The 144,179-nt window shown below is 38.3% G+C and overlaps 1 protein-coding gene across 1 annotated transcript; it reads right to left on the bottom strand.

Annotated features, from left to right (window-relative positions):
- Positions 1-90,400: 90,400 nt before the first annotated feature.
- Positions 90,401-131,733, bottom strand: LRIG3 (leucine rich repeats and immunoglobulin like domains 3). Its single transcript, XM_059847014.1, has 19 exons — positions 131,292-131,733; positions 124,068-124,139; positions 123,722-123,796; positions 111,132-111,266; positions 110,353-110,496; positions 108,311-108,454; positions 107,854-107,997; positions 107,286-107,429; positions 105,947-106,027; positions 105,223-105,294; positions 104,780-104,851; positions 103,443-103,606; positions 100,315-100,635; positions 99,516-99,797; positions 98,617-99,069; positions 98,249-98,407; positions 97,032-97,175; positions 96,672-96,947; positions 90,401-94,261 (listed from the first exon to the last, which is right to left on the bottom strand). Exons 1-19 carry the CDS (start codon positions 131,477-131,479, stop codon positions 94,017-94,019), a joined length of 3,315 nt encoding a protein of 1,104 aa, XP_059702997.1. The 5' UTR covers positions 131,480-131,733; the 3' UTR covers positions 90,401-94,016.
- Between the last annotated feature and the right edge of the window lie 12,446 nt (positions 131,734-144,179).

Raw genomic sequence — 144,179 nt, 5'->3', positions numbered from 1 at the left:
CTCAGAGGCAATATTTTCACAAATAAGCAGATTCCTACTAAATGCCCACCCAGAGGCTTCATGGAAATCATGAATTTGTATCTTTTCAAAGTGTAAGGGAGGCACTCTCTGACAACAGTACATGCTTTTCCTTCTCCATTTGCAAAAACTTTACAAAATTGAAGACAATTAGCATCTGTGGGGAAAAGCAGCCTGGGAAAAACTGAAAAAGCAGTTTCATAGATGAGGATCAATATTAATGTGTGTGTTGGTGAGTTAATTTTTTTTTTCTTTTTGCAGTTAAACAACACTACAAGTACTTTGTTCATCTAAACACAAAAATAAATTAATTCATACATTTTTAATATGATTTTAATTAATTTTTCAACTCTTTAGACAACAAAGCTGCTTTCATAAATTAATAAAAGGTAAATCTGCATAGAAAGTTTTCACTTTTATTTTAAGAAGAGTTTTAACACTTTTTTTTTTAAATGTAGGAGCTACAAAGCTGAAGATCTTTTTAGAGTTCTTTTACCCGTAATGCTCAAAACATTTTTTTTTAGACTGGATTTTAGAACTAAAGCTATTATAAAATTTGACTCACCTTCTGAATCCGAATTATCAAGACCCTTTTATAATGGATAAAATTTCAAATTCTACAGGGTATCACTGAGAAATGGGAGTGCGTATAAAATTTCTTTGCATTATAAGCTATGTTCCTTCCTATACCATCAAGCTCCTCAATGTCCTAGATTTCATAATTTCTGAACCTGATCCGTATTCAGATAAGAGTAAGACTCAGAATCTCAAACAAGGAAAACAAAGCAAAACACACATCCTTCTACCCTCCACAAGAATAAAACTAAAGGGAAAAAAGCAATTATCTCTATGGAGGCTTTCAATGTTCTCTCATGTTTTCAGATGGATCAGATCCTAGAGACCATGGTTTTTTTCTCTTTCAAGTGGTCTGTTTCAGATTCTAGACAAAGTCACCCCACTAAACAATGAAACTCATTGATAAATCATAGAATGGTTTGGGTTGGAAGGGACCTTAAAGATCATCTCATTCCAACCCCCTGCCATGGGCAAGACGCCTCCCACTAGACCAGGTTGCTCAAGATCCCGTTTAGCCTGGCCTTGCATACTTGCAGGAATGGGGCATCCACAACATCTCTGGGCAACCTGTTCCTGTGCCTCCCCATTCTGACAGTAAAGAATTTCTTCCTAATATCTAATTTAAACCCATTCTCTCTCACCTTGAAGGCATTCCCCTTTGTCATGTCACTGCATGCTCTTGTAAAAAGTCCCTCTCCATCCAGCCTTCCCTTTGCCAGACTCAACAATCCCATCTCTCTCAGCCTTTCCTCATTGGAGAGGAGTTCCATCCTTTAATTATCCATGTGGCCCTGCTCTGGGCTCACTCCAACAGGTCCACATCCTTCCTTTGCTGCAGACCCCAGAGCGGGATGAAGAACTCCTGGTAAATCACCTGATGCTTTTAAATAAACTTTGATAAAGTCCTAGTTTCAGTCACATTCTTTATCAAGGTTACTGTTCACAAATATCTAACAAAGAATGTGGGGTTTTTTACCCCACAATCATCTAGTAGAGCATGCATGTAATTGCAGTTTCATTCTATTAATAAATGGGCTTTTCTTTTGATGATTTAACCTTATTAATCTTCTCTTTTCTCACATAAAAATGTGGGGTTTAGCTCACTTTTATAGAACACAAAGCACTGAGCAATTTTTAAACTTTAGTTACGATTTTCATTTTTCTTCTAATCTTGGAATTTTGTGTGATCACAGTGTTGGCCATATTGAGGATCAAATCAGTACACTGATGAGTAGTTTTTGTTCTCTCTTCACCCAATGTGTTCTCACTAAATAACCACATTCTGTCATGCTGCCAGTCCCACAGAGAGTTTGAAATACCTCATCAACACATTATCCTCTTCCGTGAAGGGAGTGTGAAATCAAACTTTCATAATTTTATTCATGTTGGAAGGCTTTTTTCAGAGATGAAATACATATTTTGCACATAAAAAGTGTTCTGGTCTTGGAAAAGAGCAATTTGATAAGAGAAAGTGGCGCTTCACACAGATCACCTGTCCTAATAGGACAGCTCTTTTTTTTTCAGGGTAGCCAAAAAAATGTGCCTGTGAACAGATGAAGAACTTTAAGATACATATACACACATGATGAAAAGCTGAGCAGCAGATGTTAGAGCAGAAGAATATCAGATTCACCACATTGAAAGGCTGGCATGGCTGATAATTGCACAGAGGGAATACGACTTTCTGAGGGACTCAGAAAAAAATTTATAATATTAGGGGGAAAGAAGTACAGTGAAAGTCAGATGCCCTGGGAACCCAGCAGAATGGAATGTTGAATATAGGGAAAATAACAATTTTGTTGGTAAAAATTTGGGTTTTTTATTCTATTGACACAGCTGGAAAAGATAGATGTTCCTCTTTGAGATCCCCATGTGAGGTCTGTCATTGGAAATTTTTTCTTTCTTATTCAGACACAGCAGTTTATTTATTGCCATTTAGCCTCTGCCTTCAAACTGTACTTCTGCATGTGAGGCTGCCATGCATAAAAAAGCTATGAATGATTAAGACTAATTACAATGTAACAAAGTGACAAGGATAGTGTTTCGGTGTCTGGAAAAGGGCGTAGATGTCTAAGATTCTAAGGTCACTCTGAGTAGGCATGTCTTTGAATCCAGATATATGTGGTTTCAGATCTCCTTCTTGCTTCCCAAAATAACAGCAAATCCAGGAAAGGTGAAAAGGGAGACCAATTTGTTGCCAAGCTTACAAGCCAGCCTGTCTGACATTTCAGCTATTAATACTGTGCTTAAAAGGGAAGCTGTAGACTCATGTGATGTGATCCATTGGCTAAGCAGGAGCCATGACATTTTGCAAAAGCCAAAGAGGTAATTATATGGCTAAGAGCTTTTAGATTGGAAGCTGGAAGGCAATAATGAAGCTGAAGAAAGGATGAACCATTACAGCCTCTATTGTTTACCATTTAAGGAATGACAACAGGTTTTGCTTTTATTGGAAAAACTCTAGTTTTAGCACTTTCTTAAAAGCAGGATCAATTCTCCATTAAATGGGATTCATAGAACTATAGACATATTTCCTAGATTTCTTTTAATTACTCATTTATAAATTAAAATTCTGTGGGGAAAAATCCTGTTTTATTCATCTTCTCTGTCAGAATAATCAGGATATAAAATTATCTGTAGAGACACATGCCATTACTATTTCTCAGATGTTTTCACTTCAGTTTAGCGAAAGAAAAAAAGGAAGAAGCTTTATAACTGCATTTTGGAGTATTCTTGGATAGAGTATTCATCGTATTGTGAAATAAATGGTTACGTCATTAATTGATTTTTCATCTTGCTAGAAGGCTACAATCATTATTTTGGCAAAGGAAAAAGGAAAAGAAAAGATCATTTTTGGTTAATAAATAGCTTTATTAGTCCGGCTAGAAGGCAGAGCTTTCATTTTCCCATTCAATACATCATGGTACCCCTGGGGTTTTACTTTAATCAGAGAATTTTATTTATGCAAGCAAGATTAACACATCAGCCCTTTGAAGGAATGGGAAGAATTCTTGATTCATCTATGTCCCTCTTACATGCATTCAGTTCCAAACTGTAGAGAACAGTATATGAAAATTATCATGTTGTTTTTCTCACGAAGTAGAAGAGCCATGTCTAGAAATGGTTGGACCTTGCAATTATTTCCCAAGAAATAAAGCAGTTTTAATTTCTATCTGTGCGTATGGGACGTGAATTTATTTAAATCCTCGAGCAGATAAATTTAGAAGTATTTAGAATATTTTGCAAACATCTTATTCATTATTTCACATCCAATTCTACAACAACAGCGATGGTAAAAAAATAAAATTAAAACCTCTGTAATATTTTCTATACTTGTTGCAAGTCCAAACTTTTTCTGTTATGAGTTTCATGTTCACTAAAGTAGGGCCAGAATGAAATGTTCTATGAACACATTCCTATTTTGTCTTGTCTGAGGCTAAAAAAGAGAGAACTGAAAAGTATGAGGTAAGAGGAAATCAGATCTTAAACAAAGTAGAGGAAATATTCCCATGCTTAACTTGGGTTAATTTTTTCTTGAATCTCTCTTCTGTTTAAAACTGTCGAAGAAAAGCACAAGAGGATTCCTTGAATTACAACAGTGTGAAACCACTTTCTGTGGTGGGGAAGAGAATAGCTCAAAATAATCTGAAATCATTACTAGGGCTTATGAAATTGAGAGCTGCACTCTCAGCAGCAGAGTACACTTCAGAGAGGAATCAGCCACCTCTTAGCTAGCAGTGCCCAGAAAGTTGCTCAGAGATTATTAGTTTTGTCTTTTCTCTGCCTCAAATTTCCCATGTACCATTTTGTACGTGCTTTTGTATGTTCTTTGACTCAGGTGGGTGCTGGCATTCCTCAGTGCCAATACATGACCAAAACAAATGAATGTGCCCACTCCATTTGCAGGTCACAAACTGTACAAATTTGAATTGCGTTTCCTCAAGGGAGACAAAATACATGAGATTTCCTTCCTCTTCCCATTTAATTTTAAAAGAATCAAAATGAATATATAACTTGATTTTTAAAAAAAATTTGTTGGATACTACTGACAAATGGTACTATCTCTGATTTCTTGTACCTTGTGTTGGCTGAAGGCAGGAAATAAAAGGAACCCATGTTTTACAGGAAGCCAAAGTCCTTAATCAATACGACAGTAAATTTCCATAGCCTCTCGGTATGACAAAAATCAGGTAATCAATTACTTTTTCATAAGCTTGGCCTGTTGCAAACATAATTAAAATATTCCTGAAAAATTGTGTACTGATCAGATATTGTATGAGGCTTTTTCAAGCTGAAAACGAGAAGTCATGGTTAAAATAATAAAATTCTATCACGCAGATGCACAAAAAAAGCACATTAGAGCTGAGGGGAATATGTTAATCAAAGAATAACAAAATGAAAGGTGGTTTATTCTGCCTTTAGTTAGTTATAATCTTCCAGCTGGAAGGGGGATTGTCCTTTTAATTATGTTTCTAATCCAGAATAAACATGTGATTAAAAATATGCTCTTGGAAATGACAGTGTGGTAAAATGCAATATTCTGTGAAAATTATTCCATTAACCCCTTTGTTTACAGGCTGCTTCTGCTACTTCATTCATAATCAACAAAACTTATGGATGTAGCTTAAACTGCAGATAGAAAACTAGAGTTTCCATGTCATAGGTTAAAAACCAGATTGCCTAAGTCATTCCTTTGAATAAGTCTTTTGAAAAAGATAATATAAGAAAATATAGTTTGTTGATTTGAAGAGCTAGATTTGCTTCACAGGAAGTCTGAATTCAGATCCATTTAACTTTATTATGTTTTCAGAACAGTAATGACTTTTACAGAACAAGGCTTAAGGTAGTAGCATGAAAAAAGTAAAGATGAGTTGAGAAAGGACTAAATAAGAAAGTTGGGGTGGCAAGAAAGATCAAAAATATGTCAAGAGTGGTTACAATAAAATTCTACCTAAAACCAGATAAAGGACAGGTAAAGCTCTACAAAGAAGGTAATAACTCACTCCATGAACACACTTAAGGGCGTTCTGTCACCAAGCCTTGCAGGCTAAAGCAGGCATTTCAGCTCCTGAAAAGTAAAGTCCTTGTGCAGATATAGAAATGGGTATAAAAAAGGACTTGGAGAACATTTTGAATGGGCAAAGTTTTCTTTCTTTTGTATAGCTCTGGCCTCGCTCATCAATGCTCAACTCCCTTCACATCCAGAGGAAACGTCATCTGTGTTCTCCCTCAGGCAAATTGCTCATTGATGCTGACATTTCTTCCTTTCTCAATCAGGGCTTGACTTAACAATTGCTACCCCTGATAGATCACAATCCCCACAGAATGTTGATGGAGACTTAAAATACTGAAATTAACATTTCTTTCCTGATTCTGCATAAAGATGATTACATTAGCGAACCATTTAATTTTCACCATCCTTGTTCTCCAGTAGCAAAGAAGGGGCCTTGTAAAGATATTTGTGGGGCTCACCCACTGTCTTCCTACCCTGCTTTTTGCCCTACAAATCTCATGAACTATTCTCTTTTGCCTTGTGCCACTGAGATATGATAACAATGGTCCTGACAGCAGAAAAGGGATTAAAAGACCACAATCCAGAGATGTTCTTTTTCATATTCACACACATTATCATACTTCTGCAGAGTCTGAGAGCTGCAGTGCACTAACTGCAGGTTAGAGTACTCTCAGAGATCTCAAAGAAGTTAAAAGGTGATCTTTCTAAGTCCTCCCTGGGGTTTACAGCATTATGTCCTCTAGGAAATCCTGAGGGATGCTTCTCTTCACTTAACAGCTAATGTATGGCCATCTGCTTTTTTAGATTGCTCCATTTGTGCCATGCATAATCTCAGCATCACAGGGGACAGCCGAGCTGCATTCTTGATGAAAATATCAATTTTCATGTAACCAATTTGAAGAAAACACTCCATTAACACTCCACACACCCTTAATAAAATTAAATTTCCTACCTACAAACTGCACTTAAAATATTTCCCAGACATTAATAGACCACAAGGATATATTCAAATCTCTGTCAAATAATATTACCTGGTCTCAGACCTTATGCCTGGATACGGATAGTACAAAGTGATGAAATTTCAGAACCAGCAGAAATATGCTGCTCTCATCTGAGGCATTGTAGTCTGGGCCAAACTGGTGCACAAGCACAACTCCCAAGTAGAGCTGAGGTACCTGTGCTCTGGGCTATGCTTGCACAGAGCTGGAGATGAAACTGCCATATGTGTTCTTCATTTAAACTCTAAATCTTTCCAAATAGAATAGAGTTACACAAATCCAGTGTGGACAAACAGTCTCTGAACATATGTCTATTTATGAATAAATTGCTCACACTGAAGGACTCCATATATTTTACTTTGATTTTCTTTTGCTTTGTATAAATAATCAATTTTTCTTCTCATCATCACACTTTCCTCACATGAACCATTTTATTTCTTCTCAAAATGTTTTTGTATGGAAAATATATTTTCAGTGCCTTTTTAATTTAATTCTCCAGGCACTACATTCTTTCTAAGTCATTTCTTATGTTCATTCTTTCACAGTCTAAAAGACTTTGGCTGAGCATGTTTTTCATCATTGTTGTTTCTCGTTTTCTTGGCTCAAAGTATTAGATTCTAGGCAGAGCCAACTAGAAATGGTTTGGACAAAAAGTTTGGGAGGGAGTGGTGGGCTACAGCAAAAAAAGAGCAGACAAATTGTAAGAAAAATATTTTTTTATATATGTCTATACAGTCTTAGAGGCAGAAACTTGCTACTAGCTAAAAATCATTCCCCTATGAATAAATTAATATCCTAAAGAAATTAAATAGGTATAAAGTTTTTTGTATCAACTAGCTGCCAAAATTAAGATCTGTGAGAGGTTGCTTTACCTGAAATTTCAAGGTGGTGAATGGAAATCTGTACAAATAGGGACTCAGCTGCCCCTTTAAAAATTGTTGTCATTTTTTGACTTAGGAGAGTTTAAAGCACCATCTGTAGCAGAAAATAGCTTGTCTATGAGAAAAATGCCCTTCAGTGCTCTGGAGACCACCCAGAAAAATAACAGCTGGAAAACAAAACTAGTCCTCCCATTTAGTTCCAAGCTCATCAGTTTTATCTTTATCTATACATGACCTTGTTCCTCAGTGAAATACCTGAAGTGTGTTGCTTGACTTCTAGTTTCCTTAATCACAAGCTTCCTCATTAGGCTATACTGATAAAGGAGAAAAGAAAGAGCAACTTCCATAACCTGACAGTGATTCTTTGAAGACCATGAGAGGAGTCAGCAAGCACCCCAGACACTGCCTGGGGGATGCACAGCCCTCCTTCTTTCTTTGCATTAAGTTTCCCAAACCATTCAGCTGCTGCCTAATATCCTTGGCATCTGCCCTTGGTTTCCAAAGCTGCTGCTGACAAATCTTTGCAATCTTGCCAAGCAGAAGAACAACAAAGGCTGGATATCTAATCTGAGATATGCACTAGTACAATACTACAACAGAGAATGAATTTAGGTTGAACTTCTGATGTGGAGGATGAATATAAACTCAGATTTTGCTTTCTGTCTCCTCACTGAGAGCTCTGAATTTCTGTTCCATTGTTGTTGTCACTGATGCTATCATGACTCTTTCAGCGAAGAAGGAAACAGAAAGCTGCTAGATATTATAAGGATGAAGGGTAGGGACTGGTCTGAAAAGCTGTTGCAGTTTTCATGAAAATCAGCAAGACTTAGACTCTCATAAGAAGCTTGTCCCAGATAAGTCAGCCCACCCCAGGCAAGAGTCTGGGACCCTTCTCTTTACCCATGAATATCACATATCAGAGAGAGCTAGCAGCTGCTCAGCACTGGCAGAAGTGCAGAACCAAGCTGGGCATAGACCACACCCTTGTATTATTTTGTCTAAGGAGACTCCTAGTGCCTCTCACCCACAAAATCCCTTTAGAGAGTGCAGATTGTTAACAGACAAATCTGGCCTTCCTCATGTCCAGATACACTCATGGCCTTCCCGAGTTTTGGCCATGCAAAATTAAACTTTGCATAGGCTGTTCAGAAGTCTCGAGCACGACCTTCTACTAACTTCCAGCTTACTCTTTTTTGTGATGTAACATCACATATTCTCTTTATTCCATTGAAAAATATTACATTTCTTATGCCTAAATAAATTTCTCTTTACCAAGAGAAATAAGCATCTGATTAGGAATTTAACTTTTGTTCTCTGGAGGGTTGAGCAGGGAATCCTGTGATGAAGTCATTGGTTCTCTGATTAGTTTTCTCTTGTGCCCTGTAGAGCAGTCATGTTTTGGTAGATGCTGCACTGCTATTCATGCTTCACTTGCACTCTACTCACCCTGTGATTGAAAAGGATGATCTTAGTGTGAGATTGGATTTTTGTCCTGTGTGTATGAGTTGTAGCTGAGTTGAACTGAGGCTATTTACAAGCATCCAGCTTCCAAAAATACAGTCCGAAATATTTATCCAAGTAACTCACCCTGGCTGCTTTCCCTACCTTCACTGTGAATAGATATATTTTATTTCTCCAAGTCAAAGGAAGATTTTCACAGCAGCATAATTAGGATGTGAGCCAGATTTACCTAATAGCAGCAAATCTGCAGGGCCTTTTTCTGCTTTATTTTTGTCTACTTTTGGATGATCTGTATGATGATGTCCTTATGAGACTGTGGTGGTGTGACATTGGCTGGAGGCCAGGGACCTATGGAAGTCACTCTGTCACTCCCCTCCTCAAGTGAACAGGGGAGAAAGAAATAGAATTAAAGGCTGTTAAGAGCAAGAAGAGATCACTAACCAATTATCATGGGTATAACAGTCACAACTTAGGGAACTTATTACCAAACAAAATCACAGCTGCAAAATGAGAAGTAAAACAAATATTAAACAATCTTTCCCCCACCCCTCCTTCCTCCCCAGCTCTGCCTTTTCCCTGGCACAGGAAGACAGGCAATGGGGACTACACTCAGTTCACCACGTGTGGTTTCTGCCACCACTTCTTCCCCAGTGAGAGGAGCTCTTTTCTGGCTCCTCCATGGTGTCCCTCCCACAAAAAAACAGTTCCTCCATTAAGTTTTCCAGTGTGGGTCCCCTTCCACGGGGGACAGTCCTTCAGAAATTAGCTGCTCCAGTGTGGCTCCCCTTCCATGGGGGACAGTCCTTCAGGAATAGGCTGCTCCAGTGTGTTTCCTCCATAGGGTCACTAGTCCTATGAACAAACTTGCTGCAGTGTGGCCTCCTCCCTCCAAGGGTCCACATGTTCCTTCCAGTACCCTGATTCAGGGCAGGTTTCTCATGGGGCCACAGACTTCTTTTCTTCATCCACCTGCTCCAGTGTGGGTCTTCTCTATGATCTGCAGGTGGATCTCTGCACCTCCATGGACCCCCATGGGCTTCAGGGCACAGCTGCCTCACCATGGTCTGCACCACAGACACAGGCTGCAGGGAAATCTCAGCTCTGGCACCTGGAGCACCTCCTCCCCCTCCTTCTCCACTGACTTTGGTGTCTGCAGAGTTGTTCCTTTGATATGTTCTCACTCCACTCTTTTCTGGCCACAATTACATCTGCACAATAATTTGGGATTTGTTTTTTTTCTCCTTTTTAAACATGTTGTCAAAGAGATGTTACCAGTTGTTGCTGACTGGCTTGGACTTGGCCAGTGTTGGGTTGTTCTAGGAGCCTCGTGGCATTGTCTGTCAAACACAGGAGAAGTTTCTGGTAGCTTCTCACAGAAGCCACTCCTTAACCCCCAAAAAACCTCGCAACATAGACTCAATACATTAACAGATACTAAGAAAGCAAATCTTACATCTCTGCAGTTCACTCCAGGCAGAGACAGCTATTAGGAAACTGTGGATTATGTTTGTTACTTTTCTTACAGTAGACTTTAATCCTTTCATATGCCTTCTTATTTTTTCCTCTTTTTTCTCCTCTTTCCTTTAATTTGTTAAGTGACAGCCAGTGCTTAGGTGAGAATGTATTTGAAAAGAGTGCCCCATAAAATGCCAGAGCAAAAATAATGAGAAAAACTTTTCAAACACTTCTAAGGAGCTGTGTCCTCTTGAATAACACTCACTGTCAAATATACTGAGTCATTGGTGCTGAGTCACAGTGTCCATTACTGTGCCAAGATAAGGCAACTTCTCTGGCATTGCAAAGGAGATTGTTTGGATGCTGACACACCAACTGCCCACACACTGAGACAATATAAAAATCAAATGTGCTCTGTGATTAAAGGAGGTGATCCTTGAGAATTTCAATTATATGCTACTATTAGACTGAGCAGTTGGTAATCTAAAAGCTTAATATTTAAAAAAATGTTATAACCCTAATCTTCTCTGGAAAAGGTACCATAGTATGGAGTCAAACAGATATGTCAAAACCTATTAAGATGGATTTAATTACAGTTCTTAGTACCAGGACACTCAAATTCAAGGAGGAACCTAAAAACTAATCATAATTTAGAGTCATAATAAAATTTCTCTCTGTTCGTAACACCTACCTAATAGCCTCTCTTTGGGGAAATCATTGATATTGCCAAAAGCCACGTGACTCCTCCACAAAACATTTACCAACTTGCAATATTCTTCAAAACACATGATTTTAAAGTGTTTTTTCTGTTCAAGTCAGTGGGAAGTTACCTGGACAATGACTGAATTTAAAAGTTCAATTGCCAACATGCTGTCCCAAATAGTGCTGAGAACAGGCAATATTTTGAGAGAAATCTGACTGATAAGGTCTCTCTCTGACTGAGAGGTCCCTTTAAGTTTATGTATGTCTTCCTGGCCGTGTCTGTGTCCAGCAGGACAATGCAGAGTGATCACACCCCTGTTGGAATGGGAGGTAAGGCTCCCATTTACCTTAATGCTACAGTCATATCCCTAAATAATTCCAGCTAGCAAAACAGCAGTCAGAGATCCACTTTAGTCATGATTGCCACAGGGGTATGTCTGAATCCCTACCCACAGGGCCTGTAAAATAAAAGGTCAGACATTAAATAATGTCAGACAACAACAAAAACATGTAATCCTTAAAAAATAGGCTATCTCACACAATTTATGAAATGGCAAAGTATTCTCCATATTGCTCTCAGTTTGAGCAAAGTGACATGCTCCTATCACATTCCCTGCACTCAGCATTAAGTACAGAACTATCTGGCTATGTTAACAACAAAAAATGGCTTTGATAGTCTGCTACTACTTGTCTGAAATCAAAGTGTCATGCTCTGAAATTGTCAAAGGGCTTTTCTGAATCTGCTGAGGGCCTTAATGGCTGTTTGGCAGACAAGTTTGAGAAGTGGGTCTGCTTGAACCTCATGAACTTGAAGATCAACAGGGTCAAGAGCAATGGGCTGCACCTAAGTCAGAACAATCCTCAGTATCAGCACAGGCTCCAGGATGAAAGCAGCCCTGCTGAGAAGGACTTGGTGTGGAGGAGAGGCTGGATGTGACCCAACAATGTGCACTCATAGCCCAGAAAGCCAGATGTGTCCTGGGCTGTATCCAAAGTGGTGTGGCCAGCTGGGTGAGGGAGGGGATTCTGCCCCTCTGCTCTGCCCTGCCCTGGTGAGACCCACCTGGAGTGCTGCATCCAGCCCTGCAGCCCTAAAGGACATGGACCCGCTGGAGAGCCCAGAGGAGGGACAAAGGCTGAAGAGCTCTCCTATGAAGACAGACTGAGAGTTGGGGTGGTTCATCCTGGCAAAAGGACAAAGGGTAATGGCTTTTAAGTAAAAGAGGGTATATTTAGATTAAATATGAGGAAGATTTTTTTTACAATGAGGGTGGTGAGGGACTGGAACAGGTAGCCCAAAGAAATGGAAGATGCCCCATCCCTGGAAACATTCAAGGTAAGGCTTGATGGGGCTCTGAGTAACTTGATCTAGTTGAAGATATCCCTGCTTATGGCAGGAAATTTGGACTAGAAAATCTTTAAAGAACCCTTCCAACCTATACTGTTCTATGATTTTATGATTCTATGTTAAGTAAAATAAAATCACAGAGACAAAATATTTAGCTTAAGAAGCAGTTGCTAGCTGAGGGTCTCCAGAGAGAAACACATGCACATAGCAGAGAATTATGAAAACCTGAGAGCAAAAATCAAAGACAGCTGGGAGATGTCAATTCAGTAAGGTACAAGATCAGACCAAATGCTGTGGAGACTGACAATTCCTCACCTGACTAAGGAGTACCTGTGTGAGAAGGTGCTGAGAATATCAATGATAAGCCTATGACTACAGTCCAGCTGTTTGTTAGGTGTGTTAACCAATAAATAAGATCATTTTATGTACTCATGAATTGTGTATGAGCCTCTTTGCAAATGTCCACCCACAACAAAATGCCAGTGAGACTTTCCAGTAGATCCTGGAAAGTCTCATTGGGTTGTAATATTTGTTACTTCCATGAGAATGTTTAAACACCTGAGAAGTCTCAAAAGGCATGAGGTGCCCATGAACAGGAAACTAAATCAAGATGCAAATTCCTGTTCATGAAGATTAATAACATGAAGATTAATAATAATTTGTAGCACTGTGGATATGAAAGAAAACAAAGCTTTTGTCATAAATCAGTATGAGGTGCCTCTAAATATCTTTAACAAGGGACTGGCATCCTTACCAGACAGAATTTTTTTTTCTTCACTTAAAATTAATGTGATTAGTAGATTTTAATGAAATAATTAGCAGGCTGTGCAGTGTCTACGATGTATGTGCTTGGATGGGAATAGTCAGATGCTATCTCATTTTGTCAGTATTTAAACTGATCAGAGATGTGGAAGATTTGACCCAGGAGACATTTGGCCATAGTGCCATGTCTCAGTGGAGAAACTTTCCAGAATGGGAGTAGTAATCCAGTGTCAACATATCCTACATACAAAATGAATACTTCTTGTACATCATAAAATACAGAAATTTAAGATGGTGGCATTTTCTTCTTTTTACTATCTGGGACCCTGAAAAATACCTCTAAACCAAAGCAGAAGCCAATCAAGAAAGGACACTTGCAAATTCTCTTCCCATCTATAACAACAGGTACTAACATTGGGTTTGTTGTGAATTTCATACATACCTGTGGCTGAAACTGTGTAATAATTATTTATTTAGAGGCATAGGAATCTACCCCAGAGAAATCTTTTGAGTGTCATGGTCAAATAAACAGCTCTACACAAGCCACTAGCTATATGTTAATTAGGTTGGACTTCTAAATTCAAGGACATCTATAAATGCAGTATAAAAGGAAAATTTCATGATGCTCTGTGCCACTGAAAGAATAAATAATAAATTGCATCAAAGTTTTTTTCTGAATGTTATCTTAGCTTTCCTTACACTATTTCATATGAATATGAAGCAGAACTGAGGGGGGAAAAAAGAAAAGAAAGTGAACAAAAATTAGGAATTGATGGTATTAATGTTTTATTTTCTTTGGTATTCAATATTTTAATATTTCCGAAATATTTCTTTTTCAAAAGTTCCATTACAAACAATAATTTTTTCTGACAGCAATATTGCTTGAAAATCTGTAGGACAAAATAAATAACAAAAATGTATCACTCAACACTTGTCAGCAGAGCAAACCCCAAAGGCCAGATGATGAACAAGTTATGAAAACATTTCACACTCACACTCATGCCTTTATATAATATGAGTGAAAGAATGGAATGTGAAGTGATTTGCTTGGTTTCCTTTTCTTATAACAACTTCCTGTCACTGATAAGAGACAGAAATATCAGTTGTTTGTGACAGTATAATTTCATCTACAGACATCATATTTTGAATTACTGGAAGAAAAGACTTCAGTAGCATTTTTCTCTCTTACATTATAGTTGTAATTCACTTCCTCTGAAATGAATTGTGTTATTGCAAAGTGTGTAAATCTAAGTATGAACATGAAGAAATTTCTCCTTTTAGTGCGAATGGATGCAGTCTGCTGTTATTAAACCTTTTAATAATTAAATACAAGGAACTATATTAAAATAATATTTAGGTCCTTGACTTAAACTTAAGGAAAAAATAACCAAAATAAATGAAGCAATAAAGATGTGTGCACAGAATTTTTCTCAGACCTAATATTATTACTTATTAATGGACTCTCAGAAAAATGGATGACTGATTAAAATTATATCTGTATTAGTGGGATTAGCAGGATGTATTGTAGAAGTCTCCACAGACATTGAATTTTTCTCTCTTTTTGGGAATATTGTCTTATTTTGCTTTGTTTCATTTTGTTTATCTGAAATGAAGAAGCAGGTGTTGGAAAAGACAAATCTGCTTACACCTGAACGTGTGTGGGTGGTGTTTATAGACAACCACTCTCTGGTACTCAGGCTTTGCTGGTAGCAGTGCTACTTCCAAAACCACTCTGATCTTTTGTATGAACCACCTGACTCCCAAAATGAATTCAGAAGCCTGCTGCTGGTCTGCACGTGAAGCCAACACAGATCTGTAGGACAGTATTGAGTTAGACTTTTGGAAGGGTTCTCAGGGAAAATTTTGAAGATGATGGTACGGAGCAATTCCCCAAATGATGGACAGTAGTCTGATTAGACCAGCTCTGGTGGCTGCAGAAGACACAGAAGCGTTAAACACAAACCTCTGACTCCTCCTCTCTTTAGGTGAGTATCTTCAGAAATGGATATCTGCAAAGAACAGACCTCTAATGGTGTTAATTGTAGAAATGTTTTGTTTTCTGATGTGTAAAAATGGGAAACTCTTGCCTTGTCGAAAAAGAGATCTGTCCTTTGGCCTACAACACAGGTACTTGCTATAACTTGGTATTTCTACTGATAAAGAAAAAATGAGTTACTGTTTGGGCCTTGACATCTTATGAGGGCTTCCAGGAGTTATATCCCCTCAAGAGAGATTACATGTTATGACACACTGACAGAAATGTCCAACAAAACACAGTTTTTACAGACTTTGGACTCTGACCACATAACTACTACTTTTTTTTTTTCCTTCTTCTTGAGCTGTCTCTGCAGAGCTGACAAGTGTACAAGTCTGTCTGAGCACCTCATCCAAAGAGTAATCCAGACACAAACAACACTATACAGGATGGATGTCTAATCCAAGTTGCTGACTGGAGTTGCAATAAAGTACTCACAACCCTCTGCAATTCTGTACAGCTCAAAAATAGCTTGGGTTAGCTTTCAGATGCTTGCTAAGTATCCCTCAGATGTGTAAGCCTGTAGGTCTCTGCAAACAACTTAAAGCCTTCTTAATGTTAACTTATTTTTCAAAGTCAGCACTCCTGTGCTTGGCACAAAAACATTTTTCTTCAGTTTTAGAGGAGTTTGGGTTACTGAAATACCTTTCAGTACTGCCAGCACCTCTCCAGTTGCATGAATTTTCATTATTAGTAAGGTGGGGGTTATTGAAATGATACCTCATTATCATCTACAGCAAATATCAGGATACTGTTTGCTGATCATGCTTTTTTTTCCTGATAATAACAGAGATCAGGTTTGCAGTTGTCCCAAAATATTTGAAACCGTAGACAAAGTGCAAGCACCTATCAAAGCTTAATGCTCTCATCAATCAGAAATATCAGCAATGTTGTCACTTTCTTTGATAAATTCAGGATAGTAAGAAAATATATCCTTAAAGTTGTTGTATAGTTATCCTGTGCAACTCAGCACCGTGTAGCACAGCTGGTAAATGAGTTTTAAATATTTCTGTGCATAATAGAAGAAATCTGAAGTGAAGCCAATGGGAATCTAAGTTTTCAAATTATCATTAAATACCTGAAATGCTATCTTAAGCAAGAATTTTGAAGAATTATAGCCTCATCAGAAGTTTTCAGTGGAGATGAGTAGAGAACAAAGCTATAAAGATGATTTTGATCCTGTTTTCTCAGCTTATTGAAATTGTTCTCTGATAAAACAAGTGGGTTCAGCAGATGGGTGAACTACAGAGGTCAGAATTTCAATTCAGTTTGTGTATGCACACAAGACTTGAGATGTAAGCAGTGAACCTCATCCAAATATTTTTAAAAATAAGCCTGAAAAAACAGGTTGGAAAATCAAAGAATTCAAGTTTTCTCTGGATATTTTCATTCTCTTTCTGTTAAACTAAGAGCTTCTCCCCAAATACTGTCAGGAAGAGGACCAGGAAGTATGAGGATATGTGAATTTGAAAGTAAATGGGAAGCAAAAGTTTTAATGGAATCATCCCTCTCTTTATCTGGCTGGTGACCCACCATCTCTATTAATGGGAACTGCATCTGGTGTGTTCCTGGTGTGATGTTCAGAAGGATCTCCTAGAAATGTCATTTACCACCTGGCTATTGCAGTAGCTGTGCTTAGACAGCTTGAAACCAATCTTGATTTGCCATGACATACTGCCAGGACAGATGCAAACTGTTGTTTAACCTCAGGTCTTTCAAGTTAATACATCATCCAGTGAATTTTCTTACAGCTTAGAAATTCTGATGGAGAATATTTTTTTTTTGCTACAGGAATTCTATTGCATATTGTTTTAATTAGGTTGAACCCTGTTTCTAATCTCTTCGTATCCTCATCAAAAATTGAAAGGATTCAAAAAAAAGCTCAAAAATATCAAAGCAATAGGGGGAGTAGCCTTTTGGAATGGAAGTGCAAAAATATTTATTTTCTTCTAATATAAATTCTGACTAGAAGCTGTTGTAATTTCTGCTGGGTTTTTTTAAATGCATAAATCTGTGCAGCCTCCACATAAGGTCATACTTTTGAGACACCTGAAGTGAATATCAGGAGGAATTTCCTGCACACTGAGTTAGAACTGTGGTCTTGCAAAATCTTTATTTGATTTTCTGTACATTCTACATAATATGTACAACCACCTGTACATATATTTAGCACCTCCGAGTTATTCATGTTCTTGGTGTATAGGTCTGCTGTAGCACATGATGTTCAAACTCTCTCCTGGTTTTGCCTTCTGTTACGGAGGGAAGACTCCCTAAAATCCCAAAGGCAATCTTGGGATATTGACTTGATGGTGAAGTGTTAGTGACCTGGAGGTGAGGTTAAATACTGTCAGTGCTGCTGTTTGATGCAAGGGTCGTGTTCCAAGTCAGGAAAGAAAATGAGATCTTCCTTATATCACACACCAGAGAAAAGAGATGCTGTCTTTAGGGCCATAGGAAGGGATAGGTAGGTAAGTAGAGGAAGAGTAAATAGGGCCAAGTGTGTGTATCTGTCTCCCAGCTGAGATGCCAATTAGAGCTGACTGAAGAAGAAAGAGCTGCAGGGTTCACTTCTGTTCCTACAAAGAAAGACCACAGAGGCAGTTTCATGTGGTTTCAGCAGAGCCCTGCCCTACCCTGGCCTTTCCCAGCAGAACTTCGAGGGTCAGAGTAACTCTCCCTTTATCAGTGACTTATCTCATTGTGAGATTGGACGAGGTGCTGAAGACATTGTTTTCAGGGAAAAAAATAAGGTGTTTTTGGGAAAAAATTGGCTGAAGCAACATTAAGAGAAATGAGGAAGGGGAATCAAAGTCCCCTTAAATTTGCATTGTGATAAGGATAAAAAAGAGGTGAGAAAATGAGCAAGAATAAGTCCAAGCCCTTGTTTCTTGGCATATAGGACAATTTGACCTCCTTCTCTATATGGAAAGCATATGAAACTATCCACAAGTACTAACAAAAAAACACAGTCAAGTTTCACTTAGGATTTTCCATGTGTTAAGCAAAAAAAGTATGGCTTTTAAAATAAGATCATTAAAAATAAAAAAATAAAAAATATATCATGTTTAGAGGTTTTTGAAATAAGATGGAGTACTTTTTTAATAAACCTGAAAACATACAATGGGCAATATAAAATGCATACAAAATTAAATCAAGCAGTTACATTCATCACTGACAATAGAATAAATGGACCCAAGCACAAAACATTTATTTTAATGACCTAAGGCAGCATAAGGATAATGGCATAAGATAAAGAACACTGTGAAAAGTTTTTGTATTTTTTTTCTGTAGCCTGTAGCACAAGGGCAAATAGGAACTGGAGTATAGTAACACTTAACTTGACACCTTTTTGACTGTGATGGAGGACTAGGGTAGGAGAATGTTTATCCTCTTAACAGGTTAATCGCAAATCCATCTATTTTAGGTGGCCAGTCTGGTTTTATTGTGTCAGTTTTGGCAGTGTGAAATGTTGTTTTGACTTTAGCTTTTTAGTACCCTCCATTATATGACACAGTTAGTATAAAAAAAATCCAAAATATTGAATTGAAAAGTCATTCTAAATCGTGAAGCATTTAACACAAAAACTGTTAAGACAGGTCACTGTGGTGTGTTTTTAAAAATCTTCCTCTATACCCAAAGTTTAGAAAAATCAGCATACAGCTCATTTTCATGCAGTTCTTTTATCCAATGTGAAATTTTCTACTGAAAATTTTCCAAATGTCTCTAGATAAAGATCAGCCTATGTGGGAGACTGATCTTCCAGAACTACATTTTCTTTAAAAACACTGCCTCTTAAAATACTATCTTTAAGTGGTCCAGTAAATTAAATAGGAAAGTCCAGATAAAGGCTTCTACTCTGCATTCTTTCTGCTGTTTTGCTCTCTGTTCACAGGGTACTGAAACACTTATGTGGACTCTGTGCAAAAACAAACTCAAGGAAAGGAAAGCATTAGAAGAGCTCCAGACAAATTACTGAACAGCAACAGAAGAGCCTGAAAACAGTGCTTTCCCACAACATCCTTCCCTTTAAATTGGAGAGTGATGAATTTGACTGGTGAGCTGTTGGGTGAATTGGGAATTGGTTGGATGGTCGCATTCAAAGGGCATCAGTGACACAGGGTGTCCCTCACAGGTCTGTACTGGGACCAGTGTTATCTAATATTTTCATTAATGCCAGGGATGAAGGGATCTGCTGCACCCTCAGCACGTTTGCAGATGACGCTGAGCTGAGCGGTGCAGTTGACACGCCTGAAGCACAGGATGCCATCCAGAGGGACCTGGACAGGCCTGAGCAGTGGGGGGAATCTCATGGGGTTTGGCAAGGCCAAGTGCTGGGTGCTGCACCTGGGTTGGGGCAAACCCTGGTATCAGCACAGGCTGGGCATGGACAGATGGAGAACAGCCCTGCTGAGAAGGACTCGGGGGTGCTGGGGGAGGAGAGGCTGGACATGATCCAGCCATGGGCACTCCCAGCACAGAGAGCCAAACGTGTCCTGGCTGCATCTAAAGCAGCATGGGCAGCAGGTCCAGGGATGTGATTCTGCCCCTCTGCTCTGCTCTGGAGAGACCTCACCTGCAGGGCTGCATCAGCTCTGGGGTCCCCAGCACAGGAAGGACATGGACCTGCTGGATCAAGTCCAGAGGAGGGCCTCCAGGCTGGTCAGAGGGTTGGAGCACCTTTCTGTGAGGAAAGGCTGACAGACTTGGGATTGTTCAGAATGGAAAAAAAGAAGGTTTTTGGGGTGACCTAATTGCAGCTTTCCAGTACCTGAAAGGAACTTAAAAGAAAGATGGGGCAAGACAATTTACAAGGGCATGAAGTGATAGGACAAGAAGAAGTAGGTTTAGGTTGAAAGAGGGCAGGTTTAGATTAGGTGTCAGGAAGAAATTCCTTACTGTGAAGTGCTGGAACAGGATGCCCAGAGAAGTCATGGATGTTGTATACCTGGTGGTGCTCAAGGCCAATCTGCATGGGGCTCTGAGCTATCTGATCTAGTTGATGATGTCCCTGTCCACAACCAGGGACCATTACGTGATCTTCAAGGGCTCCTTTCCATGCAAACCATTCTCTGATTTTATTGTTCTGTGATTCTAACATTCAGAAACCGAGAGAACTATAAAAATTGAATATACAATAAAGCATTTGTTTAAAGTCAAAAAGGCATATTAAAATAATTTTACCTTTTTTTCCCAATAAAACAGATTTTAGAACTTATGTATAGCAGATAAATCTGGTTTACATAGCATTATTTATGTTCTGAAAATCTTTAAGAAGCTTAAGGGCCTAAATGTCATGGACTGCTTTTCAGATAAGTGATATTATTTCTAGTGTTCAATTTCCCTGTCAAATGTTAATTTCTTTCTTATTTGCCTCAGTGGTTGGTGTACTGCTTCATAACTTCATCAATTCATAGTATTTCCTAAATCCTATGTAAGAGCCACAATCAGTTAAGGGTAATATTAAAAAAAACACACCAAAACCCAAAACCTGGTGTTTAAGTATGTTTTCCTCATTACATTTGTAATTGACAAGCATTCAAGAATAAAAATTCTAAATCATCATCAGACTTTAGTTATTACTTAAGTCAGAGCTTCCTTTAATGTTTTAGGTTCACAGAGTGGTTTGAGTAAGAAAAGACCTTTAAAGATCATCTAGATCACTCCACCTGACACAAGCAGGGACATCTTTCACTAGATCAGGTTGATGAAAGCTGCATCCAACTTCCAGTACTTCTAAAATCTTCTTTGCTCTCAATCAGTTTGCCCCACGATGATCCCCAGGCTGATGTTGGGGGCTGCCCCGACCTAGGTACAAGACCTGGGACTTGGCCTTGCTGAACTTCATGAAATTTTCAGAAACCCACTCCTGAAGCCTGCCAACTTCATACCATTGATTTAAGCTCTGGCTTGGGGAGTTTAATGTATTCTCTGAACGACTTTTGTGGAGGTAAAGAACAAACAATCATTGGTTATAGTCCTGAGCTACACTGGAAATAGTTCATCTGTCTATACTATAGCTACTTAACTGTCTAACTCATAAATTTAGAGCAGCTTATCCTGCATTGCCTCTCCAGGAAAAAAAACTGGTGCAGGTTTAACAAAACTGACTTTAGTCTCATGGATGAGATCAATTTTGGCCTTGAAATTATGGCCAAATTTAACTGCTCAAACCCAAATCTTAGGCAGAAAACATGCAGAGATAAAAATGCACTCAGAACAGCGTAAATAACTTCTTTGACCAACTTTTCTAGCCTATCAGAACTTTGCAAGCCATATGGAAAAAACTGGAAACTCTCTAAGGAGAGCTCAGGAAGCTGGAGCAGTTTTGGTGTCTGTGGGTCCTAATTCCCACTTTCTTCTTTTCACTGCAGACTTTTTTTTTCCACACATGCTAATAAGAAGACTAACAAGTCTATTCAGCCTTGATCAAGCCATTGGCTTTTGTGTGTCAATACCAGGCTAGTTGTGTATATGATATATATTTGCAATTATATGTATTAAAAGTACAAAATCATCTAAAGTTTATAGCCTGATTCTCTTTGCCGGGTCTGAGTGGTCAGCAGGTACCCACTCCTGCCTGGCTGGACTGCATGTCACCTTCATCATGTATGCAGAAGGCTCAGAGGCATGTCTTCAGCTCAATCACAAGAAGTCCTAAGCCTTCTGCCACTGCAACATTCCTTCCACTCTCTGTTAATGTAAAATTTGGACACTCTGACATGGAGCTCAGCATGTGTCAGAGCACCCAGTGTTTGGAATGCAGCCAGCCAACAGATTCCATGTATTCAGTATTCATGAAGAGGTATTCCTAGGTGTCAATTCAGGCCACTGAGTAGCAGTCTTTAAGACTTCTTTAAGACATGCCTGCCTGTGCATGGGGAATCACAGCCAATTATGATCCAGAAAAACATTTTCACAGTGTTCCACAAATTACATGAGGTTCATCCAGGCTGTTGTGAGAGAGGTGACCCATAAAATAATAGCTATCAGCAGCTGACATCTGGAGAACCTGTTATGAATATTTCAGGTTGAACTTAACAATAATGTGAGCAGGGCTACATGGCAAGGGTAAAGTAAAGTAACCTCCACTGTAGAAAAATTGGTCTAACAAAACTAAGTGGGAGTCCCTGTGGGGAGGGAAAGTGATTTTATTGAACAACATCCTTTAGTGTGTTGATTTTAGAGATGCACTGTCACATGCTCACAAGCATTGAGACAAATGTTCAACAGCTTGGGCCAGTTCACTAGTGTGTGCAACACAAGAGAAAAAGAGACAGCTGCTGTCAAGTACTTAGATTTTGGGTACCTTTTGTTTGGAAACAGTGAACTAATCTGCATTTTACTGATTTCCAAACACTTGTCCAAAGGCATGTAGTCCATGCTACTGCTAGGAACAGTGTAATGGAAGCAGTTTCTTGGGAAAGTTATTCTTTGTTACACGTGCAGACCTTTTCTGAATCCTTCGTTCTACAGTTTCTTCCTGTGTTTACACATTTAATTCACAGCAATCTCATGTCTACTGCAAATCCCTACAAATTACTGCGTAAAAAAATTGATTTATATTGCTGCTCCCATATGAGTTTCAAAAATGTACATTTTCTGCCAGAGGCAGTTATCTGGTGCCTTCTCCGAATTGATCCTGCATGCATTGTCAGTGAGAAACCATGGATATAATTGGTGCTTATGGCATCCCAAAATGTATTTATTTGAAGAGTAAGCATCCTTTCAGCTACAGCTATTCCCATTACCCTTGTGAATGACAAGCAGACGGGATGCTCAGAGGACCTGGTTTGCATAAGCATCAGTGTAGTGACTTATGGAGTGAGGATAAATGGGCTCTGTGGGCAACTGAGCTCAGCCTGCTTGTAAAAGCTCTACATGTAGCTCATGCTGTGCCTTGCCAGGGACCTGGGAATTCACAGCTCCTTTGGAAGCTGGGTGATATTTATCTTTAGGCTGTACTCTAGGAGCAGCCTTTCTGTTACATATCCTCACCTGCAAAAAGTGATACTTACTCCACCTCAGACAGACTGCATGTAAAGATACCACAAATGGAGACAGGGTACCTCTGCTGTAAGTTAGATGTTTAAATGGCCAGATCAGTCATTCCCTGGCAGGGCCTATTTCTTTCCACTGAATATAAAGGGATTCTAGCATGACTAGCTCCAGCTTAGACATCTATCTTTCTGACATTTAACTTAGGCTACAGGCTCCTGGGCCAAGGGTGCTAAAAAAATCCCAGTAATGAGTCACAGCAAATAACTGGAAATTTCATCTGAGTTCCACCAAAGGGTGCATTTTGACCCAGATAATTTCTTTCAGACTTGAGCTGCAGCTTCTGTTTTGTTTGGTCAGAATACAGCACCATCGGAGTTCAGAAGTGGGCATTAAACAAATGAAGGAATTAAGAACACATTAAATTCCAAGTTCATTAAAGACTCTGAGTTGTTAAAAGAAATAGTAATCTTTGCTTTTTTTTTCCATTTTCCCCCTCATTTCTGTTTCTCTCTTCTATATTGTTTCTTATAACAAAGAAATATTTGTACCTACTTATAAGAAATTCGATATAGTTTTGAAAAGTAAACCCAAGAAAGTAATAATAATAGCATTATTCAGAACAAAACAGTGGTTTGAAAAGTGCATGAGAGAAAAAAATATGAGTAAAGGTTATTTGTACACATAGTATAGATCATTTTGCAAACCTGCAGGTTTTTCAATATGTTACATATTTCAATTGCACAAACTTTGAAAAATATTTGCTTGCTGATTGTGTAAGGCATAACTTTTATTGAAAGTATTGTTGGTTGTGACTTGATAGATGGTTGAGGTGAAAACTGAAGGCTGATTGAACCCAACGTGCTCCTCGTTCAGACTTTTCTTACTCTTTGATGCTTATGGCTCTGTACTATGAGAATGAGGAAGCAGCTGTGGAAACAAAACAGGTCACAGAGGTTTTTTAACTGGAGGCAAGGGAATCTAATGTCTCACATGCAATGAGAAACACCAGGCTGTGGGTGGGGAGCAAGCAACGTTTTCTTCGATTTTTTTTTTCTTGTGCAGAAACAGGAGGCATATTAAACTGGTGCAAAGAATAAGGGATTTCTTAATTTCTTAAGTGAAAAAAAAGAATCTGGGGAACAAAGACAGAATCCAAGAAAAATTTCCTATGATGCTCGGGCACTGTAAGGTTTAATTGAAGGTAATGTTCTGTTAAATCCAATCTTTTGAAAGGTTCAATTTAAGGCTCACATTCATTATTTAATATAAAAATAATTTTTAAGTAAACAACTGCCTATTTTGTCACATAAAATTATCTGAGATGTTTACTGAGGTTGGGGAAAAAAAGCTATTTAAACTAGACAACAATGTTGTCACAAGAAATTGATGTAAACTAGGTAGAAACCAATTTTAGCTAGAAATGAGATAGCTTCTATCAATCAAAATAGTTAAATTCTAAGGTAGTCTTCTGGGAGAGCAGCAAAAATGTCCTAGCCAGTTAAAGACAATACTTTTTTAAAAGGATTAAATGATGTCATTGGTAGAGATTAGACCAACTAACCCAAGGGACCCTTTATGTGTCCCATTGTCTTAGGTTCTTAAATACAATAGTGAATACATTCTCAATTCATGAGCTGCTCTTTTTCAGTGAGCAGTGTGACGAAATGTCTAGGTTTTCTTTTTTTTCCTATATCTGAGGAAAAGCTGAAGGACTAGCTTTGGGGAGCCAAATGAAACAACAACAAGGAAGAAGTCTGGTGTGCTGATATGATGACATATGTGTGTGGTTTCACACAGTAATGTGCAGCTCTAGGTGGTGGAAGGCTCCAGGTTGTCATGTTACGTGTGTAACACGACAGCCATGAGGTGGTCATGATTAAAGATAAGAAGTGGAAAAATGTACTTCAGGCTTCATATGTTCAGGATGCTGGCTTCCTGTGGCTATGAAACAACTGAAAGATTTGGTTAGCTGTTGTAGAGCTGACATTTTAGAAGGGAGAGAAGTTTTCCACTGCTATTTGATGGATTCTACCTCTGGACTCCATTCCCTCTCTTTACACCATCTATCACTGTAAGTCACAGACATGAGTTCTTACATCATTTTAAATGCCAGCCTTGTAATCATTTCCCTTGTTCCCCTGAAAAATCCAGTCTGCCCATTGCAGTTTTCCATTTGGACTCTGCCAAGGCTGTGAACCAGGCTGAGGGGCACGTGGCTGGGTGCTGTGATGCATTGGCAAGCAAGAGCTCCTCATGGCACCCCTGATGTCAAACCCTACTGATGGCACCCCTAGAGATGCCATCAATTCCTGTGAAAAATTCAGCTGGGCTGAGATAAGAAAGCTAATCAAAATAACTCAGTTTTGGAAATAAAATGTTTCCTCCCATCTTTGTCATCCCCTCAACAGATGATGCAAATGAGCAGCATCCTCTGAACTGTGAAATGCCTCATTAGCAGTCCCAGATGGCATTATTTGTGTGCACAGGGCTGCATGTCACACTGTGGTCTCAGAGTTAAATTCTGCACAGAAGTCACATGGTTGGACTGGAGAACATGGAGTGCCCTGACAAAAAGTGTAACAGCTTCTCCCTGAGCACTGGATAATGTAGTTAATTAATAGGTCTCAAAAGTTAATAAAAATCAGTCCTCTAGGAAACAATATAACTCCTGGCAGATGATTTGTTTTTTCTTGAATAATGATTAATAATAGAGCAGTACGTACACTTCAACTTTTACTTACAGTTCAAACCCACTGACTTGTAGGACACAAGCTACATCTAAAGTGTATTTTCAGCTTTCTTGTTTAATATCTTGCTACTTTTGAAAATTGATTTTTTTTAAATACTATCAGCCACTAGGGTGAAAATAACAATAATAGGAGTTCCTAATTTCTATTTTTGTATATTGAAAGCTTCATTGTCCTTTTTTCCTCTACAAGGATGAGACAGGAGAAATAATTTTAAATTAAGCATCACAATTGATTGCTACTCTGAAATTACTCAGATACACTTCAACTAGTTTGGGATCAAAATTACCAACAGATTTCAGTCACAAGCTTCTTGCACATATTTCTTCTACAAGGTGGACACCACAACATAGTGAAATAACCCTTCATATAGGCTACTACTGAACTCAGCAGAACAGCATAATTTTAATAAATTACACGTGCAAAATTGCCTCTGTATTTCAACGTAGCTTAAAATCTGTGTAAAAAATATTCGGAATAAAATTGCAAAACTTCAGCACACATTTGGAATACTAGAAGGCTGTCTTTAAAAGAATTTTATTAAGAAAAATATTTGATGCAAATCTGGGTTTCCATCTACATTTTATTTCATGCTTTGTAAGGTATGATACTTCCCCAGTCTTCTTCCTCTTTTGGTTAGGCACCCATGTGGCAGTCAAGTACTCCCCTGTTTAGATTAAAGCATGGGTTTGACTATTTATTTTTCAATCTAATCAGACAATAGTGGCTTTGAAAATGTAAAACCTACAAACACATACATGCATATTATATATCCATTTTTATAGACACAAATATTCTACCATAGTGTAAATTTAGAATTTTTAAAAATCCCACACTGCACACCATTCCCCCACTGGAAAGATGATGCTAAAATACACATGACATGATTTTAGCCATTTTAATTGACTACACATAACTTTTCAAAACATTGAAGGACTCAGTCACAGTAAGAATAATGAGTTATATATAAAAGTTGGTATTGGAGCAATTCATTTTCAAGAAACTAATTATAAATTTACACTCTTGTAACTTTAACAGGGAAACTAAACCTAACATCATTTATATAAGCATAAATCTCAATATATGTGTCACATTCGAATATTTCTTTTTAAAAATCTCCTTAATTATAATCTAAAAAAAGGATATAAACCTCATATTTTGAAGTCATTATTAACCAAGAGATGGAGCTTTGCCAGAAAAAATAAACCCATGTATCAGTTGTGTTTTTTATGGATTTACAGTCAGATTTGACCAGCTTAAATTTTTTCTAGGCAACAAGATGATGCTGTTTTAGGATGCAGATCTTGGCAAATGTATACATTTTTACATGTCTTAAACTTTTATTGTTCTAAGTTCCCAATACTTCTTAGCAGGCAGAAGGCAATTACTTTAATGTACAGTTATGAGACTTAATAAAAGCCCAAAAAGAAAGTACAGTGTGATAAATATTTTAGTTCATTGTACATTTTGCATAATATTAAATGTTGCATTATTCATTGGGGGGGAAAAAAGTGACAATTCTTTAAACAAAACCTAAGAAAATTGCAAGGGCATTTGATGTGTTTAAGTGTTTTATTTTTTACATTGTTGCATGAAAATATTCTTGATTTTCTTTCTGTAAACACATATCATAGACATCTGCTTCTGCAAAGTTATAAAGTTGTTTAACTCACTAATGACTGGCAGTGGGACATCTAGTATTTGGGGGGTGAGGGAAGTGCTTTTGCCCTGGAAATATTTGGCAGAGCTGGCTTAGCCAGTCAGAACACCAGCAGCAGAGACTGTGTTTTCAAATGAAACATTAAAATATTTTCAGTTTAAAGAATTCCTACAGCATCTTGGACCCAAAGTTCCCAACAGGATTAAACATTCTGAAGGTGTGGCTACACAAGGTGGCTGAGCCCACGTGACAATTTGTCTAGCCAAACATTGTTCATCATCCCTTCACCTGTGCTCACAGCCCTTGCCAACCTCTTCCTTCTGTTGCACTGGCTCCAGTGGATCACTGGGCCTTTCTCCACTGAACAAATTCAGCTCATTAATCCTAAGGAAAATGGATCTTTTTTTTTTTTTTTTTAATTTATTTAGGTATTATTGGGGCAGTTTTCTTCTTGGTTACTGATTTGAATTCAATTGAACCTGAATTGAATTCAAGTGAATCCTAAACTGTTAATTTTAACCAGGACACTCCAGACTTGGCAACAGGAACTTATGGAGGGACACAGCACTGATATCATAAATTAGAATTAACACTCATTATCATTTCTTCAGGCATCTGACCTAACCACACATCCTACCCTGAAATCTGAGATATTGGGTAAAAGGCTAAACCAGGATAAAACCTATTCTTTCCTCCTCTTCGGACTTCTTCTTGCATGCTGAGTAAGTTTGAAGCAATTTAGGTATCAAGTTCTGAGCAGCCACAGTTCACAGATGAGCAGGTAAGCTTTGAGCTGCATGCATAAGGCTGAAGGGTGCAGTGACTCAGGTGCAGCTCCTTTTTCTGCACAGTGCTGCTCTTGCAGAGTCGCAATGAGGAAGATGGCTGAGAAATACCCACTTGGACCAACACAGGTCAGTTCACAAGAACATCAGCAGACATTGTTTTCTCTAAATATAATCTAAGATTCCTTCCTAAGTAGTAAAATAACAGTCCTTGCTTCTGCTCATCCATAAAGTGATGGAGAATAGAAAAAATTCTTTGGGAAAACAACACCTGATTTGTCACAAATATCAGGCATTTCATAAAAGAGGCTTTGGAAACTGAATATCAAAAACACAGCAGTAAGTATTGCTAGGAGCTTGCATTTAATTATTAAATTCTTTTTACAGCACTCAAAGTTCTGTGTCTATCTATGGTACAAAGAGAATGTGATTTTTGTCTAAAGGTGCTCTGCAGTCTCAAGATAGCAATAAAGCCATCACAAAAAATCTAATCAAATTGTACTTTAACCCTGTATATTGATTTGCATAGAATAGATTTTGGGGAAGCAGACTAGGCTTCAGACTATCATTGCTACCATCCCATTACATGATGCATATTTTGGGGGGTTTTATCATGAAGAAACTGCCATTGCCTTGAGCAACTCCTTCCCCATCCCCATCCTACCTGTTACAAGTGATGTTTTTGGAATCACAGACGCTTCCTGACACAGCCTGTCAAGCAACATTGCTTGATCCCAAAGAAATAAACAAGCACTATGATGCTTTCAGGAGGACAAAGCACATTCTAAAGTGTAAAATATGAGCTGTTATTTTGTTCAGAATATAAAAATCAATATCAGTCTTGTTTGAATCACAACGACCATAAAGAGATCCCTGCAAAGATCAAAACTGCAGCATGTAACAGCCCTAAGAAACATCTAAACACCCGGGGTGGGTAAAATCCACATTCTTATAAAACACAGAGGAGGAAAGGTGGGATTCGTGTTCTTTAGCTATGTAAGAATTTGGTGCCTTCCCTGATGTAATTCCTTGAATTCTCTTTATGATCAGAAGGGAAGGTTGGAAACTGTCCACACACAAATTCATTCATTTTAGAATGGACCTCCACAGGTGAAATATTTCACCCTGTAGAGGTACCTACTCCTTTCACTGCTTTTAAAAAAAGTCTAGTTGGTCATTTTAGAGAAGACAATTTTACAGGCAACCAAGAGAAGTGGGCTGTGCACAAGTCAAAATACGAGGTCAGAGAGGCCAAGGTCCTGCAGGAGCAGAGCCACATGCTGTGCCATGTCCAAGATGTTAAGAAATGTTCACAGTAGAACATTTAGAAGTAGAAGTTTTCAAAGATTAAAAAAAAAGTAAAATCAAGGATTGCCAAGTACTCTGAGTTAGCATGTTGTCATAAATAACAAAGAAAAGGTTTGCAATGCAAAGCCATGTAAAAGATCTAAAATCTCTAAGCTCTAGTATTTCTGAAGCTGTCTTCATAAAGTTTTTCATGTTCACTGTTACTACATGCTTGAAGAATCTCACCAAGAAATCAAGTAAAATTCCTCAGTTGCAAAATATTGATCACTGGAGACTAAATGTCCAAGAGGGGACATTTTTAACCCCAGAAATTGCCTTAGGGCCATTTTTGATCTGTCATCCTTTCTCAAGATATTTTCTGTATGGAAAGGGACAACATTGCAATTCTAATTCATAGCATGGACAGTGGATGAAGAACTAAGTTTGTCCCAAGTCTGCCTGCAATCAAATAGAACATGAACCTGCCCATGAGGACCAAGCAATTAAATCAATGCAGACAGAATCTTCTGACTGTTATTTCCTCAACTAACACTATGTGATTGACTGGCCTTTGATTCCCAAATGTCTTGGAAAATCTGAAAATTCCATTGTGTGGTCAAGTTGCTAAAATCCACAGCTCAGTGCACTACAAAGTGTATAAAAAAAAAAAAAAAAAAAGAAATTTCTGAAGTAAATAAAGTATTTCAATGGTCTTGAGACCAAAAAACTTAATTTCAGATTCAGATTTTTTTTATGAAAGATGGTAGGACAAAGGGAAAGCTGTAGGAAAATGCTGAATCTGTAATCTTCTTTGGTGAAAATATTTCTAGAGATGTGTTCACAATTTTCTGCAATCTCCCCTGATCCATGGAGAGCTGCACTGCAGGCTGCACATCCTTCCTCTTAACTATGTATGCTCCACAGCTGGAAACAGAATGCATTACTGATGTCCAGATAATATTCTGCACTGAGTTAATCCTTACTGAACAAAAGAATGCAAAGCCAATACCCTCCCTTGCAAGAATCATTAAGTTTCTCTGTGAAAGAAGCTAAAGAAATACCATGGATCTTCAGTGAAAACTCAAAATAACTGATCTATAACAAGGCATCTGTGAAGGTGCTCTGTGTTCTAAACTGAATAAGCAGAGGACAGTCTGAGGAAAAGAATGACAAAGTACCCGCTTCTTCAACAATGAAGACCCAGAATTCCAGCAGCAGCAAAGGTACAAAAGGGCTGCAAAAATACAAAACTGTGATAATACCAGACAAAACCCCATGAGTTTGAGTACCAACAGAAAGGGAGTAGGAGTTATGATAAAATATGTTATGGTCTGTTGTAATTAACTCCTGAGATCTAAGGAACACATAATTGATCAGTGTTAGTAAATAAGGATTATACCCCAAAGAAATAACTAACAATTTTTCCCCCTAGAGGAAATAGCCCATAAAACTAAACCCTAAATTCTGTCTATTCACATGAGTTAGGCAAAACAAACAGAAGAACCTCAGAATAACTTCAAGAAATATGAATGAATTCTTGCAGTTCTTATATACATATAAAATAGTAATAATACAGACCTGTAAATGTGACTATCTTTGCTAAAAGGAAGCTATTGGTGAATAGGATTTAGAAAACTGCCTTTTTTTTCTTCTCCTGCATTAAATGGAGGTAACTGGAGTACGAGAAGACAAAATCCACTTGCTATGAAGATAATGATTTAAGCAGGAGCACTGTGGCTTTAACAGACAAATCACTAGAAAACACATTTGAAAAGACACCAAAAACTGAAAGAACTGCTATCACCAGAAAGCTAAATATCACTTTTCAGTCATACAAAATATGGCATGAAATACAAAATATGACTTTTTTGCTGTAGTAAGACAAAAAGAAATTGAGACCATGACAATATCATTTTTGATAGCCCTAAAAGTAAAAGAAGCATAACCAAATGAACCTTTGCTACCCAGGGAAAATGTGCATCTGCACTATCAAACTGTAGAACAACAACCCTTTCATCAAAATTAATCTCTGCATGATCAGTTGAATCTGGATCGTTTTTCCCCTTCTGTTTGTATTTTAACTCCTTGCAGTATGGGCATGAAATGAGGGAATGCACAATAATTAATGACCACAATTGGTACTTTGCCTTTCTCTAATTAAAGACAGGAAAGTAGCTCTCTATACTACTGCAGTTTTGAATACCAATCCAGTATTTCTCAAAAAAGTTTTCCAGGACATTAGAGTCATTTAACAAAGCTACAACTCAGAATCCTCTATTTTGGTTATGAGCATACATGCCACTGGAGCTCTCCAGCACATATTGCTTTCAAGCTTATTTGCAGGAAAGCTTTATAGTCAATAAAGCAATGTTCTTCTCATTACTCTGAGGTTTGTAGGATGCCTGTCCTTGGTAGGATTTCTAACAGGGTAAAGCTGGGGAAAAAAAGGGCCATCTGCATTCAACAGTCCTTCTGATGATAGTTCTGGAAAGTATGCTGTTACCATTAGCAGCCAGCTGGCCTCTTACATCATTATACATTGCAAATGTTTTACAGCATGACAATATAACATCAAATTACATTAAAAAAAAACAGAACCATAGCATGCTTTGAATTGTAAAATCATCCTTACAGAGAGGGATTGGATATGATCCTCAGGGCAGCATGTCCAGGTTCATATTTGTTTGTGCAAGCTTTTTAATGCTAGCTCTGAGTTTATTTACTCATTCCAAAAAATGTAATAGTTCATTTCATGCATGGAAAAAAGATGCTGATGGAAGAAAAACGTCTAACAGAAGTTCTATTTGGATTATAATGTAGAAATTACTGCTCTCAGAATTTGGCTCTTTAGGCCTTATTGTTGCTTGATGTCACTCTTTGTATGTTCTCTGGAGACAAAACTGTATACAAAAAAGAAGAAGCAATACTTTGTTGAAGAGACAGAAGAAATAATTGCACTTGTCACATTTAATTTGTAATTTATTGCATTTATTTTGTAATTGCTGGCAGAACATAAGATGTGTGGTGGTTCCACAAAAAAGTCCTGACTTGGAAAGATACCATGGTTTTCTTACAATTCAGGAAAAGAAATCCTACCTGACACTAAAGAAATATTAGAATTGCACTGAAATGAGACATGGACTCAGTATCTTAGCAAACCTGAGTTTCTGTTCTGGATAGGTGTCTCATCAGAAGTATGTGATGGATATTAGCTTTTAACAGAAGACGCTCATTCATGGATACTCAAACAGCTGATCCAGCCTTGAGTGCCCCTTAAGTACACGAGTTATTGTGCTGCTTTACATGAGTCATTATGCTGCTGTTTACTTTGGCTATCAGAGGCTGTTCTTCATTTTAACAACACCGAACACCTTGAGGAACAATCTATCTATGTAAGACATTTGTAGGCAAATATATGCAGCCACTTTGCCCCTTGTGATGGATTTTAGAGGTCATTGCTTCTATTTCTTTACAGAAGGGATCATAATGCAATAGGAACCATCCAAATACTAAAGAAACCACATTGACAGCCTGTTTAGCTTTACATCCTAAAATTTTCTACAGCTCAATGTAGAAAGAAGAAGACAGCTTCAGTGGCAGAAGACAGCTCTTAGAAAAATTTGTTGGCTGGGCAGAGCTTTCATTTTGTTATTTTTTTTACTGCTAAAGAGAAAAATAAGGGCTGAAATGGAAGAAGGGATGTGTCTGACAAGAAGAAAATCACCAAGAAATACTAATCTCAGCTCTTCCTTGAAAAGTCTACAAAACCCTCATTTACAGGGGCCTTGAAAAATGCAGTACATTAAGAGTCAGCTGACAAATAAGTACCAAAGTGTTTTGGAAATGCTGTGAAATGATGGTAGAGCATTCTCCATTTTTTTGTGTGTGTTAATTTTGTGATTTTTCTTTTTTTTTTTTTTTTTTTGTGTTAATACTCAGTTGAAGGCTGTGTTGTGCTAATGAAAATTTCATACTAGGGTTTGATATTTCAAAGCAGTTGTCTTGCAACCAAAGTCATGATCTCATAAATATATATTTAAAAGAAAATTATAATAGAAACATAAAGAATCATAATATTTGTCCAATTTGATTCTGTAATGTGTTCATCAAGTTTATGAGAATGCTAATGAGAAACAAGTCTATGAGAATGCTTTTGGTTTCTGGGGCTGTATATATCCATCTAGCATTTGGAAAGGGTATATGTTTGCTTAAGCTGGAATAAGAGTTTGCTGGCAAACTTTTGTGCTGCAAACCAGCTGTAAGCTTAAATAGTTCTTGTGTTTGTCAAATGGAAAAGGTATGCAGCTTGTTTGAATTCTAATTAAAACATTATAAATAAATCCAGCGTACCACCAGCAACTCCTAAACTGATCAGAATACATGTCTGCAATGTGAAAAAACTGTGCAACATTACTGAAGAAATAGGGAAGAAAAGCCTTGGAGAACTGCTGCTCTTAATGGTAGGAGTGACTCCAGCACTGTTTTTGCTAGTTAAAATGACAGTGTTGAGCTTTTAAATGTATAGGTTCCCTTCATGGCATATAAAGGGACTGACAGAACAGGACACAATGACTTTCAGCCACCCCTGGATACTGACATGAGTGAAGTCAATAAAAAAAAAAGCAAAACCAACCCCAAACCAAATATTATGCAGTGAACTGGGAAAAAAAATGAAATAAAAAAGAAAAGTAACAGGTTTTCATCATTACCCATTCACTCCAAATAATCTAATTCACAAGCTGAAAATATTAAGAAGTGATTTTGCAATAAGTCATACTTCCATCAAAATCATGTCTTGAAGCATCTATAGTTAATATGGACATATTGGTAAAATATTAAATGTAACTAGACACATAAGGAGAATCTGAAAAGCTTCACTGTCTCAATTTAAGAAGCTGTTCTTTCCAGGAGACGTGGGTCATCCATGAAAAGTGCAGAACAGTATAACTGGCAGTGTCTAAAAAGAGAATGGTCTCTTCCACCACTGGGAAATGGCAGGATTTTCTCACCCATCTGTTTTTTAGAAAATATTTAAATTTGTTGATTTAATTAAGAGTCAAAACTTACCAGAAACAAGAAAAGAACTGATACATAGAGAATGACAGATGACATAGAGAAACTTCTGTGGTAAAAAGAGAGGAGGAATTATATCCTGTGATGAAGAACAGCAAACACTACTGGAGCCTTAAGGCTGAGAGAGGGATGGAAATCAAGAGGGGGGTTTATATTTTTTTTCAGGACATGCTTCTCCAGAGACAGAAAGCAGTTAGGACATACTTAGGATGATTTTATGTGTGCTCTGCAAAACACTGAGTCATAATCCTCTGCTATTTCCTCTCAATTTCCACAAAAAAATGCAAAAATTCTTTGCACTTCAGCTTGCATCTCAAAGTCATTAACAGCGAACCACACACAGTGCATCACGCCAAATTTCTTGGTCCTCACAGGTACGGCAACTTTACAAAGAAATTCATGCACCACTCTTTTCTGCAAGGAAAAATGGCACAGACACAGACCTCTAAACAGTGTGTGAAGAAATTGTGGCCTCTGTCTGTGCTAGGAGATCAACCAAGCTGAGGAGAATGATCCTGACCTAACCACAGCCCTTTGACAGGGCTGTTGCCATACAGCCTCAATATCTTACCTTTTGTCTGAAAAGCTGTAGACATCCAAGTGGGCTCCACTTTCTTAAGCCCCAAGTTGTGCTCAAAAATGGCCTGCTCTAAAACTATGCCAAGGTTTATGCTAACCAGGTTGCTGTAGGGGTATTTTTGGACCATTACTCAGCCCTAGACCTAGCTTTATTTAGATTAGAGCAGATATGACTTTGAGGCCACTTGGGAAAATGCTGAGACAAATTTTAAAAACAAGGTGTCACAGGATTAAAGTGAAAATAAACATATAAAAGATGAGGAAGAAAAGATTTGTACACATCACTTAGTCTGGCTGTTAGCACCAGCAGTTTAGATCAATAAAATCTATTCTCTCATTGCAGCTGTTGCTAGCCTTACATCTTCCCTTTCCAGAGGGTAAAAAAGAATGCCATCCTTAATAGTACATGTCAGTGCTCTATCTGTTCCTTGGCTTGTAGATGTCTGAAGAGAGATGGCTGCAGTCTTTGGTCACTCTAATACCCTAGTCAGCACTTTCTCGTGATGTTGACTGGGTCTGTGGCTCCTCCACAGCCATTTCTTCCTGTCTGTTTCTGGAGGAAGCTCAGGATGCCCATTAATTTTCTTCAGGCATTCTTTTTTTAACTAAATCAATTTATTAACATGTTATTTTTCTTTGTTAGTTTAGTTTTTCAATTGGATGGAGGCTAGCTCAGTCAGGCACTACAATAGTGGAAGGAGTGCAGATCAGAGATCAGTGAAGAAAAGTGGATGGAAGAAGGATTAGGAAGGGTGGGAGCTGGGAAATGCAAACAAGATGTCCCCATTTTGACAGTGGGAAGTTGTTAATTCAGTACTATGTCTAGGCTATGTTTCGAAATCACATTTTTTGGTTCAGAGGGGGACTGCTATTCCTTGCCTATTAGGCTATTCTGCATTTCTAAGGATCCTTTTGAAGATTCCAACACCTTTTTTAGATAATACCAAAAGACTTTCAGTGTCTTTTGTTAATATAATATGCACAAATCACACTTTTTTTTTGGAACAGTTAAACCAGTATAAATCTAATTGTAACCCTTTACCAGTCATTATGATAGCACAGATGTCATATCTAATAAATATAAGTCTTGTGAGATTATATGTCATTTTCTGTGTTAAAGTTTCTTCATGGTGAGAGGGCAAAAATGGCATGCAATTTTTTCACCAGTGTATGCAAGCAAATGTGCCTAGTCCTGGACAGGAAAATTACAGTCTTATTCAACTGACCTACCCACATAATAATGGACTAGTAATTTTTTTTGCCATTTCATTCACTTTCTTTGACAACCCTGAATGTTTTTATCTCGTAATTCTTTGCAGGGAATATTGAATTTTCCAGGGAACTTTTACTTTTCCTTGCTATGTCAAAATTTCTTTTGTTTTAAATTCTATTTTTCTTTTTGTTTGCATGGACTCCTCACATTAATACATCTCACCTGTTTTAGGGTCTCCTTACCTCATTATATCTCCAATTTAGACATTTCCGCCTGAAGTGGTCCTCTAGAATTGATTTATAGTTAATGGAGAGAAGCATGCATGTCTTTAAATTTAGGACCAGTCATTCTTATAACTGTAGTTACATTTTCAATAGTCACATAACAAGTAATCAAAATTTCAGTTACTTTCCAGTTTGTATCCTAGCTAACAACATATCTGTCAAACACTCTTCCAAGTAGTTTCATTTCTTTTGTAAGTTTGTTTGTTTGGTTTTTTGTTTGTTTTTTCAGCTCTGTCCAAAGCTCTGAAGATGCTTTCTTTGTGTTTTCTTTCACACCTTCTGGTTTCATACATGTTGCCTCACTTTGTAGTCTTGTCCTTTCTTTTGTTCACTTTTCCTATGATTTTTCTCTTTGGCAACACAGCTGTATCACACAATCTGTTCTGATTCTGCTCCATAGTCTGGCAAACTCTCACAGTTTTTTTGTACTTTTATTTCATGAGTTTGTAAAAGAATTTCTTCTGTTTCTGATCCTCGTTATACCTCATGTCAGATTCCAAGAGACTCTACAGATTGCATATTTGACTTTACAGACTGAAGTATGTTATAAATGTACTCAGAGTTGCTTCATCAATTCTTTTTTTTTTCCACACAAAGCAAAAAACTTTCCAAAGTTCACCGTGTAAGTGTACTTTGGATATTATGCCATTTAGTGCCACCCATATAGCTACTTAGTATTCTTTAATATTAAAGAAGTCTAGAGTCTCTACATCAGCAAAATTGAAATAAAAATCCCCAGGCTGCACTCACTTTCATAAAGAGAAGAACTCTATTTTGAACATCTTCCAGTTTTGTAGAAGAAAGAGTTTTGTTCTTGATACCAGGTGTTCTAGTAAAGTGGTTAAATAGCTGGGAAACTCTGGATTGACATTAAAACTCCAAGGTATTTTTCTTTAAATGGAAGATAGTAAAACAGTGATGAAGGGCACAGAAGCAGGGAGAGTGACCTCTGTGCAGTTTGACAGGTACCATCCCAAACTGCAGCTGCCTCAAACCAGTGTGTTTCATTTCCCTGAGAGATACCAGACAGGATATTTTCATCATAGCACCACTTCCTACATCAGTTTGGCTACTGTGTGCATTGAGAAATAAACAGATACAAGCTCTATCATATCTCCAGTCCAATTTTCAAATTGCAGTAGTTTTGAAATATTTGCCCGAGCCAGAATCCAAGCAGTCCCTTTCCTGGAGACACTGCCTTCTTCCCTGGACACTGTGACTTCATCATTGTCCTAAATTGCAGTATTATGAACGTAGTGTATGCACATCACTGTTTAGGGAGTGAATAAGAATTTTAAAGCCCCGGCCAGCATCCACCTGAGGGGGTCACTACCCCTTTTTCTTTTCAAGCAAAAAAACCAATTGCAACTTGAATGTTCTGGTTGACTTAGCTGAAGGTTAGATTTTTGAGTGGAGCTACAAGTAGCAATAGTTTTTTTCACCTAACAGCACATATTAAGTCTCTACTACCTGCTCCTGATTATTTGGATCATTCAGCTCTTTTCAGTTTTGGGATGCCATCAGAGGAGTGACCCCTGAAAGGGCACAGTTGCACACAGGGTATCATAATGTGCAGTAAATTAAATATGTCCTCTCCATTTGTGTCCTTTCTGTGCTACAGCATCCCTGCCTGCTGTGCTGTCCTTGGAATGCAATGGGAAATTAGCTCTTGATAGTGCAGCGTGGCAGAAATCAATAAGAGAATTATGTCAGCACACAGGACGGGCTGCTAAGCCCTGCCATTCCCAGCAACATCTTAATGCATGCCATGATGAACACTGAACTCTGCAAAGAGAAGTGTCCCTCATTAACTTCTGTGGTTCTGGATGGTATGCTCCAGAATGGCTGAGATGTTGGAAAAGTACTGAAATGCATCAGCTGCTGATTTCTAGCTTCTACAAGCACATTTCCTGATTATGCAAGCAAATGTTCACTCACCGAGAATACAAGCCTCTGCTTTCTTACTACACTGAAATTTATCAGATACAAACTTCTAGAAATAAATAGTTTGGAGTATGTTTTTGTGTTCTTTTTGTCACAGGAGATGAAACTTGAATTAGATTTGATGGGTTTTACATCAATTTACTAAGTAATCTGATTAAGCCTCAGAGTCCTCGCACTACAATACTTAATAGATTGCCCTGGGAAGAATGTAATACTGTCTAAAAAATGTGATTAGGACTCCTGGTTCTTCCTGCCTTCAAAATCCTCAAGGTGCATGAATAAAGATGAATTTCAGTGATATAGTTAATAGAAAATAACAAAATTATCTGATGTTTCACTTTTACTGTAGCTATAGAGATAAACAAAACGGCAGGGACCAGGGTTTTCAGGAGAACTCTGTAAAGAAGATCTAGATGTGTTAATTGTAATGCAGTGGGCCAAATTCTCTCCTGGAAAGAATCCGTTGAGCCAGACCTCAGACCCTTCTCCAGAAATTTTGTGCCATAAAAAAAATCCACAAATCATTTTAACAGACCTAGAAGTATTTCAAACTACTGCTGAGATTGCAAGAGTAGATTGCAGTTTTTTATGGAAATGTTTATTAACTGGAAAACAGGAAGGAACTGAAGCCTACACTATGTGAAGAGAGAATTGCTTTGGAAGACTTACTTCAATATAGTATATGATCTGATGAGTATAGATGTTGCACAGCTTCAATAATCTATTTTTTGAGCTACTTTTGTCTTCAAGGAAATCAAGGCAGGCACTTACATTTTCTCTGTAGCTGGTTTCAGTGAGGATTCCATTATTTATTTATTTCTCTGAGAACCACCTTGAGGGTGCAGTAAAAGTAAAACACAGGAGTGCCTGCAGGAGCCTCGTTTCTTAACCAGCCATGGCAGGAAGGCAAACTGGCTGTTTCTTAGACAGCCATGGTAGGAAGGCAAAAAGGAGAGGCTTTCTTTTCCCATTGCCCCATCCCTTTTCTACCTTCTGTTCCTACATCCAGATCCATATCATTGATTCATGCTAATTCAGTATTCATTATAATTCAGCTTCTATGGGTAAAACACAAGAAAATGAGCAGAAACACCAGGGAATGTCCCCAGGCAGTAAGGAGGCCACCTTGTCACCTTGACTTCTACAGCTGCCAGGTGCTAAGGACTTCCTCAAGTGACACATCCTGTAAAAATAAAAGATATGATCTGCTTTGGTGTGGTCAGGCAATGGTGAGAATTCCTCAGGAAAAGTGTAAGACTACCTTCACTTCCCATTACAATATAAATTTTCTATTGCCTTATCTGAATTCTGTCTTGTTGAACTGAACCCTCCAGAGCTATAGTCAACCTTTTCTCCTATTTTCTCCAAGTTTATTCACTCTCCAAGTTTTCTCTCCTATTTTCCTTCTTCCTCCTGACCTGATTACCATGAGGCACCCTGAAAAAACCTTCTCTTTAATCTATCTTCCCTTCTGACTCTCTCCTGCCAAGTCAGTCCGTGGGGCAGAAGTAGGAGATTAAAGGAGTCAACTTTTCCATGCCATGGCCCCATGGCTCTGGGGCCAGCCATGGCAGGAGCTCTGCTGGCCTCTGAGACCTGCACTTGCACATACACCTCCCCCCAGAGCTGCCAAAATGCTGCAGTGCAGAGCCAACATCCCGGGGAGAAGGGATGCATCTCAATTATTTCCCTCAGAAAATATTCAAGATGTTGAACTGCAGCAAATCAATTCTGATTAGCACCAGGTGGATTTCAGATAGAGATTTGCTCAGCTTGCTGTCAGCGTATCCACCCAAGGCAACCCTGCCAGAAACTTCCATCTTCTGGGAAGCCTTCCAGGCACACAGCCAAAGTCCCTTTGACTCTGGCTTCCAGATTCTCCTGCTCTCCAATTCCCCAGACATTAAGGCTCCTGCACCACCCACTAGGAAAGCTTCTAGTGGCACAAGGGATTCACAGCCCTGTTGGTGGGCTGCCAGGGAGATGAAATTACTAAATATGGTTGGAATTGGTAATCTTAGAGGTCTTTTCCAACCTTAATGATTCTATGATACTATGATTGCAGTTTTCACATTTGGATTTTTTTTTCCTTCTTCCCCCAAATCTTCTTAATTGAATTTCAATTAAAATATAGTTGGAAAGGCAAATTTCCAAGGACTTGGAGATTGTAGGTTTTTGCAAAGATTAATCTAAAAGCTTAGTTTTAGGATGGCATTTCAAGGTGCACATTAGGTTAGCTGCTGATTATTTTGGCAGATGGAATGATGTGAAATCCCCAGCATTTTCCAGGGGAAAGTAATACTGTAGAAAGACTAGAAAAACAGCCAAGAAAAACAGAGAGAACTAGAGACAGAAGTATGAGGTGTTAGAATACAGAGGAAAAATTCAAGGTGGATTTTTTTTTTTTTTAACCATATTATGAACTACAAATCTTTGGGTTTGTTGGTTTTTTTTCTACTATAAAACTTATTTTTTTATGATAGAGGAAGAAAGTTGAAAAATAAACTATATATCTCTAAGATAGGTTTGTAAAATTCTATATTGTATCTGTTCTAATTAATGTACCAGGGTGAATCTGATTGAAACAATAAAGTTTGAAAAATAAAATTTTAAAATTTAGAAGTTGAGCTGCTACTCAAAGACAATGGACTTGTTTGCTGTATTTTGTCTGCTGCTGCTGGGAGAGACACTAATGTTTTACTATGTTGAGTTTATATCCCACCTCCTGGGTTGGAACTGAGGAGAGAATCCTGACTACTGATAATTTTGACTTTGCTCACATAAATGAATCAAGAGAAGTAAAAGCTTTTAAACAGACACTTTATTTGTGCTTGAAAATGAAGGTGTGAAAAACGAGGCGATGCTTTAAAAATCTGTCTTTGGGCAGTCTTCAGGCCAAATTACAAACTGATTTACATTCTCTCAACCTTGTCTTGGGAGACCACTTATAATTTGTGCAACTCTTCTTTATCTCTTTGAACAATTCAAAGTGCTGACTCTGATGGTGTCAACACAATCCCTGTTCTTCAGATGCGGAGTTCCAGGCAGAAAGAAGCAAATTCAAAACAAGCAGAGAAAAGAGAGTTAGAGCTTCATTCATCAAGAATCAAGGTAGAGTAGGATGGAAGGGTGAGCAGATGCAAGTATAAACTATTTTTTTTCCTTTTTGAATATCTTGTAAATGTTTTTTTTTCTTTTTCTGGTATGTGCTATCTAAATACTTTCAAAGTGTCTAATTCTCAGTACACAGTTAAGCATTTCATTCCTAGTGGTGCAAAATAGGAAATGAATATAGTCAGTTCATTTTTAAGGTATTTGCAGCTCTTTGATATACATTTGGAAATCTGAAAGTTGGCTAGATCCTGAGTTCAGCTATTTAAAGGAAGTTTCATTGATTTCAGCAGAGCTGCACACATTTACACCAAATGAAGATTTGACCTATACTTCCTAATATGTTCTCTGAAAAGCACTGCAAAGGAAGGTCTGGATTTCTCAAAGTAACTGTTCCCTTTACTTGGCTTAATATTGCACACATGTTTTCTCACTTAAACTTTGCCTCATTTGGCTTTGGGCTTTTATGTAGCCTTTGAAACTATTTCTAATGGAAAAATGCAGCTGTTAGCAAGATTTCCTAAAAGGTACATGGAACTAATTTTCCAGGCATTTCTCTCAAGGACTCTGATGTATCTACAGAAGACATTTGGCCAAAAAGGATTTTTAATGTAACTGTATGATAAAAGAAAAAGAAAGAGTACAGAGAAAGCATCCACTGGTAAGGATAAGAAGGAAAAACTGGCTTTTAGGAGTTTATGTACTTGAAATCTTGAAACTCTTTCTTTAGCAATATTACTTTGCGGAAAATCAGTGAATTTTTAGTGTGAACTCAAATAATTAGAGATAAAAGGATGCAATAATGTGAAGAGATCTGGAGTCGTAAAAATATCTTCACCATGGAGTCTGATGTTGTACATTGTCTGACCAAGACTATACAGAGTATAGTCCTGAGTAAACAAGCCCAACATAAAGTGCCATCTTCTCAGCCTGGATGGCAGGACAAGGCAAGGGGAGGCACAGAAGCTGGTGGGGAAGAAGAGGTTCTCAGGATCAGGGAAAGCAAAATTCAGCTCATGTATCCTTTCTGTCAGTTTCTTGTCTGAGACACCAATGCTACAAATTCACCTATGTCCATCTCCACACAAATTGCAATATGAACCTCAGTTATCAGAGATTAAGCTAAATAACAAAATTATTAGGAGAAATAGATGAATTTTTAAACAATCCCACTGGACAAAATAATAGAGAATCCTAGTTTAATTTCTTTATCAATCTTATTAGTAAAATATATTTTAGATACTGTCGACTGGTCCCTGTAACTGTAACACATAATGGATTTTAACATGTTTATCCTAATAACAACACAGAAAGGGAAGTGCTATTATTCCCATTTTATCAATGAGTAATTGAGGGCATAGTTTAAAGTTAATGAAAAACTTATTTGATATTTCTGGCAAAAGTGATGATGCAATTCCACCTTCTGCACCAGTTTGCTATTTCTGCTTCTTTAACACAAGTCTTAGTCTATAAGTCCCTTATGCAGCTAAAGCCACAAGAAGCTTACCCAGCAAGGCAGGAAGACTGAAGAAATGATCCTTACAGCATCATCCTGTCAGTATATCAATGTAATACCACCCTAAATGTACCTCATCCACTGCCAAGAAACTATTTCAAAATTAAGGAGCCAATTTCAGCCTGTCTCAAAAGGCGTGGCACTTTTGTGACAGAGCAAAAAATTAAACTTCAGCTCTCGCCTCCTCTGCCACTTTTCTAAGGACTTGATGTATCTCCTTTAAGAATGATGTGATTGGTCTAAATGGAAGACAAAACATGACAGTGAAAATCAGAATTAAAAAGATTAATGTACTTTGTTGAGAGCAGGAATTCCACTTGTCTCAGGACTTAAACTGAGATCATAGTTCCACGATACTGGCACTCAAATAAATGAGACCAACTGATGTATTTAGTACCTCTTTCCTGCCTCTAGGAGGCTCCTTTCAATAACACTTTAATATTCTGTTTTACCAATGCAACACTTGAAGGGTAAAGCAGCAAATAAAATCCATGGAATGATCCAGGTTAAAGAAAGACCTTTTTTCTATTTTGGAGATCAGAAAAAGGTTACTTTTCAATTACTGCCTTTACTGCATGGTTCACCATCATCTGTGTCAAAATTACCTGAAGGGAGGGAGGAACACTGATCAGGTTGGGAGCTGGAAGTACTGTGGGATGGGAACTGTGTAAGTCATATTTCCATTAAAGCCAGAATATTATCAAATGATGGCTTTATACCCTTGGGTCAGAGCGTTTTTTGGACTATTTTAGATGACTGAAAACCTAAATATCAACACAAGGTTAAAGGTACAGTATGTGGGAGTGCATCTAGTAATAAATCCGAATGATTTTTGCAATAATGGTTATTTCAGGAATATGGAAGAAAAGTGTAGGGAGAATGCCTAAGACAGTATTGAGCAATAAAAATGACATAATTAGCTAATGCTGTAGACAGAGCAAAAAAGTATTTGCTATTAGATGGTGACTGTGGGCTAATAGGGGCTTCCCAGTCACAGAGTTACCATTAGCCTTTCTAAAAGACAACATCTGCAGAGCTCCCTAAGTACAACAGAGAACAAGTCAAAACATGTCATTGGTTTTGGAGCATGTAGAGAGAGTTCAGGTAGTCAAAGTATCAGTTAGTTTTATTCATGTTTCTTAGGAAAAATGTAGTAATTTTTTATGAGTTAAAAATAGATGACAATTACAAAGTAATGATCCAAAGTTATGGAAATAAAATAAATTGAAACATATCAGAGCACGAGCAATCACATTCATAATTTTCTGACCAAACAATGAAAAGTTTCAAGCAACTCTATTTAGTGAATGCTTGGCATATGCTTTTACTATGCTAAGCACAAAATTAAGCAAAAGAAAGCACCTGTTCAAGGACTCCTCCGTTCCATAAAATAGGGGTTAGAAACATTTCGTGGCTATGTCAGGTCTATAAATGAAGACTGCCTCATGTTATCTCAGAAAACAATATGGGGGAGTGTATGGTGTGGCTGGGAGCAAGTACTAGGTGTGGGAAGTAATATAAAAATTGTTTCCAGAAAGCAAGCATTTAGTTAATACTCAACCTGAAATTCTTCTCTGCATTGAGAAAGCAGTGACAGAACACCTTTTCATCTCGTCTCCATGATTTTTTCATCCTCTTCTCAAATTCCTGTTAGCTGCCTTGGTCTAAAAATTATATTTATTTTAGGGGTAGAGATTTGGCTTGTGTTCACTGCACAAAGAGCTGCAGTGGGCTAAGATGTCATTGCTGCCCAGCAGTTTGTTACTGCTCCACTGGCTGCCACTGCCCCATTAAGAAAACCCTGAGAGGGAAAGCACACCCCTAGTGCTTAGGTTAATGGTGAGACACAAGGCTCCTTCTTCTGCTCCTTTTCTGCTTAAAACTTAATTCAGCCTCTTTGCAATATTATAAATGTCCTATTCACCAAAAGGTACAGCATAAGGATGTTTTAATATTGTCAAATGTAAATAAAACCATCATGATTCTGAAGTAAATTACTTGGAAACCATTTTCTTGCTTTGGTTGCACTATACAAAGGGTTATTTATAAAATGAGCCAAGGTTATTTATGGCAGGTCTGAGAGGAGGCAGGCCTTCAGATTAGGAAAATATGTCATTTGGAAAAACATCATATTTATAGATATGTGCTCTTCTTGCTAGTGCAAATGTAGAGACAGAAATGGCAGTGCTCCTGATTTGACTGTTTAAAACTTTCTCATGTGAGGGCTTTGTCCATGGGGAAATAAATGGTATGCTTCCTGATTAGTTTTCACAAGGAGTTTGAAACAGATGGGTTCTAATTGCATCGTTTTCAACCGGTTAGAGTAATAGAAAAGTGGATTAGTGAGTGTTTTATGTGAGAGCAAAGACCTTTTTTGGGAATCAGTACAATGTAAAGAATTAGATATTGACATGGGATTACTATATCAAGAATAAAGTATCAGCAATGGAATTATTTGAAGACATTGTTTGGGAATATGGGACATGTAGATGTATTCTGCATACTTCCTTTATTTGCAGGTAGTTTATGTGGAAAATAAATACTCAGTTCTACATGATCTCCAGCTTTGTTACTTACTTTCCCCATGTCCTGCTTTTTCTTGTTGTTTTGTGATTTTGTTTAGTGGTGTAGTTTAGAAAGTTGCAATATAGATGAAACTACTTGATGAAGTAATTTATGAGTCTTTTTTAATGACAGGAGAAAAAAATAGACAGAGCAGATGAGTTATCTGACACGTACATCAGATGTCCACTTTGAAATTAGATGGATCCTGTGAGATGCAGGTGTCTGCCTTTGGGCAGATCAATCCTACTCACTACCTCCAGGCGTTGACTTCAGCTTTCCTTTAGCATACACCAAAGTAGTTTCTCAATTCAGTTCAACTTTAAGGGAAAAAAACCAGAAGGAAATAATATAAAGAGCAGATTAGGAAATTAGTGAAAGCACTAAGAAATCTTTTAGAGAAAGATGAATGCCAATGGAATTATGTGCATTTTAAAACACATACAGTGCACAATGCAAGACAAAAAAATCCCAGCAGTTCATGACCTCAAAAACTCAGAGCTGGTAGCCATAGAGAAGACACATTTCTATGGCAGGGTGCCATAATGCTTACCTTGTACGTTCCTGTTTCTTAGATTTGAATAGAAAAAAAGCCTAATGTAATTAAAATCTAATAGCTCAAGGCACTTATGTTTTCTTTCATCCTACATCGAATGGGAAGAATTTGGACAGGTTGAAAAAATCTACAGCTGAAAAAGATAAAGAATGCTAAACAGAGGAATGTAGCAAAAGACCACAATTTCAAAAGAGCCCATAGACGCAGATCCGAATACAGGAAGATTTCTTCATCTGTTTTGAATCTGCACTTTTAGCCTTCTCAGAAAAGGTGTCTGATTATTTTCATCTTATTAAGAACCATCTTATAAAGTGAATGGCAAAATAAAAGGTATTGCTGGTATCTATGGAATATGGGCTTGGTCTCTCTAACCATGATTATTTCATTTTTTTGACCCTTGAGTGTTGCATGTACAATGACAGAATTTGCTAGGAGCAAAGGCAAGAGTGCTGGTTTCTGCCTTTTTATATGAAAGCACCAAAATACTGAATGACAGATTTAGACTTCTTCAAAATGCATTTCTCCTTGTCTGTGAGTATTAAATTTCCCTCTTCTCAGGGTTGCAGTGGAATAGAAGGTGGTGGATTGAAACTTCTGAGAAAGTTACTTATTCTAGATGCCTTTTTCAAGGTCAATGCTCTAATGACTAGATTATTATTTTTTTAAGAAAAAGTTTAATCTTCTTAACTTCTCATTTAATAGGAGCACGCAATCTGTGATCCTAGTCTTCTAGGCTCCTCTCCCTTCATCCCCTCTCCCAGTCAAAAGAGACAAGGACATCACAAGACATATTGTTCTCTTGATTACAATATTTCTTGCTACAGATTAATGTTGCTAAATTTGGTGTCTCAGACACAAAATGCCTAAGTAAGGAAGGCTAAAGGACCCACCCATATCTCAGCTTGGATGTGAAAATCCTTATTTTTAGATCACATTATTTGTTTTGGATCTAGCTCTCTCAAAATGGCTCAGCAGAGACTTGGTTTCAGGAAAGTTTCAGATGAACTTTCTCGTACCCTCTCTATTTCCTCCACAGTAAGAGAAAGTATTACCCATCCTCCTAAGGAATTGGAAGTATATGTTCCTCATCTTTTCTTCCCACCTTAAGACAATAGCTATTTGTTACCCATGCACAATCTTTTAGTCAGGAGAAGTAATAGCAGTTTTCTGACAATACTTTCCTCTCTGCTGATTTGAAAAGTCCATATAGGAGCAGAAAATGTTACCCTAATCTGCTTACAGGTCTCTGCACGAGGCACCATTCTGAGCATACTGTAGCTCATGCATATTTGCAGACACAAAAAGCTATGAACATTTAGGTCTTTCTGTTTGGTGTGTTCTTGTTTCATAAAGCTTGTTACCAGGTTGTTCGCAGCTCTCCAGCCATGCACTGGGTTCTCTTGAAGGAGAATTGTAAGGAACTCTCTGCTTTTTTAAAATGCCTGTCTAGAATTAAAGCAAATTGGTGAACATTGACTGTTTTATTCTACATTTTAAATTTAAACTGAGTCATATGTTAACCACATTTCCACACCTGGGATTTGTTTATCTTGGATTTAGTTTATATCTTTAATAAGTGTTAGAGCAAATGTGCTAAGGAAATATTTTCCAGTTTTACTTTTTTTATGTTCTTATACTGAACTTAGTTTCAATTTTTGTTTTGAAGCCAGTTTTATTTTATTAACAAGTTTCTTTGAAAAGAAAAACTTCAATTTCAGTGCTGTGCTCTCTTCCCCTTCAAGTTACCTCCTGCCCCCACTTTCTTTTAAGTCTGCTGGTAATGAATGAATTCACAGGCAGGTGAGCACAGAAGGTTAGCAGAACTCAAGGTTTATTTTTAATGTGGCTGGAATGGTGCCCTTTACACTCTCTTCATGCCAAAATGAGAGTGAAAATGTTGGAGTGATCTCATCCACAGAAAGGTGTGTCTGCATACTCCCTTTCACAGGTGCAGCAATAGAAATCCAACCCATGCAGCAACTGAAACCCTCATGTTTGCTCAGTATATTGCAGCCCTGCTTCTGCTCTTTGGGGGAGTGCTGGAATTGGTTCAAAACCAATGTCAAGTTATCATTACTTTTTAAGTTCAGAGACAACCTGCAAATTCTGGACTCTTGATTCAGTGTTACATTTGACATTGTGCAGAGGTTCCATGAGGATAAAAAAATCTTTTTCTTTTGAGTGACAGTCTAATTTCTTCTTCATTTTTGTGAAGTCTATAACTATGTAGTTCATGTCTGTGACATTTTAGGCTTACTCATGACTAAACAGTTAGGAAAATTATTGTGACCGATGTAATTTAAAATGCACCAAAGATGTCCTCTAGGAGGTGCTACTACTTACATATCCTACTCAGATGAAAATTATATCTTATTTCAACCTTATCTTGTACACTTACAACTCTGTTAATGACATGAAATATTTCTTGTTCACCATTGGTATTTACACTCAGCATTTACAGAGAGCCTTTTATCTGACATACTAAAGTGCTATATCTGACAAAAATTAGCTAGCAGCTGTTAGGACTGGAAAAGTAACGGGAAATTTTCAAGAAATCATTTATACCTCTGTTGGCATCCTGTTTGTACAGCACATTTTGCAAACATCAAGGCAAGCAAAATTCTACCTGAATAAATGTGAATGGCAACAGAAATTCTTTTGCAGTTTAGAGGCAAAACAAATTTCAAGTGGTTGCAGTGGTCAAGCGGTGAACATACTGGCTCCATAAGGGTTGTGCAAAAGGAAAAGCAGAGAAGACACAATCACTGCTCAGCAAAATGCACAACACTCTTGATCTTCAAGAGGTCCAAATGTGCTCAAGTATGACTGGGGACAGTGAGAGGACACCATGCTGGGGCTCCAGTTACTTACTTTTACCATAATGGTAGCACAGCCTCGAATCTCAGAGTGAATCCAAGCAGCTGATGGTCCTCAGAGCAAGCCCAGTGACTGCCATTCTCCCTGAGCCTTGGGGTCACCTGTCTGCCTCACCTGGCAGGGAGAAGCTAAAAGGACTATCTGCTATTTGAAACTTGCTCCCATAAGGAGTATGGACAGAATTGTCCCAAATCCCCCACCGAGAGCTTGGGCATGAGACCAGCCGTCAAAGGAGCCTGGGTTCACTACCCACTTCCACAAAGGCCGTATCAGTGGAAAGCCCTTGTCACTTACTGAACCTTGTCCAAACTGATGTGGCCATGCACACAGGCACACTTGTCACACTGGGATGGTTTACCTTCTAATTCATGAAGGCATGATGCAGTATACATGCTCTTCCCATTCACCTAGAATAAGTCAGGTTGGGAAACTTCCTTTCCAGTTTTACCTTCAGTCATGTACAAATCTGCTCCCAGTATCTTTGGAGAATTCTCTGGCGAAAAACCAAGAGCAGAGCTGGAAGAGCCAAGTGGAGAAGCCAGAATCAATGCTCAGGAGAGGCACAAACTTCACAACCCAGAAAAGCAGATTTACATCTCTATGATCAAGGCTTCACTGTGTTTGCTAGTGCTCTCTCTTTCTCTAATCTCCAGCAAAGGTTTTCCCATTGGATTCCATTTCTGGATGCCAAATCATTCTACCACCCCAGAACTGTAACTCTGAGACACAATATAGCACTTAACTAGTAGTACAGAGCCCAAAAGGTCAAAATAGAATTGATATTAGTTTAACTTCAATTTTTATGCTCCTGCCTAAGGACAAAGGCAATATGATTTTGGTAGAAAGCCAAACCTCAAATCTGCAGGCAAGCTGCAGGGAGAAAAACCCTCAGCAAACAATGCATTTTAAAATGTGAAATAATATGAATAATAGCACATAAATTTCTGTGTGCTCTGTTTACAGGAGCAGGTAAGAGGGAATAAATCAAAGGCTATTGTGATTATCTGCTCTTCAATAAAACATCGACCATGTATTTCCCTACTTGCCTATCTACCTCTTCAATGAAAAGTTGCATGCTGGGAAGGGGGAGAAGAGGAGGAGGGAGAGGAAGTGGACACAGAAATTATGTCATGGAAAATTGTTTCTGCATGAAATGTGGGGGCCAGAACACCTGCATGATGAGCAAAGCATCACCCCAGCACTACAGGGAGATTTATGAGACTTTTAAACACAGCTTTGCTCCAGACCATTAATTAAGACACAGATTTGTCTGAAAGGAGAACTAAAATCAAATTAAACTTTGCATTTGAAAGGATTTTACATTAAAAGCAAGTGCAAGTGCAATTTTATATAGTGCCCTTGCAGCAAACACAGCAAGTACGTGGTAAAGTGATGCAGACTCTGTTTTCTTTGTGTCATGCTCCACAAGATTCCTGAAGTTCCCTTTAGTGTGTCTGTATTCTTGAAATGGGTGAAGGATAAATTCATCTAATCTTTAGTTTCAAACATGGCTCCTTATACCAACCATACCAAGTGTTTACAACACTTCCCTGTTGTGATTTGTTTTACTTGATCTATCTGAAATCTCACTGTCTACCTTACTTTTGTTGGGGTTTTCTATAAAGTCACTGAAAAGAGGCATAGCTGTAGAACAGTTCATCCCACCTATACTAGACAGCCCTTTTGGGACAACATGAATCTTGTTATGAAGGTGCCAGTCTTCTATTAACTGCAGAATAAATTTGACTGTCCTAGATTAGGTATTGCCTCTGTGATAGTTAAGGTTAGTTGAGTTGAACCACCAGGTATGAATTAAGCATATTTATATGTTGGGTTAATATGAAAAGATACACTATAACAAACAAGCTTTGACATTTTCAAGGTAAAAATTTTAATCTGGATCTTATTCCAGAGACAGATTGCTCCATACCTGGATTCTACTTGAATCCAGAAAAGCCTCTTCCAGTTCTCTCTAAGAGATGGTGCTTGAGTTCTGAAGATTTGTATGGGAAAAAAAACAGATCTAGATGGTAGGGTGGATACAAATGAAGGGCTGTGTTTTGGGGTCTTGGAACAAAAATCTAAGGAGAAAAGGAGAGCGAAAAACAAGCATCTCTGTATATTGATATATACCTGTGATTTTTGGTAATAAGGAGGTTTTAAATATGTAGGATGATGCATGAGGGAGGGAAGCAGCTTGATTTCTGCTGCTTAAAGATGTTAAAGGCATGGCAATGAAGTGCAGCTTATTTTAGGAAAATGAAAATGCAAGTGGCACAGGAGAAGAGGCAAGACCCAGCTGTTCTCTCGGGCCTTCTGGACACCGTTTTTTAGATGACATAAATAACTTCAGTCATCTAATATAACTTATGCAAATAGTGGTCTGAATTTGCATCATAAAAAAATTGGCTACATACCCTAGCTCCAAGGTAAGAGAGAAACAGATCATTTTTGTCCTTCTTATCTCTGTAGAGGGCAAAACAAGGAAGGGCCGAAGAGACGACAAGCTGAATACTGTCAATCAACATTGTTTTCATTTAAATCAGTGGTGAAAGAAGGGGAGATCTTTGAGTCCTTGCTGCTGCTTGAAAGGTTGTTAGATTCGTTGCATGTCTAAAAATAAGTAAGAAAGAAATTTCAAAAGGAGATAATAACAGTGCATGATCTTACTCTGGTTCCAAAGACAGGCATAGATAATAATATGAAATAATTATATGAAGTCATAATTCTCTAAATATCAGAATATCTACTTTTCAATGTAAAACCGTACCCAAACTAATTTTTCATGCTCCTGTGGAAGCATATGCAGGCATTAGCACAGAACATTTTCCATCTGAGGGTAATTTTACTTGTAATTGAGAAGCACTTCTTGGAATCAGTTATTTGTTTGCAGCAGTGCACTTTCTGCAATAATAATAAAAATTTCCAGCCAAGGAAAAACACTTTAATTACATTAAGTGTATGCAGTGATCATGATGGTGAGATTCACATTAGGACAGGTGAATTCATCTGCTTGTGTTTAGACACTTATAAGATGGATGTCCAGTTTAAGCTACTTGTTTAGTCCCTCCCATTGCTCCTTTTGAGTTCTCTTATTCATCCATTTTCACTCTCTGTGCCTTCCTGTTGACTAGTGTTCATTCTGTTGACTGGAAATAACTAATTCAAAACTAGATTTTTCAGTCATAGGCAGCAAAGATACAGGTACTGTGTTTCTGGGTCTGTGTTCTTCTCTAGCCAGCTGGAGACAAACTCACAACCTTAGAAATATCATCAATAAATAATAAGGATAAGCACATTAGCATATAATTGTCATATTCCTTTTCATGACTTTGCAGCTTTCTTTTTCCTCTGCATTTTTAAATCTTCCTAAATGCTCTACAGAGAACATAGAAGGCAGTGCTTTATTTTTTTAAGTAATATCATTATTTAGAAATGCCATAAGAAAAGAATGTGTTTTCTGGTATCTTTCAGGATATCTTGTTACATTATGTTTTACTTTAGAACAGACTCAAGAAATGTCAGGCATTTTAATAAAATGTGACTGCCAAAAATGCTTATTTATATTATTTTGCTTTTTAAAAGTAAGTATTTCTAAATGTTTTTATCATTGTTTACTAAATATCTGGTGAAAAATGGATAGATTTTCCTGACCTACAAAAAAAATTCAGTGATGAGTTTTATTGAGGGTCATACATCCTCCCAAAATGTGTGTGCTGAAACAGATATCCTTCATCAAGGGCACATTTTTCAATTCCAACCAGATCTATCTATAAACAAGTGGGCAAGAAATGTGCTTTATCCAAATGGAATTTGAAAAGGAAAAGAGGGGGTTGTGGCTGAAGGCAGCAAATAAAGGTATGAATGATTTTAATTAAATTGCCATAAGTAAAAGGCTCGTGTATCTTTAGATGAGTCCCTAGATCAGATCCATAACAGCATTCAGTTAGGATTCTAAGAAATAGCAAAATTCAAAGTTTTTACTTAAAAGTTCTCTGGGGATTTAAGTACTTTTGGAAATGGTTGTCAAACAACAGGAAGGTGGGATGCTGTCATGTATGAACCCTGTCATTAGTTTAGACAGACTGAAACTGGTGCAGTAACAAAACATAAGCTCATGCACGTGAAAAAATCTAAATACCTGTCCTGTCTCTGGAGACTGTGTTCTCTAATTATGAGTTCATTTAAAAACTCTGTTGTCCCAGCTGAACTCCTCTTGCTCTCTACCTAATTAAATAAAATTTTCACTAAATAGCAGCACACCTTCATGGTAAATATATCCCACATCTTCAGCCTTGGGGAAATATTTCCTATCTGTGCATCTGAGAGCCTGTGTCCGTGGTGTGGTGCAGTGAGCCTGAAAGTGCTGACAGCAGTGAAGTTGGGGCTTTCACGAAGACTAATGTAAGGAAAATGTCTGGAATTCATGAGCTTGAGGACACCACCTGCCCTTCCTCTCTGTCCCTTTTGGCTTAATGCTAATTCAGATTGCATATTTCACTGCTAATGCAGAAGCACAGGGCATGGTTTTGATCAGACTGATATCTGCCTTCCCTTGCTTTATTGCCCTAGTGCTTACTACTTTCCTCTTGGCAACACACCTCCTTTCTACCCTGGAGGACCATCTGATCACCAGCACCCGATTACCAGTTCTTCAGCTGTGGGCCTAAAACTCTCCTGGCTGGGATCTTCACTCTGCAAGGTGCACCTCATGCCTCCAGTGGTTCCAGTTCTATCCCAGCAGCATGATGGCCAGGACACAAAGGCCCCCAGGATGGGATCATGCACTTCAGAGAAGTAGCCAGCTGCACACAAGCTGATCCACGGGAAGCAGACTGTGAAATATTCCCTTTAGGAGGTGCCCATGTAAATCAGGAAATGGTAGCATCAGCCTGAATGGAGTAAAGTCTATGAAACTGCTTTTATGGTTTGGGGTAGGATGTCTCTGTATATTAGCTCATTTCAGGAATGTCTTTCATTGCTGTTTACCTCAGACTTACCACAGGGTCCAAGTACTCACACAGGCAGTTGCAGGGGCCCTTTGATACCTGAACTTATCACACATGGTTACCTGTTCATTTGCTATGTCTTTAGCATAACACCATGATGGAAATTTTTCTTGTTTCACATGTTTAATATTTATGTTGGATAGCTGCAAGATATAATGAAAATTCATTTTCACAGCTGGCTTCAACCTGTTTATTTCTGCTTTTCTGAAAGACAAGAATAGAGAGATATCTCATACAGAGAGGTAAAAGAGGAGGGCAAACAGAGAGAAATAATGGAAATGTTCTGCAGATAAAAACAATATGAAAGAAAAGAATGATTTTTTCTTTTTCTCTGAAATAAGACCTACCTAAGACATGCTCATTAATTTATCTAATGGCAGGGTAGGTCCCTTGATACTTCTCCTTTATGTGTCACCAGTGTAACACTATAAGGACCTGTCAGGTTGATTAGAACTCATCAATTAGCTTCAAAATCTTCAAATTAATCCCTGTGCTTTTTATTGCCTTTATTTCTCCATCGGACCTGTGCAAGGAAGCCTCCTGCCAGCAGGGGGTGGATCTGGTCTGGGAACGAGGAAAAAGTAAAAATGCATCTTAAAGCACCAGGCAGCACCCTGGTTTAATTGCCACATTTATTTATAACAGTATAATAGGGAAAGTGCCAAGACATTATCTAATACATGGATGGTGCCACAACAGCTTTTCATCTTAGTCTGGGAACCATTAGGACGTTTTGCTGCATAAATAACACAGTGAATTAAGTCTTCTTCTTGTATCAGCACCATATGTTAATAGCAAACATATTTATAATGTTTATTTGAATAGCTGCAAAAGGGGGTATTACAACAGATCAGTTGAACTGTAAACATTATTAAAGCACTTTTTAAACCTTGTCGCTAATGCCTCTTAGTAGATGGAGAAAAATACTGGTGAGGAATTTCCAAAGTACTGGGAAAAGCATGAGATTTCCACATAAGAATTTCTGAGTACATTTATTAGCTGTGCTAATTCACTGGTCTCAGTAACTGGGAGGCTTGCAACTCTATCTTAGACAAATAACAGCAAAAATTGGGTTGTGTAATTAGTCTGTGGTCTTCCATCAGTAAAAACTTCTATTACAGGGAGCTGCAGTGCTGACATTTATAAGTTTCTGGGTGATGTATTAGAGTTACCATAAATACAGCTGATAGTAGCAGTTGCCGTGGCCACAAATTAGGCTAGTAAATCAAAGTACTCACACGCTGCTTTGTTTTTCTTTTTTTTTTTTTTTTTTTTTAGGAAAGCTGCAAATTAGCAGATTTTTTTATGCAAGTTCACATATCACAGAAAAATGTCAGTGAGTTAGCTCCAAGGGACACTCAAGGCTTTTTTCATTCTCCTTTGTTTTTTAACAGTACTGCCATCAGCATTTTTTCCCTTTTACAGAGACACTCACCATTCATTTGTGAAAGCAGTATCAAACAGCAGGTCAGCTGCTTTTTCTCTGTGCACTATTTCCTATAAATGCATTCTTGAGTGAACCCTGGTAGCTGTAAAGACAATGATGGGGACTACTCAGTGGGAAAGAATATTTAGCCTGCTGCAACACAAGGAGATGCTGATTTTTTTCTGTATCTGTATCCAACCAGGTTAGTAAGCAGAAAATCTGTGTGGACAATGAAAACAGTTTCAAAGGTTTCCAGAATGAATCAAATATTAATGCCAGAGGTTCAAGCATCCTGAGTTATTCCCTTAAAATTAAAAAGCAGTGATGCCAAAATTTTGATTGAATGCAAGGAAACAAGTAAAATATTACACTGGCTGGGATTCACTTGCCTAAACACGGTGATCTAGTGTAATTTAAAATGTGCAAAACGTGACAGTTGTCTCTACCCAGGATGTATCATATAGTATCTATACAGAGTCTTCTACAAAATCAGGCAGAAGATGGACAGGATAGCATGGTGCATCTGAAATGATGTTACACTCCTATGGATTGGCAAATGAATCCTATCCACACTGAGAAAATCCCCAGTGGCCAGTAAGTAAATTTAAATGTCTCAGGTTCAAAAATTCCTCTCTATTTCTGCTCCAGAGACTTGCCTATTTCCTTGCCTATTTCCTGAAGTTTCAGTCACTCTGAGAAACTGAGTTCTTTCTGAATAGTAAAAATCTCCCCATATATGTGACTTGTCCAATTTTTTGAATGAGGACTATTTCTGGCTATAGGACTCTAGTCTCAACTTTGTAAAGGAGTCCAGGAATGTAAAGAAGTTCCAGTTATGGGTCAAGCACTGGCTTGTTTATAGAAATGAACTCATGAAATGTTTATAAAAATGAAACAAAGAATTTCACGATGCCTCTCACAAGTTGCGTATGTGAAGCTCCTTGAAACAGTTGAGCCCTTCTGCATCTTCTGATCCTCTGCAGTGAAGCTTGTGTACCAAAATGGACAGCCAGCACTGAAATACTTCATCTGGACTTGGCAATTTTGAGCATAGTTGCACAAGTATGGTACTTTCCATCTAAATCCTTGAAATTCATGACCTAGATTTGGATGCTGACTGGCTATTTCAGCATGTGTGGATGGATCTAGGGCACTGTGTTGCATGGACCTGACTCAGTATCAGTAATATGGCTTCAAAGTCAAACACTTTAGTAGTAGAAACTCAGAGTAACAGAAGAGACATTTTGGCATATGGTTATTAAACACAAACTGTCTGAAGAGCATTAAAAGAATATATTATTGCATCCAAGTATGGATGTTACAAAATACCAAAATGCATAGAACCCTAATTTTTTTTTCTTCAGGTACATGTCTTAGAGTGTGGTATACAATTACATTCAAACCTCAGTCATAGAGCATTAATTATTTCAGTGCACAGGACAGCATATGTTCTGAATGAGAGCAAAAGCACTAGACAACTACTTGTGCAGTAAGCATTCTCTCTTACAGACTGGAAAAGAAAGTGCAGGGTAAGGCTTTGTTTCAGTCTATCAGTTTGTTACATTCCCAGGCTATAGATTTTTAGTATGTTAGATGAGCTATGAAGGTGGGATGAAAATGAAGGTAATCACCAGCTGTAAACTGGATAAGGGGTCCTTAATCAATCCTTTTAACTTGCCTCCTAACAATCTCAGAATAGTACTGTATGTGTACTCTCCTTTTTAACACCTGTAAAATGTTGTCTGTGTGCTCTTTGTTGATGGTAGTTTGAATTTTTTTAAAATTCTTTCCTTGGTAGCATAGTTTCAGCATGTCACAAGAAAAGCTAATTCAAAATATTGTGGTTACTATTGCAATTCATGTGGACTTTAATAATATATTTGTCTTTTTGCAAATGGTTTGCTGCTTTAAGAATTATTCATGTCTTGTATCTATAAACCAATAGGAGAATACTTCTGAATATGCAAATGACACCAAAATGTATGATACAGTTGATTCATTAGGAGGAGGGGATGGCATCCAGAAGGATCTGGATGACTTTGGGTAGTGGGTCCATTTGAACCTCCTGGAGAGCAACAAGGCCAAGCACAAGATTCTGCACCTGGCTCAGGGCAATCCTCTATATCAATAGACTGGAGGATGAACTCTTTCAGAGCCCTGTGAAGAAGGACTTGGGCATGGTGGATGGCAAAATGGCCATGATGCAATAACGTGCACTCACAGCCCGGAAAGCAAACCGTGTCCTGATACATCAAAAGAAGTGTGACCAGCTGGTTGAGGAAAGTGATTATCTACCTCTGCTCTGCTCTGGTGATACCCCCACCTGGAGTGCTGTGTCCAGCTCTCCAGGTGCCTGGAGAGGGTCCTGAAGATGATCACAAAGATGGTCAGGAGTTTGGGACATATCTCCTATGAAGAAAAGCTGACAGAGTTGGGGTTGTTCAGCTTAGAGAAGAGAAGGCTCCAGGGAGACCTCAGAGCAGCTTTACAGTACCTAAAGAGTGCCTAAAAGAAAGACAGTGAGAGATTTTTTTTTTTTAACCAAGGCCTGAAGTGACAAGGAATAATGTATTTAAATGCGTGTAGACTCAGATTAGACACCGGGGGAAATTCTTCACTGTGAAGGTGATGAGATATTGGAACAGGTTGACAAAAGAATCTGTGGATGCCTCACCCCTGGAAATGTTCAAGACCAGGCTGGATGGAGCTTTGAGCAACTTCATCTTGCAGCAGGTGTTCCTGCCCATGGAAGAGGTGTTAGATCACCATTAAAGGTGCCTACAACCCAAATAATTCTGTGATTCTAGGAGTGTAGCAATGACTAAACTACCCTTTGTCTTCTGACACTCCTTTGCACTTCCTCTCAGAGTAGCAGGAACATATTTGCAAATGTCATCCTTGGTTCAGGGGTATGTAACAGATTGGTGCCTCAACCAAACCACAGTAAAAATATTCATATTAGTTTACAATCCACGAGGCCACAGACTGAGACCTGAGCTTCTGAGCTGTACTACTTACTTCTGACACCTACCCAAGAATTTTGTATACCAGCTGCCCTCTTGGAACATTGGAAAGATCAGGTCAAGCTGAGGGGTGTGTATGAAGTATGTGGGGGAAGGTGTCATTTCCTGAATTTGCTTCTTCCCACACAGTCTTGGACCGGAAAGAACATGTGTTGTGACTACAGTGGGATTATTTCCTGAGTATGGCAGGATCAAATTGCTGTTTTGAAACAATCTTTCCTGTATTAGACATGCTAATATCCAGGAAGGAAGAAATATCCCATTTGAGTACTCAGATCATCCTCCAAGATGCAGGAATGGCGCCAGTTTTGACTTTTGTTATTTTCTCCATTCCTATAGCGTCTCATGACTTTTGGTCCAATTACCAGAATCAAGTTCAAGAACTTTGGGGAAGGCCACAGGGTACATGGCCAATCTCTACAATGGCAGAGTTGATGCCAAATATAGTTCTTAAATATGATATTATTAAAATATTTTTTTCATTATATTGTTTGAAGTGGAGCCACTCAGTCTGCTTTGTGCAGTCTGCCAATTTTTAATCATGAACTGAAATTTGAAATGCTTATTTTATTAGGGCAAAAATGCCAACATTAAAAATATTATTACTAATTTTAAAAAAATGTTTCAGTTATTCTGCCTCCAAAATGCAGTCAGATTTTCTGTTCACAAATTTGGAAATGAATGTAACTTATTTATTTTCTTGCTTCTCTAAGAACATAAGAAGTAAGCTTTTGTAACAAAGTCTTTACATTATTATAGACAGTGTATCCTGCAGACACATACCCGCAAACATTATGGATATATGGGCTATTTAACCCAAACTAGCCCATTTCATCAAAACATTTAACAGCCCTTTGTTTTTGTTCTTCAGTTTAGTGGAAGTTCCATGTGGTAAATTCTTCGCTATGCAAATGCATTAAACTGCACACGTTTCTGACGTTGCTCTTTAAAAAGATTCTTTTAACCAGTGCATTTTTATATTTAATGATTGTCAACCCATCAAATATTTGAGTCTCAGAATGGCCTTGTTACTTAACTTTGGCTTCACTCTGCTTGCGTATTTGAGGTTGAAACAAAAGACAAGTGAGTAAAGAGCTCAGCTCAGTATACTACGGATTGCCTTGACCTTGAAAGTCCTGTAATTCCTCTTCATGCCCACCACCTACACTTCTCATGCAAACAGACTGCTTTACTGACTAAGCTTGTTATTTGCTCAGTAAGGTACTTGACTAGGTCTACCTCATCATGACATCTTCTATCACATTTAGATCTACTGCTGTGACTCTACGGATCACATTTCTCCAGTAAAGCTCTAATGATCCTGGCAATTATATGGTAGGTTACACTACTGACAAGGTATGTTCATTTAAACATCTTAAATATTTCAAGAACCCTCACAGAATTCTGCTAGTACCTGAAAATCATTCCTTATCTAATGACACAGAGTATAAACTCATATATATGTTTATACTCACATATATATCACATATATATGTGAGTATAAACACTCAACGAGTTTTGGCTTACCATGAGAACTTTCCACTCAGGGCTAAATGGAGCCCATAACCTCAGCTTATTTCTATTCTTAACTCAGGATATCCCCTATGGAAGTCACAAAAGTGATAAACCCTAGGATTTTCTTAGGAGTTTCTTCTTATTCCTTCCAGATTTTGAGAAAGGAAACCCAAAAGCACCAAAAAGAAAACTTGGGTGAACAGATAGTTTTCAACAGATTTCAGCAGTTTCCCATGACCACAATACCTGTAGTTCCTAGAGGACTATGTTTCTACCACACAGAATGACCATAGCAGGATGACCATAGCAAGACATCATTCTATTCAGATGGTTTTGTGCAGGAGAGAAAGATGCATGTCAGAGTGGTTTGGACAGCAACAAGAGTAAAGAAAGCATGCACCAAGAGGAAAACAATAAGGAAATGTGTGTGCAGATATGCATCAGTATGCGTGTGTCAGCCTTACCCATGGTCTTAGCCACACAGCATGCACCTGGAACTCACAGTGCAGCATCTTCTCCTGAGGTAAATCCTTACGGACTTCATCTCAGAAAATTAAGCAGTGAAAATTCTTCTCTTTCTAATTATTTTATGTAATAGCTTAATAAACATTAACATGGGGTATTGGCAATGATTTTTTGAAAACATTCACTGCCTTGGGGAGATTCTAACTTAAAATTTCCACCACACCAGAAATGTTATTAATATTCTGTTGAATTGTATTCTTCTTCCACCAGTTAAACACCTGCCACTGGGAACAGAGGAACTTGAGAGCTATTGAGTTAAGAAGAAGGAATGAGCAGCCGACTACCCCAAGCTTTTCAAAAGGAAGGGTCTTAGTTCTTTGCCAGAACAGGATAAAACCAGTAATAATACTGATTCCATAGATCAGAAGCCAGATTTGTCACCTGCCAGCTCAGTACTCTTAAGCAGCATACTGGGAGAAGCAGAGTCATACTCCACTGTGTCCCATTCCTTTATCCCTGCTGGCCCAGAGCTACAGTCATTGGCTTTACAACCACACTTTGCTGAGAGCAGTGCAGTGCTTACCTGTCTGGACTAGCTTATGACTTGGTAATAGGGGCATTGCCTGGGAATAAAGGGGGGGAAATTTATCTGAAAGTGAGCTGAATTCAAATGTCCAGCATGGAGTAACAGTAGCCTTCAGTGTTAAAGGTCTGTGGCTCCTTGTATTCTAGGACAGACCTTCCATCTGACAAAAAAATAAGAGAAAACTCTTTGTGTTCTGAATTCTGAGTGAAGACACAGATCTGTGCCTGACAGTTGTTACTGGCTAAGTCCAAACAAGCCTTCTTTTGGGTGGAGGCTTTCTGGTTCTTTCAAGTGTCTGATTTCCTCCTATCAGGTATGAAAGTTATCAAGGTACTGAAACTATTTAAATTGCCTTGACAGGCCCCTTGCATTTAAGACTTTGCAACATTTTTGCACAGAGAACAAAACCTCAGGTTAAGGTACCAACATCAGTGAAAATTTTACAATGACTAATATTGTTTAGAAATCTAACCAGCTGAATACAGATGCCATAGAACTATGTGGGACCTGAGGGGCAAAATCACTTCCAAAGTGTGTATAGTTTATTAAGCTTGCAATAAATATCAATTATAATTACAATTATAATTCCACTTTTACAAAACAGACAAGAATAACTTGTCAAAAATATTTTTAAAGGCCTTTGCATAATCTTCTCATGTCTATTAACATATTCTTGACAACTGAAAGTTAAAAGCTGGTTAGGTAGGCAAAGAAATTCAACTAGATCTTAAGAAGATAATTCAGAAATCTGATCAAAATTTGCTTTTGAGAGAGAAATTAAACATAAACCTGCTGAACTCACAGGCTTTGATCATTAGAAAAAAACCCACCCAGAATAAGTGTCCTTGCATGTTTGATCCAATTGCTTGTTATTGAATATTCCTTTTTTCTTAAAGAACTTTTATGTGAGTTATAAATGCTCAGCATGCCTGAGTTGTGCTATAGGCAGCTCATGCAGCAAACTGAGCTGCTAATACCCATTGGAAGTATGCCTTTGTTCCATTTCTGCTGCTTCCTAACCTGGGAACCCAAGAATCCATCCTTTACTACAGTAGCAGCTCCTCATGTCACAGTCTGATTAAGTCCAAATGCAGAACCACATCCCTCAAGAGAATTTGGGGTAATTCTTGCTGCTTCTTCACTTGGAAGGTGATACCATTTCTTGATAGGAATAGGCTGGTGTTCCACGGTCAGAATGCTCCTACCTCCTTTTTTTCCTTTTATTTCCCATACTTATAATTAAAAGAAAAATACAAAAAAAAAAAAAAAAAAATTTAAAAAAAACAAACCAACAACTTTTTTCTTGGTTTCAATTTATGGTGCAGCCTTTTAAAAAATATTTTCTTAAGTTAGCTAAGAATGATTAAGTGTTGAACTCTTCTAAGGCATCTTTCTACTTTCCTGAAGTTTGAAATGAGCAATAATTCAAGCACCTTGTAGTGCTCAGGCCTTGGAATGATGTAAACAGTCATTTTACACGTGGAATGAGAAAAAATGGGCCTACAGTTCTACTTCCTGTAATCTGGGCAAAGTCCAAAAATCATGGCTGGTGAAATCAAGAATTAACTATATGGCCATCACTCCAAATTTGCTACTAGTTAGTCAAGATTATGATGTCATGCAAACAAACAAGATGGTTTCCTGTCATTTGTGTAATTGTGACATTGCTGTAAGATGTTGAAAATCTCCAGAAGTTTTCTTTTTTGTCCAGACAATAAATCAAGATCAGAAAAGCAGAAAATACTAATGTGAGGTAATGTAAGAGAAACAATAAATCAAGATACTACTTGGTAAAGGACATATCTAGTTGCTGAAGAAACTCCTAAATTGATGTCTGCATAATGGCTTAAGTTTATTATTGAAATAAGTTTAAGAAATAACTTTCCTAACTTCAATCTTTTGAGATTGGTTGGGTCATTTTCACAGATAGTCTAGATTAAAAAATGGTGCAATATCAGACTACCAGAAGAAAGTTGTCCCCAGGCTGCAGAAGTCCCTAGACACTGTTACTCCACTCTAACAATTGAGCAGAAAAATTTCATCCAAAAATAAAGCACAAGACAAGCAGTAATGGAGGAAAACTGGAGCACATGTCAGACTGGAAAGGTAACAAGGTAAATTCTGCAACTTAAATCAGTATGAGAAAAGCCTTGGGCATCAATTGAAAAGCGAGCTTCATCCTAAAGAGGACATTAAACTAAAGATGTTCCTCTAGATGAAGTTTTCAACTTGACTAAAACTTACATGCTTCCACTTCCTTTCTTCCATGTTTTTAATGCTTCAGACAGCTGTTCCTGTTGGGAAGACAATGTGAAGTTTTAGCTTTGTCCTGTTTAGCCTTTTGTTCTAAAAATTTTATAACTTGTTTTAAATTCTATTCCTCGTAACTAAAATATATATTTATTTGGAATAAATAAATTAATACCTAAATTTCTCTAACAACTTGTGATCCCAATAAATATGCTCCCCAATTCCCAAACACACAAAGGAAGCACACAGAGGCTAAAGTCAGTGTTGGGTAACCTGGGAGGGATGCAAAAGCATTGTTCAGTCATCTAGGGTTGAAGTTAAGAAAGATGAAGCCCAGTTGGAATTGAAGCTGAGTGGATGTCAAAGACAAGGAAGGCTTCTGTAAGTATGTGGGTGACAAAAATGGGTGACGTGTGGAAAATGGGGGCACATTGCTGAATCAGAGGATCCGATTACACAGAATATGGCTGAAGTACTGAAAGCCTTCTTTGCTTCACTCTTCACTAGCAAGACTGTCCTTCAGGAATCCCAGGCTCCAGAGACCAGCAGAATAATCTTGAGCAAGGAGTTCCCTTGGTGGAAGAAGATGATGCTGAGGAATACTTAGGCACACAAGACACGCAGAAGTTTATGGGCTCTGATAGAATTTACACACAAATGCTGAGAGAGTAAAAGTGCTGTTGGCCATTGGTTTGATGTTAGAGCCATAATAAAGTCAGGCAGTAAGAATGACACCCAAACAGACTTCAGTATGCTTGAGCAAGGGGAGAGAAAAAGCAAAAAACTCTGAGCATATTTCTCCCACTTGTAAGGGTGGAAGCTAAATCCCAGTGACTATTTTCAAGCATATTTTCTACTAATCTTCTTCTCTCTTGAGCACTATCCAAATCAAGTATTCTACCAAACAGCTTCTAACTTTTCTTCTCTACAGCACAGCAACTTCCACTATTTTGCTTTTAAGTGCTAGCAGGTGCCAGGGCAGATCAAGCCCTGGAGATGTGCAGAGGCCACTCCCAGCAAAGGCAGAGCAGCTCCTGGGCCATGGGGCAGGTGAAGGTAAAGCCCAGGAAAGGGGTCGGGGTCAGTCAGGGCTGGCTGTGCACAAAACTGATGAAGCTAAATGTCACATCTAGTAAATGAGCTCACCAGTAATGCACCAGAAACACACACACTTCTACACCTCTCAAAAGCCAGGGTCAGGATCCATAAAGGCACACTCAGCACATATCCAAGGCTCCCACAGTAGCAGGGCTATCTCAGGACTTGTAAACAACTTCTACAGTGCTGCAGCACCTGGAGCAAACCGGGTTTTGCTGAGCAAACCAAAGGAGGGTCGGTCCTTCATGCTGGCAGGTGTGCTGGGAAATCAGCATGTTACACTCATCAGAGCACTGCCCTGACAGAGATCTCTCCCTCTGATGCTGCCTCTGCAGATGCAGTAAATCATATTCCCCAGCTACTGTTTGTGAGAATGAAGCCAAGGGAAAACTCTGCGTTGTTACGAGGTGACAATTCCTGACAAAGATGAGTTATAGTAGAGTAAAAAGAGCCAGGGAGCTGGTTCCTGTGTCAGTCTGTACAGAGATGGATATTCTGAATTAAGTCACGTTTAAGAGCTGAAGGGAAAGAAAGCATTTGCTGTTTCTTTGTCTTATTCCTTCTTCTTTTAAAAGTCTCTCCAAATTAAAATCTGTGTATAACATGCATGAGGTATGTATAGCACTGTGCCATGTTGTACTGTACAGAAAATTTTACTTCCACTAGTATTTGTTGAACTGTTTTTTCTACATTAGACTTTTTTTATTTTCAGACTTATTTCAAGCTTCAAATATTCATGTAAGTATCAAAAAAGGATTTGCACATATTATTAATGCATTACATTTGCATTAGTAGAGACAAAACCAGAACACACCTACCTTTATCACACATTTAAGAGTGGGCTGAAACCCCCTTTTTGCTTAACTGTAAAGTTATAAAATGCAGTTGAATCTTCTTTACTTGAAATTCAGTGATGCAAAATCATTCCTTATTTGAAACACATTCTTGTTGCCTGAATACAGCATGGATCTACTAAATCCTTGTTTATCTGAAGGTATGAAAAAGATTTACTTCTAAGTCTACCATATGAAAAAGATTTACTTCTAAGTCTACCATAAGAAAAACCCAGTAAAACTTCTCAGTCATAAAAATACCTAGTTAGTTTTTTTCCTAACCCTCTGAAGCTAAGTCATGGGACTTTGTTAAGGTAAATCCATACTCTGTCTCCCACCCACCCACTGTATGGCATGCTATTTGAAAAACTAATTGCTCATATTTTAAAACTTCTTTCTGGATGGTTATTTTTGGTGCCACCCACTATACTTTGCACTTAACACCAAGATGAGGAAGTGGATTTAAAAATTTAGTCAGCAGGGAGTGAAAAATGTAAGGAAAAGTCTTCTAGAGACTTCAGCTTCTTAAAGTAATTTACCTGTCCTTGAACAAACTGACTGTAAGCCCTCACTTGGAAATTACATTACACAGAAAAATTACCTTACACCACATCCACCCAGTCTTTTTCTCTGGTATATGTGTGTGTATTGGTTTTTCTTTTTTAATAAAATCCATCACATCTAACTGATTTCAGTAAGTTCAGTAAGTTCAGTAAGTTTCAGCAAGTTGTAACAACCTCCCTGTGCTGGGGATGAGAGATGTAAAGACACAGAGAGAAAAAATGATCAGGCAATGTTTTAGGCTACGCGCTGCTTCACTTAGTTACTATTGATACAAGGAAAAGCATGTGTTTTGTCACAAAAATCACAACTTTCTCAAGATGGGTACTCATGGTCTTTTATGAGCCTTAAGGAAAAAAATTTCACAGAAAATAAGGGCCACAGAAAAAATTATTCCCAAAAACAACTGCCAAAATTTGGGCTGCAAACATGGATTTGAATTTTTTAGCACAAGGCTATTTTCCATATTATATAATATTATTTAATAATATTTGAATAATTATTATTTATATTTGGGACTGTTTTAAATTTTCCTACTCAACCTCTGTGTTGTGTGATTTGGTATACTACTCCCTTAGAATTTGTTTGGCACAACTTCCTTAGCAGCAATAGCTAAATTTGCTGAAGCTTTGGACTGCTGGGTGTAACTTTCACCTAGGCAAGGAAAAGTAGAAGCCAGAGGCAGCCCAAGGCAGAAAATAAGAAAGCTGCATTCCCTAACAGAAGCACAGCCTTCAAGAGCAGAATGGAAATGGCTCATCTAGAGAAAATGGAAGGACCCAGGAATGGGAAGGTTCCAAACCACAATGTTACAACTGGTCTGAAGTGTGGCATGACAGGCAGGGAATTCAGGTCATTATGGCAGAATTGCCCAGGGCTTTCTTTGAACAGAGCTGTAGTGTTATTAATGAAAAGGATGTTACACAAGAATCTCTCTTTGGCTTATTAATTCAGCAGAAACTTAGAGCTGAACCCTGTCATGGTGGCAGGTATGTGTATTTTCCAAAGCATCTGTAGGTTGGGCATTGGCCATTGGCTTTCTTTGCCATATTGCCTTAATTTTAAAGCTCATCAAGTTCATTTCTAGCTTTCCAACTTACTTGAATTGAATCTTTCCAAAACGTAAAACTGTGGAGTCAATGAAAGACAAGTGGGTGGATTTGTGCACTCTCTCCCTTTTTTTTTAAATTTCACTTTCTTGATATTCTGATGGAAATTCCATCTCTTGGGAATTTGCCTCACAAATATTAGAAAAATAATATACCTTTTCCTTTCCCCTCAAGCTCTCAAGAAACTGAATCAGCCAGCCCCAAATAGCTAATAACTTTTTGATATCTCTTTCAATAGTTTTAAAAAATCCTCACTTTTCACTGACAGCTTTGCAACTCCTGTCAAAGAGGCAGACTTGACAATTATTTTTTTACTCTTTATACAAAGATGCTTTTTTTCTTTATATTTGTTTCTCAGTCTGTGTTCTAGTGTAGATGACATGGACTCTACCTGGTTGACCTGAGCAACCCATCAATGTTTTCCCTTTGCATCCAGAACAACTATAGGGCCAATCACTATATGTAGAGACAGGTGGTGAGTTGGTCTTTTCTTTCTCTGTAGCTAGTAACATTTTCAGCTATTTTCACCTGCTGAGTTTTCTCTCACAGCAGTGACCTAGTACAGAGCTTACATCATCAGTCCCCTCTTTATGACTTGTATTTGAAAATTTTGTTATGGTGTTGTTTCTAAATGTCTACAAATGCAGGGCCCCGATGGAATAAGTTTTCATTTTAAGTATAAAATTTTAATTTATGGGATTTTAGAGGTTATGGAGTATTGTAAAAAGGAAAATTCTACAGATCATTTTTAGGGGCCAAATACGAAGTCAACCAAACCATGTTATATGCAGAAAATACAAACTAAGCCAGGGTTTGATAGTATTATCTTGCCAAAAGTGAGTTTTGATGGATTTTTTTTTTCTACTGAGGAAGAAAGGAGAAAAAAGACAAAACAAGGAAAATAAGGATAACAACATTAATAGTAGTAGTATTATGACCTCTGTAAATTATCATGGTGAAAGAATACAGACCAGAATCATGACTTATAGGAACCAGAAAGGTGGAATTGTAAAGGGCATTAGAATTTGCTATGGTCAAAGGAAACCTTGAGAAAGAATCAAAGTAGAAAAAAACCATCTAGAGATGACAAAACTATGACAAACAATATAAAACTGTATGCATGGTTTTTAGAAATTAGTTGGTGGCTGCTATCAAATCCAGAACTAAAAAAACATTGATCTTAGGCACTTTATGTGTGGTGAATCAGAAGAATTTAGCAACAGTCAGAATGTGGGAATGTCCAGCTCAATTACTGGCTTGAACAAACCCAGTACAACTGCTGGGGATTGCAGGATTGCAGCCACAATCACAGGTTTTACCAGTAGAATTACAGTGTAGAAACTGCTTCTCCAAATTAGTCTTGCATTTATGTGGTTATGTTTGTTTTGGCACAGCAATATGCAAACAGTGTCCTATATATTGTTTCCCTTAAGTCTTTTTAACAAACACTTTATTTGTGGCTTTTCTGAAACACTATTCTAGTTCAATTGAGTTCAATTCTTTGTTAAACTGCACATTTATTTATTAGAAGCATATCTAGCTCTATAATTTATCCATGCTTTAATTGTGCTAATGAGTTGTAAAATAGAAAAAAATTCTCAACCTGAGACATTAGATTTATTAATATTTTCATAGCTCCTGCATTTTATATTAATGTTCTCAGATGGTAAAACTGTTGCAGTTTTAAAGTCGTACTAGATTAAATCATATTTCTTGTTGTTTCGTTGCAACTGGCAATAAAAGAAGCATTGGTTGTTCTACTTAAAGCTAATGACCAAAAAAATGTTAAATGCCTGTGTTTAGGTCACAACTTGGACCATCTTTAGTCTAAGTCTAATCTGTAGTTAATGAATGATGGTTCAGATTCAACTAGAAATGTAAACCATGTATTCAAAACCTGCTAACGTATTCTTATTTTGTTGGTTGTATTTTTTTTTAACATCTAAACCACAGATTTACAAATAGAATAGCCCTCATTTGTTCTTCTTTTCCATATCTTAAACTTTTATCCTGCCTCTTTTTGCGTAATTGACCCTCACAGAAGCCAGGGGAGAAGCAGAAAAAGCTCTCAGAACAGATGAAACTCAACGAGAGAGAACAAGAGTAGGTGATAGCAACCATTCAGTCAAGGCTTGACCAGTTTTGCTTCAGCTGCAGTGTGAAAGTATGGCCAGACTGCCCTCACTGTCTTCTTCTTCCTGGTTTCATAGTGAATATTCCTCAGGATCTTCTTTGCCAATAATAAAATATTTTTGAAACTGGGATCTATATGGGCAAGGTACCATTTTGTCAGTGGGGGTCTGGTAAAGGATTGTCACTACAGGACATGAAAGAACACAAGTGCACACCACTGTTCTCTAGGTGAAAAGAAAAGGGAAGTTTATTTTTTAACTCTAACATTTAGAGTTTTCCAAAAGTGACAGTGGATTGGAGGGTGACAGTGCCACCTCTCCAATGACACTGGACAAACTAACAATCTATTAAATTTCTCTTCTTCCATAAAAGAATGCAAAACAATGAGTTATTTACAGAAAGTGTGTGAGAAAGTTCTCTACAAAAATGTCAACCTCAGAAAGCTTAAAAAATCTTAAAAAATCAAAGCGACAAAGGATCAATTCAGTCAATCTTATCAAACACATTCAAAATTCTTTAGGCAAGCATACACTGAGAGACCTCTAGCTGAGATTATAAATAATGCTATAATCAGTACCTTAGGAAGCTTAGTTATGTCTCCTCTTCTGTGCCATCCAAGCAAAGTGTCTTAACCACAGATATTTTTCTTTTCAAATATGTCATAATATTGAAGGTTTTTCCTATTACAGTAGGAGAACGGAACAAAAATATCAGAAAGATAAAGTGAAAAAGATAAAAAACCACAGTATTTTTCTTTGTTAATAACACCTATGCTAATCATAGTTTGTGCCTCAGCAGCCCAAGTCTTTGGGCAAGGTTTTCAAGAGCATTCATATATTCATGAACTATGACTTAAGCACTACAAAAGTTATGAATCCTAAGAGGTGACTGAAAGGGCCTTTAAGCTATTATTGCTATTTTCAATAACTCTAGAAATACTGGAATAATTTCAGAAACTGGAAGAAATTTAATGCTGCACCAGTATTTAAATGGGATAAACTAGATGAATTGCCTGAAGCTATTCTATCAAGCTGACCTTGACCTTAAACAAAATAGTAGAATAGATACATTACATCAATAAATAATAAAATATTATGAAGGCCATTCAAATTAGTCTTCTGCTAAACAGGTTCTCTCAATGAGACATAGTATTTTTTTAATGAGATTAGAAGTTGAGTTGACAAAGGAAGTAACAGCAGCATAAATGACCAAAGCTCAGCTGAAACTTTGACAGTGTATCAAAGACGGTTTGATTAAAACTCTAAAATGGTACAAATTTAACACAGTGAACACTATATATATTATCCATTAACTAATTGACAGACATCAGAGAAACTATCATCAAGCAGGTGTGCTTTTGGTGTGGTCCCATAGGCAATGCTTTCATAATATATTTTAATGAGTTTTTATCATTGGCCTGGAAGATAAGAATATCATCAACAATGTCTGCAATTACCAGGAAGAGCTAGAGTCTGGCAAATAATAAAGAAGAAATGTTACTGACAAAGGGCAGTCTTGATTGTCTGATAAGCTATAAGCATGCAAATAGTATGTGTTTTGATTTGAGCAAGCAGAGAGAGAGACAAAGAGAGAGAGGGAATGTTAAAGAAAAAAGGTTGTAAATCATACCAACAGAAGAGGAGATGCTAACACATGAAAGAGTAATTCTGGGAAAAACTGTTGGGATGGTCCTACTCTAAACTGATCTGAGCTTCACATGAAAGTCTGTCTTTTGAAAGGCTAAGACCCTTGAATTTAGTAAATAGGGGTTACTCAGCAAGTGTAAAAATAAATAACATTTATGTATTTCTCCCAAAGTAAACTTCACTAGAATACTCAAGTAAATTCCTTTGCCTGCAGTACAAGGATTGATATTTGGAAAGAGTTCAGAGAAGATTTGTGTGAATAATTAGATTATAAGAAAATATGACTCATAGCAAAAAAATGCAGGCACTTTACCTTTTGAAGTTATGACGTGATCTTGGCCTGCTTACACCTATGTGAGGAAAAAAAACCAATAAAAGGTAGTTCCAAAGTTCATGATTTGGCTCCAATAATATCTAAGTCAGGCTACCTGATGTCCTGTGTCACAGGTTGAGGTAGTTGACCACACTGGTCCATTTTTGAACATGTAACCTATGAGTCATGCAATACAATTAATTTCAAACCAAAGAGAACTACAAATTGGATTTGAATAATCCAAAGTAAGGTTATAGATGGTTATACTTTTGAACCTTTTGTAAGAGATCATATTTTAAAACATTTATCTTGACAGGAGAGGATCTACCAAGCAAGAATGAAAACTGAAATATTTGTTAGACTATAAGAATAAAGAGGTTTAGTTATGGATGGCATACTTAAAAAAATAAAAAGCGTGTATGTGTATATATATATATATATATATATATATATATATCTCAAAGGACTAATATATTTTAGGAAACAGAATAACTATGAAATATTCTAGTGCTCTTTTCTGAATCTTAGTAAAACTGACTTTTGTTTTTCCAGTTATTTTCAACACTTAGTTCTTTGGGATAATAAGGAATGAGAAAAACTGTTTAGTTAGAAACCACCTCTGTCCCAGACTCCAATCAAATGGGGATGCTTATGTGAAAAATGAAATCAGGACAGATGATTGCTAAGTTTAAAGAGAACAAGTAATTCATATTCTTAGCTCTGCTCTGAAAAAAATGGAGTAGAAATAACAGTCACAGCTGCTGCCTGAACTACAACTCAGCTACACATAGATACACAGAGAGAAATGCAGCACCACATCTGCAACCAGAGGCAAATGCTTAGTCATGTTACTAACCACGAATAAACTGCAATTATTGAGTCAAAGAGGATACCTATTGGTGTTCATAACATTTCAGTGCATAAGTGGGAACATAGGAGGAAGGACAATATCACCATCAACTCTTGCTCAGTTACAGGATGTTGCTTAATGACTTGCCTGTTCTAGGGTTTTTGCTTTATGATTAGAAAAGCTAAATTCAGTTGTTTCAGCTTTCTGACCTGTATGCATAGAGAACCAGTCAGAGATGTCTGCAGAAGGCAGACACATATCCATGAAAGTTGATGATGAATCTGGACTCTTGTTTAGATAGGAGAGGCAAAAGGAAGAAGTTGCTGATAAACATTCAAACTTTTGAATGTCGTATCCAAGCCTCTCTGGTCTGGAAGCAAGACTGGAAATAACTCTAATAGGATTTCTTGAAGGATTTCCAGAAGCACTTGGTTTTGGCTGGGTGAGTAGTACAGCAAGAATAGACTTCCTGGGATATTTTGGCATTGCTGTTTCACATTTCAGACACAAACAGAACATTTATTTTTTTAACCTCCTCTCCTCTCCTCTCCTCTCCTCTCCTCTCCTCTCCTCTCCTCTCCTCTCCTCTCCTCTCCTCTCCTCTCCTCTCCTCTCCTCTCCTCTCCTCTCCTCTCCTCTCCTCTCCTCTCCTCTCCTCTCCTCTCCTCTCCTCTCCTCTCCTCTCCTCTCCTCTCCTCTCCTCTCCTCTCCTCTCCTCTCCTCTCCTCTCCTCTCCTCTCCTCTCCTCTCCTCTCCTCTCCTCTCCTCTCCTCTCCTCTCCTCTCCTCTCCTCTCCTCTCCTCTCCTCTCCTCTCCTCTCCTCTCCTCTCCTCTCCTCTCCTCTCCTCTCCTCTCCTCTCCTCTCCTCTCCTCTCCTCTCCTCTCCTCTCTGTGGTTCAGCTAGAGATTAGAACAAAAGCTTTGCTTTGGTTGAAGTAGAGTCACCAAATTACCTACATGCTTTGCCAAAGAAGACTGCTGCACATCAAAGTCCACAACTCTGAGAGCAAATAGTAACATTTGGTACAGAAAGAAAATGGGAATCTAATGAATATTATAATTCAGGGAGCTACGTGTCTCTTTCTCCTTGCATCTGTTGCACACACAGAAGCCCCAGTGCGTGCACACAGAGCCAGATCCCATCCCCAGCTATGCACACCCTGTTCCCACTGCAGCACGGAAGCCACACACATGCATCTGAGGGCAAAATGGGGACCCAGCAGCTGGACATTTTAGTTTAGCCACATTAATTACAGAGCTCAATGACCACTGCATACAACTGAATCTGACCACACTGAGCAGATCAGCCTTGTAGTGTCATTTTCGGCTCAGGGACGGCAGACAGTGATGTCTGAGGGAAGAGAAACACACTTTTGAACACCTGTTCATTCCCTCCTTGCACACTAGCATTGGTACCCATCCTTCTCCCCAAGGACTGATTGTTACATACACGGCCACACACAAAGCCTGCCTGGCAGACAAAGAACTCACAAACCCAACCCTGTAATCTACTCTGCTGGCAGCACTCAGTGCTACGGAGGCAGTTGGGATAGTGGTGCTGCTGACTTGGCCAGAGTTTCTTTAGCTGCTTCTGTTAACATTTCAAGACTTGGCTGCCACCAGGCCTTCCCAGCTGCCTTCTTTCACTGGCTTAATTCAAAGGCCCAAGTGGATTGAGTGTATACAGACTGCTTCAACTTTGTCTCACTGTGTGTATACACACACACACAAATAGCTGCATTTTTTGAGTTGAAAATGGTCTGCTATTGACAGTCGAGAAACTGAAAATAAATTTCAAACTTGTGATAATAAAAAAAATTAAACTGGTATAAAAATAATCAATATTAATAAATATTGGGCAAAAAGGATGTAACATAAAATGTGAGACATAAAATGAATACATAGGAAGTGTTCTGTATTTCTAGGTGATGTATGAGGTCTTAAGAAATGTTCACCTGAAAAAACATAATGTGCTTTTTTTACATAGAAGAGAATCTGACATTATACATTGGATTCTAGCCTCACCTTTGGTGTCTCTGTCAAAAAAAGTGCATATTGGTCTCAAACCACAGTGGAATTACAGCAAGGTGGATTTTGCTCTTTGTGATTCATTAACTGCTTGTTTACCTCTTCCTTGGTTTTAAAGGGCAACAATAAAAAAAATGTCAATTTTTTGAGGATGTCCCCACCTTAAGAGTAGAGGAAATTAAAATTATTCTTCCCCAGGAACTTGTGCCACTGCACAGCATTGGAAGAGTTACTTTCAAAGAGTGCATCATCAATTTTGCTTTGTTTGCCCAACATTGAATACACCTTTGAAAAGTGGAGGACAAAGTGAAAGTGCCTTCAGAATACAAATAATTAGCTTGGCTCATCTTTTTTTAAAGAGACAATTCAAAGTCAAAAAGACTGATTACATTTTACCAACTGGAAATCCTATCCTACAAAGTCAGAAGGCTGTTAGCATCAAGAGGAATGACACAACGTGGGAAAGCACTGCAGTCACAAAAGCATATCACATCAAGGGACACCAGCAGCTAATAACAGTTGTGGGGGTTAGTTAATTCAATTGTCCTCTAGTTGATTTTGATTTTTTTTCTCCCTGAAACTATTTTACACATATTTAGATTTTAAATACCTTTTTCTTTTGCATCAGAGATTTGAAAAGCTCTTGATTTATTGACTCTAGAAATATCCGGATTCCACTACAGGAGATTCTGTGTCCCCAGGTTGAAAATCTTGCTGTATTTTGTAAATTAAAAATAAATTAGAGCCTTATAATGTGCTATGAAATTAAAAAACTCACATCACAAAACCAGTTGCATTTCTTTAAGGAAAGATGCTGTGGTTTTCACAGCAAGGAACAATTCCCAGTGCAATAAAGCAACAAAGAAAATAATAAAAGAATGGAGGATGGCTATAAAGTACTTGCAGCTGAGGTATTTCCATTTGCTTGATGTAGACCTCTCATTTCAGATGCTGGCTGAGTCCTCACCCTCAGTCTCTGATCCTTTATGAGTGTGATTCATTCATTCAGTTCTGTTCTCCACACCGTTAATGGAATTGTCATCCCCTGAACCAATCTTTGTGCAACCAAGGTTCTCTATTTTCTTTTGCTCTCTTAAAATAACATTCAGCCAGTGATGAGCACACCTAGATTCTTCATCTCTTCACACCTCCTCCACTGTTCTTTACAAAAGGTTTTGGTACCTGTAGTTTTGAAAAGACTATGAAAAGTAAAAAAGAGGAAAAAAAGGAACAGAATCTGCTCACCAAATAGATTTCCTAAATCACCTTCCTTTTGATTATTAAGTATATTATAAATATATTATAGATTCTTAATATATAATTATGTATAATTATAAATATAATACAGATTTGTTTAAATAATATTTTTTTAAAGATGCATTTCTTGTGAATATCACAGCAGAGATTCACTAAGTACAAATTCCTCAAAATGTATTTTCCATTATATGGGAACTTTTGTTGTGAGGCTGTAATCTTTAGTATTAAAAACCTGATAATTAAGTAATGTTCGGTCCCTGATATATGTCTGAAAAAAAAATTAAATCAGTTTCTCATATTTTAGCAAAACATTTATAGATATTTAAATGATGGCTTTCTTTAAAAAAAATTATAATTTGAAATAATATACACAGTTCTACTGAATGTACATAGAAATACTGAGAAAATTAATTTTAAAAATTGCATCTTCAAACTTTTTAATTTCAGTAGAAGAAGTCATGGTGAAAAGAGCAAAATGGCTTGTTAAATTATTTTCTTGTCTTTTTGCATGTCTTTTCTCCATGGAGTATATTTCTGATGCAGTAATTTCACGTGTATAAAAACATCCTCTGCTGTAGTTTGGACAAGTCGGCTGAAGGCGTGGCTATGTGTGAGGAGGGCAAAGCCTTGCAGAAATATCCAGGTTAACTTTAAATAAACTTGCTTCAGATGAGTTTCTTTAGTGGAATCAAACACTATGAGAAAAACCACTCATTCCTGTCTTCCAGTAGACATTTTAGCTCATTTAGGACTGGTTCTTATAGATTAGTTACTGCCTACTCTGAGTTTTGCATTTAGTGAGTTTAATGCTTCAGTGGACAACTCTTGTAGGATAAAGTCCTGTGGCTCAGTCCAAGTCTGCTCTGATGAATTTCTGTTCAGAATGTGTGAAGTTTGGACTGCATCAAACACCTTGACACAGAAGTCAGCACATGGCAATTTTAATGGCACAAAAGGAAAGATACTGCCTGCCCTGCAACCTGGTCAAGAAACTGCAGGAGCAGATGGCAGAGATTGGCTGTGCTGACTCTGCTCTAATCTCACTCCCCAGCTTTGATGGGTTCATATTTTACAGTTTTATGATTTTTCTACCTCAACTGCTCCTTTAACGAGGATTCTGCAGCTAGATAGACACAGGGATTTTCAGTTCAAGACTTTTCGTATCATTATTTAAAGTAAGTGAATTTTAATTCAGCTGCTGACTTGGTGAGGAGCAACATAGCTAAACGCTTGATATTTTTGAGCAGTTGCAATGTTTTCACCATCTGCTGAGTCACAAATCCAAGTCTCTATCTGATATATCCACAAGGGTACATAAGTACATTAACTAATAATTTTTACTTCACAAGAAAATTGCATTTTTTCTTTTAAGTAATTTTGTCTATCATGCTAACTTTATTCTTGATCGTTATTGATCCACATGCATAAATATTTGGTGATTGTACTCAAGCCTATGATTAAATCTCATATCTGTATTGAAGCATACTGATCAATATTTGACTCTAATTCACTGCAGAATTATTAAGGATCCTGAATACACAACATATACAGTTTTCATAATGAAAGGATACAATCTACTATCATGAGGCATGGCATGCTTTGGAACACAACTTTATCTTAATATAAAAAAACAGCGCAAGATTTATAATTTTATAAAATTGAAAATAGCATTCATCTCAAAAAACTGATGCAGAAGGCAGGTACATCTGGGTTACTCAGCTAGATTATTTTTATTGGAGAGCAAATAGCATTACTAAACCTTACATTACTATGATATTTTAAGTCTGTTAATCAGGGTGAGATCAGGTGTTTCCTAGGAATAGCTGTTTCTCATAGCAATCTGAAAAAGGAAACTGAAATACCATTAGATATAGATTTCTTCAACACAGATACCTATACTAGAGACATTTTGAAAACTACCAGTGCTGTCTAACTGCAAAGGCACCTTCTGAAACACAGCCAGAGAGAACTATACTGTGCTCTTATGTACATTGGATAGTTACGTTTAATAATCTATTTACCCTATGATTTGCTTCAATTTGCCCAAACTACCACTTGGCCATACTTTTTCCCCTATGAATAATGCAAATCATATTCCTCTTCCCTCACTTCATTGAAAAAGAAAAGAAAAGAAAAGAAAAGAAAAGAAAAGAAAAGAAAAGAAAAGAAAAGAAAAGAAAAGAAAAGAAAAGAGAAAAAGCCAATGCATTTATATTTCCATGTGCCTGAACTAAGCAGAAGAAACCAAATACAATGAATTCTGTGCAGCAGACATTTTATTAACATATGTAGGATAAATAGCAAGATACACAGATGAATGAACTTGTATCCATTGTATCTTGTATCCATTACCCTTCTCCAGGTTGTAATATGTTGCTAGTATAGCATTAACTTGTGATAAGAATGTCTGCTGCTCCAAGCAGATAGGAGTTGAAAAAGAAAATAATTTCATTTGATTTGCATTCTCAAGGGCAATTGCCAGCCCAAAATGCATTATGCTGGTAGCCAATGGTATGCTAATTCAACAGAAACTTAGTCCAAAGGCCTTTGCCAGTCTCTTTTGCAAGTTGCACTGCTAAACCATTCAGAACAAAATAAATACAAGAATAGATCATAAAGGAATTAGAGTCCCAAAGGTAGTTGACTGAAGCTCAGATGCTCTTGGCAGCATGACAAATGATGTGCATATGATCAACAAAAACCATGGAAAATATGAAAAGGATCATGACATATTTTGCTATTGTTTGTTTGTTTTTCTTCTATTTTGTTCACTGTGTACAAAATTAGAGGTAGAAGCCACGGTCAAAAATCAGCAGCTCAACACAAAGTAAAACAGAATGCCTACCCAAACAGCTGGATTAAATAAACTGGGAACAACACCAGGAGCAGCAACAACCCAGAAGAGCGTTTGAGTCAGGAGAGAAAAAAACCCAGACCCAACAAACAGACAACAAAACAAAATAAAGAAAACCCTCATCTTTATACCTATTCAGTGATGAAAACTTTGAGAAAAATCATATTAAAACAAAAATTAAATTGTTAATGATATTTAATTCTCACAACTCTTGCATGAAAAACTCCTGTCAGAAATCTCTGGGGGAATACTGCACCTTCCCTGGGGATCTGCTTGTTCTCACCTTCACTTGACAGCTCAGCCATTCTTCCTGTGTCATCATCATCATCATCATCACTACCTGCTGGACACAATGAAGTTGTTGGGAAAAAGGAAATTTCTTCCTTAACAACAAACCTGATATGAATCCTGCAAAATGCCTTTCTATGTTTACAGAAAAAGCATTTATAAAAGAGGAAAAAAGTTTAAAATGTCAGAGCTCCTGACAAAAAAAGAATTAAAGTTTGTTCAAAGACATTCTATGCCAAAGAAAATTTTAAACAAAAATATTCCACCAGTTCCAACTTACTGTTTTCATGTTCATTTAAACCTGTCTTTACAAGAATGTTTTTTGCAGTTCAAATTCACCCAGCCTTTTCCATGGCCTGTAAAGCATTTATTAAGTACAGGAGCCTCATGCAAATTTGTTCATATCAGTGAGATTTTGTGTTTTGATTCTGTGGCAATATCTTGGCAGCTGTGCCTGTGAGACAACGTCCCTGAAAGCTGCATTTTGCACAAGTAAATTAATAAAAACACAAACAACATTTTGCCTTGTTGTTCTGAAGCCCTGCAAGGTAACAGTTTCAAAAGGCATTATTTAGTTGAGCCTGTGGAATAGACATCAGGGTGAGAACTTTAACTACCTTTCACTATCTATCCTTCCATTTTGTGTTCTGAGATTCTCTCTTTATTTCAAAGCTTCCCTGTGAGAGCAATATGGCAGATTAAACAGAGACTGAAAACAGTGCAATCATGTTATTTTTTTTCTTCCTTTTACATTTTAAAAGTTTGGGGTTTATCCCTTTTTATATTCTTTGTTCCCCCAGCTAAACTAGGCACCTCTGAAGTTTTGTGCTCTCCTTTGGATTCAAACCCATCTTGGACCTATATCTATATATCTATCTATAGCTATCTATTTTATATAGCTCCCTCTCTCTATATTTGTGTATATTTATATATAAAATAGGTTTGTTGGCTCTTTCTTCATGACCTTAGACAAACCAGTTTACAGTTGTCTGATTCAGTTTCCTCACCTGCATATTTTTTAAAGACTATTTTCCTTTCTCTGATGCATTAACATTACAAGCTGAAATTACATCATTGCCAGAAAGCCTATTACAGGAATTTAAGAAGCAAACAGAATGGATGAGAGACTGAATCCTTGTGAAAATCCCTTAAAATGGCATTGGTGGCTCTTCCAGTTTAGTAAAGGTTGCACTGCTTGTGGCATCCCTGTTGTGCATGTAAGGAGGAAAAATTGCCCTCTGGAACAGACAAAACCAAAAGCTATAGATTCACTACATAAGCAGATAAAACATTAACACATGTTTCTCCTTCCTCTGTGTGGATTGCACTTGTAGATTTCGTTTATCAGCTCAGAACTCTCGACACACACATGCAAAATTCATGTGACTGCTAAAGACTTATAGGTTTAAACCATAAATAAGATATAGTCCATCAATAGGTATAATGTGCCCCATCTTTTTCTTTTATCAGCCAAGTGTGAAACACAGGCACAGACATTGAACACTGGTTTAATTGAATCACAGTTGCTTAAGTGCTCTCAAGAGGTGATAAATTAAAAAGTGTTTTATCGATGAAAGAAATGGGTTTTTGCAAGTTGAAGAAGCAATATGGCATGAATCTAGCAATAAATTGTTGGTTATCTACTAACACCAAATGGCTACCAATAAAAATTATCTGTGAGCTTTTTAACAAGGAAGGAACAATAAACAGAAGGTTCCAGCCCGGACATTACTTTGTTTTCCTCTTTTTGGTCAAATTAATGTCAAGTTAAATGGAGAGCGGATCAAATTATTTCTGGAAGGCAATTATTTCAGTTAATCTGATTTATTTTGCCCTGAGTAAGTGTTCCCCAAGGAATGCTGATTAGATGACTTTATGGCTGTTTTCCAGATTTTGAAACTGACCTTTTCTGCAAATTTCTTTTTCTGAAAAGTTGTTATTAATTTTTAAAAGAGCTTACTTTCCCAATTCATATTCTACTGGTTATGTAAAGTCACCAAATACAGTTTACCTGCAAAACTATTTTTTATATTTTAATGCAAGTTTTTTTTTCTTCAAAAGTTCCTAGGTAAAATGCTGACCTGTCTTAAGCTAGTTGATTTTAGCAAGGGCAAGAAGCCATATTGAAAGTAACTAAAAATGCAATGGAATAAAACAGAAAAGTAATTTAAAAATAAGAAAAAAATAATTCTATCAGGTAAATATTAATTTATGATCTGTGTCTCTTCCTCCTGTACTGGTTTTCACTGGGACACAACTAGAATTCTTTATAGAAGTTTGAATGGAGCAATATGTTTTGGATTTGTGACTGGAGTAGTGTTGGTAACACATCAATAATTTAGCTATTGCTGAGCAGTGCTTTCACATCATCTCGACCTTTTCTGCACCAGTGCTTGGGGTCCACAAGGCATTGGGAGGAGGAAAGGCTGGAACAGCCTCCCTTTCTTTTCCCTAAAGATCTTTCACAGCCCTCTCCTTCCCTTTTCTCATTTCACATGCCTTCACTGTGGAAACAAAGTTCATAACCACAGATTTATTAAAAATAGCATGTAATCATATACTTTCTCAGAGGCCCCTTGAATAGGTGGAAACACACACAAACACCACAGATAACCCCAAAGTGATAGATGTTTAAAGGTATTCCTCTTTCTTCCTTGCCTGCACATAGAGACTGATGATGTTATAGCTTCTGAAGGGGATCAGGTCTGGAATTCATACAGTCAAAGACCTAAAAAGCACTTTCAAGATGCCAGTACATGTTTTGCATCACAGCCATCAGACCAATCACCTCAAGGGACCAATACCTGCTTCTAGATCAAATGACACAATGTGGCTTGTGTTGCACACTGCTCAGGACAAGTTCTGCTACAAAGACCCAGCAGAAACTCTTCAAAAAAGCCCGGGTCACCTCCAGCCTCCATTTGGCACCTCTGCAAAATCCTTATTTCTGGAGAATCTTCCTTCCTTCCTTCCTTCCTTCCTTCCTTCCTTCCTTCCTTCCTTCCTTCCTTCCTTCCTTCCTTCCTTCCTTCCTTCCTTCCTTCCTTCCTTCCTTCCTTCCTTCCTTCCTTCCTTCCTTCCTTCCTTCCTTCCTTCCTTCCTTCCGCCACTTCCTTCCTTCCTTCCTTCCTTCCTTCCTTCCCTCCTTCCTTCCTTCCGCCACTTCTTTCCGCCACTTCCTTCCGCCACTTCCTTCCGCCACTTCCTTCCTTCCGCCACTTCCTTCCTTCCGCCACTTCCTTCCGCCACTTCCTTCCGCCACTTCCTTCCGCCACTTCCTTCCTTCCTTCCTTCCTTCCTTCCTTCCATTTGAAAGCATGTGAGTAGGCTCTGCAGGGGCACCACTGCTCCTCCTTCCCCAGCTGACCACTGGGAACAGACTCAAGCACAGTTGTCCCCAGAAGCACATCTGAATTTAATTACAGGAGGATCTGGTTGATTCACTCCAAAAAAAAAAGATAGGGCCTGAACAGGGAAACAGAGATGTTTAGACAATAAAGATATTCCCATCTTTCTGCAGGGCCACAGTCGGGAAATCTCATTTTGCTGTGCACGTTTATGAATACAAAGAGTGACTATTTCTGATATAAGAAAGACAGGTTTTTGATGTATCATAATATCAGATATTTCTGGTTCATCAAGCAAACTGGTAAGGACATTTGGACATTTCTGAAAATTTGAGGATACTGCTTTGGAACCCCCTTGAAATTCTCTAGAGGAAACTAAAATTGAAAGATTCAAACTTAGAAAAAAGAAAACAAAACAAAACAATTTTGTTTCAGTCTACAGCTATTTCACAAGGTCAACATTTTTTTTTCAGGATTGTATCAATGCAGAACAATATTTTTGTTGGAAAAAAAATGTTAATCTCTTTTTCTGTTCTGTATCTTAAGAAACACAATATCTTTTATTTATTTATCTTGCTGGTAGTATAAAGTTATAAGAGTTTTACACCACCAAAATATAATTTTCCACATTCAAACTTACAAAATAAATGTCTACCTGGTGGATCATTTCATAATAAAACAGTAAATTAAATACAATACTGCTTCATGTTCTATGGCCTCATCTCTCAGGATTCAGAGTAAGACTGAATATATTAGGTCTTTGGGGAATGTGTGATAAAAATTGGGTCTGTTTTCACATTTTTGTGCTCAAACAAAGACTTTACAGTTCCACCCACCCTAATAATGAAATCAGCTGTTAGAACCCCATACACGAAAGCATTTCTGAGTGGGTGTTAGTGATGAAGTAGTCTCTCCATCATGTGTGAGAAGAGCAACACAAAGTAAAAGCTCAGGAGTGATTCTTGCTAATCAAGACGTTTCCCAAGGCCTCTACCACAAGTACATTTTCCTGTCATTAGAGAAACACAGGCACTTCCAAAGGGCTGTGAGGCCACAGGATCAGCAGTCTCTGCCAGGCATGGGTGAGTATGGTACACTTAAAGCCTTTAGCAAATACACAAAAGTCAAACCAAAGCCAAAGTTAGAAGTAAGCACATTTTGAGCTAATGCAGATTCATCCTGCAGCTGCAGAACAAAGTCAGCTGCCTGATTTGTGAAATCATGAGGAGTGTGAAGAATCACAGAAAAAAAAGAAGTGTTTGGTGCCCAATGCTGGTCTTGAGGGGTGAAATGAGTTGGAACTGGGGAATGCTCTGCAGGCAGCTGTGAGGCTCTCTCTGCTTCCCAGTGGAAAGACCCTTATAAGGATAACCTGCTTTTCCTGCTTGGCCTTTGTCCCCTGTCAGGACACAGACAAAAACAGAGACATTTCATAAATGCCTAAGCACAGCAGCATGGTAGCCATTCCCACAGGAAGCTTATAATTCAAGCAATTATAAACTCAGAGGAAAGGCCATATGTCTTTCATGGTGCATCTCAGTTGAAAGCAAAACAGAGATAAGCAAAAAAAACCAAAACTACTAAATTTTGAAGGGAGCTGCAATAATGTTGAACATGTGAGCAGTCTGAATATGACTTCATTTGCTTAGTTAGTTGCTCAGGAAAGCTGAGGCTTTGCTTTTTTTCTTTCACTGCCTTCTGTATATTTAATTTCAGGTTTAAACCTGAATGATAAATTGGTACAGTATAGTTAAAATTATTCAAGTAATAAATATTAATAAAATTATTCAAGTGCTTTAAACAAGTAACATTCAGTGCGATTAGAATGGAGATCAGACAAAGTGTCAGAATATGTTCTTGCTTTTCATTAAATTCACATTTCTGAGAAGTGGCACATTTTGAATATTGATTAAATTATTACCAATAGTTGTAAATGCCAATTAATTGCTTCCTGCATTATTGAGAGATTAAACAATTTTAATAGAAAGATCCAAACCCAGTGTTCCCTATCACTGTAACCAGCCCCTTCAGTCAACCTATTCTCAACTGCTAGAACACTAATAAAATCCTAATTTAAATAGGAATATTGCCATTGACTTCAAACAAGGCCAACTTACACCCAGTGTAACTCCTCCTGTTTTAGAACAAGACAGAACCTTCTTGTGATTCTGCTCAACAGCTCCTTCCTGGAGCTACATTAGTCAACATTTAACTCAAAGTTTTGAATAAAGCTAATTTTTCAGATGATTGCCATTGTTGATTTACATTGATTCTTTATTTGATTTATAGATTTAAAGGAAAGAGATGCCCAAAATGTTAAGGAAAAGACAAAAGATATTCAAAGGAAAGTACAGAAATGTGGCTTCTCTAGGCCAGGAAGGCAGGGAAGGAATATGCATGGTCTGTATGAAAACATTGGAATCAACATATTGGATACTCTTCCATCCACTTTCAGCAACAGAAAGCTGTTATTTCGAAGAGCAAATATCTGTCCTGGATAAATTTGGGCTGAAAATCAGAAAGAGACTCCTACATTTGTGAGAAAGCCAGTTTTAGCACACCTCTCTAAGTGGATTGAAGGAGGAAATGCAGATGGCTTTTACAAAGGAACACTTTCTGCAGTAATTTGCTTGTCATAGTATTGTCAAAAATAGACCCAACTCCATTCCTATTATAAGCATTTAAAAAGCATTTAAAATCAGCAGAAAAGAGTATCATGTTAATGAGCTCAGCTTCATCATCAGATGCAACAAATTACAATTAAATAGCTGAGGGTTTTTTGTTTGCAGCTTCTATAAAATCGTTTGGGGCTTTCTGAAGTCAGCTGAACTGTATTCTTTTTTCTCATTTCTAGTGAGTAACAAAGTTATAGCACAAGATTTACTGACCTATCCCTATCTGACCAGAAATTAAATTTTAATTTGGTCTGTTTTCTGAGGTTGTCAGTGGAACCGTGGGCAGCCTTGAACAGCAGCACAGCTCCTTCTCAGATGGGTTTCCAAGACATGGGGAGAATTGTCTCCTGAGATGCTTATCACATATCCCCTGAGCTCAGAGGAAACCAAGAGAGCTACCAGAGGCTAGAGGCCCAGCCTTCCATCAGCTAAAAGGAATCAGGAAGAACCCAAGCCCTAAGTACCGCCTCTATCTGCTTGTGTGAGAAAAACTTCCTTTGAATACTGTACAGAAAGGGCTTTTTGTGGTGCACCTGAAGATGTGAGTTATCTTTCAGGTATGTGGCTTGAGTGATGCAAGATGTTACACATTGTGTAACAACTCCTGAGTAGTCTGATATTCATGTATTCAAAGGAAACAGAAAATTCTCATTTCTGGGGAAAGGACAGCAAGGCTCAGCATGTGTTCAGGTGAAAAGGATGTTCTCACCAGGGAGGCAGAATGATTGGCACAGCCAGGAAGGCTGAATGGGGACTGCCTTGTCTGCATGGACCATTCAATGGGATTAGCTGTGAAAAAATGAAACCAGCCCCACATCTTGCCTCTCAGAACTGATCACATTCGGAAACAGGAAAGCAAAAGGTCTTGGGACAACACATTCTTGTCCCTGCCCAGTGCTGTGAACTACCAGCTCACTGCTGAATTCACTTGAAGACCAAGAGCAGCTTGGCTCAGCCCTCTCAGAAGCAAAAACTCATGGTGGGTACCTGAAATATCTCTTTTATTGTTACCTGAGGGGCTGCTCTGAAGCTTGTCAAGGTTTACCAAGCCCAGCTCCGACCTTCAGCTGCCACAGCCCCCTTGCTTCAATTTGCAGGCAGATATTCTCTCTCCAAAACTTTGTTAGCAAGATCATTTTGAGTTTAATGAGAGTATTTCTTTTTAAAATTTGCTTCAAGTAGCTGAATTAAATAATGGAAGTGATGAACCACCTAGAGGACTCTGGGGAAAGAATAAATACAGGCAACTTCTACACCCCACCCTCTACGCACACACGTGCCCATATTATTTGCAACTATCTTTCCACCTGTGCTGACAGGGATGAGAATTTACAACTGCTTTGAAAAAGTTACAAGAACTACATCAGAAATTCCACATTTTACTGAGCTGCGTTATTATGGCCCATTTGTCAGGCAGCCAAATGCTATGCCAGCCCTGGAATTGATTTACAGCAACATCTGTAAGAATATTTAAGGAGAGGAGGAAACTAATGTCCACTTTTGATTCCAGTGTTCCAAAGAAATTAATGGTCATAGGAGATTCACAAACAGAAAACACAGAAATAAACAGCACATTTGAAAAGTTATGTGCTCAATGCTACAAAAAGGAAGGGAAAAAACCCAAATAAATGTAGTACTTTTCAGACAGGAGAATAACCACAGCCTTTTCAGGCATGTCTTAACTTAGCCATACAAAACACCTGGCTCTAAAAAAAGCAGACCCTTTTTTTTTTCTCTTTCCTGACAAATACATGAATCTTGAGCAGGAAGCCCACGTAAGCTTAAAACTCTTTTGTGAAAGACCTCATTAAAAAAAAAAAAAAAGAAAGAAAAAAGAAAAAAATCCCATCCCACCAAAGTTACCAAAGTTATAAAATAGTTACTCTGTAATTACTGTGAACTGTAAGAGGAAATTCCTACTTTTCCATTTAAGAATGTTTTGTAAGGAGAAAAGAGGTCCAACCCTACTGAACAGCTGGAAAGCTTTGGGTGGAAGAAATAGGTAGGAATGCCTTTCCCAGATCCCTCTCCTCAGCCTCTGCACCTATCAGTGACCAGACATTACAGACTCAAACACGTCCCCTCAGCTGCCTTGCCTGAGAGACAGCTATCTGATGCAGCCTTTTATTTGCACTTCAGTTTAACAGAAGAGATGATTCGGGCATTGCTTGCACAGCTCCTGAATCTGAGGTGCTGGATCAAGGCATCCCCAGGGTAGCAGCAGTGGAGAGCAAGGCTGCCACTGTGGCTTCCCTGCCAAGAGGCCACTCAGGGCTTGATCAGAATCCACCTTGGGACCAGCCTTCTACAGCTCTCAAAGTGCACAGGGAGCAGAACATTTCTAATCACACAGAAAAATATCAAGCCTGACTCTTTATGATTATAGAAACTTGTTGAGTCAGTACTTTCAAGAAAAAATCAAGGAGAGAAACATGCTCTGGTAGGAAGGAGAATCAATCCACAAGGACCTGCCAAACTCAGATCAAATGGATTTGGGAAGAGGCATGTGCAGCAGGGAAAGAACAAGCAATGGCTCTGCACACCCCAGCTGTGTGCCTGGTCTGTGTTGCCCTGATAATGCAAGGGGGTCACTTTATATTCCAGTTCTGAATGGAAAAGGGAGAATTCAAAAACAAAAATGAAAATAATTTTGAGACAAGTCATTTCAAAGTGAAAAATCAGAAACATTTATATTTTTTCACACTTTTTTCATGTTCCAATTTAAAGCACTTAGTAAAACAAGTTCAGTGACTCAGTGTCACAGAGTTGCTTTTTGATTTCATCTTCTCTTTTTCTTTTCAAGAAAACCCCCATACTTTGAATGTAAATGCTGTTTCAGACCAAACTGCGAAAGTGCGCTGCTAGTTGAAATAACCCAGTTGTTATAAGCTACAGAACAATAAACAACCACATATTTAAAATAAGGCACTTAAGTACCTCAGTTTATGTTAAAGGATAATTTTATTCATTAAGTTAATGCAGCTTTCAGATTAGTCATATTTTCCATCATCACCACCATTTTACTACTTTACCTACTGTGTGGTCACATTTATGTGTAATTTAATTCATTCTAAGAACATTTTTACACTTGGGTTTTGTGCCCTTGCCAAAATCTGAGAGCAGATTAACTTTTCCCTGCTAGCAGCAAATACCTACGAGGCTGCTGCAAGCACCCCTGACACTTCCCATTCTTTAGCTTACATGGAAGGCTGTGTTAGCTAATTACAATGGAGGCCATGTTCCCCCTTTCCTGAGGGAAGGTTAATAGAGAAAGAACTTTACACTAATAAAGAACCCGACTACTCTGTGGCAGAGGCCAGGCTACGGGCAGCTGGCTGCTGCAGCACGGATGCTTTCCTAATGCTACTGGTGTACAGACCCAGAGCAGGTAGCAGCACAAATACAGTTTATTTTAAGCCAGAAGAGTGGCTAGTTTCAGTTATGAGTTGGCATAATTATATATGTCTTCTACCACTTACTCAAACAGCAGCTTCTTCATTGCCGTGCTAGTCAGCCACAGCGATTAAAAAACACAGAACAAAAGACTCACTTGGAGATGTGTTAAAAATTATTATGTGGTGCCAGTGAATCAAATATTTTTGTGTGAGCTCTCTGGTTAGTAAACAGACTGCAAAATTCTTCTGCATGCAGTAAGGCACATCATGAGGGATCTCCTTATGCCAAAGGAAGGACTAAGTCCTTCTGCTTACTTCTAAGAATCTAGAATCACAAAGAGATTGAAAAGCAATTCCAAAAACTCCATGGTACTTTGTCCCGCAGAAAATGCACACCTTCCCCATTCAAGGGCTAATAAAGTGGCAGCTTTAATGCCTTTATAAGCTTATAGAATTATGAGGAGTAAATGTTAAAACCTGCAAGTTACTCCCTTGGAACAAGGGAACTATTCAAAACCCCTTCATAGAGGGGAACTATAGGCCTCCTACCCTGAATTCCCTTTATGGTATCTCCGTAGCTCTGCCTTACAGTAGCTCTGACTACTCCCCTACCATGTAGCATGCCCGCCCAACACAGAACTAGATATGTCTGTGCTGGCACATCTATGAAAATCAGGATCAAAGTAGTCCACCATTTGTTGATGAAAAGAGGCTGAATGGAGCCCTGAATTCTCCACGTCAGAACAAAATAAAATGCAAGCATTTTGCAAACAACCAAAGGACATCAATGTCTATTCCTTCACGACAGTATTTTTTCAATGATTTCTAAAATAAGTAGGCTGAACACCGGGAATACTGCCAAAGGTTGCTTATTTAACTGGACAGGAACTGATACGGCTTTCCATTATTTTGATAAAAGAATCTGAAACCTCACTGTTCAAAAAGATGTTATTTCACATGCCTCTATATAAGCAATACCTGAATTTTGATAATCCAACAGCAGACTCAAATCATAAGTCATGGCTTGTCCATGCACATCTACAAAGGAAGTGCTGAAATAAAGTAGGTCCCATATTGCTATGGCAAAGCAGTGTGTCTTTGGACAATGCTGCATACCAGCCTTTTAAAGTAGAGGCCTACAAAATCCCAAAGTCTGTTTTATATCCAAAGGATCTTACTACCTCTGTCAAGTAAGTTAGATCTTAATTTCCAAAGCCATATTTGAAATTCACGCACCCTAAAACTGGCCACCAATAATTTTAGAACAAAGTACATATAGGTACTCAGACTGCAAACTCCTGCGCTGAAATTGCTGGTCAACAGCCCATGGTCAACAGCTAAACTGCACAGCAATAACTCCAGTGCCCTTGCTGATGGCTGAGGTCCAGGGATCATGCAGAAGTGCTATTCAGTAGTCCCTAATTGAGAGTAATTTATGGTTCTGCTCTCTGCTGTGTGGGAAAAAATTTCTCAAGTAACAAGTCCTAAATTTGTTTCACAAGCAGTGAATTTAGAACTGCTACCAACTTCACCCTCAGGTCCTAGTGTCCCATGGCATTCTTGAGTCAGTGATGACATGCATTCTGACACAGTGGACCTCACAGACCACATGACTCTGGGAAACTATGCACTGCAGAAGCAATATTCAGTCTTGAACCCAAACACAGAAAAACAAATGGATCTTGTTTCTTGTCTACCAGAAAAGGAGATTTTAGATGCAGTAAGGGGTAAATCTCCAGATGATGTCCTCCTTCGTGCACTGCTGCTTTTGGCACTTGAAAGCATAGAGGGTGAGCGGAATTAAATATACAAAAAGCATTGTAAAGCTTGTAAAGTACAAAAATGCTCTTTATTATGCTTGTAACATTGTCCTATGAATATTTAATCCCTGTCTCCTGAATTATGCATTTTCTGCACACTCATACCAAGTTCTTCCTAAAGCTGTGGCTAGCCTGTCTCTCTCCAACATTTCCCCCTCCTCTCTTCCAGCACACAACTGCTGCTTACTGCCTGCAATTGCACTGTGCTCTGTAAACTGAGTCCATTTGTCCCAGCCTGTTACCACAGTGTCAGGGAAAGCAGAGAAACTGGAAACTGAGAAGCATAGGTTAGCAAAGAGGGTCCCCTGAGGACATGGGAGCAGTATTGAGCTATGAGAGAAAGAGCAGCACGGGAAACAGAAGAGGCCACCTGTGCCTTTTGGTAAGAGATCAGGTGTGCATGCATTTGTTTCAGGGGAATACCTCACCCTTTAATACTTAAGCACAACAACCAGGAAAAGCACATTTTGCCACACATTAGTGAGTCAAGACATTGTAGCTTTTATTCCTTCTTGTAACGGTTTCCTGAAATATAAAAACAGAAGGCATCTGGAAAGTTCTTAATCAAAGTAAAATGGTATGTACACAAACTACATCTTGTTCTACACGGGTTTTTTTCCCTTCACTAAACAGGCAGAGGTTCCCCTCTCTGTTCTTTTAATGAAATAATTTCACAAGACTTGTAAACTAACATCCAACTAGTCAAGACACATTCTCTGTGACAAAGCAATACGCAAAGTGAGCAAAAACAAGACTTCATTGAGAAAGTATAATTTTCTGAGAGGTGTCATCTCCCCAACAAGAAATCTTGCAGGTAGCTAATAGAATTTCTCCTTATGTTTATATTCAAGATGAAACACAATGGCCAATTATAGTCCTCATTTGTAAGGCTGGCAGAACACAAATGTTTGCAGTGCAAAGCCAAGTCTTATTTTTAAGCATCTTTGAAGTGGCTCAAGGAATAAGGTGTAAGTGTTCAAGAGCTCCCCGAGACTGAAACAAGAAATGTTTGGTGACACTAATGAGCCCTCAATTGGAGAAAGCTTTGCACCTAACTCTTTGGCATTTTTGAAGATCCCCTAAATTATGAATTCTGAATTAAAGCATTTGCTGCTGAAATACAGCAGTACTCCATAAGGTTGTGTTTGAAATGAACACCCTTCAGTATGCAGGTATCCCTAGTGTCATCTCAGACACACCATTTAGGTTACTCATTTAGGAAATGCTTGTGCCAGAGAAATTGTGGTAAATTATTAACTCTATTTATCTGAACTATTTAAAGCTTGCAGAAACTATACCTCAGCAACTGCTTGTGTAAATTCAACAGGCAAAACATTTTGTTGTGTAAAGCATTAAGTAGCCACTGCCCTTAAAGAACATTCTACAAGATTTAAGCGAGCCCACTGCAAGATTCCAGCTGCTCCTGGTCATAAAACTGAAAACACAACACTTGTTTCTCATTCTAACTCCAGAGATGCAGTGTAAGCTTTACTCAAGGTTGGCTGCAATTTATTTCCCCATCACACCCACGATTTAGTTTTCAGCTGAGTAAATACCCAACTACCAGCTCACTAACATGTGCATCTCAGAGGGGAGGAAAAAAAACTCCAAAACAAATAAGAAAACTTCCAAGCCTTTAAAACAGGCGTTTGACAACATCATTGGTATAAAAAGAACTAATAAGATATTGAAACTTTACAGTCTATCTGCATTTTACAGATACCCACTGAATATTTAAGCACAATCCACGTTTAAAACATAAAAACTCAAGCTAGCAAAAAAGACTTGGGAGCTTTGATCCATTTCTGGACATTTAAACAATCAAATAAAATTTTAAACAATTCCTATGTCTAGGTTGCTAAATGCAACTTGATAAAAAGCACTTAAAATTCAGTCATTGACCCTGAACATTTATTTAGGTACAGACATCCAAGCCTTTGGAAGATTAGTATCTTTGCAAAGGAGATGCAAAAGGAATGACATTGCCACTGTTCTCGACCTTCACCCACTACAGAATTTAAAGCTTGTTTTTCATGATGGACCTTTAACATGGAGTTCTTAAGGATAAACACTAAATCTGGAGTTACTGTTTTTAACTTCGGTATTTTTTAATATGTCACAAAGCAATGTCTGGTTATAAACAGGAGCTATCACAGGCAGTAACTCTCCTCTCCCTAAAAACAGGGCCACTGGGGAGTGGGGTTTGGGGGAGAAAAAGGAGAGATACTCAGTGAATCAAATGTTAGATTTCTTGTCCTATTGACCTACAGGTCTGTGCTTAACTGAGGAAAAATTAATGTCTTTCAAATGCACTTAATTATAATCAAATACCCGTACCAATGTCTTTCACCACATCAGCACATCTGGCAGCAATGAAAACAAATTAACAATAAGTCAAAAAATCTGGCAATATGATCAACTAAAGCACGCAAAATCCATTCTGTATGCCTGGACCACCAGTGACTAAGGATGGATTAACTTCCTGTCTCTAATACTGGTGCCTAAATTAAAGGGAAATTGCATTGCAATCTGGGTACCAGGTTTCTGGCTGCAGACAACTAAAAGCCCTTAGTTCAGCTATAGCAGGCAACAAAATCTTTGCTCTTGCTTTAGCCCTGATGCCTGTGATGGCCTACCCTAACAGCTGCTTTTAATTTAGTTTAAAAGAAGCTATTTGGTAACCATGTAAGTTTGCACCTTCAAAGCAGGCAGATTTGAAAAGCCAATGTCCTGTAGAATTAACCATTTTGAAGTCTCGCTGTTTCAGTGCAGTAATGACAACAAGATTCACAGCTTTTTAAAACAACAGGCATCTGTACATGGAAACACAAAATAAAGACTGTTTTCACTCAGTTTTAACTACTGTTTTATAGTAAGAAATCAGCAATCCTCTTCGTCTTGCACAGGTAAAGATACTGCATTCATTATACAAATATAATCCAGCAAGAGTCTACAATTGCTCAACTTGACTTAACAATAAAGCACAGATCTCATCTGTAACCAGAGAAAGGCCGCCAAGTAAGGAACAGAAGTATGAATTAAACCAAAAAAACAATGCATTATCTTGTTTTTGGATTACCTCCTCATGTTGAGCAGGGAGTGGTTGCAGAAGCAAAAAAGACGGAGAAAGGGTATGGGAAAGCAAAGACTGAGGCATGCCCTGCATATTTGGAAACACTTGACACTAAGCCACTCAGAGAAAAGCTAGGTTACCAGGCAGATATCCAGTGCCTTTTTTTAATTTTACTAAATAGCTTGATATGAATTTCTGCATCTACTGTGTATATCCCTACACCAGATGCAGGCATGCTAAGAAAGGCACAAGGAAACTGCTGGTACTACAGCCTCACAGGCATGAAAACTGAGAGCATGTGTGTGCACATCTGACAGGGGGAATTCACAAACTGGAGGATTTACAGCCTTGCTTAGGTTCAAATAGCTGCAAACCACCTTACCAGTAGCTGTGGCAGAACCACACCCACTCTTTGAAGATGAACATAGTTTACACAGTAAATCTAAAGGTTTAAGTCAAATGAAGGTGCAAACATGCATCAGAAAGCACCTACATTTGCAACAATGTCTACAAATGCAATTCACACTTCTCATTCTTCATACACTAATGTGGGTCAGAGACCACATGGCAGCATATTTTATTAAAGTAATGTGCAAATAAGATGCATGGTACCTGCAAACAGCATGGAGTTTTCATTTGTAAAAAGGTACAAATAACAGTACAAAATTAGAATGCTTACTACTCATTTCAAGAAAATGAAGTCTGACATAGAAATACATACACTGTATTATTTACACCATTAATTTACAAAACATATTATTTGCATTAAAAAAAGGCTATAAAATAATTACAAATACAGTATTTTTATAAGGATTTTTTTCCCTGTATAACCAATGTAGAGGATCTTGGAAATTATGCTTAATGGAAAAAAAAAATATATTTTTCTTCTGATTTCAGAGCATCATGTGGTTTCTTTCTTCCCTTCTTCTCCTTCTTCCCTTTTTAAATAAAGTTCCATACTGAGGTAGTAGTATGTCAAATTATTTCTTTGGTTCCAGAAATCATTAAGTCCAAAAGGAGCTATGTATCTGAATCACACGATTGGAAAGTAGAAGTCCTAAAGTTTTCAAAGGACTGTTTGCAAGTATAAAAGCTATTTTCTCCTCTAGAAACTGTCCTTTCCTTTCCCTCTTCATCTGCCTCTGCATCAAAGTCCAGCGAGACATGATGATTATTATGGGAGGTTTTTGGTTGGCAATTTGCTGGCTGTCTACAGCTTGAAAGAGAGTCCAGCTGAGGCCTCCATAAAGGCTTTCCAAATGTTCCTGAAAGACAGTAAAAGAGTGAGCACAGAAATATTGATGCTAAAAGATTTGTGTCTCACCCTAGTGTACATAAGTGACACTGAAATGCAAGACTGACAGAAACTGACATGACATTGAAATGCAAGATTGACAGGAAGCTCACCAAAGTGAGATTTTACTTAAATGCTGTTCCACCATTTTAAAGAAAACATCCATGTGATCACAAGCATAAGGTAAGATTCTGCCACAAGAGATATTAAAAACATTACCAAGTAGTTGTATAGCCACCTACAACTTCATTTCTTTTGTTTTCATGACTACTTCCATACTCATTTTTCTTTGGGGAGGGTGGTGAGGGGGGAGATAGGAACAGGGATTAACCTGCAAACACATTACAAGACAGTTTCTAATGCAAAAGTCACTCCCTGTTTTGTTCTTCAATAAATGAATGGCACATGCAATCTACTCCATGCAGCTCAGAAAAAATAAAATAGGAATTTTAAAAAAATGTAACCTCACAAACCCTATCAGGTTATACAACTTTGTCCCACAGTGCAATCTGAATGCTAACACAATCTTTTTCTGGCTAGAATCTCCCATTAATAATAAAGATGCAGATAGCCACATGCTACATTCACCACTGATCATCCAGTCAGTTGTGGGCAAAGAGAACAGCAGCAACCCCAAGAAAATTAAAAATTTCAGTTTAACTGTAATTAATAATTATCTGTATTTACTAGCAAGTAAACAATCACCATGTGTGTCATTCATCACTGGGAAGCTGTTAGTATCAACACTTCTACAAGAAGGGCCTTATACACCATCCTAAGTCAAAATGTCTGTAAGGACTTCTTTTCAGAGGACAATGTGTCACAGGCTGACTTTGAAGAACTCAAGTTTTTATTAATAATTTAACACTACATTTTAAAATAAATTTTGAACCCAAAACGCAACACTTCTGCTTTTGTTTAGTTGCTAGAACCAAAGGTTTCAAGTAAAACTCTTAACTAAGAAGTTACTAAAAAAGGAATTGGACAAAACTCTTATTTCCATGAACTGTCTTAAAAAAAAAAAAAATCCAAGCTACAAACTTTCTGACAACTGGGATGCTAATGCCAGCTGTCGACTTCATTATGATTGCAGAGGCAAAATGGGGCTTGAATTTGACGACCATGTTGAAGAAGCAAATTCACAACTAAAGACAAGAAGAAATCTATCACAACTTCTTCCACAGCTACCGCATCCCAAGATCTAGCTATCAGTTCTTTGAAGGAAGAGTGCTAATGATTATGAAGCATCCAAGGCAACGGCAATGCAAAACAAGTGGGGTAGTACGCTCAGAGAACTGATCAAAGAAGTAACTGCATAGATTTTTAGGGCAGAGGACTATGCACCCTTGAAGTGACATTAATTCCTGGCTATATGAACACACAGTTTGACTGTTTTCTGCAGGAGACCCTATCTGCACAGTCCCACCACAGCAACAGTGGCAGGCAGCCAGGAAGCCAGCCATGTGCAGTCCCCGGGTCTCTGCCAGATGTCCTGGCATCTGCAACATTTTACAGTTCAAACATCTGGCTTTTGAAGAGGGAAGACTTCAGAGGTTGTGCCTCCCTCCCCACCCCCTGAGAACAAAGAGCCCAGTGATGCACATTCCCCCAGGTCCCCTTCAGAGCCAACAGACCCAGATCTTGATCAGCCTGTGCTGACACACCAGCCAGGAGACAATCCATGGTACCAGGGCTGTTTTTGGTGCTAAGATATCACAAAGATGAAAGCAATATGTGGTTTTGTATGCATTTTAAATCAAGCAACCAAACCAACACCCAAAATTTAATGAGCTGCAAGGATAAAGCAATGCTTTTCTTCTTCCCCCACCCCTCCGTGCAATCTGGATTAGAATTGTAAACCCTAAACTAAACTTTGGGAATTCTTTTATCATGCACATCATGAGAAAACGACAAAGGAGGGATAAGGGAGGGCATTTTTACACAGTGCCTTATTTTGAAAGGTAAACAGTTCTGGCTGACTGTGTTATACAATATATACGCATGCAAGTTCACTTCTCCCCACCTGCACTCCCCTCCTTTTACACCTTTTTGCCTGTCAGGCAAAACTTCTGGTATGCCTGAAGTTTCTTAAGGTGTATTTAAGTTATATACACTAACGTTTATAGAAATCTGCCAGCTATATTAAGACAGAAGATAAGAATCGCGTTACTGATGAGATTTTTATATAAGTGTGAGCTATTAAGATCTGGTAATTTAAATATCCTCATTACACAGTTTTACTATAGTCACTTTTCTGTTCCTCAGCATCAAACATTTGGGAAAGAAAAAGGTGAGAAATCAGTTTTGCTTGGTGTTGTAGGTAGGAAACAAGACACCAAAGACAAAGGCAGCTTGAATTAAAAACAATAGCTAGAACATACCCATGAAAGTGCTTTTACTTGTAACAGATGAGGGTTCCAAACTTCTGTTTAAATCAAATGCGTCTGAATTGAGACTTCTGCTTTTCAGTCCAGTTCCTTCATTTGGAGTATAAATAGAGTTCATCAATCTGCTACTTGTAGCCTGTGTTCCAATAATGCCAACACACTGGTCAAAAGGATCTTCCTGTGGAGGTGAGTATTGACAACATTCCTTTTTCTTTAAATATCCAGACTCATAAGGGCCCAAGCCTGCTGTTCTCTGGTCAGGGCTGCAACCTAAAGGAAATGAAAAATTCATTTTATATAGATTCATCTTAACAAAGACTGAGTTAGGACTAAAGCTTCTCCCCACCAACTTACTTGTACTGTATGATTCAAATGCATCAGAACTGTAGGTGCTGCCTTTTAAATACAAAGTCCCCGAAGTTCCCAGATAGTGGCACAGGAATGGATCTGCAACACCCTCCAAGTCTGTTTCACTGCTGTTATCTAGATGGTAAATGCCTTAAAAACAAAAATTGACATGTCAGCACACAGTGAATCTCCAGCTTAAGAGTTTCTTGAGTAAGTTTTAAGAACCCCACGTGTTCAACTACATTTTATAGTGTAGTTTAAAGTTTGCTTAGGTTTAACCTAACTTTTGGATAAGAATTCTAATTCCAGCAACTGTTCAATTAATTAGGCTTGACAGAGAATGTGTCACTTCACTGTACAATCCCTGAATAACAAAACAAAACAAAACCAATTACAGGGATCAGAACTAGGGACTTCCTCCTTCCAAAGCACAGAAGACAAATTCATTATCTGTCTCACAGCCCTTTCAAAGCAGAATGTCAAAGTCCTGGTTGAAAGAATCTGAGGGAGTCACTGGCTGCCTAAACAGCAATAAAGATTTTTAGTTCAATGCTCCTGAAAGCTTTGGACACAGTCTCTGGTTCTTGATCCACAAAGAAGCTGCTCTTCTCACTACCCCACAACTACAAAACTATCTCACCATCACTCTGCTCCCACCTGTCCCAGCTCCTGATTGTATCTCAACCCCAAGCCCTCTCCCAGAAAGGTGCCTTTTCCTCCCTAGCGCAGGTAAACACGGGATTCTTAGAGGCCACAGGTATAAATGTCAAGTACTGCAGCCTTTAACTTGCAATCACCTTAAATTTTTTATTGACTCTGACTGTAACGATTTCTTTTAACCAGCAAGTTTAAACAGTTAAACTAAAGTTCCACTGGTATTACCACACATGCCTACACTCCACTTTTCAAGCTGTAAGAGAGGAAGACACACTGTGGTAATTTCTTTTGGACACTCTTTTTCTGCATATGTCCTCATCAGTTTAAACTCACCCTTGAGACTAGAGAAAAGCTTCCTGATTTAAATAAACACCATAACATCATCTGGATGAACAGCACCAAGCTCCAGTTATCGTGTTGAAAAAATCCCAAGCAATAAATTTCATGTCTTCTATTAAATTGTGTAAACATGCTTCTTCAGTGTTCTTTCTATTAGTTAGAAAGACAATAGCCAAACTGCAGCTCCTCAAGTCACATGAAAAATCTGTTTAGCATTTTCTACCTACCATTACTGTCCCTTTGCTGCAGGAAATACCCTCCTACAGAAGAAGAGAGGAACTGATGGTGACTGCCATTTTCAGATGAGCCATATCCATCCTGCCTTTCAGCCAGTGTCCCCTGGGATGACAAGTAACTTGGAATGTCAGCAGGCAAATTTGTTTCATCTGTGGGGGAGCAAAACACATACAAAAGCCATCAACACACTTCAGTTTGTAGAAAAATTTTTCAACTTGTCAGCAAAGCACTGAAAGTAACAAATAATTCACCTTTCTGCCTCTGAGTCAAAGCACACAAATGTTCCTACAATAAAGTCACCGCAAGGTAACCACAAACATTTGTTTTCCTTTCCAAGGTAAACCTTCAGTTTACACACCTGTATTTGTGATGCTGCAATCTTCATTTCTCCTTCTGGTGTGGTAGATGATGACCACCCACACCAAGGAAGTGCCCACCACACAGCAAACCACAGCTATGATCACAATGCCAACTGTGGCCCATCCATCATCATCAAGTGATGGGGCAACGTTCTGAGGAGAGTCACAGGTGGGAGTAGGAATTACATTAAGACGGATGTTGCCTCGTTCCGTTCCAAGCGTATTAGACATTTCACAAGTGTATTGCCCGGCATCTTCTACATCTGTATCCACAATAATTAGTAACTGATTGCCTGCAGCAAAGAAGTGTCTTTCTGTTACCATAAGAGGGCTGTCATCCTTAGTCCAGTTCAGTCGGGGTGGAGGGCTACCACCAGCAATGCACTGCAAGACTGCAGTTTCACCTTTTGTTACAGTTCGATCCAGCAAAGGCCGCAAAAATGATGGTGTTTCTGAAAAGAAAGCACAAGCCTTATATTCTAAATGATCTCGCAAGAGTAAGAAGTGTCCCTTTCCTTCACAGCTCAAGAAAAGCTAAATTAAATCCATCAGTAAGGCCTAATAAAGCTTACTCTCATTCTAAGAAGAAACTCAAGAATTTGTACTTAAAGACTACAATTTACTTGCCAATTGATCCAATTTACATGCTTGATTACCTTATAAGGTAAATATGCTAAATCACATACGCTTAAGATTGCAGAGAACTACAATAAAAATGATTAACAAAATGTCAAGAAATCACAAGTGAAACAAATCAACTGTCTCTAAATGAAAACAGAAGCCTCTTCTTCCCTCCATCCCATGCGTACCAGATATGTATACACTGAGAAACATAACTAACTTTCATTATTCTGAATCATAATATTGATTGTGCTGTTAAGGTTTGCCAATATCTTACCTAGTACTGTTAATGTTGCGTTAGCTGAAATGCTTCCAGCAGTGTTTTGAGCTGTACAGCTGTAAACACCTGTGTCCTCGATCTTTACATCAACAATAAAGAATACATCATCTTCAGGCATGACATGCATGCGCCTCTTGCGTGCAGCAGGAAAATCTGTTCCACCATCTTTCTGCCAAGCAATCTGTGGGATAGGATGCCCAACTGCAGCACATTCCAAACGTGCCATTGCCCCAGCTCGAATGGTCAAGTCCATGGGGATTTTTGTAAATGAAGGCAGCACTAAAGAAAAGTTGGTGATACCAAAATCAACACATGAAACATACTTTCCCTGTTTTGTACAGCCTTTTCTTGAACACCCCTCAGGAGCCTAAAAACACTAGAGAAACATACAATCTTAATTGATCAGCAGCCAGAGAAAGGGAGGGAACTGTGAAGTATGTGAGACCACTTAGATCAAAATTTCATTTTTGCTAACAGCCTCCTACGTGACCTTTCCATAGCATCCTGAAACAGAGCATACACTTCCCTCCTGTGAGAAAAACTTAACATTTCTTCATCTTGTAACATTGATTTTGCCAGATTTACTATTAATTAGGTATGCTGTTTTTTTATATACTATGCTTCAGCACACTAGGACCAGAGGTAAAACTGAATGGTGACCTTGGAAATGGATAATTTTTTAAGAAATAATCTCATATTATGGATCTTCTAAAAGATGCAGATGACAAGAATGGAAAATCTATGAATCCTTGATTAAAATTATTCTAAGTCCACAAACAAAATATAACACACTTACTGTTTACTGTAAGTTTGGCTTTGACAGAGTAGGATGAACCAAAATGATTTGAAATAACACACTGGTATTTCCCCTCATTACTGAATTCCACATTGCGCAGTCGAAGGATGGTGGTGTACTCCATCACTTCTCCACCCTGGGCCCGGAGGTGCGCATAATTCTCCATTTCAGCGTCTTGCAGTAATTCGTTGTCTTTCTTCCATGCAAAAGTCATTGGGGAATCACTGCTGCTGGCTGCTGAACACACAAAACTCAAATTGGAGCCTTTAATTGCTGACTGGGTTTCTGGCTGGACAGTGATCTGTGGTTTAGGAAAATCATCTGCACAGAGGAAAAGAAAAAAATATATGTGATGCCTAAGGACTCTTTCCAGAGAGTTAGTAAGCCTTGTTTTATAGGTTTGAGAGAAGAGTCAGATAAGTATTTATTAAATGGATCCACAATGCTTTTGTTTTAAATTTTGTTAGCCTTAGGGCATTTAAAGATGCCGTATTTATGAATTTATTGTGCCAAGCCATCTCTTATTGAAGAGAAAGCACATTTAAAAACAGACTGTGTGCATAGCTTCTTCAATAGCAGCACTAAAGATAGAAGAACTACCCCCTGACATCCATAAGAGCTATTCTGAACATCAGTCATGAAGCCTACCTCTCATCTTTACAACACCTCAGGCTGCTGTGAACTTTTCTTTATTGAAAGCATAGTTCTTCTGCTATCAGAAACTGCAAGTTGCAGTTGAGCATTTCACCCAAATCCACAAAAAAAATCATGTACAAAAGTCAGTGTTCCAGTGATGAGCATCTGTTTGGGCCAAAGGGGATGAAAAATCCCTTAAGCAGGGCAGAACACAGGAATTTCAAGAATTCCTGGAGGTCCCTTTACTATAGGAATGTTACCTTCAATGTGCCATATTATGAGTTTACAGATTTAGCTTCCTTCTGAAATATTTATTCAATTGTGTGTACACTGCATGTGCAAAAGGAGTGGGCGAGTAAATGCCTGGTCTCCCAAAACCAAAAGCCTTAGTTTATTCCCAGCTTTCAAGATGTGTCCAATCTCCGGACAAACAACTGCAAGGAAAGCCCTGTGTTCCAGAAATTCCTCCCGCAGATTCTGCTGTCTCCCACATTTGTCTTACTATATCTCAAATGATTGTGAACAAATATAGGGTCAAAGTGCTATTTTCTTAAAGAACTTCCACTCTGTTACAAATGAAAATGAGATGTGCAGATAGCCTAACCTTGAACCATCTGCAAAACTCCTGCAGGTATGATGCTGTGCTCCAGTGACAGGGTAACGTGGATCTGGGACTCTAAACATGGGCTTTAAGAACATCCCAGGCCATTTGCTTTTCACGCTTCATACCCACGTCTTCATACCATTTGCAAATTGAGTCAAGACATTCACCGACTTTGCACGGGAATAACTAAGTAAAACACTCTAAGTACTTAAATTAGCCTTGTGAAAGGACAGCAGAACATACTTCAATCCTAATTATCTGACAGGAAGGGGTGATACAAAGGTCACTCAAATAAGCATACAGTACAGAACACAGAACACACTAGGATAAGACTAGCATTATGTTTTGTGAGAACAGAATAATCCAAGAGCATATCTGAATGAATGTATCACAAAGACATGCACATATATACACACCTTTTAAATTCAGACAGGAGTCAACACACTCCACTTAAAAATTCTATAAAAGCCAAAGCAGCCCTTGTAAACTTCTAAGGCAAGGTGGGTACACCTGAACGTCTAGTGATAACAGACTTTATAGATATAACTGAAAAACTCAATGATTTTATTAGGAGATTTTAGTTATTTCTGCATGGCAATTGCGTTAAGTATCAAGCCCAAAAACTGATTCAGTACTCTTCTTGCTAATACATCTTAAATGGTTTAAAATTAATTACTTAAAAATAACATTTGGCAGCCAAAAGAAAGATCACAATTCCCCCAATTTAACAAATGGTAGACATACATTTATATCCCCAGCTTAGTTTTTTGACAGAATGCATGACATATAAATTAGGGTGTCTACTTCATATATATTTCTCTAGCCACTGAGTAATCTGTAATTCCCTGCATTACGTCAACCTCTGCTTCTCAGCAGTAGCTAGAATCTGATGATTATTTATTAAATATCTGACTGCTAACAGGAAAGGAAAAACCAACATTTTGGTACACTATTTTATATTTTGGACTTGCTTTCCTACTGAAAAAGGGTAGCAGCAGTAAAAATTAACCACTTATGTTTGCTATGAGACGAAATTATTGAGAAGATACTTACCTTTTCGTCTCCAATGTTTCAATTTTCTATACTAAGAAAAATAAAACTTATTCAACAAAAATACATTAAATGCAATTTGTTGGCTTTTAAATTTCCTGATATTTTCAAAGTTCCCACTTTATATATCAGAGTAATCAAACATGTTCTTACTCTGAATGCTTAGCTTCACTTTGCTTTAGAGAATGTAACACAGGTGGTCATGAATGCTACTAAACACACATAGAAAAATTTCATTTTTAAAGCAGATGCTATCAACTCAAATTCTCAGGTCCTGAAGTAAAAATATTTTGCTAGCATTTACTATCTAGCAAACAAAAATAAAAACTACTACTATCATAACTGCGGTAATCAGGTATTTTTTAAACACAGTTTAAAGGCAGTGATTTACATACTCCAAGTAATTTTAAAAACCCAACAAGCACACATAAAAAACATCAGAGCTGAGGCCAGTATGGCTTTTTTACCTTGAAATTTTATCAGCCCTGGAATAACCTCAAGTCTAATGGAGTATGAAAAAAAATTTACAAATAACCAAACCCAAAAATTACATCTTAATTTTGCCAAAATATGTCTCACTTTAAAACGATAGTAATCTAAACAATATCTTTTAAATCTAGAGGCACACACATTTACCCTCACAAAGTACATCACTCCCTGTCTTGTACAAAGCCTCAAGCTTTAAGCATTTACATCATTGGGAACGGAAGAAAATGTTAGTAAGTATCACATCTCAATTTTGTTAGAGAAATCACAACATATCAAGGAACCACAAAAAAAAATCCCAAGCACACAGCAATATTTGTTTTATGGAATGAGAAATAGAGGCTACACTCACCACAGACAAACCCATCCAGGCTGACAGCAAAAATACTTCTCCCTTTTAGCAGCTGAGGATGGGCACAACTAGCATTTACAAAGCTCTGGAAGTTGTTCTCTGACATCCACTGTGGTAGCCATTTCAACTGGCAGTCACACAAGAGACTTGATGTGTTGAAGTGCCTAAGAAAAAGCAATTAAAATCAAAGCCTGTTTGTTTTTTTTCTGTTTGTAATACAGATCTGTATGAGCACACTTTCACAACAAAAGTAAGGCTTTATATTAAACACACACATTGCAAGAGAAAGAGAGCAATACTGCTCAGCTCAAACCCCTCCCTTGTCCAGCTGGTGATGCTGTGCCTGATGCTCCCTGAGGGCATGGGTGGCTCTCCTGGCTGCCAGGGCACTGGTGAGTCATATCCAACTTGCCATCAACCAGGACACTAGATCCCTTTCCACAGGTCTGCTTTCCAGCCTCTCATTCCCTGGTCTGTCCATAAAGCCAAGGCTGCCCTACCCCAGGTGCAGAATCCAGCACTTTCTCTTGTTGGACTTCATACATTTGCAGATTGCCCAGACCTCTTATTTGCTGAGGTCTTTCGGCAGGGCCTCCCTGCCTTTGAGAGAGTCAACAGCTCCTCCCAGTTTTGCACCATCTGTGAACTTTCTCAGTATCCCTTCCAGTCCTGAGTCCAAGTCATTTATGAAGAGCACAGGGCTGATGACGGAGCCCTGCTGAACCCCACCAGGGACAGGTTGCCAATTTGATGTCATCCCTTTCAGCATAACCCTCTGCACCCAGCCTGTGAGCCAGTGTTGCTCTGCATTGATCAACAGAGAGAAAGGGTGAGAGGACAAAAACTCATCCTCACTAAAATACATTTTTCGCAGTGACCGCTTCATGACTTCTCTGAGGATCTGTCTCTCTGCTACTACAGAAGAGAAGGACTCAATTACAAGCAGTGACAACCAGGTCTTTACAAAAGAATTACAGCACTGCATTTCACTGGTCCAGCACTGCTGGTCTTGGAGCACATTACATTAAAGTCTCCCTTATCTAAAACCTGTTAAGAGAAAACCCAATTTAAAATAAGGACTTTAGAGACAACAAATGGAGCAGAAAATTAATGTAGCCTCCTATCCTACACTCTCTCACTTAAATACACCCATCATACAAAAAAAAGAAAAAAACCCCGAAACACCGGCATAAGCTTTTAATGTTATTTCAGAGAGATTACAGCAGGGGTTTATCACTGCACCAGGTGACGCCTTACAAGGCTTTTGTTTATACATTTATATGTATAGATAATATCTATATACTTAATAGAGATTATGTCTTTTGATAGAAACTTACAATTCTTTGAGTTTCTTCATTTGTGAAAATGCATTTCCTTGAACTGACATAATTGCATTGTTACTTAGATCTCTAGGAAGAAAAAAGAATAGGACTAGATGAAAAAAATAGATTTATTAAACTGAATGGATTTAAGACTCAAGCAATAATTTGCTATTTGCTATTTTAGTGATATACAAAGGACTCAAGCTCAAAATCAAAAGAGATGCAAATAAGGAGTTTTATAGCATGCTTAATATGTAAGAATTTCTGCATTGATTCCAAAATTCACACTCCGTGTAACTTCAAAACTGAAAAATCTTCTGAAGATCACGGTAGCAACCATGGTAAGTGTATTTTATCCATAATTATAAGTAAAGCTTGTTAGTCCTACTTTAAATTCAGTTAGCTTCAAAATTCATTTTCTTCCTATTTTGGGTTAAGTGTGAATTTCTACTACTTACAGGTGTTCAAGTGCATCCAAACCAGAAAATGCTTTCTTTGTAATGGATCTAATCCTGTTTCCTTGGAGTATCCTGAAAAATTTAAGCACATGATGCAAAAGAAATGCAATTAAATGGGAGTATTTTTGAGCTGAATAATTGCATTTTTGGCATTTATTTTTCAACTGTGACTAGTATTCACCACCCATACACTTCCAATGTAGCAAAATGCATCACATCTAAAAGATAATAATTTATTCCCCTTGAATAAATAACTAGATTTTACAATGATTTTAGAAGACATTTAAGGTGTGCAGTTAAGTGACATGGATTATTCTAAATGTAAAACTATAAACATTTTTTATTTCATAAATCTGCAATTTCAATGCAATGGAGCCACTTCCACTGGATGTTGCTTTACCTTACTGAAGACTAAGCCTGCCACTATGCCACTATCATATGATACCCTTATTATTTTTTAATATGGGAAAACCTCATTCTTTGATAAATATGTCCATAAATATTAATAATACTTAAAATATTTCAGATTAGTTTGACTTGGAGAACCCTGAATTTCTTTTATTGAAAAGGAAGATGTTACAGAGAACAATGAGGTAAGGGAGAAAAAAATCATGTCTGCTATGGACAATTTAATATCCGTAAGTGTGGGGCTTGTCCCTTGAAAGACACATAATAAGCTATATTTTAAGGCATGATGAGATACAAATATTATAGCAATACTCACAGCTTCTTAAGTTTATCTAGGCCAGAGAAAGCACCATTCATATCTTCAATAGTCCATGATATTTCATTGTTTTTCAGATCCCTGTTTAAGAGGGGAGGGGAAATCAAACCACAAAAGCTATTAGAAAGAACAAGGTACATACTTCTTTAACAGCATGTGCTACTTAAAAAAAAAAAAATCAAAAATAGCTTTCTAGGTTGGATTTTTGTTCAGTCAGTTTTTGTGGGTTTTTTAAGACAAGTTTTTCCTGAATAACTATAATTTCCATTTTTACTGAGAGACTTTGAAGACTATTAGTATTTTTCCCACTGATAATTAAAAAGATCACGAACTCAACAATTTTTAGAATTGTGAGCAAACCAACCCCCATACCCCTCCAAAGGTATTCAGATACAGGACTATTTAAGAAAACATGCACTGCAGGAAGGGAAAGGACCAACTGTTGTCCCTTTGAAACAGAACACCCTCCTGACTTTTTAAGTCCTTAATATTAACACCCAGAGAGTCATTTTAACATCCCAAAACACTTGCTAATTATCTATGAAGTATAAAGAGAATACAGAGATTTTATGTAGAGAATAAGTGTGTCTGCAAATAATCTACAGGGTTGGGGTGGATGAGAAAGAAGAATCTAAGAGAAAATGCCTAATACTTAATACCTAAACAGCTCACAATTCTCTAACTTCCTCTCTTTATCAGCTCCAACTCTCTATATTCTTAAAAAGCATAGAGTACACTCCCCTAATTTACATCTTTCCTAGATGCCCTAAGTGTGAATATGTGAGCAAATCCCTGAAAATAATGCCTAGAGGCAATCGTTTTGCTCATCTGGCTGACAGATGGGTCAGTGGTATGCAATGGGAAGGTTTTAATGAAGAGGAAAGTATTTAGATTAGTTCTTTCCCTTCCTTTAAGAAATGCTATTTCAAAACATGCTCTAATACTTAAAGCAATTGTCCAGTCATGAAAATGAGTTTTGTCTTCTTATTTCTGCTGTGAGGGAAAATGATTCAGTTAAGACACAACTATGATCCAGATCCCTAAAACTGTGGGTAGCAGTGCTCTGCTTGCTGCTTTCAAAAGATATGCCCCTCCCACAACAATGCTACTGGAAGTCTGTACTACAGTTACCACCAACCATTAAGCACAGTCTTAACAAAAGAGTAACTCCTCCCTTTCTCAACTATTCTAGAAAGAAATCTTACTGTAAGAAAATCATACACTGATCAGGGGAAGTTAACAAAATGTTCTTGTCTCTTTCATAAAGAAAAGAAATAACCTATAAACACAGGATTTCTCTTAAGGTTTTTGACCTTACAAGTTGAGTTTGTCAACTTACAAAATCTGTAGACTGGAAAGTCCCTTGAAGGCACAATCAGCAATGTAATTTACTTTGTTGTTTCCAATGTACAGTCCAACCAGCACGCTTAAACCAACGAAGCTTGAATCATCTAACCTTGCTAATTGATTGAATGTCAAATCTCTGGAAATTTAAGGGGAAAAAAAAGCATTTTAATGTTCATGCTGCAGTGCTTATTTAACTTAGTTCAAGCCACATGAATTTTTAGGGGGGAAGCACCAGTTTTCCCCTGATAATTACCAGAGAACCCACTACACCACTTCTGACCACACAGCATTTTGTCTTGTTTCAAACAATTCACACATTACTGCAGAATTAATTACTCTCATTTGAAAATTACTGTGTTACAGCTTTAGTGCAACTGCTACAGTGAAATGGACCAATCCCAGTTAACTTCCAACTTCTTTCAACAAGATTTAACTGTATTATGCAGCAAAGTTGTAGTCATTTTGGAAACTTTGCTACAAAAAATTCAGATCAGTGCTAAGAAGCTCATGTTTTGGCATGTACCCAGCTTTTGAAACTGGAAGAGAATAAAGGTACTCACAGTTCACTGAGTTTTTGGCAAAATTCCCAGGCATCAGGACTGATCCTGCTGATGGCATTTTGGCTGAGATGGAGTTGCTGCAGCATCAGTAAGCCATAAAGCCAGCCTTTGGTTACCTCCGTTAAGTTGTTATGGTCCAGCTGCCTACAAACACCCACAAACAGAAAAAGACATAAGGTTCAGAAACTCAGCAGCATGCATGCTATGCCACAGGTCCACCTCTGACCTCACAACACTGGCTAGATAGCTGGAGCCCCTATTTTAATCTTGAGTTCTATGCATGCATTTAAAATGTGCTGCTCTACACATTCACTACTGACTGCTTGCTCCTTTTCAGACCACAACAAAACAATTCAACTCATAAACACCTTTAAATTTTATCACACAATTCTATTAATTTGGTGCAAGTCTACTTCATAAGTTATCAGCAGAATCGAGAAGCAAGTTCAGTACTTACAACACTTCCATGTTGGTCAAACCCCAGAAAGCACCATCCATAAGCCTCGTAACCCCATTTCTCTGCAGTTTTAATGATTTCAAAGCAGGAAGTCCTTGGAAAGTGAGCCCATCTATTTTTTTGATTTTGTTGCGATTCAGCTCCCTGCGTCAATAGAATTTACAGTTACAGCACAGTAATTTTACCTACATGCCAACAAGCTTTCTTCCCTCTCTGCAACCAGCTTTATTTGAACACTTTTCTTGCACATGAAACAAAGACAAGAAGTAATAAAAATCAAATATTTTATTGCAACACATTATGTTAAACCATGTTAATACTGTTCTGCCTTTTTGATACTGAGAGCAACTACTTGGTAGTTCTTGATTTTCAGACTTAAAGAATCCCTGTAGACCTAGAATGCCATAGTTAATCCTGTTCCCAAATTCAAAACTGAGAGCGGTGTTTATCCAGCAGTAGAGCTGTTAAGGCTGGTTTGCAATTGCAATCAATAAACAGTCCCAAAAAAGTAAAAATTTTAGTTGTGATAACTAGACAAAATTGAACATCCTGGGTGATCTCTTTCTGTATGTGTATTCAGGCACTCATTACACCTCTCCCTCCTCCACAACCAGTTACACATAGTGCCTTCCCTCTTTCTCAAGTGGTCTTGGCACTCGCTCTTCTGCCGCTCTTCACCCTGTGCGGGTCAGAAACTGGGAGCAATGTGAATCCTGTGAGGGAGATGTAGGGGGAGGGCAAGATGCAGTGACAGGATTAGACAATACTACCAAGAGGTAGTAAAAGGAGTGATCATCTGCCCCTTCAAGGAAATCTTAGGTCTACCAAAGGAAGAATCTCTCCTTTCAAAACTTACTTCCTCATGCCAAGTAAAGGTCTAAATAATCCTCTCTCTATAGTTATACAATCATTATTTTTCAGAGTCACAACCCTGTAAGAATTCAGCTTGTCTCTATGGCAGTCTGACAAAAAATCTACCTGATAAGAGAACTGAGGGAGAACCCTACTTCTTATCCTGTGTTTAAATATAAATAAAAACTGAAGAACATTCAGTAAGAACAGGCTTTAGTTCTCACCCATTCTTCTTTGAATACTTTCAGGTGATAACACAAATTTTTGGCCTTCCTTGCAGATAAGCTTCCAAACATAACTCAGTCAGCATAATGACTATGAACAAAGGGAACATTTTTAGGCAAGGATGTAACCAACATCCAAAATTCAAGGTGAATCTGAAGATCAGAAAGTCTACCAAAATCATTAACAAATCCTGAGCTTTGCAGGACTGTTCTCATACTCTTCTACTGAGGCCTGACTAAAACTGTTCCAGCACTCATATACAGAAGAAACACAGTCACTCTTTCCAGAAGTGTCAAGCACCCTAATATTTCAGCATTCTTATAACCTATCACTTTCAAGGCTAACCTAAGAGACTTTGTAATTTTTAACTCCTGACTATCTGATATGGAAAGTAATTATCCAGAATTTGACAAAGTGCAACCCATTCTCTTGTCCATTTTCTGCACTTTCTAAATTTTCTAATTAAAACAAACCCCACAGTCTCTTTCATATAACTTTGTTATTTATTTGGTAAAACATTTATGGACAGCACTGTATCAGTAAAGCTGAAGGTCTATTTATTCAAGCATATTGCTTCTTGTCATGCCATCTGAAAGCAAATGAATTTCCTTCATTCTGGTGTGAAATCAAAAAGTAGATAACTGCTGCAGTAAACTATGTAAGTTTATTTTACTTACTATTTGCCTGATGCTTTTTTAAAGAAATATTGCTCCTACCCCTTTTCCACTCCTTTTTTTTTTTAAACTTTTAATAGGCAAACACAATTTTAAACACAAAGACTGTTCACATCTCACCAACATATAAGAGTAGTTTTGTTCAGTACAACGCTGCAGTTAGTAAGGGTTGTAGTAATGTTTTCTCTGTCTGTCTCACTTTGCCTCTGGTTAAATTAAAGGCTAAAGTTCAAGCACTGCCAGAGCTTTGGAAAACCTGAAAACAATTAGTCAATTGTAGGTTACACTTACAGGTGCTGCAGATGGGACAGTTTAAACATCTTTTGAGGAATTGCTGAAATTTTGTTCCTGTTCAGTTTCAATACTTGAAGTGTGGTAGACAAATTGTCAAAGGTACCAGGCTCCATAGAGGTTATTCGGTTACTGTTGATATACCTGTTGAAACAATGTCTAGAAGGTTAAATTTACAGTTATTTAATAAATTCTTAACACCAAGTAGTGAAACACAAAACTCTTGTGGTGCTTATTCATATATAAATGGAATTTTTTCATATTAATTAGAGCTCCTGACAGATTTTTCTATAGTCAAATAGTATTTCACCACCACCATTTTACTTTACACTGCCAGAGTGTGATAATGGAAGGAGATAATATGTGACAATCCTGTACATAACAATCTGTTACTGTTTTATCAGTCAGTATATCTTGCATTCCAATATTCCTGAATAAGAATTAAAGGGTATTCACAAGAAGTCTATCCAACTCCATATAAATACAAACTAGCCTATCCATGGGGAACTTAAATTCATTTTATCACATAATTATTTCTCTCAAGAGACAAATCTATTTGTTTCATCTCAAGATAATGGCCTTAGTTTTTTTTAATGAATTAAAACATCTCATTGTAATGACTCATATATTCAAGTTAGTAGCTTATGTTAAACTAGATAGATAGGAATATTAATGTCACTCCAATTAAAAGAAGATTTAGTACTTAAAAAACAGCTGCCAATCTAAATTATCCAACAAGATTTTTGAAAGTAACCTGAAAGAAAAAAAAATTTACTTACAGATACTTGAGTTGTAATGATGGAAATGATGACATTTTTAGCTCCGATATGTTGTTATTGCTTAAGTCCAAAGTTTCTAGACTCTGAAATGGCTTCAGATGTTCAGACAAAATGTTGGCAATCTTGTTACTGGTCCTGAAGTTTAAGGGCAGTAGGCAAAAGACTGTCATTTCCAGAGTAAACACATCTTTACTACAGAACCCCAGCAAATATTAGTTCTTAATTTCCCTATCTGAAAATAATTTTGAATTACATAAAAGCAAAAAAGTATGTTCTCTATGCATAATATTAATCCAAAATCACAAACTGGAATAGTTTAAATAAATTTTCATTAATATTTCTTAAAATATAATTCCAGAAAACTCTGAAAAAAATGCAATATAATCAAATTACTGCAATTCACGGCTTTTAAAAAGAGATGCAAAACTCTATATAATCACCTATTTCTGAACAGTAGAAATATCTGGCAGTTACATGGAACAGTATGCCACAGTATTGTAAACAAATAAGGTCAGAGCTGTTTCCTATCTTAAGCAAATTAATATCATAGTAGCCAAACACAGTTTAGCTTTGGGTTTTTTGAAAACTTCCTTGGCATGTTAAGTCCAACTGAATTTCCAGAAAAAAACACACAGCTAGATTATAAAGGATGGATGACAGTGCAACCCCCTGAAAAACATTCTGAAATTGTGGAATTAGACCTAGTATTCCAATCTACAGATTTTTCTAATGAGTTAGCAAAGAACAAAAATTCTGCATATTAGAGGTCATTACAGGAGTTTTGGACTTCATGTCTTGTCAAACTTCAGCTCAGCATCACACCCACTTTCACAGCAAAAAGTATGCAACAATGTGAAGATGTGGGTATTGTAGTCTGTTCTGAGGAACACCTCTTCTTTCACTTTCACACATGAACTTTTCCCAGTGACTCTATTTCATGTTCATACCCAGCAACCTACCAGCTTTTCCACCTCAGCTGCATGATGTACAGAATCATACACTGCACATCAGCAGCATTATTGTTCAGGGCTACTGCTACATAAATAAAAGCAGATCACAACCCATTAAATGCAACCTGAAATAATTCTTGTTACCTTGTAAGTTCAAGTTATTCTAGCTGTGGTACATTATATACCTTGTTTGATAATTACCAAGATTTAGGAGCTTTTCCCAGATCCTAGAGATTGCAGGCAAAAGCAATTTTAGTAAAATTATCAACAAGAATATTAATTCTGGAAGGTGTTTACCTTTACTGGAAATACTTGCTCTGGATCAAATAGCAAGCCACACATTAGGGTAGCATGGACAACTCTCGTGTATTCAAGGGGTGTGGGGAACTACTGCTCAAGACAAAAAAGTCCTAACTCACAAACTGAACCAGAAGTGAGATTAATGGGCCTTCTGACCACATATGGGAGTGAGTAAGTGATCCTGCAGCCCCTCCAATGCTGAGCTTGTATCATGTTTCATTCCTTAGGCTGTCTGGTATAGGTACGTTGCATTTTTTAACTCTTAGCTGAAAGTATTTATAATAAATGGAAACAAATTACTTTAATAAAAAACAACAAACACCACCACCATGTGTCAGTTCCACTGGCCAAATAAGAATGGGAGTTAGATAATGCAACAGGTCATAGAGCCTTGCCTTTATGCATTAGTTTGTTTACAAGGTAATTACTAACAAGGTATTAAAACTGCCAATTACTTGAGTGACGAATAAAATTTTCCTTGCAGTAAAAGTGTGCTTCAGCAGAAGCCAGCAATTTCCTGAACTGCCCGCCTGCTAAATTGCAGTGTGAAAGTGTTCAGTTATAAGACGGCTCGCACAGTACTGTCTTTGTGTCAGCATTGCTCCATAAAACAGAAATTCCTCACAACTGGAAGGATAATAGCCCCTGTATTACAAACTTTAGTTGGACCTAACGGAACCGCATAAAACTCTTACACCATCTTCAGAGTAGTACTTCAACCAACTGGCAAATTATCTGACACAGACCAAGTTACAACAAAAACAACCAAACAAAAAACTTTCAGCCTGTTTGCTTCAGGGACATTTTTCTGTTTTTGAGATAGTAAGGCCATATTGAGGAGTGACGAGCAACCTCTTTTGCTCACTGAAACTGCACCACACATCATAGTCGTAGTCCATCTCACAATCAAAATCAAACCAGCCCTCACTGCACCTTCCTGCTTAATCATATTTGTAGAAGTTATTCAGTTGCAAAATAGCTGAACAGTTCACTCCCTATTGCTCCAACACCCTAGACCAGCTTCTCTTCAAAAGAATGTAAGTACAATAATTCAAACCTGGAAGATTATTCAGCACTGATGATATCCAAACAGTTCTACTTTGAGACCCAACTTTATTTAAAATGAGACAGTTTAACTCTAATTTGATTTTTCTTCATAATCATAATTTAAGTAAATTGAAAAGAACAGTGTATCACCCTCCTCATAACTGCCAAATCACCATCACAATTAGTCAAGAAGAATGTGTTTGAAAACACAAGCCTATCTAACTGTCAAGACAGAACCAAAGAGCATGAGTGTGGACACAATGACACAAAAGTTCTTCCACTGAGAGGAGGGTGGGGGTAAGAAAAGCCAAAAGAAAATCTTTTCTGTGAAATGATACTATTGCTGTGTTCAGACAAAAGGAGTTGCATACACTCCATTGGTTTAATTTCACAGACCTTAAAGGTGAGATGAGAAAAACAGAGTTTCCCTGCAACAAGAAAACCAGCACATCAAGTTTGCCCAGAAACAAACCTGCAGCAATTTGATAACAATTTCTTCATGAGGAAGGACCAGCAACATGCTGCAGCTTCCTTACAACCTTTCCTGTTACAGCTAAAGCAGCAGGAGCACCAAGGAATGCAGATAAACCCACCAAAAATATCTCCATGAATTTGAGCACGCCTTTTGCAATTTGAGTGCCTATACCCTGACTTGCAGCAAAAAAAGCCCCACAAACCAACGACCAAGAGCGCATACAGCCTGATTTAATTACTTTTACATAAGCCTGTGTGAGAACAAGCTTAAGAAAGAATATGAGTTTTTCATTATAGTATGAGAAACCCTAGCTTTCCTTCTCAACATTCATGACTTTAAGTGTTGGTATGCTTAAAGGACAGAAATCCTAAAACAGCCCTCTTAATCCTGATCTTAAGATTCATTCTAAAGAACCAACTGCCATATATTTGACACAAGACCTGTACTTTCCTTACTCTGGGGAAATACAAAGCAGGTCAGAAACTCCTATATCCATTTTGTTGAGCATCTAATTAAGGCCTTTCAGATATAAAAGCTCTTAAATGCTGAAATATCCACTCCACTCCCCCACCCCCACCTTTTAAAGATATGAGATAATCATAATGTCTCTTGATAAAGATTGTCAATATAAAATGTTTTCTACCTAAGAAAAGTATCCAAGTAATCTTCATAGTCCTGATGAGCTATAACTCATCACGCACACTGTAACATGGAAAATCCAAGGCAGGAACAGTTTAGACCTGAAGTCCTGTCTTTTGTTTCTCTTTGAAATCTCAGCACAACAAAACACACCTGCACTTTCAGTGTAACTTTTTCTTCCAGCTGTATTCTGATCTGCAGTGTTTTCAAAACCTCTTCGTTGGATCTCACCCTACTATCCTGACAAAGAGTATGTGCAGGAGTCTGGAGGTGAAGCAAACTAGTAAAAAACAAGTTGCATAGAAAGACAACTTTGGAGAAGAGTCCATGCAGCCTGTCCTGCATAACTGTTAGATGTAAAGTAACTGTCTTAACATATGTGTATAACTGGACTAATACGGTACCTCCTGTCCCTCAACCAAGCCCTGAGAAGCAGAATAATCTCAATCACCAAAAGACAAACCATAGTGGAATCTCCCACTGGAAGACCAGAGTAAAGAGGAAAAAAAAAAGCCTTCTGCTAGGACTGGATGCCTCTTTCGGACCAGTGCTGAGGCCAAGACATGGAATTTCATGGATGCAATAGTCTGACCAGATTAGAGCTTTTGGAGACAGCCATATTAGAGTCCTTACAAAACCAACATGACTGTCCACATCTGAGCACGTTCTGGGTGGTCTTCACTGCATGCTACTACAACTCACAGCCTCCTTTTAAATTTTTCTGGGTTTTTCACCTGCTCTTCCCATCATTCACTAGGGGACATCATATTCATATAGCTGGCATATTCCTTCTTTCAGTCCCCCTCCTCCCCTCCCAAACTCCTTTGGGAGCAATGATGTAAACACACTGTGTGGAAGAAAAGTAAAGCAAAAAGAAAAAATAAATTATAGTAAGTACAAAGAATCAAGACTGTAATTGGAAGTGCTGGAAGACCATACCTTGTGGCTTTTAGGCTAAGGCTAGGCAACTTTAAGGAACTCTTATCAGAAGAACCTCAGTAACTACTACTTCAAGAAGAGCAGAAATGTTCTTTTTTTCTTCAATTTCTACTCATTTGAATACTGGGCAACACTGTGATGAGCAATTACATTATTTAAAATATTGAAATTTTAGTTTTAAGCTGAACACTACCCTTACAAAAAAACCAGCCTCTGATATGAAGGGGACTACATGCTCTTCTCACAACTAAGACACCCAACTGGACTGAATTATAAAGTCTGGGTTTTTTTTTAATATTTTTAAGTGTTAGTCATAAAAGTATCGCAAGCAAAACTGTTTTTCTCCAAGACAAAATGAGCAGAAATACAGCCTAGATTCTAGCTCACTTCCAGTTCTACTGGCAGGTTTACAAGTCTGATGCCCCTCTCACACATGAGCTTCTTGCCTTCCTTGCGGCAAGCAGTGGCTCCTTCTTTTGAAGGTCTCCTTCATTCCATGATCCATGCCTCTCATTCCTCTTTCAAGCCAGATGTCAGAAAGACTCTGCTTTTCTATTTCGTGTTTTTTATATTACACAGGCATAATAGAAAACGAAAACTCAGAACTCTGTAGAATACTGATACCCCGTCCAAAACTTGAAACCAAAGGTTTATTGATTCCCAAATCAAACATAAACTGGGAAAGGGGAAAAGATGCAGACTGAAACAGTGATCAGATACGTTTTCCTCCTCAAAAAGAAGAAAGAGACAAATCCAAACTTTCAAACACATGATACTTCCATAACAATTCTCTTCTGATTCCAATCATAGTACCAATATGCAACTAATTAGGTTTTCCTTCCAAACTCTCTTCTTAATACCCTGATGTCTGTTTCAAATTTAGTTTTCTGGCTTTTCCAAAATAATCACAAGTTACCTAGCATGCGATAGGCAAGTGAATGTGTAAGTTCATCCCTTTATTTTAACAACTGTAAACAAAAGCAATGCAAGCATAACTCTTTTGGCAAAAGCCGACAACAGGAATAGCCCACTGCAGACTTGGTGAGCTGTGTGACAGTCAATTAATGCTAAAATCTTGGAAAATTTAAAATATGACCTAGATAAAATCTGCATAGTGCCCTAGAGTATTATAAATCATCTTTATAATGTAATATACAGAGTTCCTAAGTAAAAACACCTATTCTTTATCATTACAGAGCAACCCTCCCCTCCCTTTCAGAGGGTGCAGACAAAAGTCCAGGCAGTTTAGACTACACACTCCTCTAGATGTACCCCTAACTTCAATCATTCACGCTGAGCAATGTTCTCCCAACACTTCTCTTTCACTCATGGCACAAGTGATTTCACTGCTCTATTGCAATCACCACCACCAATTCTCTAAAAAATAATCCAAACACTTATGCCTGACCTCTCAATTTCATTCTCACTTCTCTCATTTTCCATATCATATGCCTTACTCCTCTGTAAAATTCCTACCACTCTTCCATTCTGTCATATCAGAACAGTGTTCTCTATTTTTTAGTCCATTATGATTCTTTTTAATTCACCTTTTCCTTTACCACTCTGATCAGAAAATCAAGACAGATTTATCCACTGCAAATAGCTCATAAAATTTGCATTCTTTTCCATTCTCATTGCAAAAGCAGCAATCTAGGCTCTCACTCACACAATTTTTGCTACAACAAACTCTGGGTTTCTATGTACTTCTTCTCTTTCCCATCATTCAGCCTAAATTGCTGTCATAAAAATTGAGTTTCCATGTCTGTAAGCCTGACTAAGTCAGGTTTCTTTTCAAATTCCTTCATTTACTTCCTCTTAAGTCTCCACACCAAATGTCAAAGACAGCAAGAACTATTCCAGTAAGTTCCTCACTCTAGCTTTTTGCTCACAACTTCAGACCAAGTAACACATGGCTTACCACCACTCTCAGTTTTGGGACATTCTCCAAGTAGCCTTATGCCTGAAGCCCAGTCTGGCATTCCTCTATCCCTTCTTTCAATCCTCCTTCAAAACAAATCTTAATCCTTCTCATAATAAAGTGGTAGCTGAAGAGATGACAAGGATGTAAAATATTTGACCAATGTTTTCTTCATACTGGGATCCAGACTCGAGTTTAGTATGCTAGCTTTATAAACAAACAATACCAACTTTCTCTGGCAAGCATAGAAGGGAAAGGCATTCACTCCTACTGAATGTAAGCTTTCATTTTCAGGAGTTTCATCTAAATATCTTTCTTGTGACTGCAGCTTTCTAACTGCCTACCGCGACAGTGTTCTCCTGGATTTTACACACAACTTTCACTCCCAGCCCACTGTGAGATGAGGCAGAGGCAAACTTCTCATACCTATCCTTCTGTCTTTACTGAAGGCCTTTCACAAGGGTTTAAGTTACTGCCACAAAGTGCAAACTATCATTCTTATTTCCAAACTGTAAGAGGGAACAAATGCATGATTTACTTTGAGTGTTTGCTTCAATTAGCTGCATTTTATTTCTCAGTATGACTATCTAAAGCCAGATTCGGGATGCTCATTATCAAGTCACATACATAAACACACTTTTCCACATTTTAAACAGAAAGGGACACACAATACTAAAAAAAAAATTAAAAAAGAAGTATTTTTAAAAAAATCCCTTTGCAATCATAGAAGGGATTAATTGCCACTTTTCTTCAGTAACTATGTTTGTGCATAAAGTAAGACAAGTAATCAGGCTAATTTTGTAGTGGCTGATCAGAAAGCTAAATTTAAAGCTGCAATAGTTTTTCTTACTACAAAAACTTATGATCTGCGCAGTCACCTAGGACTGGCTACTTTACAGTTCTTTTGTCCAGTTTTATCTCCTGACCTTTTCTGTTAGTACTTTTGTTCATTTACCATTTTAAACATACAGGATACAAGACACATCTTCAAAGCCAGGAAAGTTATATTCAGCACATATTGACAGAAAGACATTACAAACTAAAGGCTTTAAAAAACCTTCAGAGAAGTGGCTTGTGGATTCTGTTCATTGTCTAACAAACACATGGCCACAATTCAAAAAAACTGCCTCAATTTTGGCAGCACTTTTAAATATCTCAGAACTCGAAAGTGAACAGTCCCTGCCTTAAAGGTTTCCTGTACAGATAGAGTTGGAGGATTCTCCCAGCACAGCAGAGAAAAACCTCTACCATGTCGCATTATCTTTATGTCTCTCATAAACAGATTTCATATTCTAAAAAAATAGTGAAGCAGAAACCTAATATAAAACACACATTAATGTAAGACTTGAGAAACATTCCTGAACTGTGAATCATTCATGCACCCTTTAACTTCCACACCATGACTTTTACATTTTCCTCTCTGACTTTACTACAACCAAGTACTTGCTTGTGTTCTAGACTAACATGATCAGTCCTTACAAGGACAACAACTTGAATCACCTACGCCATATGCTCTAGAGCCTTTAAATAAAATATCTCCTATTCAATAAAATGTAAAATTACAAGTCTATTTAAAACACTCCGTTCTTGAAAACTAGTCTAATGTTAGAATTTCACTATATGCACTAAAGACCTGGGCATGTACAGCTCTTCTAGTCCCTACTGACTACAAGTGCATTACTATGGAACACATCCTGAATGTGGGTAATAAGAAACATGGGGGCTTTAATGCTAGTTCTACACATATGTTTTGATAATAACAATAAATTCTAGGTGGAGAGACAGGATACTTCAATACTCAAGGCTGTTCTGTCTCTTCATAGTCACTGCTACCTTCCATACTTCACAATACTCAAGAATACATGATGTTGGACAGTGTCTTACAACTATGTAGTTTTTTTTAATTCTGCAAGTAAAAGTAGCATGGGTCTCTTATTTAAACTGTATATCCTTTAACAAAATCTTACATAACACTGCTGAATTTGCAAATCAGTCTTTTCCTTACAAAGTACTAGCAACATTAGAAGTAGTTAACATTTTCAGAAGAATTTTTAAGTAAAATCCCTATGCAAATAGTAGTTGGTAGTTAAAACACCAAACAGGACTTCTTGACAAGGCTATTGTATTGACACTATTTGGTTTCAGTCTGTTTCTGCATTCTTCCTCGAGGTCCAAAACTACAACTGTGATAGACCTGAAGGGCAGTATTAGTTTTCTTCTCACGTGCCAAGATCACTGGTTCAGGTAGATTTTTAGGATAAAAAGGACAGAACTGGTACATCTTGGATAAGCAATGTCATTAGAATGGAAACAACACTCATAACTTTCACTTGTTCTCCTGGAATGAGGACATTAGTACCCATTTTTGTACCTGATACAAAAGCAATCCAACTATCTTGGAACAGTAAAAAGTAAACTGTTTTTTCTCCAAGAAATGAAGAATTTTCTATGAAAAAAATTTTAAGCAATTCTCCATTAATTTAAGCGGTTTTATCTTTACTTCAGGAATGCAAACTAGAAAACTTCTAACATATTTTACTTCTAGGGATAGGTAAATACACTTACATTACCATGTATGCTTGTCAGCACATTATATACGTGTGGTAAGCAGCTGTTAAATCCAATACTCTCCTCAAAAGCTTATGTTGCCAGCACGTGGGGGACCTGACCTCCTGGCTAGAGCTATTGTGCTGACAATCTCTGGCAAATACCTGAACTTTCCTCTTCCTGCCTTCTTATACTGCTCTCTTCATGCCTTCTCTTATAGAAGGTATATAAAAGGGCTTGGTGGCTGTACAAAAAGAACACCCTGCAATTTAATTTTCAGAGACTTGACCTACACCTCCTGACCAGATATACCCCAAAATACCACCCATGTAGCTTACAGTAGTATCCAGATTCGCAGGAGGCTCACAAGCTCTAACAAGATATATACTCATCACATGAAAAAAATCATAGATACATCTCCAGCCATGTAAGGAGAGTGTGCCTGAATACCCTTGTATACTAACTCCTTTACACTGACACATCTCCCAGGGTGGTGGTGAGGGGGTGTGCCTGTCTGATACTTTTCATTCCCAAGATGCTCAACCCTCAACTGGCATTGGTAAAAACAAAACGTTAGCATTGCTGTTTCATGTTACAGACAGACTGGGATCATCTCCTGCTCTGGGTATGTTTATCCTGAATAATTCATTAGTATGTAAATATATCATTTAGATAAAATATCAACTAGATAGCTAGAAATTAAGTAGCTCCAGAAATGGAAACTGGACTAACATGATAATCCACCCATGCTTGTTTATATCCCTCGAAGAATTCAGACATGTATGGCTGTGTGGGGATACCTGCACTATTGTGGAGACATACCGGCAGTGTAATTTCTTCTGCAGGGCAAGAAAATTCTTGCAGAACAGGTAAAATTCTAATGCTACCCAGCTCAGTAAGAATTCCTCACAAGTGAAATAAAAAAATCTTGTAATAGAGCTTCTTCAACAATGAAGATGTTGGCAAGAAAAGAGGGCATTGCTTCTACAGCATTCCTGAAAGATTCCTTTGGAAAAAAAAGTGCTGGCTTTTCAACTGACAGTAATGAACCAACTTATATGTATCTCATAAGAAGTGTAATCAAATCTAGAAGACTATCACCCTCTTTTCTGCTACCATTTGAAAGTCAGAACAAAGACTCAACATGGCAACAGTGGTTTGCTTTGGAAAGGCTTCACAACCATCTCCTTTCTTATAAAAGTTTAAAATGCTGGAGAAAGTCAACAGATGTTTCTCTGAAGAGCAATTCTAAAGTTTATATTCTAGTTGTTCCCTATGTGTTCTCTTCACATGACTTAAGATATATTAAATCAGATCACTTCAAATAACATCCACCACAGAAAAAACAAATGCATGTATTTTTTCACTTCTAAAAAAGTTTCATTAGATTATTTGTCCATTTATGCTACTGCAATACCATATATATTTTTATGCCTAACAATGGCATGTTTATTTCTCTTTATTTATACTATTTTCTATGAAATTAAATTTAGAATCCTTACATAAATAATATCCAAACAGTAAGAACAGGAGGCTCAGGAGAGACCTTATTGCTCTCTAAAATTTCATCACGGTAAAGGCTGTGCAGCATTGTAACAGGCTGCAAAGGGAAAGGGATGAAGCCACCATCTCTGGAAGTACTTACAAGACGTGCATGTGTGGCTTTTAGAGATGCGGTTTAGTGGTGGCCTTGACAGTGCTGAGTTAATGGTTGGACTTGATCTTAAAGGTCTTTTTCAACTTAAATGATTCAATGATTCTACTCTAGGTTTTAGAGAAAAGCCATGCAAAAGAGACAAGATCATCTCTTTTTGGACAATACAACTCTCATTTTATGTTCTATGTTCATCTCTTTTGATATAGAACAATTATCTTAACTATGGTAGATTGGAATTTGTAAGTTAACACAAAACATTAAAGTCATTATTTCTGCCATATTAAACTCCAGGAATCTCTGCTGTAGTCGTACCATAGGTATTAAATCTCAGCTGTAGCACAGTTACATTCAGTAATCTCCTTATCCACACACAGAATTAGAATGAAAACCAGCTAACACCCAACCAGAGTAACTTTAACTGCATTAGTAGTGTGATAAAAGCTTTTAGAAAATACTTATTTTTCTTTCAAGTGTTAGCACATACAGTGCATAGCAAAGATTTTTCCATGTCTGACTGCCTTAGTAAATGTCCCAAGCCAGCGACATATGGATATGAAACAAACAATTCAACAGTCACTGGTAATTATTTATTCTCACAAAGGAATACCAAAATTTTTGCACAGCTGCAAAAGAATGATTTTAGCTTCCTCTAAACAACAACTGTTGAGTTTCCATGAAAAGGAGAAATGCTAAGAATTCAGAAAAAAAGCAAGACTATATAAACCACTTTATAATGCTAGTATTTCTAGCCTTGTGGTAAACAGGACCTTAGCAGGGTGGTTAATATATATATATATATAAAAATAAAAATTTTAGCTCAATTAGCTGCTTGAACTACAGAATGCTATGCCAGTGTAAAAGTAATGCCAAAGCTACTGCAAAATAAAATATGTGCCTAAACTCAAGAGTTATTTGTCAGACACCATCTGCTTTTTCTTTCATTCTTTTCTGATTCTGATCTGTAAGAAACCGCATCAGTATCAAATGTCACTTAGTTCTTATTCAAACAGAGCAGCCCAGACACAGCGGCTGCACCAGCTGACTTGGCTGACCTAGGCCTAGAGTAAAAACAAACCCCTATAAATCACCAGATGTAAGCAATTGAATAGTGATCAATTTAATTAACTGAACAGCTTTCCAAAGTTTATTGTATTGTTTTAACCCTTCAGGATTCTTCAAGAGAGGTAACTTGCAATTTGTATTCAAGGACAGGATTTGGCCAGAGGGCTACAAATTATTAGCTTTAGACACTTTAGATTCCCACTGATAAAACACAAATCCCACACATGAAAATCAGGTCTTTTTTTCTAACTAATAGTATGATAGTAGCTACTTTTCTACACCTTCCTTCAGCAGTTTATTGAAACTAAATCACAGACAAGAAATCCAAGATAAGAAATATCGTTAAAATATCAGGAATAAGATTTCCTTTAAAATCAACTTTTTTGGTCATGGGTTCTGTATGCCTTTTACAACTTCACACTGATATTACAAATGAACACCAAGTAACCTACTAATTTCTTTCATGAAATGAAATGAACATGGACATAATCATGTGTTGCAATTTTATGTATTAACTACAGTAAAAAAAAAAAAAGTGCCACATATTAAAATGGGGTCCAAAAGAAAATTTTCAAGACATTGGCAAAACATCTAACCTAGATCCGTGTTCTGAAGCTGCATCTTGAGGGGATTTCCCTGTATTGTCCAGTGAAATTAATGGAATTCTGCCATGATTTAACACATCAGGATCTCAGCCAAGATGCATAACGATGGAGTATAAGTCTTGTTCTAAAGGCAGCACTGTACAAGTCTGTGTAACATTTACAGATGCTTGTACAGTGCCTAGCACAACAGGACAAAGGCTTCTGGGTACTACCACAACATAAATTAATTCTAATGCAGTCTTTGTATATGGGAAGCACGAAAACTACAAGGATTAAGCTCAATTATACACATTTTAAAGAACTACTAAATAATATGACATAATCGACTTCCTAACCACAAACTGCTCTATTTCCAATTATTTTACTTTAATCTCTGTAATGCACGCATTTCCATGAACCCTGTAGAGTTAGTTAGGTCCACTAACCAGGGACAAGAGTAAGATTTACTTACAAAGACAGAAGAGTTATATTTGCCGAGACTGGTCCCAGATCTGGAATGATCTCCAGTTCATTGTTGTTCAACTTCCTATTAATATTACAAAAGGGAGAGTCAGCTTTGATGTTAATCAGAACTATGTACATTGGACTTGCTAAACTGCTGAACTGTGTCACCTCGAAATTAAAAAATAATTCCAGTTTCACTTAATGTAAAATATCAGAAGAGCAAGTATTTTTGTTGTTCAAGCAACCATCCCTAGAGAAATAACTATACAATTAGCATACACAAACACAAGCTGGGTATTTTAGGTTGGGGTTTATGTTTTGGTATGGTTTTTAATTAAGACAAATTAACTTACACTTCCTGAAGACTATGAAGGTGATCCAAGATACTGGTCTTGATTGAAGATAATTTGTTGTGACTTAAGTCCCTATGAGGTTACAAAAATAAACACCCTGTCAGTTTTGCCATATGATATCAGGTAAAGCAGAGCAATTTCAATCCAAATTATGTTCTCACTTGTTTCCAAGTACACAAAAAGATTTTTTTATTATCAAAATTAGAATAGAAACTCATTTGCTTACACAAGGTATAAACACACAAATACAAATGCAAATACCTTGATCACTGCTAGCAGTGTCAAGGGAATTCCTAGTACCTCTGAAAAATATAGAATTGTTCATTGGAATGTACATAGGACCCATGGAAAACATCTTAAGATTTTGACTCAGATACACCAACAATCACTCTCCCACATCCCCTCACAACAAAAAATATGGCTATAACAACCCCTTGGTTACTTCAACAAGGAAAATTCAAAAAACAATAGTCATTGCACTCTCATTCCTTGGGTTCATCACAGTATATCACTCTTTTCACATCTCAAAAGCAATGCATAGCTCACAAATACACAATGAGGACCATTCATAAATTGCAACTGTATTTTCATGCTTCCACAAAATTCTGGACATCATTCCCACACAGAGATCTTAAGAAATAGCAGAAGAAAACAGACATAGCAAGGGCTAATTCTGAGTGTTAAAATGTCTGCATACTGGTGATGTTAATACCACACTTAATTACCCTTGAAGAAGTAGGCTGAACCCTTAGCTTGTGCCATGTTCAAGATCCCAGTATATATTGATGCAGCTTATAAAAAATTGTTAACACCTTTGAAGCATTTGCTACGAAACAAGCCAGGTATCAAAAATGCAACTAAAAAGCAACTTCTTCTTGACCCCAAGAAATACTTTTCCTTACAGTGCCATGCATCTTTGCCCTCTCAAACACCTGACATCATACAAAATTCCTAAGAAACTTTGCTGTAGCCTCAGAAGTACTGGACACATAACAGAAATAAGAGTGATGTAAAGTAAAAGAGAGAAAAGCTAACTGCAGGAACTCAAACCTGCACATCTCTAAACCTCTGCACAAGTGGTACAGAGGCACAACTCATCTTGTGACCATGACTATCTCTGTTGAAGGCCTCCCCCTTCTCAGTCACTCATCCACCAAAACGTGCACTTTTCTGATCCCCTACTACAGATGATCACTACCTCACCAGTATCAATTCAGCCATCTGCAAGCATTTGTTCCAAGTTAAAACACTGCATTTATCCAAGCCAACTAACAAAAATGACATTATTTTAGTGAGTTCTTAAATTCACTCCAGTGAGTGTCCGTAATGCAGACACATAAAGAAATGAATCAGGGCACCTCAGCAGTGAGCAGCTGTAGTATCAGGTAAAAGGTTCTTTTTTTAAAAAGCACCCTTTTGAAAAAAAGCTGCTCACACTCCACGATACTTTTCCCCATGCCAATCACGCACTTAAGAGTCATCCACCATACCTGGGGTGCTCATCAAGCCACACAAGCATGAAGTGTCATTTCACGTTGAATCTATGTGGAAACTACATGATTCCTCACTTTTTCTGGGTAAGATGACTCAGTAGAGTCATCTGTGCTGAGCACGCCAAACACAGGTCTGACTGCCATGGACGTGTCTGCTCTTCATCCACAGTTCGAGAAGTGAAGAAAGCTGATGAACAGCACATCCCTGCTTCACACAGACCAGAGCTGGCTTAAACAAAGCCAAGTTCAGGGTCTGTGCTAGGCATTCTGCTCTGTGACTAAGCCCTGAAAATCCAAAGATCCAGAGAAATAGTTTCCCTGCATCCATGACTCCACACCCTCAGACACAGGTATAATTCTGCAACCCAGCCAGGCACCTAGGTTTCCTTAGCAGAACATGTGGATAATAAAACTCTGTTTTAGATACTCCCAGCTGACTTGTTCAATGTTGCCAGGATAGTTTCATCGTCACTTTTGTTCCTCTCCTACAGCTGGCAACTAAAAAAATCCTGCAGTAACAATAAGAATTAAGTATAAAAAATAATCCCTGGCACATATGGGTATTATGAGGGTACCACCAGTACTCAGCTGTAAGGTGTGCTCTGAGCCAGCCAACTGGACCAGGCCCAGCAAGCTGCTGAGCTGTGGCACGAGAACCTGGTTCAGAGCCGCAGGCAGGGAAAAGAGATGTGCTGCATTTCCCAAGCCAGGACTGCACAGGGCAGAGCTGCAGGTGTGAATGGCATTTTTCAGAACAAAAGAAGGGGCTGTGGGCTGGGGGAGAGCCACCTACAGAAGGGAACACATTCCACCATCTTCAGGTGGCCACAGAAGGGATGTTTTCAGAGACTCAGCTCTGGACTCAAGCACCTAATATGTATCTGTGCCTTGACTTTCAGGTGTCTAAACCCCTACAGATTTTCCTCTTAACAATGGAAAACCAATACAGTGCCAATGCTTTCAAAAGCCCACTAATTTTAGTTTCACCATTATGATTTTGAGTTCCCCTGTATATTATGTTCACCACACTAAAGTTAGAGGACTGCATCTTTCACCGCTCAAAAATCTAGTGCAAACAATCTCCAGGCCATACACTGGAGAAAAATCCCTTTGTTTAACATCTGAAGGCATTAGCTGCACAGATTTGAAATTCTCACACTGCATTCTTAAGTGTAAATACTGAAAAAGTATGCTGCTACAAAAATCTAGACAGCAATCCAACTTGGTCCTCAAAGGCAGTGTAGAGACAGTTTTTGCCCTTAAACTTATTTCAATATTTGGCTTTAGTCTGTAGGGATTATAAGAACTATGCAAATAAACAGACAAAATTCAGTTAAGTTATGGCTGTTAGTGCCTAACATGTTACTGTTGTTCACGCTTCAGACAAGACTTAGGAATCAGTAATTATTTCAACAAAGAGCTTTCAACATTAGTGCTAAACCCCTGCATTTCTTCATTTCACCTAAAAACTCTGCAAAAGGTTTATTTAAGGCAAATTTGCCTAAAGGACCCACCAGACAGTAACAGACGTGAGTAGATTTGTTCTGCTGGAGTTAAAACATGTTAAAAAAAAAAAAAATCTGGCAGAGTCCTTAAACTATAAAAATCCTGCAATTACAACCACTGCTGTGCATGATCACCACACTGGAGCCAGACACTTTCACTCATAGCTTAAGCTCACATCCATCTGGAGTCTATCAAGGCAACCGTGAGCGTAACTAACACTAGGTTTCAAACTACTTTTTTTGGTGTTTGTTTTTTAACACTAAAGATACATTCACATTTTCCAAGTAGCACCTACTTTAAAAAATACATACATAAAAATTTCTTATGCCTGGTTTACTTACACCAGGTTGTCAAACACAAGATGGAAAAAAAAATCCCAAAGCAAAAAACCAACCAAAAATGCCCAACCCTCCAGACAATACTGAATTGCCTGTTTTATACAGTATATATGCTTGTCTACCAATAGTTGCATAAAATACGTATTATAAATATTTTATTAAACATTACTTCAGTACTACTAGCATAGGAAACTTCATGAAATTTTGGTAAAAAAAGCCTTGCAAGATACAGTTCAAGTTCAATCAGAGTGGCTGGAAGTGAACCAAGAATTAAAATATTTGCCTTTTACTAATAATCTAAGTGAAGCTTAAGCTAGTAGAATTTTTTCAAACTTACAAGCACTGGGTTGGCACAATTTTTTAAATATAAAAACTCATCATCGCAGTTGCAAAGCAACAAGTTTATTTCAGTTCAATGCATTTCTCAACATACCTTAAAACATGTATGAAGAAAAAGTTGGAGAATGAAATTCTATTTTCCTTCACAGAAATGGAACTGACATGGTTCAAACATTATTACCAGGTGTTTTCCATTTCTGAATTTTCCTTGTATGTTAAAACAAAATTACAAGAGGGGAGAAAATTCCCTCTGTGATTACTTTTGCTACTAGAATCTCAAAAGTCATAGAAGATAGAACATACTCTGGAAAGCCAAAAATCAGATACATATTAAGAAATTCTTCATAGCAATAGTAAGCATATATAGCTGTTCTTCACCTCACATTTCTAAGAGAAGTGATTGGACATTTAAGTAGAATTGCCTCCACTTGAAAAAGCATGCCAGAGTTTTTACCCTCAAAGAACCTGTTCTATGAAAGAAACTATTTTCTTTGTTCCATTATGTTTGTATGACCATTTTTTGTATCTCACAAGTCCCAGCATTAGCTGAAACTTAACATCAAGGTTTGTGTGATTAAAAACTAAAAGGAAGCCTAATGTATAGAGGGAAAAGGCAAGTGCTTCTTCACAAATTTTATAGATATCACTTTTAGACTCTAACTTAATTTACAACACTTAGTCACAATTATCATCTTCTTCCTTAGAGAACTCAGAAACCTGAGCCCCAAGTCAAATTTTAAAATGCAAATCCAGCAACAGTTCCTTAATCAGTCCCACTGGGGCCTATAGAGCTGCTAATTCAGCAGAAATCAGCAGAGCTGAAAAACAAAAAGCCAGGCTGTAGCTGTTTTAAGACACTGATCCAAAGTGACTCATAAATCAGCTTGCTATGTTCAAGCTTTAGTCTGGAAAATATTGAAAAACAGCTGTGAAAACCATACAGCTTTTTTTTCTGGCAATTCTGGTAGGGAACTAGAGGATTTATAAAATGTAAATACTAAAGATGTAATACAAACACAAGTGAAAACCATTTTTCAGACTTTCCCTCCTGTCCCACCGACAGTTCTAGCATTCCTGAGTGAACCTGGCAAAGGGTACTGCAGTGCCAGAGGTAGTTTGCACACACGGAGGACTCTGGCCAATGCTCCACACTCTTCCTCCTCCACCAGCTCTAACAACCCCACATTCTTGCAATATCAGGATACACATCCTGGAATAAAATGGAAATCCAGCTTCAAAACTATCTGTACACAAAGCCATTATAAATGTTTATCAGTTTTCAGCAGACTGTTACCTCTTATGAAGGCAAGGTAATAAAATAAGGCATTTTTAGCTAAAGTCATGGTGAAGTTGGCAATTATAGCCTGTTTAGACTCCACTTTGTGAAGACACTCCCATACAGCACAGGAGACTCACACCTGCCACCATGGAGAAGGGGACATAAGTCAGGTTCATTTTTTCCCCTCTCTTTGTCCATTCTGAGGTCATTCGTATTTTATTTCAGCAGGGAATGTGAACAAAAAAAAGGCATGAAAGTACACAGCAGGAGTTTCAAAAACCTGCTCTCCATATGGGTGAGTACAGATGGGCAAAGGAAGGTGTAAAGCCTAACGTGGGCCTAGACCCTCTCAGGCAGAAGACCTTCCACTCTCCTGCGTAGGGGTCTCACCTGAGTATGTTAATAACGTGGTAAATAAAGCTGTTGTTTTCTCAAGAGAACTGGAAAGCCTGCAATTAAACTACTAGCCTTTGGCTATATCCACTATAGAGTTTCATGGAAAACATAGTAGACATATAGCAATAAAATTCATAAACAGACTTTTACAATTTGTAATGTGCAGTTTGTTGCAACAATAATCCAAACCTTTTTTGTGTATGTAAAGCTGAACGCATTAATTACCCAATTGCACAATCCCAGGTCCAAGTACTGGGGTAGCTGGAGGTAACAGACAATGCCACACTCTTCCTTGTTCTTATTAAGAGGGCAAGGAAGAAAAAGCAGGGTACTTCTAAGGCATTTGTCCCAAACAAAAGAAATATTTACCCAAAAGTGGCCAGACCACATGGTTTGGTGACACCTACAAAGATGTACTTCTGTGAGTTTAAAGGCAAGTGACACAGCTGTCCAATGAGTAATCACAGCAGGGTTTCTTACAACAGACCAAAGCTTATTTATACAAGAGGAACTTATTTTCTCACACTTTTAAAGGAATGTGAACTTACATAAGGGCAATTTACACTACCAAGGGAATTCTAATTAGAAAAATGTCCCTTGTGTTAACAAAAAAAACCCCCTGCAATGTGTTTTATTGTCTCTCAGGAACATAAGTGAAAAAAACAAATTTGTATTCCTGCTAATGCTTTTTAAAGCAACTCTAAAAAAATGAAGAGTTCTGTGATTTTCCCCTTTTTATTTACCACATCTGAATTTTAACAGCATTGATGTACGCTAAGCTAAGAAATTAAACTATAAAGCTTACCTTATATCAAAACAAAATCCTTAGGTTTTGTCAGAAAACTTAAGTGGGCATACTGAAACACTTCAAAAAACTAAGAGGAATGAAATATAATAGAAAGCAAAACCAGTTGTTGAATGTAAAGCAGATGCAGTAGTAGATCTGTATGTTTCAATCACGTAAGGGGGGGGGGGGGGGAAGTTTCTTTCCCCTCACACTTTTGTATACCAGTCATGGAAATATTCAACTCCCAGAGCCATGCCTGTGCTCAGTTCCATATGGTGTCAATACAGCCATCCACATTTCATGAGTAAAGCAGCATGACCTCCAGACGAGGCAATTGAACAGAATTAGCCACAACTAATTGAAAGTCTTCCTGTTTACTTTAAAGCCCTTATCTCGATCTGCTTTGAAAATATAATAGAAAATTAATACGACTAATATAGAAAATCTTTCAGTGACAAGCGATTAAAAAGAAATGTGGGAAGTCCCTCGGCTATTTTCAAGCTTTTAGATAGCTGACCTAATTTATGTTTTTTTCTATAAAAGTTTGTCACTGAAAGTAACTTTGCCTCAGCATAAGTTCGCCGCTACCCTGGGTTCGGCCACTGCGCGGCATCGAGCCGACCGGGCCCGCACCCATCACCAGCGCCAAAACTACCCAGGAATGAAGAGCTGCACGAAGAAAACCGACAGGAGCTTTCCCAACACACCGTTGGGAAAATCACATCAGTGCTAACGTGATGATTACTTCACGTTGTCTAAGAAAGTCAAGAGAACTTTTTCCTCGCCCTCTCCGACACTGAGCAGCGCTCCCGGGCCCACTTCAGCCGGGCGCTTATCGCCAGCACCGTTCGGGGCCGCAGCCCGCCCCAAGGGACGTCGTCCCGCTGCGGCCGCCGGCGACCTCGCCGCGCCCGCTGACAGCTCGGCCGCAGCCTCAGTGCTGCCCGCTCCCGCACGTCGCTGCCGCCACCACACCCGCGCTCCCCTCAAAGCCCGCCCGTCCGCGGCCCCGGGGGGCAGAAGATGGCGGGCGGACGCAGACCGGTGCCCCCAGCCCGCCACGGAGCCCGCCGCCCCCATACTCACAGCTGCACCGCCCCCCGCGGCAGCCGATCGGGCAGCCGGCTCAACTCCAGGCGGCTGCAGGCGACGAGGTGCCCAGCGCAGCGGCAGGGCGCGGGGCAGCGGGCGGCGGTGGGGAGGCTGCCCAGCAGCAGCGGCAGCAGGAGTAGCGCCGGGAGGACGGCGAGCGCCGAGCGGGACCGGCGGAGCATGGCGGGCCCGAAGCTGCTGCCCCCGCTCCCGTCCCTGGCGTTCGCCCCACTGACAGAGCCGAGCGCGGCACGACCTCCTACTTCTCAGCGCGGGTGGCGGCTGCCGCTCATGCCCCCGGAGCGACCGCTGAGGGGGGAAGGCGGTGGGGGACGGGTGTGTAGAAAAAAGTAAAGAAAGCGGGAGGGGACCGCAGCGCCGCCACCGCCGCCAGCCACTCCGCAAACTTTCCGCCACCTCAGCCCGCCTCCGCGCGGCTGGGGGAGCCCCGAGCACGGCCCGCCCCGCCGCAGCCCCCTCCCCGTGCCATGTGACAGCCGCGGCCGGGCGCCGCGGGGCTGGGCTGTGGGATGGCGGGCTAGGGCGCGGGTGGGCCGGCATCGTGCCCTACTGCTGCCGGGCCTTGGCGGTGCCATCCCCGGGCCTCCGCCCCGCAGCACGGCGGGCGCTACTGGGGGATTTTGCTGCCGTCCTCGGCCTCTCCATGGGCGGGCGGGAGCGGGCCCTGAGCATCACCCACCATGCCCGGGCCGAGGTGAGAAGGCACGGGCACCATGGCCGTGCTCGCGCGGGGTTTCCTTTTGCCATCGCACCAGGCAGCGTGTGTCGTGGTGATCCAGATGCTGCTCTAGAGGCCCCAGGCTTCCCAGCCAAGCCTGGGGTCACTGGCATGTAAAAGGTGAGGTGAGGTTAACTCCTGCCTTCCGGGTCCTACATGGCTAGTCCAGACACCGTAATTAAGCCCATTATGTTCCCCACAGGATCCCGGCTCCAAAGGTTCAGGGAAGTGGGCAGGACGTACAGATTCCACATGTCTGAGGTAATCGATGTAATTTAAGTAAATACCTATTGTTCAAGTTCCATATGTAAGCGCGGAATCCTGCAACGGATTCAATTACTGAAGGCTTCACGCCCCCCCTACTCTGCAGGAACAGCCGCCATCAAATTGCTCAGGAGCACTGCTTTCCCTCCCACCTTCATACGTGCACCTGGAAGATGGCAGACATCTTAGACACTGTGAACTTGGAGCCTCAAGAAGTTTGACAGCTCCAGTATCAAGATTTGTAAGGGTGAAACTTTGTCCCAGTTTTTATTGTTTCCATGTATATCTCAGTGTACAGGGATTTTTGTTAAAGAAACAAAACTACATTTTAGTCAGAAGTCATGAGTTTGCAAGACTGAACAGTCCTAAGCGACTACAAACATTCATGTGCCACTGTCATCATGACTGTTTCATATGCATAGGGTGTGCAGAGTTCTGCAGTGTTTTGTCAGCTTGTGCTCCATTGACCATTGGTGTTCCTTAAGGAAATTACCATGGGAAAACAAACAATGCTGCAGGAACACGCTTTTTTCTGCATATAGAAGCAAGCAAACAAGCAAAGAAACAAAATATAGAATAGAAATTACTTAGTATGTCTTTACAAGTTATTTTTTATTTAAAGTGTATGAAAACTGTCCATGTACCATTGGCATGTCAATATTGCAGTTTCTTTTCCAGTCTTCCTTTGGAAAACATTAGGGTGACCTTAGATCAGCAAAGCCTGTGAAACAGTAAGCTGTTCTAAACAGACACCAGGACAGTGCCCTATTTGGAATTTTGAAGCTATCCATGATTAGTCTGTACTTGTTTCCACGGAAGTCAGTGGGAAAGCGTCTTTTCTCAAGTTCCAGCATTTGTTCTAGCTGTCCAATTGTTTCATATCATAACACCAAGATAAAGTGAACATGTTGTGTTTACATATAGGTAGGATATGCTATACTTGCTAATTTTGCAAAGTAATCAGAAATTCAAGAGAAGGATCTTTATGTTGTTCCAGGTAATTATTGAAGGATCTACAAAAATTAAAATAGATTTAAATAACTAAGCTTTGTATTATAGTTCCCAGAGTGCACAGCAAAGAGCCTCACTTTTCTGGGAAAAGTGGTCTTCTCTTATCTCGAATGTTGGTAAGGGTGCTGATCCACTAGTAGGTGGCAAGAGAATCATTAAGCTGTCAGTTTTAACATCCAAGGAGAAGAAAAAATAGAAACAAAGCATTTTGAACTTAATTTATCATAGCAGTCAATAATATATATGGTGCTTATGTGAACGGTGGGACAAGAGAGAATCTGAGAAACAAAAGGAGGGGAAAAAAAAGAGATGAAAAGGGCAGGAACTTCTGGTTTTGTAATTTTAAAAACCACTCATGCAGTCAGAGAATACTGTGTCCGTAGAAAAACCTAATGCATATTTAGTGCTAGTAATATATGAAGCTGGTTTAAGTTAGGCAAAGTAAATCAATCCAGAAAATTAGTTCATTTGTCTTTGCAGCTTCTTTTCTCAAAATAATCAATATTATGAATCCTACAATACTTATATATACATATACGTATGTGTACTTGGCAGAAAGTCTTTCTTCCCACAGGGAGATTTGCTCTCTTCAGAAGTCTCAGGAGCTGGTTCTGCCCCTCATATGAGCACTGCAAGCTCTTGCAACCCTCAGTTCCAGGAGTGTCTTCATCACTGGTTTTAGGTTGAGTGTGCCCTGTGACTGTACATAAGCAAATACAAGTCACTCCTTCACAAGTTTGGCTGGACTATATCTTATAAGCTTAAAAGTAAGCTTATATCAAAATAAGAGGTCTCCCATTCATCTACCCTGTCATCTCCACACGTAGCAAGGAACTTCTGGTGACCCTTCTTTGGCATTGGCATTAACATAATGGTGGATTCGCCAGGATTAGGGGACTGGTTTGACTGAAACCCCTTAAAAATAATGACATTCCCCCCCCCCCCCCAACACACTTTTTTAAATTCTGAGTTGGAATAATTTCCTTATCCAGTTTTCCATGTAGCTGCACAAGGAAGAGACTTTCCTTGTGGTTATGCAAAGACAGGTCCTTTCCATGACAGCCTGAATACAGGTCAGCCTGGGGCAATGATGTTGGGGAGGGGGGAGCATGGCTGCAGAGAAAAAGTCTTGTAAAACTAGATTCTCAAGCTCTCTCTTTGGCAAACAAGATTAGTTTCCTCCACAACACTACCAAGCACCGTCCTGTGGATAAGTTGGTAGTGGAGGACAGGGAGTTGTGTAGTGAGATACAACCCACTGTTCTGGATGCTATGGCTTGATTCTAATGGTATCATTTTCAGCCTTTGGTTATTGTAAATCAGAGTCAAGTTCAAACATATGTTGTTTAAAATATGTATTCACTTCAGGCAAAAGACACACCCAGAAGCTGTGTTATATGTTTGGAGTTTTTTTTGCATATCATTAATGCACTGAAATCAGGCACTGCTTTCAAACAATCTACTTCCAGAAAAAGTCAACCCTAAATCAGACTGGGTTTAGCAGATTATTAAAAATAATTTACCTATTGCTAAATTAAGCAAAACTAAATTAAGGTACTATACATTTTCTGTTCTGAATTCAAATTAGAACATCTTTCATAACATTAGTAAGAGTTCAGTTAATCTAATTACAGGTTTTTATACATTTTGCAAAAGAATCAGAAGTCATTACATCAGACAATTACATATAGTTGTATATAGTTATGTGTAGTTAGATCTGCAGGATTAATATCAGAAGGTTGAAAGGACTGAACAGTTACATCTACTAAATTTTAAATGGTTTTGTCCACTAAGGCCGCCTCAGGAATTAAAAGTCTCCCCATGTACTCCTGGATCACCTTGAAATCCAAATCTGTGTCTGGTTTTAATTTCAGATTTTTCTACTTTTCATGGGTAAATGAAGCAATTTGGGTAGGGTTCAGCAGCAAAAAGCAGAAGCTAAGCAGAACAACATTGCTTACACTCTGACACATCTAATTTCTGATAGAGTGAGATAGAAACCAATGGCCCATCTATTTACTTTCCTATCAATAAATGACCCTGTATGAGCAGTGGCAGAATTAATGTCCTGTCTGTTTATTCCTAAACTTTCACAGTTCACTTTTATTTATATTCAAATAAGCTGTTTTGGGCTATCTGAGAGGAGGAAATGAAGAGTTCACGCTTTCAAGATCATTATGTCTTTTGGAGATTCACCAATTTGGTCCATTGAAATAATAATCTTAAGGCTAACAAATTTTTTTTTTTTCTAAAACCACATCTGGAGGGAGAGATGAACCGGTGAGACCCATCCTGCTTATAAAACAAACGTGGAGCAGGACATGCTTTCTGTGGAGGCTGCTTGCCTACATGAAATACCTTGTGATAGGCAAGAGGAAGTTTTGCCTCAGGCACCTGTCTGGAAGTTACTGAAGAGTCCCACAAAATCTCTGCATTGTATGCAGAAGAGCCTTTTCACTTCTGTGTGTGTCACATTCAATATCTTGGGATATTTTTCATGGAAATTACTCTAAATTAAGAGCTTTTCTACCTTCCTCTACTTCTGCCCATTTGGTATTGCAATTGATACTACTTTTAGATTATAGTAGCACTAAGACTTCATGACCATTTGTTTCAAACCCTGTGATTAACCATCACCATTTCATTTGCATTTGAAGAAAATAATAAAATATTCTTAAATAATTTCCTAGTAATCTCCTTCTAGTGTGTCATAACTCCACAGTGAATATTCCAAGGTGCATACAGAAATTTATTTTTGGTAGTAATTATAATTGACTTTATGTGATCCAACAGTGAAACCATGAAAACCAAATTATACATAATTTGAATGCACTGATTACAACCAGAAAAACCATATGAACTCTTTCTGAAAACTTTGCCTAGGGCAGAAAATGTTCAGCTTTTATAGAATTCATCCAAACAGTGAATGTTTGCTTCCATTACAAATAAACTTAAAACATCCTAAGGCAATCCGCATTAGTGACGATTGTTAATGTCTTCAAGTCATGTCCTGTGTAGGGCTAAGTAGGGAGTTAAGTGCTTGATTGGAAGGACAATTAAACAATCAACAGCTACAATGATGTAACTTCAAAGAGGAAAAAAATAAGACTTAGTTTTATGTCATTAAGGAACACTCAAGTTGAAATGTTGTCAATTTGAATAAAAATAAGTAGATGTAATTTCAGGATGTGCTAGTGTAATAAAACACCTGCCAGGTCTGTTTTACCTGTTGTTTTAGTTTGTTGAGGGTTTTTAAATAATCTTAAAATAAGTAAACATTTTGTGGTTAGAAAGGCCAAGAAGTGGTCCAAAAGGGAATCTGAAAGAGTGCTCTGTTGAACCTAGCAGTGGCTCATCCAGACAGTAATGTCTTTGGCTCTTCCCTGCTGCCCTTCCTTGGGGTGGGGGATTATTGTACCTGATGCTCAAACATAAGTTCCTTTCTGCAGTGGGGATGAAAGTTTTTTGCCCCAGGAAAAAGGGCTTGATGGCGTTATCTTAATATTAAATAGTCACAGGCCAGTTTTTAAGATTTATATCAGTATTTTGCAGTCTCAGTGTTAAGTATTTACTACCTTTAGGTGTATAGCTCTCCTTGAAGCCAACTGCTTTAAGAATCTCACAGCAAGAAATCAATGGGAGTTAGGCCCTAAATCTTTGAAGAATTTGTGTCTGATTGTCTGTTGAAGGGGGAGAACGAGCTGCAGCTGGGACTCATCTTGTGTAATTTTAGCAATTTGGAAGTTTGGTATCTCTTCTAAAGCATTTGTATTGGCTTCTTCTGTAGTCAGTAGAAAAATACAAATCCAGGAAGTGATTACTACCTTTCTAAAATAGACAATCAAGGAATTTAGAGTGAATCAGTCTCTGCAGATTTTCTCCTTCTGTATAAAAAGAACCTTATGTCTAGTTTAGTCTAGATCCTGTTTTTTCAGATGATTCTCAGTGTCTGCCTTCAAACATACACATTAAGCTAAATAGAATAATATGGGAGCATATTTCTCAAATTTCTTTCTATAATGGGGACCTGTATTGGTTTTGCATGACCTTGTTTTGGTAGTGGGGAAGCTACAGGGGTGGCTTCTGCGAGAAGCTTCTAGAAGCTTCTTCCGTGTCCAGTAGAACGAGGCCCTGGTGACTCAAAAAATGGACATGCCACTGGCCAAGGCTGGGCCAATTAGAAATGCTGATAATGCCTCTGTGCTAACATTCAAGAAGAAAGATAAAAAAAGTATTGGCATAGTTTTATTTCTGCAAGAGAAGTATGGAGTGATAATATGTGAGAAGAACAGCTCGGCAGACACCAAGATCAGTGAAGGAGAGGTTGGAGGAGGTGCTCCAGGTGCTGGAGCTGAGATTCCCCTGCATGACATGGTGATAACCATGGTGAAGCAGCTGTGCTCCTACAGCCCATGGATGTCCATGGGGAAGCAGCTATCCACCTGCAGCCTATAGAGAACCCCCACACTAGAGCAGGTGGATGCCTAAGAGGAGGCTGTGACTCCATGGAGAGGTGAGCCCTGCTCCCATACTGGATCAGCTTGCCCTTGTAGGACTGCACCCCATGGAAGAGTGACCCATGCTGCAGCAGTTTACTCATTATCCTTCTCTGATTTTGTTAGTTGAGCCTGTTTTGACCATGATGGTATTTGATGAGTGATCTTTCCCGGTCCTTATTTCAACCCTCAACCCATGAGCTCTTTGTTATATTTTTTCTCCTCTGTTCAGCTACAGAAAGGAGTGAGTGAGTGGCTTTGGTGGGTGCCTGGCATCTGGCCAGCATCAACCCATGACAGTACCTTAACTATCATTGTAACAATAGTAAGCAAAATTTATCACAAATATGAATTATAGTTTTACATTTTGCACCCCTGTAATAGTTTACTTTGTTTCCTGCTAATGTAACAAGTTCTACTGAGGATTTATCAACAGCTTAAATCTTACAAGACAGTAAACCATAAGGGAGGTGCTATGCATAAGTGAGGTATCATGTACAAATACAAAATGTGGACCACACAAGGAAGAAAGATCTAGTAGTGCATCACAAATAAGTATGTGTCAACAGTAACAATATAGGAAGCATTTTGGGGTATATGACTTGGAGCTTTCTATGTGAGAGAAAGAAATAGTATTCTGGTGAGGACTGAGATGAAGTACTATATCCCATTTGGAAGTCACATATTAAAGGAGAGGAATGGATTAGGCTACAAAAAGCTGGTAGCATGGTCTGCAGGACAGAGCTTCCAGCTCTCACAGAATGAATAGCCAGTGTTGCAGCAAGTAGCACTTGAAATTTTGCACAAAGCTATCCCATTGCCATCATTGGGAAACCAGTGAGTCATAGCACACTGTAGTATCAGCTGGACATGGTCCCCCCCCTTCTGCTGTCTGCTGCCTCTTGCTTTCCCAATGATTATACGCAACTAAATAAGCAAGCACTATCCCTGTGAGGAGTTGGCCAAACACACATTGCACCACTACCACAGCTGTTCAAGTGGTTACTTGAAATAGCTGTGTTTGCCAATAAAGTCTGACTTTCTGAGCTGGAGCATCAAAGAGCAGGCTGGTTCTGACAGCAGCACGCAGCCTGCACATCTGAATGGGCTGGGTGCCAGCTTCATCCCAGCAGGGATGCAACCAACACCAGTCCTGTGTACCAGCTGGCCAGATTGGTGAACAATGGTCTGCAGCACACTCTTCGCTTTGATCTTGTTAATATGGAATCAGAAGAAAATGCAAGGGATTCTGGTATGAATCCTTTTGGGGAACCTTATGCAAGCAAAAGTTTCTGTGGCCTCTTGAATATGTCTGCCGTTGAGGCAACACTGTCTGGGAAGTCTCTGAAATGGAGATGTCACTTTCAAATACCCCATTAGCTGCCAGTGAACACAGGGAAGCTGAGGTTTGTCAGTTTCCTAATGGTCATGGTACTTCTTTTGACCCTAAGTAACTTTATCAAGTGGGGTTTTGCTAGGTTAAGCTAAGCTAACACTCAGCATGGATTTCCATAATGTTTTCAGTTGTGAAGTTTTTCTTTTGTTGTTTTCCCTCACGTTTGAAGCCTGGTAATCTCCTCTCAGTAATTTCACCCTTTCACTAACCTCTCTACACTCTTCAATCTATAAAACAAAATATTTAGCAGGGCAGAGAATTGTTGTATATGTCGAGTCTTCAGATACTTTCCTGGTAGTGTACTGTAATCTCCAAAGAAGGAACTTCTGATTCAGGGACTGTCTTTGCAGTTGTGTTTTCTGTTGCTGTTCAGCTTGTGGAGAAGAAATAAATAGGATACAAAGGTGCAATGCATTAGCATTGCCACAAGACAAATAGTTTAGTGTACAGTTCTCCTTGCACAGAACTGACCTGAGCATTAGAAAAAGCAATCTTCTAAAAAGATTTCAACAACACTGTCAGCATCCTACCGCATCTGAGGATGAGGATCTGAAGATGAGAAGGCACAGTGCCACAGTGTGGGATATTATGTACCTTGGTGCACACATGCAGTGTCAAAATCAAAGCAGTGGTATCACACATGTGGGTGCTCATGCTGGGCACAAGTCTGACAGTGGTGATTAAGAAACCGTGGCTTTCACTGAGTTGCAGACGCTCAATAATTGAGTTATCCTTTGAGTGACTTATGTGTTTAAAAAAGACTGGATGTGGCACTCGGTGACACATGGTTTAGCTGAGGTGTTAGGGCTGGGTTGGACTCGATCTTGAAGGTATCTTCCAACCTAGTGATTCTGTGAAATAATCAGCAAAGTCTCCTTAAGGTTGGCTAAGCTACTGCTACAGTATGAATTTCCCAATTTTGTGGGGGAGATTAAAGGAAAGAAGCTATAAAGTAAAGTAAACAGTAAGAGGTTTGCTGATAATTTTAAATGTTGGGAAAATTACATCTTATAGTAATTATAATGAAAAAAAAATTCCACCACAAATATGCCATGTTACGACAGTAATATTTTTTGTTCTGATTTTTTGTTAGAAAAAACTGCTAAACACAAAATTACTTTTCTAGAATTTTGATAAAATCATACATGCCCTTACTGGGTACCATATGTGAGTAATATTTTAGATATCCCACTGATGCCACTGAGATAGAATTAAAAATGCTGAAATTTTCAGTGATAAATATTTCACTGCAGCTATGAGCAATGTGTTCCTCAGAGATTAATTCTCCTGGGGCAATGTTAAACCCTTGGACTAACATCTTATTTGTAAAATAATACCATTTTAAAATAGGATCAAAAGAGATCTAGCCAAAAAACTTAGCCTTGTATGTATTTCAGTATATAAATTAATGCCATAAGTTATAAATAAATGTTCTTTTTACACATATGTATGAATGCATGTCATAAAAAATAAACCATAAAGTATGTTAAAATAAAATCAAAAAGAAGAGAGCATTCAAAGTTAAAACTAAATGTGACTGTCTAAAAAATGTCAACAGCTAAATAGAGAAGGGTAGAATATTTTTCAAAATTTTTAGGTATAGCTGCTTGATTTCTCTTGAATTATAAATCTCTTGAACTTATTCTACTGCTTTCCAAATACTTCATTCTCTAATTTTCTTAAACAGATAAAATTAAGTGTATAATTAATTATTAAATATGTAAAAGCAGTTCACAGAAATGAATAATTCTACCAGAGAAGCTGCTTTGCAAATGCAAACAGTCCTTTGTTGTCATCTTTACTTAGGAGCATACACTGATCTCCAGAGCTAGACTATTGAAAAATGTCATTTACTCAAAGACATGTATTTAAGAAGCATGTATTTAAGAAGGAGGTTTGGACACAGAACTCTAAGCCCAGTAAGATGGATGGCGAGGACCCTTTCTGAACTAGACTTTAGTGTTAGACCTGTAACAAAGCTGAATAGAATGGATGGGAAAATCATTATAGCTGCCAGCATTCTGAGCATGTTTCCCTAAGCTGTCTCTTGCACTTCTCCCTCAGCAGAGCAGGTGTGCCTGAATAACCTTTTGCCTGTGGCCTGAGGACCTTTCCATACTTATAGACAAGTTTTCAAGTTGACAGGGTGAGGCAGTGGAGAGCAAACAGAATAAGTATCCCTGTGAATGGCTCCCCACACAATTTTCTCAAGCAGCTGTGGCTTCAGATTTTCCCATACAGCACATTGCCTGCTCAGACCTGCCCTAACCACCCTTTGCACAGTGTGAGCACAGCTGCTTGTGGTGCCTTAGATGAAGCCAGATCATTGTTAGAGTTATTTTAACCTGTCTCTGTTCATTTGTTTGGTTTGTCATTTGGCCCCACAAATAACGCTGGCTGCCATAATATGAACCAGCAGCAAGGTATTAGGGGTCCTAGGTGCACCTTAAATGGTTGTTACCTCTGAAAAAAGTGTTTCAAATACATTGTGCCCTAAAGAGTACCATTTAATGTGGTGGTAAATCCAGTCTTTGTGCACCGAGTCTGGGTCTAGAAACATAACAGTCCCTTGAACTTAAAAAACCTCACTCTGCCTCTTCAAATGAATTCAGTTTTTTTTCTGTAGACATCTTTGATCTTGAACCTTTGCTGTCTCAAATGTTGTCTCCCCTGGTTTTGCTTTATGCAAGATCAGAATGGATCGATCTGTAGCTCAAAAAAAGCTAGAATTAAAAATCTTACTGTCCAGTTTGGCAGCATGCAGTTGTGTATTCATACCTGATCTATCTCCAATGTGCATTTCAATTTACTCCAGTAATGCACAGGTGTGGTATAAATGATCATGGAACCTGCAGTACAAGAAAAACAAGCTCATTTTCATAAGCCTGGCAGAGTTTCATAATGCCAGTAAATAATGTGTAGGGGCTCAAAATTTGAAAAATAGTTGAAAACAAACCTGACAGCGTGCATCAGGGCTTGTACTTTAGGTTCTTCCATTTCTAGTGCTGTCTAAAACTTGTCAAAAGCCACAAAGTTTGCATGCATGCTACAGTTCTTTAATGCACAATTTTGTCCTGGTTTCTTGATTTGAATGCTCAGACACTCATTCGTATATTGCACCTGTAAATTCATATCTGCACATAAAGATGTTTTATATGTAATTTAACCTTCTATGCACATGTTATTTAACTTCATGTACTGCATGTGTTTTTGTCACAAGTACAGTGGGTTCCAAGCACAACTAGTGCAACTTTCAACTGAGACTATCTCTGTCAGCCTCAGGCTCAACAGCCTGGCAGGAAAACCTGCAAATCCTGCTGCACCCCATGGATTTCTGTGATTTGCAGTGTTGATAGAAACATCCTCCTTGCTGAGGCGTTAGAAGTTCCCAGATGAGAAAACTTTGCTTCACTCTTCTAAACTCACCAAATTGTTATACAGCTGCAACTTTGAGTCTCTTTGATGCTAAATTTGGAATATTGCTATTGCCACACATACAGTAAAAAAAACCCAAAAACCCAAACAAACAAACAAACTGTCAAGTAAGGAGGGTAACACTAATTGGTGTTTTATTGCATGGTTTTAAAAAGGCTGGTATTTCTCCACATGAAAGAAAAGCCTATGCATTTCTCATCATCAGAAAGAGGCTGTTCTGTCCCAGAGTTAATAGTGTTATTTCATATTGTCTACCAGTGACCTTAACACAGTCCTACAGCTGCTATGGATTTGGTGAACTATTTTGGAAATAAATTTGGTCCATTCTGGCAAATTAAGCAGAGTGGTCAATAGACTGTATCATCAAATCTGATGTGGTGATTTGGTTGTTTTTTGGTTTTTTTTTCCCCTAACTGATCCATCATATATCAAATTCTCAGCTGAAAACTTCAATAACGACCAACAAAGGGTCTGGAGAGACACTGGTGAAAAATGTCCTCTAAGATCATAGAATTAAAATATCCTGAGTTGGAAGGGATACAAGGATCATCGGAGTCCAGCTCCTGATGCCAAGGCTTGTCTTCTTTGTTTTAATTTGCAGTCTTGAAGAATGGGTAAAAAAAGTGGTTTTTATATATTTATAATTAGTAAAGATTGTAAACATAACAAAGGACAGCAAATAATAAATGCAACTTGTAGATATTAGAAATAGAAACAAGAAGTAATGTAGGCCTCCATTCTGCAAACAATTATAGAGCTGCTTAATTTTAAGAGTGTGAGGGTCTTTTAATTCTATCAGTCTACTCCTATATCTGAAGTCACAAAAGACCCAAGCACAGTGTTTTCTGGATATTATTTGTACAACACATATATACACATATACAACGTATATATAGTGAAGTGTACTTTGAAAATTATATTGCCATAAAGGAGTGCAAGAAAATTCAGATAAAAGTAGGTGTACAAGTGACAGACCAGAGAAGTGCCCTGCTTTAGCCGCAGCACAGGGGAAAGTTTGGAATCTGTTCATCCAAAGGGGCATTTGACACTTTAAGTTCACCAGAAGATGTGGGTGTGACAAATCGCTTAAGAAGAATTTGCAAATTATCTTTGCTTTTAAGAAAGAGGCAGAGCACTCCTATGTTACAGTGAATAATAATTCTAACTGCGCACTTATAAGGTATTAATCTGCTATTTATTTGCTTTTGGAGGTTGCCTTCGACTGAGAGGTCATAAGAAGCTTTAGGAGCCCTTTCCAAGGCCCAGCAGTAATGAGAGCCGCCCGATTCGCTCTGAGTGCCCGGGGTGGGTGCCGCGGCGTGCCCGGGGCGCTGGGAGCGAGCGGGGGCGCGGTGCCAGCCCACTCACGATCCCTGGTGTCGCGGTCCCTGCGGTGTCCTCGGGACACAGCAGTCCGGCCGCGCTCCCACTGAAGTCCGCGAGTGCTTGTTTGTTACTGACGGAATAAGAAAACCGTTAAATTGATTCGGCCAGACAGAATAGGTAGGCAATGAAGATGTTACCAAACACGTTTTTCTTTC

This window comes from Haemorhous mexicanus, chromosome 5 (genome assembly GCF_027477595.1).
Source record: "Haemorhous mexicanus isolate bHaeMex1 chromosome 5, bHaeMex1.pri, whole genome shotgun sequence".
NCBI lineage: Eukaryota > Metazoa > Chordata > Aves > Passeriformes > Fringillidae > Haemorhous > Haemorhous mexicanus.
Note: the sequence above shows the minus strand (reverse complement) of the source record. Positions and strands in the feature narration are given on the sequence as shown.

Coding starts and splice junctions, on each gene's coding strand:
- LRIG3 (XM_059847014.1), bottom strand. CDS start 131,479: ATGCTCCGCCGGTCCCGCTCGGCGCTCGCCGTCCTCCCGGCGCTACTC. Junction 106,028..107,285: donor CTTTCCAGTCTACAGATTTT/GTAAGTTGACAA, acceptor CCTCTTAAACAG/GGATCTGAAAAACAATGAAA. Junction 96,948..97,031: donor ATTTGAATCATACAGTACAA/GTAAGTTGGTGG, acceptor CATTTCCTTTAG/GTTGCAGCCCTGACCAGAGA.